At 35.2% G+C, this 144,179-nt stretch overlaps 7 protein-coding genes and 1 long non-coding RNA gene across 15 annotated transcripts in view; 3 read left to right on the forward strand and 5 right to left on the reverse strand.

Moving 5' to 3' along the window:
* Positions 1-5,596, reverse strand: part of LOC114294700 (methyltransferase) — an 8,129-nt gene extending 2,533 nt beyond the window's left edge. The window contains exons 1-8 of the mRNA XM_028238839.2: positions 5,293-5,596; positions 4,656-4,729; positions 3,620-3,762; positions 3,474-3,520; positions 3,264-3,372; positions 2,995-3,056; positions 2,708-2,822; positions 1,217-1,380 (exon numbers count right to left, since the gene is read on the reverse strand). Coding sequence (XP_028094640.1) covers positions 1,229-1,380; positions 2,708-2,822; positions 2,995-3,056; positions 3,264-3,372; positions 3,474-3,520; positions 3,620-3,762; positions 4,656-4,729; positions 5,293-5,466 — 876 coding nt within the window. The 5' untranslated portion in view covers positions 5,467-5,596 and the 3' untranslated portion in view covers positions 1,217-1,228. The remainder of the gene's footprint in view (positions 1-1,216; positions 1,381-2,707; positions 2,823-2,994; positions 3,057-3,263; positions 3,373-3,473; positions 3,521-3,619; positions 3,763-4,655; positions 4,730-5,292) is intronic.
* A 1,604-nt stretch (positions 5,597-7,200) lies between these two features.
* LOC145804798 (uncharacterized) lies at positions 7,201-9,708 on the forward strand. Its single transcript, XM_082899957.1, has 2 exons — positions 7,201-8,487; positions 8,587-9,708. The coding sequence occupies exons 1-2, from the start codon at positions 7,392-7,394 to the stop codon at positions 9,630-9,632; spliced, it is 2,142 nt and encodes a 713-aa protein (XP_082756083.1). The 5' UTR covers positions 7,201-7,391; the 3' UTR covers positions 9,633-9,708.
* Positions 9,709-10,196: 488 nt separating this feature from the next.
* On the reverse strand, positions 10,197-11,857 carry LOC145804279 (uncharacterized). The gene is made up of 5 exons (XM_082897980.1): positions 11,336-11,857; positions 11,114-11,242; positions 10,790-11,008; positions 10,571-10,692; positions 10,197-10,482 (listed from the first exon to the last, which is right to left on the reverse strand). The coding sequence occupies exons 1-5, from the start codon at positions 11,807-11,809 to the stop codon at positions 10,293-10,295; spliced, it is 1,134 nt and encodes a 377-aa protein (XP_082754106.1). The 5' UTR covers positions 11,810-11,857; the 3' UTR covers positions 10,197-10,292.
* Positions 11,858-42,163: 30,306 nt separating this feature from the next.
* LOC114294684 (thymocyte nuclear-like protein) lies at positions 42,164-43,129 on the reverse strand. Its single transcript, XM_028238828.2, has one exon. The coding sequence runs from the start codon at positions 43,030-43,032 to the stop codon at positions 42,571-42,573; it is 462 nt and encodes a 153-aa protein (XP_028094629.1). The 5' UTR covers positions 43,033-43,129; the 3' UTR covers positions 42,164-42,570.
* A 26,916-nt stretch (positions 43,130-70,045) lies between these two features.
* LOC145804799 (uncharacterized) lies at positions 70,046-70,902 on the reverse strand. Its single transcript, XR_014347256.1, has 2 exons — positions 70,772-70,902; positions 70,046-70,322 (listed from the first exon to the last, which is right to left on the reverse strand). It is a non-coding gene; the product is annotated as an uncharacterized LOC145804799 (long non-coding RNA).
* A 4,480-nt stretch (positions 70,903-75,382) lies between these two features.
* LOC114294683 (pre-mRNA-processing protein 40A) lies at positions 75,383-107,027 on the reverse strand. Of its 8 annotated transcripts, XM_082899961.1 has the most exons (30): positions 106,803-106,912; positions 105,571-105,623; positions 104,870-105,180; positions 104,489-104,777; positions 101,331-101,654; positions 101,055-101,252; positions 100,834-100,925; positions 99,622-99,691; positions 96,090-96,142; positions 95,925-95,997; positions 95,471-95,832; positions 95,307-95,379; positions 95,107-95,205; positions 94,958-95,026; positions 94,803-94,880; positions 94,579-94,665; positions 94,437-94,471; positions 94,156-94,261; positions 86,608-86,688; positions 86,417-86,509; positions 81,449-81,502; positions 81,220-81,336; positions 80,997-81,095; positions 79,929-79,976; positions 79,749-79,841; positions 78,995-79,102; positions 78,813-78,877; positions 77,950-78,052; positions 75,943-76,233; positions 75,383-75,803 (listed from the first exon to the last, which is right to left on the reverse strand). In XM_082899961.1, the coding sequence occupies exons 5-30, from the start codon at positions 101,460-101,462 to the stop codon at positions 75,660-75,662; spliced, it is 2,823 nt and encodes a 940-aa protein (XP_082756087.1). In that variant the 5' UTR covers positions 101,463-101,654; positions 104,489-104,777; positions 104,870-105,180; positions 105,571-105,623; positions 106,803-106,912; the 3' UTR covers positions 75,383-75,659. The 8 variants fall into 8 exon arrangements, with proteins under 8 accessions (XP_082756087.1, XP_082756088.1, XP_028094628.2 ...); XM_082899962.1 differs by lacking the exon at positions 104,870-105,180 and having other exon boundaries at positions 95,925-95,982; positions 104,489-104,696; positions 106,803-107,003; XM_028238827.2 differs by lacking the exon at positions 104,870-105,180 and having other exon boundaries at positions 104,489-104,696; positions 106,803-107,003.
* Positions 107,028-132,064: 25,037 nt separating this feature from the next.
* Positions 132,065-133,674, forward strand: LOC145803890 (uncharacterized). The gene is made up of 3 exons (XM_082897275.1): positions 132,065-132,412; positions 132,455-132,750; positions 133,587-133,674. Exons 1-3 carry the CDS (start codon positions 132,065-132,067, stop codon positions 133,672-133,674), a joined length of 732 nt encoding a protein of 243 aa, XP_082753401.1.
* Positions 133,675-142,832: 9,158 nt separating this feature from the next.
* Positions 142,833-144,179, forward strand: part of LOC114294699 (uncharacterized) — a 3,256-nt gene continuing 1,909 nt past the window's right edge. Inside the window, exons 1-2 of the mRNA XM_028238837.2 lie at positions 142,833-143,205; positions 143,366-144,179. The exon at positions 143,366-144,179 is cut by the window's right edge and continues 1,465 nt beyond it. Of these exons, the coding sequence (XP_028094638.2) occupies positions 143,025-143,205; positions 143,366-144,179 (995 nt within the window). The 5' untranslated portion in view covers positions 142,833-143,024. The remainder of the gene's footprint in view (positions 143,206-143,365) is intronic.

Here is a 144,179-nt window from a genome sequence, read left to right on the forward strand (position 1 = left end):
TCTATGTTAGTTATACTCTCTGTTATCAGAATCTTACGATTCGCGATTCGATTCGCAATTCGATACGCAATTTTTGCAAAATCGACACGAATCTATGAGTGAATCTATTTTGGAAGTGAATCTCTAATAAATCGCACGATTCACGATTCGATTCACTTTTTACGATTCATGCAATTTTTGAAATTATTGTGTTCGACATATTTTCAACTCATTTTTTCCATCTTTTTGATGAAAATGACATAATACAACTTCTAATAGCATTTAATACCAAAATAACCAACATATATATATGATTTGTTGTTATTTTAGTGATTATGAAGTTTTTTATAGGATCCAATCAGATTCAGTTAAACCTAACATATTTTTAACATTTCTTCTCATTTTTTTTCCCTTCAAAAAATTGTAATATATCTTCTAAAGATGTTTAAGATTAAAGTTACACTATGAATTATCTATTACTATTTTATTACATGTGCGAGGTCAATTGTACCTTTTAAAATGTTTTAGGCTTTAAAATAAAATATCCTAAATAATTCTTTCTTATTATTTACTCACTCTTACTTAGAAAAGTATATATGCTTATTGTCCAAATATCAATATCGTTGTTAACTATTATTACTTTAGAAATTAATATTTTGTCTATTTGGTTATTATCTTTATTAAGAATGGTTGATAAAAAATATCTAAAAAAAAAAAAAGGTAAGATGTAATTTTACATAGGAACCTTTATTAACTTCTTACCTATTAAATTACGTGATTATCATTCAAAATAACATTTTTGTTAATTTAAGTCTAAATATTTTATATTCATAAGATATATTTAACATATAAATGTGTAGATATATATATTTTTAAGTAATTTAGAAAAAGTGACCGAATCTTTACAATTCATGATTCAATTCGATTCGTAATTCGGTACGAGGCCATTTCAATTCACGATACAAATCCCGATTTAACAACTATGGTTATGCTTCATTGTTATTTTGCTTGATCATTTACTGCTAAGTTCATCATTGTGCTTGTTAATAATTTGTTATACTAGTAGTTAATTTTATTGGAATATTATTAATTTTAATTTGTAGAAACCTAATCCACCTCCCTCTTAGTTGCTTTTTGGGTAACAGACACAACACAAGATGCGTTGACTAGATTTTCAACACTGCCAGTGCCTAGATAAGGGATGGGAATATTTCAAAGATGCATGGTCAAAGCTCACCTGTGAGTACAATTACGAATCCAATGGCTGCAAAGAGTCAGACCACAGCATTACAGTTGCCAAAAGTGCCATTGTTGCTGTTTCAACTCGTAGGCGATGTGGCCCCAGACCAACAGCAGTTGCACCTGCTTCTATGATCAAATCCATCTCTTTCTCAGTAAAGTCTGAAAAAAATAATTACTGACATTAACAGACAAACTCATATTTTCAAAGGAGCAATTACAACACATCAAATTTTAGAAATTTAAAAGCTAGCATTAAAACTCTATATTAGACTGACTCAGAATATGGTTCATACAATCTAGTAGAAGTTTTGTTAGGTTATTGTTTAAATTAAAATTTCAAAAATCAAAATCATAACCGCTATGTTATTTGAACTCAAGTACAACATAAACCTGGCTGGATAAAGGACACAGCAACATTTATATAAACATATGCATATATATTGTATACATCACTTGAATAAATTAAACAAATGATTTTATCACAATATTTACATGACAAAACTACCTTTCCTCAAGAATCACTTCTTGTGTTTGAATTTGCAAAGAAAAATTAGACTTATGTTCTATGGACATGGACTTGGAACTAAATTCAATCCCATTTAGTGTCATTATTTCCCTTTTTTCACATTATGTAAACCCAATTCTTATCCTCTATGAAGAAGTCAAATTATTTGGAACTATATTTTTCTAACAATTATGCTCCAATGCTACGCTATAAATGCCACGTGTCAATATTCAAGATCTGTTAGATACATTCCCCAAAGTATACAGCTAGTATTGGCCTTTTCGAAATAGTAAGAAAAAGTATTTACAAATTATGAATACATTTTTAAATGCCAGATACATTTTTATATGGTTACATAAATGACTCCTTTTTAGAAGTATCTGTTTGTTTTAAGTTTGTGACAATAGAACCACTTTTTCCAACATTATTTTTCTCAAATAAATTCAGCAGGGAACTGTTTCTATCATTTTTCTCCTGTGTCAAGAGAGAACAAGTATCACCACAGCTGTTTGATATTATCACATTTTGCATTGTGCAATATTTTTGGAAATTATATCTAAGATAATGAAGGAAGCTTTAGAAACTGGAAATTTGTATGATTGTAAATCTAATGTTCTGAGAGTGAAGCACTCGTTATTTGCTACTCCTGTTTTTGTTGTTGTGTTGTGATCCATATAATATCGACCAAATCCATTCTCATCAACTCATTAATATCTTTCATTTAATGTAAAACTGTTGATGAGTTTTCTTCTTAATTCAACTACACAACTCAGTTAAAGCCTATAACAATCGTATCATAATTCACAACTAAATTGTCGACTAGTCACCACTTATCACAAAGTCACCTTCACACCAATCAAAAAAACATCAAATAAACCATGGTTGTGTTCAAAACATCTATCCCATTTTAGCATAAGTATGTGGCAAAGAAACTGGAGAGAGAGAGAGAGAGAGACTAACTAATGTATCACATGTACTAACCCCCTTCTGGTCCAATTATTATGGACCCACTTGATTCCGTTCTAGAGGAAGTCAGTGCACTAATGACAGGAGCAGCCTCTGCTAAAGCCACAAAACATAGCTTTGACTGGGCAACCTAGAGACACAAAAGAAGGCATAAGTCTCACAAATTCACAAAAGTAAGGCAAGTCGCAAGTGTCTATACACCAGGCATGATGAACTATAACTTTACATAACCCATAAAACAAAATATATAAAAATATACTTGTCAGAACTTCTGTACATACAAGGAGGAAGAAGTAACTCACAATAGGTAAAAGGCCACCAATTTTTGTAGGAGGATTCAAAGTCATTTCATGCAGCCGTTGACCTGAAAACGATATTAATACCGAAAGAACCAAAAATAATGAATAATTCCAGCAAAATACTCATCCATCCATCAAAGCCACATACAAACTGATTGAGCTCACCAAATCCAAAAGCAAAGTCAACATCAAGAGCAAAGGTCAAGGTCATGTTTCACATCAATCTAAACCCTTCAAGTGGGATTAAAACAAAAACTGAAGCAATATCTTACATTGTTTAGCTGCAGCTAGGTTGACACGTTGCAGTCTGCCCACCCGATTTTCTGAGATTGAAGGAGAACGTTCAGTTAGCAGAGGTGTTACACTACAAGCCCCCAGCTCCTACCACAAAGAGAAGAGAGGCTAAGGAATAAAGTTTGCAACTAGAATAAAAACGAAAGAAAGATAACACCAACCAAACAAAAATTATATCTCAGACATACTGTGCATTTTTCAACAAGCCAGTCAGCTCGACCACCTTTTAAAGTCCCTAAATAGAAAAGGCTTAAATGTTAAGGTTAATTCCCATTCTTGAGAAGAACACAAACATTCTTATGCATTAATTTGACTGATTAGATCAAAAGCTCACCAAAAGCTGCAAACACATGCCACTGTGTGGTCTGAGGCAAAACTATTTTTGGATCTTCCAGTGCCATAAAATCCAGTCCAGTGCGGTCAATCCTCTCTATGCACCCTTCAATAAGACCTCCTTTCCCATTGAAGAGCTCTACCCTTGCATGTCAAGGGAGAAAAATCATAAATGTATTATTACAACCAAGCTAGATATTGTTTGTACAGACAGAGCAAACAAATTCTGCAAATGAGGTTCCATTTAAACTTGAACTATCCAATTCAAGACCAAGATTTAATGAATATCTTCATAGAGAAAATGAATTGTTCTTAAAGCTTCCTTAAATTGCCATATCCTCTATAAATGAAAGAGTTGAAGACAAATATACTCGATGCAATTCAACAAAACCTTGTCCCGTTTCTCTGGGTTGGCAACATTAATATTGTTTTCCCATTCCAATCCAAGCCATAATTTTAATTGAACATGTTACCATGTCTTTCCTTACTATCCCAACCCATGTTAACATTGTTCTTACTTTTCGCCTACATTACTCAAAATGTGGCAACATCACTCTTCCCTATTGGTGCAAAACAAACCTCTATAAATTCATTTATTTTAAGTTTAGAAATCCATCCTATGTTACGCCTAGTCTTATCTTTCACATAAAAGGCTGAAAGCCCAAAAAGAAATAAGGCCATGTAGGTGGACAAAAAAATAACTTAGTCACATCAGATCACCAAACCCAAGAAGTTGGAAGTAAGGCTTGTTTAGCTGAATGAAATCCATTATCTATTTTAAAATCCATTATCTATTTTAAGTAAAACACTTGAGTGTCAACACTTGTGTTTCAATATAGTCCAACCCCATTATGCAGTTACATATGTTTAGTGATTTAGCAATCAATAACTATACTTCAATAGCCTGTATTGATTCCTCCGTTCATAAACAGGTTTTGATGTTAAAAACTTCATGCAATATTCCGTACAAGCATACAATGCCAGGTGAATACAAAGTACACTAAACTCAGAACTTCTGTAAATAAATTAAAAAGTACCTATCTCTTGCGCTCAACCTTAGAACTTTAGTCATATGCCAAAACTCATCACCTTGTATGCGAACACCACGACCCTGCTTTGTTAAAGTAAAAAGTAAGCTTATAGTTAACAATCGAACAACTCCTAATTTTTTCTCTACTCTCATAAACATAAAACCATGGGTTCAATTCTTTCAGTACCCTGCCACAAAGCCTGTCACTAACTTGTACATATATTAGCCAACTATGAAGTCTAGTATCAAATTGACAATGCCAATGGACATATAAATATATCCACAAATGTGATTTGAGGGGAATAAACGCACAATTTTAAAAATCAATACTATATAATTACGTAGAAGTTAAGCATTAGAGTAGGAAACAAGAACAGACAATGCTTCAATGGGGATCAACGTAAGCTAACAAAACTATTTGGAATAGTTTTTTAGATCAACATTTCACTTTCCAGAACTAAAATTTTTCCTCTTTTCCCATTTCATAGAATACTAGAACGTGTTAAACCTCGAAGCGAAAGCCTATTGAAGAACAAAAGTACAAGATTTACAAAATATATGCATGTCTGTGTGTGTGTGCGCGTGTGCTTGTCTATATATATATATATATATATATATAGAGAGAGAGAGAGAGAGGGGAGTGCCTTGGAGGGAGGGAGGACTTCGGAGAAGAAGCGAGGAAGACCGCCGCGAGACTGGTTGGAGTAATCCGAGGATGAAGAAGAAGATGATGAGAATAAACGGAGACTAGATGCTTTCAGCCATGGACGGTTCAAAACAAGGTCCGTAAAACGATGCCCCATTACTAGGGTTTTCATTGGGGCTTCACCGGCGGCACAACAACCAGAGCCTTCCCGGAAGAAGGGAGAGTACCCAAATTTGGGCTTTATCAACTACGTGAGTTTAATGGGAAATTCCATTTCCATCCCATTAATCACTTCCGTGCACGTTTAATAAAATATTATTTTGATATCAATTATAGGTGGTGGGCATGGGTCGGCTGCGGTCACGGAATCTTCAATTCATTACTCATCTATTAGATTGGTAGATTAGAGAAAATCAATTCACATCTATCCGTCAATTCGGCGGATGTAAATTGAGCGAATTGGCGATTTGGCGGATGAATGCGAATCGGTTTAGCGATTTAAAATTTTATAAATTTTAAACTTGTGCACTTCCTCAAAAAAAAAAAAAGTATTATAATCAATGACTTAAAAAAATATTACAATCACTACATGCCTCATCTAAAGTAAGAAAGTTTAAAATTTTAGAATATCACAATCACAGCATGCCTCATCCACATAAAGTATTTCAATCTGTGATTCTTAAAATATAAAAATAATTCAAACCACGAAAACCATAAACATCGCAGCAGTAGAGATTGTATGTCTCTGTATTGTTACATCTATATCTGTTTTTGAAAACAAAAATCAACCAGCATATATCATATTTTCTATTTATTATTTTTAGAGATAGATTTAAAAACTAAAAAATATAGATAAATAATACATTTATTTTTTTCAATTCAAAAAAGATATTCAAGTTGAAAACTTTTTTTCAACAGAATATTTAAACTCTTTTTTAATTGAAAATACAAACAGAATATTTAAACAAACTGAAAACACAAAGTCTTATAAATTACTAGGGGTGCTCGCGGTTTGGCGGTTCGGTTGCGGTCAAAAGAATCTCAAATCTGCCATCCATCCGCCGAATTGGCGGATTGGAGAAAATCAATCCGCAACAGTCCGCTCGTCATCACGCATCCGTCAAAAATGCGGCGGATCGATTCGGTTCGGTTCAGTCGGTTTTGGCGGATCGGTATATTCGCTACTCACCCCTAATCAATTATATCTTAAATTAGAGTGATTATTGTTGAGTCAATCCCACGTCAATCAAGGGTACTTTCACTTTCACCTTATAAGCATACGGGCCCCTTCACTTGTCAATATATTGATTCATGGGAAAATTACCATGTAGTCCTATGTAGGGGATCTATTTCCCTTCTAATCCCAATTTATTTTTAATAGTTTAATAGGTCCACAGTTTTTTTAGTTTTATACCCAGAGGTCCCGTTTTTTATTTTCGTATTTTTAAATGACTGTGTTACCCTTTGTTTTGAGATCTATATGTACGTGAGAAATCAAATTTTTGCTTCGTTGAAAAAAAGGAAATCAAATCTTCGTCTCCGCGATCTCGATTTCTCTTTGTTGTGGCGATCTCATTGTGCTGTGTGGTCGATCTCATTGTGCTGTGAGGTGGATCTGGTTGTGCGATTTGAATCTCTGTGTACAGGCGATATCTTCGTACGTTGTCTCTCTCTCTCTCTCTCTCTCTCTCTCTGGTGATAGATATATGTATGTGTATGTATGTATCTGTCGATACATAGATATACATATATATGTATATATATATATGTCTGTGTGTGTATGTGGTTTGTATTTTGTCGACATATATGTATGTATATATATATAAGCAAATTTGCGTGATATGTAGTTTGTGTTTGGCGAATTTTGTTTGTTTGATTTTGATTTTGTTGATTTTGTTTGTCGTATAGTGTAATGTGTTTTGAAGTTGTATTTTGGAATTGTGAATTCTGGTGTTTTGATATTGATATGTCGTAAGTGTATAATTTTGCAGTTTTGGAATTGTAAATTGTGTACTGTTGTTATTGATATGTTGTAACTGCATAATTTTGCAGTTTGGAATCTGTGAACAATTGTTTGTTGGTTTCTGATTTTGTAGTATGGAGCGGTGTTTCATGTTAATGTGCAAATACAGTAATTGTTGTGCTGCTATTAAGATTAGTGACGGATGTAGTTATGATGAAGTTGTTGAGAAAATATGTGCGAAGTTCAAGGAGTTGAGTGTTGGTAACTTTTGTTTGTTTTTCTCTGTTCCTGGATATTCTAATTGTATTGTTGAATGTGATGATGATTTTGGGAATATGCTGTCAATGGTAGGTGGTAGTGGTTGTCATGTTGTTGATGTTATTGTGGGGGATAAGAGAGTTGTGGAGGTTGATGATGGTAATTCTTGTAGGATTGATTCTGTAACTTGTGAGAGTTCTTTTGTGAATGATTGTGATGATGTTGGTGGTTTGTTGCGTAGTTTTTATCCAGAACCAGAGAGAGTTTTGTTGTCTGCTAGTTGGAAGGGGATTATACATAGTGTTGGTCAAGAATTTGAAGGTGGAGTGTCGGGGTTCCGCATTGCATTGGCTAAGTATGCGGTTCAGTGTGGTTTTGCAGTGAATTATTTGAAGAATGATGCAACAAGAGTAACCGCTGAATGTATGATGAAGTCGTCTACGGGTTGTAAATGGTTTGTGCATGGAAGGGTGTTGATGGATTCTGGTGTTTTTTTTATAATGAAGTTGGATAATGTGCATACTTGTGGGGTTGTTGCTCGTAGATCTTGTAGCAAAATGGTTGGTTCTAGACTTGTGTCTGATATTGTGCAAAATGATATTAGTGATAATCCGTTGACTCGTCCTATTGAAGTTAAAAAAAAGTTGAAGAAGCAATATGGTATAGATGTTTCTTATCGGGTTGCATGGTTAGGAGTTGATAAGGCAAGAGGTGGGTTGTTTGGTGATTTTGCAACTTCTTTTGACCAACTTCGATGGTACCTTGAGACGGCTATGAGAACGAATCCGGGAAGTGTGTTTGAATTAGATGTGGATGAAAGTAGTGGGTGTTTTCGGAGGTTGTTTGTGGCATTTCATGGATGTTTGTATGGCTTTCAATTTTGTCGTCCGTTGTTGTTTGTTGATGGTACATTTTTGAAGGGGCGTTACAAGGGGCATTTGCTTGCAGCAACATCAAAGGATGGTAATCAAGGTATGTATTTATTTGCAGTTAGTATTGGTTTAGTTTGTCAGTGTGTTATTGTATTGTGAGTCTGCTAATTTTTGCAGTTTCATGTGGGTTTGTTTGCAGGTTTGTTTCCTTTGGCTTTTGCGATTGTTGACGCTGAAAATCAAGATAATTGGATGTGGTTCTTAAGTCAGTTGTTGAAGGCTGTTGGTTCAGGCCGGAGATTGACTTTTGTGTCGGACCGTCAACATGGATTGCTAGACGCTCTTTCAGTGGTTTTCCCCAATGCACATCATGCTTATTACTTGAATCATTTGAAGAGAAATTTGATTGACAAATTGGTGGGACTTCGTACTAACTATAAGCTGTGTTTGATGAAAATATTAGTTAAATGTGCTTATGCGCCAACGGTTGCTTCTTTCCAACATTATATGGAGAAATTGAGGCGTATTGCTGGGAATGGTAGAGTTGATAGTATGTTGGATGGTTTGCAAAATGATAAGTGGGCCAATGCATTTTTTAGAGGGAAACGATATGGTGAGATGTCATCTAATGCTGCCGAGTCTTATAATAATTGGATTGGTGGGGCCCGTGAGTTGCCTATTACTTGTATGGTTGATATGATTAGGGTTCAAATCATGACTCAATTGTCGGATAGAAGAGCTGAATCTAGAAGATGGACTACGAAATTGTGTCCAGTTATGGAAAAGAAGTTGGTGGACTCTTTGGAGCTAGCTAAGTCTTGGGATGTGATTGTTGCTAGTGATACTGTGCTTGAGGTTCATTCTTCTATTTCTTTTTATGTTGATATTGGTAGACAAACTTGTTCTTGCCATGAATGGCAATTGAATGGTTTTCCTTGTTGTCATGTTGTGCATGCTTTGCGTAGTAGTGGTAGAGATGTGTATGGTTTCATTGATCCTTTTTTTCATGTAGATTGTTTTAGAGAGTCATACAAGGAATCTGTTTATCCAGTGCCTTCAAGTGAGAGATTTGACTTTGATGGTGCCAGTAGTTCGGTTATCAAACCTCCTATAACGAAGAAGCAGCCCGGGCGGAACAAGAAGAAGAGGATACCTTCAAGGGGTGAGAATGTGAAGCAAATCAAGTGTGGGAGGTGCTTGAAATATGAGAATCACAATAAGAAGACGTGCAAGGCTGCTATTTGAGGCCGCAATCTATTCTTTTGGATTTGTATTTGAATTTGAGGAATTATGATAATAAAAAATGTGATACTTGGTATTATGGAAGTAATGAATAAAGTTGGTTGAATTATTTTTTGTTTGTTGATGTGTTTTTTACTTATTGAAGTTGTTTTCTAATAGTCTGGTTTTGTTTTTTATTTTTATGGAATGCAGAGAAGGTTGTTGAAAATTTCTTATTGAAACAGTATAATATGGAAACGCAGTTCATATTTCATAGCGATAAAACTGTATAATTTTGCAGTTTTAAGAATTATTAGAAACAACCTGATGAAACCGCATAATTTTGCAGTTTTAAAAATTATTAGAAACAAGCTGATGAAACTGAAAAATTTTGCAGTTTGAAGAATTATTAGAATCAACCTTTACTGTATGAAAATATATGCAACCACAAACAGGTAGACAAACAATCAAAAGAAGAACCACAATAATAATAATAATAATAAGAAGAGCAACAACAACATCAATCATTTTCACCATAACCATGATAACCAGAAAAAGATCATTCCTAAAAGTATATAAAGTACTTGTCACATGTTAAAAAAGAAAAATAAAAAAAAATAAAAAAAAGGTTCAAAGATATGTTCCCTTGAATATTTGTATTGTTAAGAAGTTTGTTCATTGTTTCTATGGTTTGGTATGTTTTGTCAACATTTGGTAGTGCTCGAGTTTCCAAGATCGGTTCTCATCATTGAGGAATTGATTGATGATTTGTGCTCGAAATTTGACCCACTCAGTTGGACGAAGTTTTTTCTGCACAGGTTGCCAGTTGAGATATTGGTTGATAACATTGCAGACGGCAATTGCACAATCATTCCTGCAATGTTTGAGATGAAGTTAATTAGTTAGGTGAAACTGCAAAAATTAGCATATTGGAAGATTAGTTTATGGATTTTGTATCTTACGAGTGTGGGGTTTGTTGTGGGCATTCCTCAATTGATGCAATTTCTGTCTCGCACTCTTGAGATGAAAACATGTTTCCCTGTTTGCTGAGTAATGCTTTATTCCATCTCAGTTGATGTTGTTGCTACAAAATAGTTAGTGGGTGTTTTTGTTAGTTATAGTGATGAGTTGAGATGTTTGTAAAGGGATGGAACTAAGTATGAAATTTTATTTTAACTTACAATTTGCTTTGCAATTTCAAAGTGCTTGTTATGGCAATCTTTTGCTGGTCTCAAAGAGTCATAGTGTCTCCATATTCCATCAGCATTGTCAAAGACCACAATTGTCCAATGGTTGTCGTGGTTGATTGGGAAATGGATATATCTGTTTTTCATTGCTTCTGGAAAATGGCTGTCCATCAGTTTTTCTCTCAGTGCTTGATCTTGGTTTTGTAGTGGAGTCTGTAAGTCATATATATGTTTGAAATATGTCATAAAACTATGTAGTAATACATGTTGATAAAGTAGAAAATTTTGCAGTTGTAAGGTATGTTAAGTTTTGCTTACATTGATGAGTGTTGAGAAAACGTAAGATCTTCCTGCATATGGATTGCTTGCAAAGACTAGATCGTTTTTCTCAAATTCTTCAATGGTTGGTTGGAGTGCCAATTGCTTTTCTGAGAAGGCATCAATGACCTGAAACATGTTATATATGAGAATGTGTTAGGTTTGTGGAATAGGTTATTGAATATGTACAGTAACTGTAAAATTGTGCAGTTGGAGACCTACATTCCCATATAAGGGTTCCCTGTTGGTCAATCTGCATATATCTGAAAAGTATACGCAGTTTTCATCTTCGCTGCCAGACCAGACACAAGCAGTTGATTGTGTGTTGTTGATGAGTTGAATTTGGTCTTGGTCTTTTTTGGATAGGCTATGCCAAACCTTGTTTGTTTTGCGGCATGAAATGGTGAGTGGCTTGTTTGGGATTGATTCTTCCTGGAAATCATCATCACTTTCCAATACTTGAAGATTTGTCTTCTTTTGATTGGCATGCTCTTTTGGGTTTGTTTCAGCAGCAACTGGTTTCTCTTGGCCAATATGTTCTTGCATCTTTTCTTTCTGCTGTTGTTTTGCTTCATGAGCACCCTCTTTTTTGTTGTCATTCTTCTTCTGTTTTTCTTCATTGGTACCCTGTGTTGGTTTGGGTACATCAGCAGCAGTTTGTGTCTTGTTTGTTGCATCTTCTTTGGGTTTGGTCATTGGTTGGTATTCAAAATCTGGGTCATGTGCTTGTTTTCTTGATTTTTGTTTGATTCTCTTGACCATGGATCTTTGTTGGGGACTACCAGTTTTTTTGGTGGACATTTCCTTCAATTGATCTTCTTTTTTATGCAATTCAGCCATGAATTTTTGTTCCATTTCTTGCATTTGTGCTCTCAGGGCTGATATGAGCTTGTCCTTGTCGTCCTCTTTGGTTGGTGTTTGTGGTTGGTCATGACCTATAAAAATGTTGGATTGTGTTTTGGTTAGTTTAATGAAATTTTGCAGTATGCTTTAGTATTAGACAATAGTTTACCTTGTGCATGAAGTATGTCAGATTTCTCTTGCAGTTCTTCTTGTTGGTTTGTCAGTTCTTGTTCATTGACTTCTTCGTGTTGGTTTGTTTGTTGTTCTTCTTGTTCTTGTTGTTGGTCTTCTTCTTGATCAAGGTGTTCTTCTTCTTCTTCTTCTTCTTCTTCTTCTTCTTCTTCTTCTTCTTCTTCTTCTTCTTCTTCTTCAGTTTCAGTTTCTTCTTCTTCTTCTTCTTCAGTTTCTTCTTCATCAGTTTTTTCTTCATCAGTCACTTGATTTTTTTCATCATCACTCTTTTCTTCTTGTTCATCACTTTGTGGTTCTTGTTGTGGTTTTTGCTTTCTTTTCTTTTTTTTTTGTTGTGCTTCTTTTTCTGATTGTGATTCTGATTCTGAATGATGTTCTTCTTCGAGAAAGTCATCCTCATCACTGTCTAGAAGTGTTCTTTTTTTTGTTGCTTTTGTTTTCTTTTTTTGCTTATTGTCCTTTTTGTGGTCTTGTTTCTTTGCTGCAGAGTCTGTTGATGTGCTTTGATTGATATGCAATAACTGTATTTCTTGTTCAGTTGGGGTTAAAGCACTTTGGTTAACCTGCATTGGAACAATGTGGCATATATCAGTAATACTGTAAATTTGGTCAGTTTCATAAGATGAGTTGTACTGTGAGTAATGTGGGTTAAGTGTCGAAATATGTTTTTTGAAACTGAAAAATGTTACAGTTTCATAACATGAGTGATGTTAAAGAAGTGTGTGCTTTGAAACTGAAAATTTTCACAGTTTCATAATGTGATTTGTACTACAATGAATATGAAAGGAGTGTTGAATAGATTTGTGCTAGGATAGTATAGAAGAGTTTGAATACCTTTTCAAAGTGAGCGAGGCTGATGTGTTTCCACTTGGAGTACATTTTGCCAAGGTTCCATTTCATAAACCTTGGGAAGCCTTCTTTGTTGGATGGTCGGAGGAGTTTACTGTGCTCACAGTACCAGTACTGTAAAAAAAAAAAAAAAAAAAGTTGAAATATGTTAGATAGTTAGAAATAAGTGAATGTCTGATATTTTTGTGGGAAGTAGTTGAGTAATGTGTTTACCAAGAGTAACATGACGCATCCAGTGACATGCCTTGGGTTGTTGTTTGCATTTGCCATTGAATTCATCAGTGTGTCTTTTATTGCCTCAACCCAATTGTACTTCTTGATGTTGTTGAGATTGTCAACATAGTTGAGGAAACTCCAACTGAGTGTATGGCCTGTTGTGGGCATGAGAAGTTTCAAGCACAAGTAAAGGGTGATTACCCTTGCAAGATCTTGACAATCATTGGTTGATTTTCCTTTTTTTGTTTCTTGAAACATTTTGGTCAAAGACTTGCCATCCAATCTCTTGACTGATTTGCATCTTCGTTTGTAAAATGGAAGCTCAAAATCCTTTGGTCTTGCATAGGATTTGGTGGTGATGCTGTCTTCTCCACAGTCGATACCAAAAATGAGCTTGACATCACTGGTTCTGAGTTTCATTTCCTTTTTGCCAAGTACAAATGATCTTTTTCTTTTGTTGTAGAGTGTTGTCATTTCTGCTACAATGGAATTGTAGCATCTGCACCAAGAGGCCTTCAGTTGTGTTGAGGAGAGAGCATTTATAAGGGGCCAAAAAGGGGTTTTTTGCAGCTCTGTCTGTTGGGCTTTTGTGAATTTGACCCCCTTCAACAGTTTGATTACCGTTCCGATGTTGGAACGATAATTAAATTGTTGGACTCTCTTTGCAGGGACTGCTGGTTTTTTTTCTTTTGATGCCTTGGTTGTTGTTTTGGGAGTTGATTGGCTTTCTTGGAGCTTTCTTTTTTTGGTTGGAGGAGCTTCTTGGTTTTTTGTTGGCTTTCTTTTGTTTGTTTTTGTTGTGGTTGGAGGTGTGGTTGGTGTTTGTTGGGTGGGTGGGGTCTGTGGTGTAGTTCTTGGGCTTTTTCTTGTAGGTGGTGTGGTTGTTTTGTGGGTTTTTTGGTGGGGTCTGTTGGATTTGGTTGTTTTTGGGTGTGGTGGTGGCATTTGAGTGGATACAGGAGAGGGACTTTCAAAAGGGGAGATGGTTAAATCCCTGATTGGATTTGTGGGCATACGGGTTTGTTTCTTCCAATATCTTCCAACAGCTATTTCTGAAAAAATGAAAGTGACAACAGGGTATGAGTAATATAGTGACAAAACTGTATAATTTTGAAGTTTTATATGCAGTTTAATATGAAGTTATATGTATTTTGTTGGTAAGAGTTACGAAACTGTATAATTTGACAGTTTGATTTGCACTTTATAATAAGTTAGCTATTTGTTTTGAGTAGTGGTTAAACTGTGTAATTTTGCAGTTTCATTTGCATTTTGAATAAATTTAGATATGTTGCTTGTATAGTGATGAAATGAAACACTATGATGTTGCAGTTTTTATAAGGAAACAGTATGAACAATAGGAACAGCCCATTGTATTTTGTAAAAAGCAACAATAACAACAAGAAGATTAAAAATTCAAAAATAAGAATAAGAGAAGCCAATATTGAACAACAAGAATAAGAATAAGGTGTTGAATGTGTAAAAACAGGGATTTATGTGCAAAAACAGTGTTTAGAATGTTGAAAAACAGGGGACTATATATATATTAAAATAGGGTTTATACATTTGGAAGTATGTAAAATGTGTATATAAGAAATATTAAAGAATGATGTACAAATGTGAAAAATAATGAATATGTGAAGAGAGATGTTACTTTTTTTCCCCATTTTTGTGAATCGGAAGTCAGGAACTATGAAATCTCTTCAGAGTGGTGATGGTTCTTCGTGTTGTTGAGAGTCGCCGATTGGAGAATATGAACGGCTTGGTGTTGTGTTGAAGTTGAACGGTTTGGTTTTGTGGTTAGGGTAGGGTTTCAGAGAGAATGGAGTCGAACGGAGGAGAGATGGAGGATTGAGAATGCGATTTCGAGCGGCGGAGATGTAACAGTGTACTGATCAGACTGAGATGATTGTGGGTGATGAAGATGAACGGTTACGTTTTCTGGTTAGAGTTAGGGTTTCAGAGGGGATGGAGTTGAACGGAAGAGAGATGGAGGACTGAGGAGTCGATTTCGAGCGGCGGAGACGTGACAGTGTAGTGATCGGACTGAGATGATGGGGACGTGGGAGATGGTTGCGCGCGTGTAAATTGGATGATATATTGTGGGTATTTTCGTCTTATTGTTAATTTGAGGACTTAATGGAGTATTAAATTTGTTTTGGGTCTAAATGGGGTATGATATGTTGGGCTTGGACCTTTGGGTCAGTCTCCCTTGATTCATCCACTTTCACCTTATAAGCATACGGACCCTCTCACTTGTCAATATATTGATTTATTCACTTTGGCTGGAGCTTCACAATTTTGTTCCTTCTTGGAGGAAAAGGCCTATTTATTGAGGTGAGTACTGGAATAGCTCAGTCACCGAACAATATACTCTCCGCTTTAGGGTTTTAGAGTTGAGGGAGCTGGTTCCCCTCTCACAGTTTTAAAAGGCCTATTTGTTGGCTTTTTGGCTTTCGAATGTTACTTTTGTAATTATGAGCGTGCCAGCAAGGATCAATCAGTCCTTACAGAATTGTAATTGCCAAACAATTATTCAGACGATTGTGTTATGGTTCTTTTGGCCTCAATAAAGAGGACTTTTACTGGTGACTTACTGGTAATTTGACTTCAGAGAACTTGAGCATAAGAACAGTTAAATAAACTGAAACATTTCATCAGTATGAAAAACTTACAATGATCTTAGTTCCGTAGAAAATTACAGCGGCAATATACTCGAAAACTACTCTTACAAATGAAGTGCAACGCAAGAACTTAAAGTACAGAAATATAAAGGACAGGAAATAACACTGGAATATGTAAAGAAATTCTTTAGATCTTTCTTCGTCCCTTCTCTGATGTCCTTCCTGCTATTTATACTCTCCGAAAATAACCATCGAATTGTACTTCAAACCGTCGAACTGCTCCTCCGTAATCGCTGATCATGCTACCTTATAAGTAGTTCCACTACGCCTTCACTTGCAGTTAGGCTTCCCCCTTATATTTGAATTTGAATGCGAGCAACCGTTGAAGCCACGTCACCGTATATCTCTTTGTTGATCCGCTACTACTCAGATCTTATAACAACCAATATTAACTGCCACGTGTATGATCAGGATCGAAGACCTGCCTGGTCTCCCCATATTACCCTTACTTTGCCACGCGTCGAAATGTCATTGGCTAGTACAAAATGTATAGCCAACATTACCCCCCGCACCAATATACCCAAGACTTGGTGATATTAGTGGATCAGGGTCCCTTTTCCCACGTCTTAGAACGTGCATGGGTTTTGCATCTTCCCAGAAATGCAACTGTCACTCACCATCTGTATTAATACTCTCGTCTTAATCCTTTAAGTACTTTCACTGTCTTATTATTCGAACTGACTGATACATTTCAATGGGCAAATTAATTCTTTCCTCCAGCGATGAAGCATACGAAGAGTCATATGTCGATGCTATTTCTCATCGAAAGCATGCATTTATTGGCCACCTTTACCCACCTTTCTATATTCAAGTCATGGACGCCTTTGCAAATTACCGACCTTTGGATTACGAACACATTGCTCTTAACCCTTCGATTCAGAAGGCTACAAACGTAGACATAAGAATTTTTCCCTCTGACCTACCTTTACAGTTCGAACAATCTGCTCTCAAACCTTTGATTCGGAAAATTACAAATATGGATTTGAGCAACTCTTCTTCGCAAATTTCTGTATGGGATAAAGCTACAACTTCTTCCTCTTCTGGGGGTTCTGACTGGACAAGCTGGTCAGTACCTGAGACTTATGATTTGAAGGAGCGAATCAACCACCATTTTGTTGAGTTCACTGACCCTTTAGAGTTTCCTTCCTATACTCGAAGTTCAGTTGTTTATCCCTATGTGTCCATTGACCATCGGCGTAGTCTGGAGGAGAATCTTCTTGTAGCATGGTATACATCTTCCATGCCTACAAAGATAGTGCACACTGCCCCTCGCCCAGAAGAAGCACAAGGGTATAACCCATCATTCTTAGCCCAGAAGGCGAAGATCTGTTCTTCTGACTGGCTTGATTATATTAATGCCTTTGTTCCTTCTGCTCCCGTATCATCCCCAAAAACAGAAGCGTCCACACCTTCTTCTTTGTCTCCCGAAATTGAAGTATGCATACCTTTTCCCCCACCAATTCTTTCCTGGACAGAGAAACTGAAGATTGCCCTATCCATGGAGAATGTCTTTCCACCTTATAAACCTCTATCTCCTCCTACCCCAGCTGAGTGGAAACAGGCTCAGCTTCTGCTTGCAGCCTTCTCTCACTTGCCTTTTAATGTACTCGAGGACGAAGTCCCTCTCAAGAACCTTCGATGGGCTTGTGATATTCTGACTAGGGGCCATGTCCTTAATCCCCTTGCTCAGGCAGAACTTCATATGTTTCTGGACCAACTTCCATTGCTTCTTAACTGGCATCGAAATTCTGTGGCTACTACACAATCTTTAGACCAACTTTCGTCTCTTCGAATTCATGCTCAGTACGAAGCAAAGAACTTTATTGAAGAATTCAATGATTTCAAGAATAAAGATTCTGCGTATTGGGATGACTTAGACATTGATGAATTGGAACAAGGATTAAGAGAGGTGGCTTTCGAAATAAAGGCTGAAGAACTCTACTATGAAGTGAGAGCACATCAACTTATGCAGCCAATGCTAGAAAATTTAGAAGATAGAATAAGGAAAGAACAAAAGTTCCTTGATCATTGTTGGACTAAATTTCATGATCTTGTTATTTATTCCATTCTTTATTTTTATGAGCTCGAGTTCATACCGAGGTAGGGTCAGCTGATGTAATCGCTCTGATCTTAATATAAACAAAATTCTTTTTCATTTGTCTTTGTTTGACCCTGTCTTTACTTGTATTTTTACTTGTGTTTTAAAAGTCAACTCAGAGCCTCGTACCTCGAACAATTTCATCATTTGAATCTGGACTTAATTGTTTTAAATGAAACACTAAATGAGCCAATTGTAAACCTTTCCAATTTGTGGAATAAAGTTTTGGCTGATTTTCAATTGGCAACAGTGCTTCGAATCTAGCAATCTTACACTTAAAGCCTGTTTTGACCATAGTCAACATCTAGTCATTGTCATTATTGCTTTTGATGTTTCGAACACCAAATCCCATCCTTGAAGAATCTCAAGTTTTGCTTCGTAGGACATTACCTTTGTTAAAAAACCTAAAAACAGGTCTTTAACCTCTTTTAAGTGAAATAAATACTCGAGTATTTTTATATTTTGGGTAGGGCAACCCACTTCGAAGCTGGCTTCTCTGTTTCGAAGCTGTTTGACTTGGCTTCGAAGCAAAATATCTTACTTCGAAGCTAGCCTTAACAACTGGGCTTTGTTTTCCCTCCAAAAGCATCAATGTTGAAGGAAGCTTTTGTATTCGTACTTTTAATACTTAACAGCTCATGTAATATATTTTCAAATACGAGGGCTTTAAAAACCCTTTTGTTTTGTGTTCTGAAAACACTTGCTCTTCTAATCGCGCAAACCCCTCTTATTACCGATCGTCGGCTTCTCTCTACTTCCTTTCCTGGTTTCATTGTCAAGAAAAACATACCGTCAATGGCTTCTCCTTCAGTATCAGTCGTAGAGCGTATGAGCCCATCTGTGGCCCTGAAGAGGATTATTGATGCAGAATGCGAAAAGTACAAAGTTGGGAAGAAAAACGCTATCGATGGGCGCATCTTTGTCCCTCGTTGCCATGTGCAGTCAGACTATGTGCTCGGGTCCATATTCAAAGAGGTCCTCACTGAACTCCCAGCCCTGTATCCCCGACTGGAAAACCAATGTCTTCTCTATGAAGGTGGTCTTGACTGGAGGAACTGGAGGAACTGGAGGATAAATCGCCCCCACCGATGCTGGCCCACGGTGAGACCAGAGTGGCAAGAATGGTATGATCGGGTTATTCCTGCTAGGACCCTGGACCTTCAAGAACTCTGCCTTCTCGATGCTCTCAGACTATCTAGAGTAACTATTTCAGAGGACCCTTTTCTTGTTCCTGCTGCCCTATGTTTTTGGAATCCTGTCTTTAACTTTTTCCAATTTAGATGTGGGATGATGGCCCCTACTGTTCTTGATATTTTCCATTTACTGGGACTATCTCCCATTGGCACCCTTTTTGGACCAGATTATCCTGATTTAGCAGTCCCTTTCTCTCTCCCCTCCCTTAACTCATTTTATAGTGATTTCGCTAGGGCTGAGAATAAAAGAGAGGGCCCTGTAACTGATAGGGAATTCTTTTCTTTCTTATTGTATTGGCTTTGCAAATTCCTTTTTTGCACTTCCTCTCAGAGAATTATGCCTGAATTTACCCCTCTTGCCAAAGCCTTTGTCTTACAGAAAAAGGTGGCCTTAGCCCCACATGTTCTAGGGCACGTATATAGAGTCTGCTCTCTTTTTTGTGAGAAACCCTTAGATGCTAATCAAGGGGGGCCATTCTGGATCCTTCAGTTTTGGCTTTTCGCCTATTTTACTGAATTACAATCCAAATGCCTTAAATTTTCCGAGCCAAACCCTCTTACTCATGGCATAAGGATGGCCAATGCTTCACTTTACCCTTCTGCCTTTGCCTTTTACTTCTCTTTCTTTCACTAGCTTCCAGCCTCCCTTCCTACTTATCGCTTTCGTCCCTTCGAACCTTCCATTGGTCCATCTTGGTTGAGGAATTTTCTAAGTGACCAGTCTTGTACTTCACTTGTTCACAAGGATATATGGGCTTCCATTCTGATTCCCAGAGAGTTATTTATCGGGACTTTGAACCCGAAGGCCTACAAATGCATAGCTGAACCTTACTATCCAGCTCAGTTTGCTAGACAATTTGGCCTCTCACAAGGGGTCCCAATACCTCTCTGTAGCAACACAAATCTCAGCCTCACCAGAAGGGATTTGAAAGTCCGGAAATCCAGGCTAGAAGAGGCAACTTTGAAATTTATAGATGACTTAGCCAACTTTGAGTACACCCCTTTCATTCCTCAAGGTACCGTGTTGAAGAGGTACCAAAACTGGTGGGTGACTAACATGGAGATTTATTTGGCCATTTCACCTTTAAGCCTATTAACGGTGTTAGATGTGATCAAGCCCAAAGAAACTGGGGTTGTCACTTCTTCCACTGTTTCAGATATAGCACATGCTGCTCCTGCTGCTTCAATTCCTCCCAGAGTCACTCGGGCTGCCTCGAAGAAAGGTATACCCTTGTCTCTTCTCCTTTTGTCTTTCATAATGCATTTTGCCTTATCTTTAATTCTTCTTTTGTGGAGGTGGTCAATCACAAAAGAAAAGGAGGCTCTTTGAACTCGAGAAGGGAACATCCAATATTCAAGGGGAAGAAAAGGAAGAATCAGATGAAGAGGAAGAGTTATTTTTGAAAAGAAAGAAGAATGCGATCATCTTTTCATCCGACTCGGTTAGGGATGAAGTAACTGCCAGAGAGTCAGAAGATGAATTCATCTCTTTGGAATCCAGATCGCAGCTTGAAGAGCTTGAGGGAAAAGTTGAGAAAGAAATTGAGAAAAAACAAACCCTGCCAATACAGAGGAAAAGGAAAAGAAAGGTGACTGTCTCTCCTTCCGATATGGTCGAAGACTCTGATTCTGAGACAATCGCCAAAGCCATAGAGAAAAGAAAAAAGATGTCTGCTTCCACTCCTGTCTCAGTCGAAGATACCATCCATGAAGCAGCCGTCAAGACAATAGAGCAAGAACATCCTAAAGCCATGATTGTCTTTGAGAGAGCTGAGAAGAGACGGCAGCAACAATTTCTGAGAGATGAATCTGCCGCTGCTGACATACTACAACGGGAAACTGTGAAAAGGCAACAGACTGCCAGAGATTACACCCTTCATAGTTCCCCCATCATCGCCGATACTTCTGGAGCAGGTCATTTTATGCTTCTGCGATTTTTTCTCTGTTAGCCTTTGGTATCGAGGTTTAACATTGCCTTACATTTCTTCCTCTTGCAGTGGCAATTTCTGAGTTCATCTTTCCGATGAGACCTCTCTCAGTTTCACTCGAGGTAGATCAGATGCAGGATGTAAGGACTACTCAGACCATACTTCCATTTTTAGGGTCTGCATTTTCTACACTTTTCCTGAGGCCAAGCATTCCTGCACCTTTTCCTCTTGGTTTGACTCTGTATCTTTCTTACTTGACTCTTGACTTTCCTCAATTTACTTCTTTACCGAGTCTTGCTCCTCTTTCTCCTTCCAAGGAGATTCCAAGTGCTACCTTGTCTTTGATAGGTGCTGACAGCTCTCCAATTCGTGACTTTCCACCTTTACCTAGCTCCAGCCTCCTTCTCTTGATTCATTGGTGACTAGGACCATGGAGACCATCAAAGATGCTCCACCCATTTCTCCTATTGCTATGCAATCTTCTGTGTCGCCCATGGCAACTCTCTCTGCACCCCTCATGTCTACTGATGAGATTGATATTTTTGAAGCAAGATTAGCTAGTCTTTTTGACATCACTTCTACTTCTCCGACATTCGATGAGGAGGCTGAGCCATTAGTTTTAGCTGATTCTTTGCTGGAAATTTTTGAGAGCTCTCCTTCCTCCAGCAGCCAACCTTCTGTGCCTTCGATAGACTTGGACACCTGTCTAGACCTGCTAATTTCTTTTTCGAGGATTCCCTTCGAGGCTCTACAAAGGCCTATAATTAAAAACGGGTTTCTTCAATGCTGCAAACTTGCTGAGCAGTCTGGTATGGATGTCTCTAACCACCTATCTCAGGCAGCAGCTACCATCGATTTTTATATCAGCATCTGTCATGCTGCCAAGGCCGCAGATGAGAAATTGGTCAGAGATCAAAGTTTTGTTTCTCAAGTGCATACTGAAGTATCGACGCTTAAGGAACAACACTCCTCTGCCTCTCACTTTCGAACTTAACTGCTGGAGAGGAAAGCTCAACTCGAAGAGGAGCTTTCTGCAGTGAATCAAGCCTTACTCCGAACTGACCTCAAACTGCAAATCACCAATCAAGGACTGGCTGATCAAAAGAAAGATATGGCTGCAGCTATTCTACTGTTTTCGTCGTTTACCAATAGGAAATCTGTTGTACAAAAACAGCTAAAACATTGTAATGATTTTTGGGCCAACTTGTGGCACAATGTACTTGACTCTTTATAAAACATTTCCTTGTTTGCTATTTTATGTTCTTGTACTCAGTGTTTATTTTATTCCCTGTGTTTCCCAAATAGTTAGAAAATAAGGTTTTAAATATCTGCCATTAATCTTTTTGGGATGCACATAACCACTCAAATCTTTCAAATGGTATGCCCCAAAAGGCAAAACTCTATGAATTTGATATGGTCCTTCCCAGTTAGGTGACCATTTGCCAAATCTATGGCTTCTAATCCCTATTGGGAGTATTGTCTTCCACACCAAATCACCTTCATCGAAGCCAATGTGTTTGACTTTCTTGTTATAATTTTTGGCTGCTTTCTTCTTCTGAAAGAGAATGTTATTTAATGCCAAAATTCTAGCTTCATCTATATCTTCTAATTCCAAGCACATACTTTGATAGTACTGCTCAGGATCCAACTGGTCTTGGCATCTTACCCTTAAGGATTTAACATTGATCTCCACTGGTAACACTGCATCATGCCCATAAACTAAGGCATAAGGAGTGACTCCTGTGCTTGACCTTGGGGGAGTTCTATAAGCCCACAATACATCTAACAATAAGTTGTGCCAATCTCTCGGATTATCTTCCACAACCTTTTGTATTCCCTTTTTTAAGGACTTGTTAGATGACTCAGCTTGACCATTGGCTTGTGCGTAATATGGAGTGGAATTCACAAGGCTAATCCCGAACTCAGCCACAAAAGACTTTACCATTTTCCCATCAAAAACAGTCTTATTATCGACCGTTATCGTTTGTGGGATGCCAAATCTATGGATCAAATCTTTAATGAACCCAATAACCTCCGTCTGATCTACAGCTTTATATGGTTTGGCTTCGACCCATTTGGTGAAATAATCAGTAGCCACCAAAATAAAACAATGATGCTTCGAAGAGGGAGGGTGTATTTTTCCCATCATATCCATGGCCCATCCTCTGAATGGCCAAGGCTTTACTACTGCATGTAGATCAGTTATGGGCACATGCCTTATTGTACCATGCTTTTGACATGCCTGGCAGCCCTTTGCATATTCTATGCAATCTTTAAGGATAGTCGGCCAATAATAGGAATGTCTTCGAAGCAGCCATCTCATTTTTACACCAGGCTGATGTGCACCACAGATACCTTCGCGAACTTCAGCCATAGCTATTAATGCTTCTTTTGGCCCTAAACATCCTAACAATAGACCATCTCCCCCTCTTTTGTAGAGATCATTGTTGTATATGATATATTGCACAAATTACAATTTAACTCTTCTGCTGGCTTTCGAGGATGGGCCAGCCAAGTATTGTATTATTGAATGTCTCCAATCCTGTTCCTGCAGATCATTATAATTGATTTCCAGGACCATGTTCCTCTTACTTAAAGGTGGTATAGGTTTTTGGTATGTCGTTTGGCTTACATCCCAATGGGTACCATCTTTACTCTTGAAATTCGAAGCTTTCTGCGCCACATCGTTAGCTCTATTATTCAAGAATCTTGGGACATAAGTTACATTCACTATTTCAAATTGAGAGAGCAAATGTAATGCGACGACATAATATGGCAGCATACTTATACTTTGACACTTAAAAATCCCTTTTACTTGGTTAACGACCAATTGGGAATCTCCAAATATATCAACTGCATGTACTTGTAATCCAATAAGAATTTCCAATCCCACTATCAAAGCTTCATATTCAGCTTGATTATTAGAACAAGCAGTTTCATCTATTCTGAAACCATGTGTGGTTTCTATTCCTTGTGGTGACTTGATTACTATACCAATTCCAATTAGGCCATTGGCTTTCGATCCATCGAACCACATTTGTCATGGCTCGACACTAGTCATACTGAGTTCCATTATTTCTTGACTCTCTATTTGAGATGGATGGTCTGCCAAAAAATTGGCTAAAACTTGTCCTTTCACTGCTCTTTGGGGCACATATTCTAAGTGAAATTCTGACAGGGCTAATACCCATTTGCCAATTCTTCCCCTCAACATAGGTCTAGATAACATGTATTTAACCAAATCTGTGGTTGCAATTACCAAGACAGTTGTAGGCAAAAGGTAATATCTTAATTTCATTACAGCAAAATACAGTGCAAGGCAAAGCTTTTCTACAGCTGAATATTTACATTCGCAAGAATTTAAAAACCTACTAAGGTAATAAACAGCTTGCTCCTTGCCTTCCTCATTGTCTTGGGCCAAGAAAGCTCCCAATGAATCTACAACTTCAAAGGCTTAATGCCATTTGGTGGCATCAGTACTGGAGGATTGGCCAATTAGGCTTTGATTCCATCGAAAGCACTTTGATGCTCCGTTGTCCACACAAATTCCTCTTCATCTTTCAGCCTTAATAAAGAATAAAAAATTTTAGTTTTCCCTGCAGTGTTAGAAATGAATCTTCGAAGAAAATTAACCTGACCAAGGAACTTTTGTAATTCTTTCTTATTTGATGGAGGTCTGGCTTCAATGATGGCTTTGGCTTTATTCTGGTCGATCTGTATTCCTTTCTTGTGTACTAGATAGCCCAAGAAGTTTCCAGATGATACGCCAAAAGCACACTTAAGAGGATTAAGCTTCAATTTGAACCTTCTCATTCTTTCAAAGGCTGCCTCTAGGTGAAACAAATGTTCCTCCATGGATTGGGATTTAACCACAATGTCGTCAATATAACATTCTAAATACCCACCAATAAGGTCATGAAAGATAGTGTTCATAGCCCTCTGATATGTGGCCCCGGCATTCTTCAGGCCAAACAGCATTTTAACCCATTCGAAGGTCCCAATATTCTCAGGGCATCTAAATGCTGTCTTGTGAACATCTTCCTCCGCAATGCAGATTTGGTTATAGCCCGAGTGACCATCCATCATTGATAAAATGTGATGTCCTGCTGAGCTATCCACCAACAGATCTACTATAGGCATAGGATATTCATCTTTTGGAGTTGCCAGATTTAGGTTTCTAAAATCAATGCATACTCTCATTTTGCCATTTTTCTTGACTACAAGTACAATATTAGATAGCCACTCAACATACTTGGCTGTTCTGATAAAGCCTGCCTTGAGTAGTCTAAGAATTTCTTCCTTGACTTTCTGGATCACCTCTGAACCCATTCTTCTTGGTTTTTGTTTGTGTGGCATGAAGTTAGGCTTCATGGGAAGCCTATGTTCCACTAATGACCTATCAAATCCTGGTAGTTCATTGTATGACCATGCAAAACAATCTTTATATCTTCTCAGAATAACCAATAACTGGTCCCTATCAAGAGAACTCAACCAAGCACTTATATAAATGGGTTGTTGTACAAAATCTTCCCCTAAATTTATTTCTTCTAAGGGGTCTTGTATCTGAGTACTTACTGGAACTCCTTCTTTGATCTTCTCTGACTTCGCAGAAATCTCCTTGTTGTGTTCTGCTTCCAGGCTCTTTGATTCCTCCTCTTTATTCTCCTCCTCATAGACAAAATCTGTCCACAAGGTTTTTTCTTCCTGTATTTCTTGGACTTTTGTTTCTATGTCCAATGCACAGTATTTATCAAGGGTCAAAACTCTGGCTTGTTGCTGCTCCCACTTGCAGCTAATCATCATGATTTCTTTCTTCTGCTCTCGAACTTTCTGGACTATTGACTTTATATCCAATATTGAAAACTTGATTAAAGCCAAAGACCTGGCTTCTGGTGCTTCATCTTGCTGCCTATAACCAGGCATCATTGTCATCTTTAACCACTAGCTCTTCACCAGCACTCTCCTGGACTAAATGCTTCAGGTGTGCTACTTCCTTTTCAGCCGTTACTTCGGCTGAGCCATCAAACTCCATCAGTATACTGAGCGGTGCCACGCCATCAATATACAACTTGGCTTCTGCGAAATCTACACAGGCTATGAAAGGTTGAGGATCTGCATTAATTTCCTCCGTCTTCCCATTGCCTAGAGCTATTATCATTTTCTGATGCAAAGAGGAAGGCACACATTTATTAGTGTGAATCCAATCTCTACCAAGTAAAGCATTGTACTTTGCATTGCTATCGATGACGAAAAACGCCATCATGCAGTCCTTGGTTCCCACACTCACGTTGATGGGTAGAATTCCCTGGGCCATCTGCTTGTCTCCAGCAAAACCAGCGATGGTTGTACTGGTTAGGATCAACCTGGGATTCCTCTTCCCCAATTTCTTCAATGAGGATTTCGGTAATAAGTTCACCGCCGCTCCATTATCCACCAAGACTCGGTTTAACTGAACCCCATCGAAGAAAGCCTTAATGTACAAAGGCTTAACATATTGCGTCATGGAATTCGAGGGATATTCGAATGGATACGAGAGGTTAATGCTTACTACTTCCTCGCTCTCATATTCAGCTTCCATTGGGGTGACCATTTCGAAATTATCTTGTACCATACTCGCTTGTGAATCTTCACTAGAGATCGGAATTGGATCAGCTTCCTGCCCCTCTTGATTCTCATCTCCAGCTTGGAATTCCTGTGGTAGTATGTGTACCATGTTCACTGATACCGGGGGAAACGAGCCAAACTGGATGGCTGGCTGTACCTGTTTCCCCTCTTGGTCACCTTGGTCAATTACCTCAGAAACATCCTGCATGATGCATTCTGGTATTTCATTGTTAACGGGTCCCTTCGAATGATTTTCCTCAGCTGGTTTTCCAACCAGAAATGTTTGCTCAGCCATGAAAGCTTCGAACATTTCTTCTTCCACCATTTCTTTCTTCTGGCTTACGCCAATATCTTCTTCCGTTTCGCTACCACTCTCCATCAGAGCTTTCTCCAACCCTGCTAGACTTTCCTTCTCTCTGACCTTTAGTTCAGAATGAACCTTGGCCAACTGTTCTCTGCTGCGATCCACCTCGTTTTGTGTGACTGGCTTTAAATTATGGTCTGACTTTTGATTCTTCTTTTCTCCAGTCTGGATCATCGAAGAACTCTCTCCACTTTCTTTCAGGTCTCTCTGGTATTGGGTGTACCTACGCTGAATTTTCCTCCTTTGTGATCTGGAAATAACGGGGACCATATCTAGTTCCCTCGTTCTTGGGTGTTTCAGCAATACCCAGTTGTTGGGGGCCACCAAAGGAGGCTTAACCATCCTACTTTGATTTCCAAAATTCCTTTGGGTAGGCATTTCCCTAGGTTTGTTTTGCATCACAAACCAATCTGGGACTCTAGGTACCCACGAACTTACTGACCCAGACGTTGAACTGCCTCTTTCTTCTTTCGAGGTCACCTTCGGGGCTGGCTGTGAAGACAATTGTTTGGCCCTGTCTCCAAGCTTTGAGCCTGATTCAAGTTTTCGATGATGGTGATCATTTTCTGTCCTTCGTGAAGCTGGCCCAAGGGGCCAATTCCTGGTTTTGATCCCAAAACCTGAACTCTTCTCCAGCCTTCTTTCAGAATGACTACTCTCCAACCTGTAATAGTTAGGTGATCTGGACTCATATAAGGGCCTCTTGCCTTTAGCATGCATTCTCTCAACTGCCGGCTCAACCACTAATGGCTGCCGCCTAACATTAGCCGGATACGGCCTTTTATTATAAGCATTGGTTGGTTTGGGACACCTCTGCACATCCCTGTAATACTGTTTCCCATCGACTGGAAGGCCTTTCAACCACTTATAACTCAGTCTGCACCCGGGACACATTCGTTGCATTACGGCTGCCTCTAGGGAGTCATCATCCAGTGCTTCTTCATCAGAGTCTTCCCTCTGATGTGAGAAATCTCGTCCCATAGCTGGTGGACTTCTAAGGTCTTTTTTGGTTGCTGTCTGGTTGGCCACATGCATCTGTACATTGACTTCCTCCAATTCTTTCAAAGACAGGTTCTGAAAGTTTGACATAATGACATTGGCTGCCACCTCTCCAATTTCTGGAAATGGATTGCTATCGATCCCCATAGCTTTTTCAGCTTTGGCTGGGAACTTCAAACTCCCTTTCCGAATTTGTTCTTGGATCCTGTCTCGAAAAACAACACAGTTTTTAGTCGAGTGAGACCAAGAATTATGCCATTTACAATATATTTTTCCTTTAAGTTCATCAAGAGATGGAATTTTAACACCTTTTGGTAACTTAAGGAAGTTGGCTGCAAGTAAATGATCAAAAATGTCATCTGCCTTAGTTAAATCGAAAGAATATTTCCTGTGGAGATCTTTCTTTTTAAACTGCTGGTCAATTGTCGTATCTTTATGAATTAATGCTTCACAGATCATAGGCTCTTTTCCCACAATCTCTGCTGCATCAATCTCATAATTAGGATCTTTGTAGTATGTCTTATATGATGCATTATTTCGATCCTGTTCCTCTTCTAGTAATGCTTCATATCTAGGTACTTTATAAGTCAGTTTCACTAAATCTCTAAACTCCGTTGAATCAAACTTCTTTCGAAGCCTGAACTCTAGGCCATTTTGAGCCAATCTTACGAATTCCGTTTCTGGCAAGATTACTCTACATTTATTTCGAGCCTTCTTAAATCTAGAAATAAACTGAGTAGCCTTCTCTTCAGGCCTTTGACTCAATCTTGCCAAGTCTGCCATGGAAACTTCTGGCTCAGATTGGAAGAATTGGGCATGAAATGCCTCTTCCATTTGCTGCCAAGTCTGGATGGATCCAAGTGGAAGATTAATGTACCATACAAACGCTCCCCCAGTTAAAGAATTCGGGAATAGTCTCAATTTCATATAGTCATGATTGGTAAATTCACCACATTGAGTGGCAAACCTAGCAATATGCTCTACTGTTGATTGGTTTCCGTTCCCATGAAAGAGGACAAAATCTGGTACCCTGAAACCTCTTGGATATTCATGTACCCTATCGACCCATTCTGGGTATGGTTTTCTATACACAGGAGTTTGGACCCCCCGAGCCATTGGCCCACACAACTCCCTAACTATCTTAGTAATTTGGTCCCTAGGGACCATATTTTGTGCCTGCTGAACCACTATTGGGGGAACAAACACAGGATTTGGCGGACAAACTTGTGCTTGTGGTCCCCTTGGTCCATAAGGTGGTACATTCAGGACTGGCTGTCCCTGTGGTACAGGCTGCTGTTGGGGGTGTAAGTAACCTCTTTGAGCCTGTCCTACGAAAGAACCCACGAAAGGTGCTGGAACAGGTATTGTATCCCTTCCACTTGTAGGGAAACCTTCTAACCCCCCGTGTGTAAATTCGAATAAGGGATTATTGTACCCCCTAGTGCCAGGTAGGACTTCGAATGTTGGATTTGGAACCATTCTTATGCCATTTTCCTGTACTGGGCCAGATCCACCAATTTGCACGGCTTCACTGTTAAATATTGAGGCATTCTGGCCTGCAGCAGGCCTCGAAATGGGTTCGTACATTGGAATGCCCATTAGCTTGCGGCTGTCTAGCCAATCTTTGCTGAGGGACATTTACTTCCTCCATGTGTCTTACATTTGTTGGTTGGTGGTTATTCATTCGATCCAAAAAGGATACTGCCCACCTTTCCATTGTGTTTATTAATTGCTGTCCCATAGCATCTACTAAGCCGCCCCATGGGTTGACTGGCTGGGTAGATGGGACACTAGATGGTCCAATTCCTTGGTCTCGTCCATTATTACGAACAAATGGTATTTGCTCTGAAGTATTGGTCTGTTCGACCATGGGTTCTGATAAAATAGGAGTCTCCACAGGATGTGTTATCACATTATCCTCTGGATTGGATGTCTCCACTTCTCCTTCCACGCCTTCTTCCAATCGTTCGTTCTCTCCTTGTCTCCTACGTCTAGCCATTTTTTAAAGTGTCTCACTGGGCGTGCCAAAAATATATGTTGGCTTTTTGGCTTTCGAAGGTTACTTTTGTAATTATGAACGTACCAGCAAGGATCAATCAGTCCTTACAGAATTGTAATTGCCAAACAATTATTCAGATGATTGTGTTATGGTTCTTTCGGCCTCAATAAAGGGGACTTTTACTGGTGACTTACTGGTAATTTGACTTCAGAGAACTTGAGCATAAGAACAGTTAAATAAACTGAAGCATTTCATCAGTATGAAAAACTTACAATGATCTTAGTTCCGTAGAGAATTACAGCGGCAATATACTCGAAAACTACTCCTACAAATGAAGTGCAGCGCAGGAACTTAAAGTACAGAAATATAAAGGACAGGAAATAACACTGAAATATGTAAAGTAATTTTTTAGATCTTTCTTCGTCCCTTCTCTGAAGTCCTTCCTGCTATTTATACTCTCCGAAAATAACCATCGAATTGTACTTCAAACCGTCGAACTGCTCCTCCGTAATCGCTGATCATGCTACCTTATAAGTAGTTCCACTACGCCTTCACTTGCAGTTAGGCTTCCCCCTTATATTTGAATTTGAATGTGAGCAACCGTTGAAGCCACGTCACCGTATATCTCTTTGTTGATCCGCTACTACTCAGATCTTATAACAACCAATATTAACTGCCACGTGTATGATCAGGATCGAAGACCTGCCTGGTCTCCCCATATTACCCTTACTTTGCCACGCGTCAAAATGTCATTGGCTAGTACAAAATGTGTAGCCAACACTATTGATAGGTAAAAAGGGCCAGTGTGCTTATAATATGGAAATGAGAGTCCCTCACTAGTCGATGTGGATGGTTCCCCTCTCACAGTTTTAAAAGGCCTATTGACAGGTAGAGAGGGCCAATGCACTTATAAGATGGAAGTGAGAGTCCCTCCCTAGTCGATGAGGAATTGACCCAACATAACCCTTAGGGGACCAGGCCGCAACAGCGGGAGAATTTGCCGGACAGCCCTCCTTCTACCACCAAATTTCACAACACATGTCCTGTCACGCCCCGTCAATATATTGTCTGCTTTGACCGGAGCCTTACGATTTTGTTCCTCCTCAAGGGAAAATGCCTATTATTGGGGTGAGTGTTGGAATAGCTCAACCGCTGATCAATATACTGTCCGCTTTGGAGTTAAGGGAGCTGGTCCCCCTCTCATGGTTTTAAAAGGACTATTGACAAGTAAAAGAGGCCAGTGCGCTTTATAAGATGGAAGTGAGAGTCCCTTCTTGGTTGATGTGGGATTGATCCAACAACTATAATAGATATCCACCAACACTTATAATATTATATGAAAATATTATCTGTATATATCTTTTAAAACCAAAAAATTCTCAATGTACTAGAAAGTGACTGAGACAGAGTGCGAATATGTAATCTCTCCCCCTCTCTCTCTCTTGCATGGAGAGTATAGAAGCTATAAGATTTCGTGTGGTGACATTCTAAGCAAATCGCAGAAATTGGAGGAATTGAATGGCTCCTCCTTAAACCTTCACTCGATACCATCTCTGATCTCTCCTCCTACCTTGCCCACGTTTTTAACCTCTATGACTCCTGCCCTAATGGCATCATCCTCTTTGTAAGTCGAATGCTATAACACGATTGATGATGATTCATATGTGTAATATCGCATATCTTGTTGCCCTCTAATTTCGTGTCTTGTATTACACAATTGGTGTGTTTTTATATCATGAGCAATAGTAATTTTGTGTTGCTTTTAATGGAGATTGAAAATATACAGCGGTAGTGAGTGGCTTTGATACGATTTTGACCAATCGGCTCTTATTGGTTTGGCAATCTTATGTTGTTAAATTTTGTATTTTCAAGTGTATTTTGTTAGGATTTTTCTAGGGTCCCAAAAACCATTCTTGAGATTGGTTAATGCAAAAATACAGCCTTTAATTGATAATGATCGAAACTAGAAAACAATGTGATTACTACTGGAAAAGGAGTTCAGTGTGTGGAAAGAGGGTTGAAGTGGTTTGTATATAAAGGGTATGATTGGTATAATTGGTGTGTACGGAATGATAACAAAAATTAATAATCAAACTACTAAGTGTATGCGGCGAGAAAATATGTGCACTGAGATGACTATGCGTGTGGAAATAGAATTTATCGAGTTTAATTTGTTCAATTTTTTTTTTATAGATGTTAAAAAAAATATATTTGTTATAAATTTAAAAAAAAATGTAAAGTAAATAAAATAATAATAACAAATCAATGACAATAATATCTATTATTTTTTTTGCTTTACCTTTTTTTTTAATTTTATTAACAAAGGAGCACCTAGGGTAAAATCAAATAGTAGAAATATTATTTAGACTATCGAAATAGTGAAAATATTAAGGAATTTTTAGTTTAAAGATTCTGATATTAAAATTTTATAAGATATAAAAGGTATATAGTATTTTCATAATTATTAGGATCTCTTAACATTTTTCACAGAAAAATTTTAACTATTCACAAAAGAATTTCAACTTTTTTTAGGATGAGTTAAATTTTTTCTAATAATTTTATTGAAAAACCTTAACTAATAAAAAAACCATATTTGACTTCTTCTATTACTCCAAATTAGAAATGATGTTTCACTTTTTTTTGTTTTGTTTTGTTTTGTTTTTTTTTTTTTATGAAGATGTTGTTGGAACAATCTTCTGTACAAATAAAATAAACTGAAATTAAATCAAACAAAATAAAATAAATCTTACAGAATTTATTTCGTTGAACCGAATAAATAATTCAAGACCAAGTTGAGTATGTGACACTCTGTCCTTAAGACAGATTCGCCCCGCTACGGTACTTACGATTGAGTGGCGTCTATCTCCCAGGATACAATGATCTTCACAAATTGTAGTAGTACTCCAAATAATTTGTTCGGCGAACCAAACCTGTGTTCTAACTCTCTGAATATTTATTCCTAAAATTATAAATGAAGAATAATGCACTAAAAGAAATCTGGACAGCAAAGAGAAAAATTTCAGACTGAAAATCTCGGATAGAAAATTGGATTACCAAGACTCAATATTCCGGGGATCTCGAATGCTGGATTTATGGCTGTATATATAGGAAAAAATCTCTGCCCCGAACAGGTCCCAAAAAGTGAATAAACAGATGCAACTGTTGATTCAAACAAATCTGACCGTTGGTGCAAGAACACAATATTCAACCAATGAAAAGTGAACCGTTGGTGGACCAAAACAAACCTGTTGCCACTTTATTTATTTAATCTATTTCAAATATATATATATATATATATAACTAATGAAATAGTTAAATAAATAAAGAGATACAAACTTTAGGAAATTTTTAAGAATCTAAAATTTGAATTTAGAATTAAATTAAATTCTCACAATTACAAATTTTAGGAAACCACTTAGGAACCCAAATTTTGAATTTTAGAATTAAATTAAATTCCCACAATAATTTTTATTGAAAAAATTCAAATGAATTTTATCTAAAAAATTAATGTTAGACCCGAAAACGACGACAACTTCTCATTCACTTATAAATGGTTTTGACGTTCCGTCTTCACCGTGTGACTTGCCACGCGGCAAGGAACACTTCACCTCTTCGGACCCACTCAAAATTTTGGCTCAAAAATATGCCTATATTAAACCGTTTTTCCAGCAATCCCCCATATGAATGGAATTTGACGGAGAGAAAATGCAACAACATGATCTATTACAAAGAGTACAGAAACTGGAAATATTCTGCAAAGGATAGGTAGCTTTTGGCTTTGAACCTTCCCTTGTGAGACACTATCGGATTTACTAGCTAAACAGTGAACATGATGTCTTGAACTGTTCAGCCGTTTGTGTAAACCAAGACAATAGAACCCACACAGTATATCTCCAGATACAGTTTAGTTCTCACTATTGTGTTCATTTTGGCCCTGAACAGCCTGATCTTTCATGAGTGCTCTATAGACTTGCAGCCCTTTACAAATCTTATAGAACCGGCCCAGTTCACACTCACATAGGTGATTCTTATGAAAAGTATCCTGCCATACTCCACTAGGTTTACCTAGATATAAGAATCATTGAAAGTATTACTTAACCTAAACCGCTACAGACATCACTATTTCATCAAAGAAATAGGTAGGAGATAGACTCCCCAGTGATTCTTCTGAGTCATTCACAACTCGGTTGTCCCTTTGAACTTAGATCTTGGGATCTCCAGTCAACTAGGTTGGGTTGCCGTTGTGGTAACTCTTATTTAATAGGCTTAAGTCCCATTCCCCTCGATGAATTTTCAACTAACTCTCTTGCTAACCCTTTGGTTAGTGGATCCGCTATGTTGTCTTTAGACTTAACATATTCTATGGAAATAATTCCATTAGAGAGTAGTTGTCTTACGGTGTTCTGTCGACGACGAATGTGTCATGACTTACCGTTATACATATGACTCTGTGCTCTACTTATTGCTGATTGACTATCACAATGTATGCACATAGCAGGCACGGGCTTTGGCCAAATTGGAATATCTTCAAGGAAGTGGCGAAGCCATTCTGCCTCTTCCCCTGCTTTGTCTAAAGCTATGAATTCAGATTCCATAGTAGACCTAGCAATACAAGTCTGTTTGGAAGATTTCCAAGATACAGTCGCCCCACCAAGAGTAAAGACATACCCACTGGTGGACTTCGAGTCTTTAGTATCCGATATCCAATTTGCATTACAGTATCATTCAAGTACTGCTAGATATCTAGTATAGTTAAGCCTAATGTTACGAGTAAATCGGAGATATCTAAGAACCCTTATAATTGTTTTCCAGTGTTCTACTTCCGGATTACTCGTATATCTAAATTTACTTACTACATAAGCTATATCTGGGCAAGTGCAGTTCATCAAGTACATTAAACTTCTAATAATTTGGGCATACTCTAATTGAGAAATACTTTCCTGTACATTCTTAGAAAGATACAAATTCACATCTACAGGTGTTCTAGCAAGATGATCATCATCTTTGCTGAATTTGTCAAGTATTTTCTCAATGTAATGAGATTGTGACAAAGCATATCATTTTGAAGTTTTGGTAATTTTCATACCAAGAATTACATCAGCAATGCCCATGTCCTTCATGTCAAAATGTTTATTTAACATTTTCTTAGTAGTTTTAATCATATCATTATTACTACCTATGATGAGCATATCATCTACATAAAGACACACAATGACATAACCTTTGTCTGTGTTTTTAATATAAACACATTTGTCACATTCATTAATTTTAAATTCATTTGACATCATTGCCTTGTCAAATTTCTCATGCCATTACTTTGGCGCTTGTTTTAAACCATATAATGATTTAACCAATTTACACACTTTCTTTTCTTTCCCTGGAACAGAAAACCCTTCTGGTTGTTCCATGTAAATTTCTTCCTCTAACTCACCATTTAAGAAAGCGGTTTTAACATCCATTTGATGAATTTCTAGATTGTATAGAGATGCAATGGCAATTAGCATTCTAATGGATGTTATTCTAGTAACCGGTGAGTATGTGTCAAAGTAATCAAGACCTTCTTTTTGTCTAAAACCTTTGACCACAAGTCTAGCCTTGTATTTGTCAATTGATCCATCTGTTTTTATTTTCCTTTTGAAAATCCACTTGTACCCAAGAGGTTTACAATCTGGTGGCAAGTCCACTAATTCCCAAGTATGATTTTGCAAGATGGATTCAACTTCACTGTTGATAGCTTCTTTCCATAAAGGAGCTTCAGGACTCGACACAGCCTCTTTAAAAGTTAAAGGCTCATTTTCTAACAAAAATGTTAGAAAATCTGGACCAAAAGATTTTGAGGTTCTAGCACGTTTGCTACGCCTAAGTTCTTCTTCCTCATTTTGGTCTAACTCTTGTTTTTTATCATGTTTTTGATCCTGACTAGTAATGGCATCATGAGATCTTTTATTGTTACTAGTCTCTTGTCCAGTCTTCTTTGAAAATACATGTTCAAAAAATGATGTATTCCGAGACTCAATAATAGTATTTATATGCATTTCGGTATGTTCTGATTTATAAATCAAAAACCGATATGCACTACTATTCTTGGCATAACCAATGAAAATGCAATCAATGGTCTTATGACCTATCTTAGTCTTTTTAAGATTAGGAATAGCCACTTTAGCCAAACACCCCCACACTTTTAAGTATTTGTAGGATGGTACTCTTCCATATCACAATTCATAAGGTGTTTGATTTACTTTCTTTCGGGGTACTTTATTAAGTATATAATTAGCAGAAAGTATTGCTTCCCCCCACAAGTTCTGAGGTAATCTAGAACTGATTAACATGGCATTCATCATTTCTTTTAAAGTCCTATTTTTCCTTTCAGCAATTCCATTTTGCTGAGGTGAGTAAGGAGTAGTGGTTTGATGAATTATTCTATGTTCTTTACAAAATTCACCAAAAGGTGATTTATATTCACCACCTCTATCACTTCTAATTTTCTTGATTTTCTTACCAAGTTGATTTTCAACTACATTCTTATATTGAATGAAAGTTTCCAAAGTTTCATCCTTGGTTCAAATTAAATAAACATAACTATATTTAATATAGTCATCTATAAAAGTGATAAAATACTTTTTCCCACCTCTAGTTTGAATTGATTTAAAATCACAAATGTCACTATGAATTAATTCAAGTGGTTCCGTACTTCTTTCAATTGAATGAAAAGGAATTTTAGATAATTTTGCCTCAACGTAAATTTCACATTTATGATTTGAATCAATGTTAAATTTAGGTAAATATTCCATATTAATTAATCTACGCAAAGATCCATAATTAACATGTCCTAGTCTACCATGCCATAAATTTGAAGACTCAAGCAAGTAAGAAGAAGATGTAGTATTATTAATAACTGAGGATACAACGGTCATTACATTTAACTTGAAAAGGCCATCAGACATGTAACCTTTTCCTATATACATCCCATTCTTAGTAAGCACAAATTTATCACTCTCAAATACTAGCCTAAACCCATTCTTACTCAACAAAGATCCGGAAACAAGATTCTTGTGAATGTCCGGTACATGCAGCACATTGTTGAGAGTGAGTTCCTTTCCAGATGTCATCTTGAGTACAATCTTTCCTTGTCCTTCAACTTTGGAAGTTGAGGAGTTGCCCATAAAAAGTTGTTCACCATTGTCCACTAAAGAATAAGACATGAACATCTTTTTGTCGGCACAAATATGACGAGTAGCACTAGTGTCCACCCACCATTCTTTAGGATTTCCGACAAGATTTGCCTCGGAAACAACTGTAGAAAGATTGATGTCATCGACACCATTGGAAATATTGTCCACTTCAGTCATATGGGCTTGAGTAGGCTTCTTGCTTGTTCTTCTTTTGCTTTTGCCTTTGCTACGACAATCTTTGGCCCGATGTCCCTCTTTGTCACAGATGTAACATTTGCCATTAAACTTGTACTTTTTATTTTTCCTCCCTTTAGAGCCTTGTGATGAACTTTCTCCAGAAGACTTTCGTTTCTTGGTTTTGGAAGCATGTTCCACCACATTTGCCTTAGACTCCATAGGATGCTTACCAGCCCCCTTTTCAGAATTGCAGTTGTCCTCCTCAATCCTCAAACGCACAATTAATTTGTCCATAGAAATTTCTTTGCGCTTGTGTTTAAGGTAGTTCTTGAATTCCTTCCAGTCTTTTGGTAATTTTTCAATTAAGGCTGCAACTTGGAAGGATTCACTAAGAGACATGCCTTCTGCGTGAATGTCATGCAGACTGAGTTGGAAATCTTGAGCTTGGCTGATCACAGTTTTTGAATCAACCATTACAAAATCCAGGAATCTGCCTACCACAAATTTCTCTGAGCCGGCATCTTCCGTCTTGTACTTTTTCTCTAACGATTCCCAAAGTTCATTTGCTGTCTTGATTGGACTGTAGACGTTGTATAATGTGTTGTCAAGTCCGTTCAAGATGTAGTTCCAGCAAAGGAAATCCGCATGTTTCCAAGCATCAACCGCAGCAACCACTTGCCGGTCGGTTTCATCCTCTTTCAGGATAGGAGCATCTTCACGGAGGAAACGAGCCAGGTTCAGAGTTGTAAGATAGAACAACATTTTCTGTTGCCATCTTTTAAAGTCAGTTCTTGATAACTTCTCTGCCTTCTCTCCATGATTTATTGGTACTGTCATCATAGGAGAGGGGGTTGGTGCAATTGCAGCCACCACAGTAGTACTTGTTTGGGCATTTGTTTCAGTAGCCATCAATTCTAATTTATAAAACAAAATTATAATTAGAATTTACACTATACAAAAAATTAAACCAAATGCGCAGAATTAAATTCTGTAAAAATAAAAAAAACAAGAATGTAACTTTTATTTTCCAATTAATTTGGAAATAAAATAAAATTTTATTCAACCAAATTAATTCCACACAAGAAATTAAATTTTGTAAAATAAAAGAAATAAGAATATAACTTTTATTTTTCAATTAATTTGGAAATAAAATAAAATTTTATTCAACCAAATTAATTCCACATAAGAAATTAAATTCTGTAAAATAAAAGAAATAAGAATATAACTTTTATTTTTTTTCAATTAATTTGGAAATAAAATAAAATTTTATTCAACCAAATTAATTCCACACAGAAAATTAATTTCTATAGCACTTCAAAAATTAAAATACTAAAACAGAATTTTAAATAAAGAAAACTCATAAAATAATCTCTAAAACCCAAAATTAATTTCTGAAAAAATTCCACAAAAATATATTCTGAATTGTTAATGGCACCAGTATCGTACTACTAGTTGTTGTCAAAGAAAAGAGACAGTATATTACTAATATCTGTCAAATAGCATATAATCACTATTTATTTTTCTAACTAGAATATTATTTTGTAAATCTAGAAAAAATAATTTTCTTCTGAAATTATTTACGAAGAATGAAAAAAAGGAAACAAACGAAAAATTCTGTAAACAGAATAATTCGAATCTGTCTTAAGATTGTTGGAACAATCTTCTGTGTAAATAAAATACTGTCCGCTTTGGAGTTAAGGGAGCTGGTCCCCCTTTCACGGTTTTAAAAGGCCTATTGACAAGTGAAGGAGGCCAGTGCGCTTTATAAGATGGAAATGAGAGTTCCTTCTTGGTTGATGTGGGATTGATCCAACAACTGTAATAGATATCCACCAACACTTATAATATTATATGAAAATATTATCTGTATATATCTTTTAAAACCAAAAAATTCTCAATGTACTAGAAAGTGACTGAGACAGAGTGCGAATATGTAATCTCTCCCCCTCTCTCTCTCTTGCATGGAGAGTATAGAAGCTATAAGATTTCGTGTGGTGACATTCTAAGCAAATCGCAGAAATCGGAGGAATTGAATGGCTTCTCCTTAAACCTTCACTCGATACCATCTCTGATCTCTCCTCCTACCTTGCCCACGTTTTTAACCTCTATGACTCCTGCCCTAATGGCATCATCCTCTTTGTAAGTCGAATGCTATAACACGATTGATGATGATTCATATGTGTAATATCGCATATCTTGTTGCCCTCTAATTTCGTGTCTTGTATTACACAATTGGTGTGTTTTTATATCATGAGCAATAGTAATTTTGTGTTTCTTTTAATGGAGATTGAAAATATACAGCGGTAGTGAGTGGCTTTGATACGATTTTGACCAATCGGCTCTTATTGGTTTGGCAATCTTATGTTGTTAAATTTTGTATTTTCAAGTGTATTTTGTTAGGATTTTTCTAGGGTCCCAAAAACCATTCTTGAGATTGGTTAATGCAAAAATACAGCCTTTAATTGATAATGATCGAAACTAGAAAACAATGTGATTACTACTGGAAAAGGAGTTCAGTGTGTGAAAAGAGGGTTGAAGTGGTTTGTATATAAAGGGTATAATTGGTGTGTACGAAATGATAACAAAAATTAATAATCAAACTACTACGTGTATGCAGCGAGAAAATATGTGCACTGAGATGACTATGCGTGTGGAAATAGAATTTATCGAGTTTAATTTGTTCAATTTTTTTTTTATAGATGTTAAAAAAAATATATTTGTTATAAATTTAAAAAAAAATGTAAAGTAAATAAAATAACAATAACAAATCAATGACAATAATATCTATTATTTTTTTTGCTTTACCTCTTTTTTTTTTTAATTTTATTAACAAAGGAGCACCTAGGGTAAAATCAAATAGTAGAAATATTATTTAGACTATCGAAATAGTGAAAATATTAAGGAATTTTTAGTTTAAAGATTCTGATATTAAAATTTTATAAGATATAAAAGGTATATAGTGTTTTCATAATTATTAGGATCTCTTAACATTTTTCATAGAAAAATTTTAACTATTCACAAAAGAATTTCAACTTTTTTTAGGATGAGTTAAATTTTTTCTAATAATTTTATTGAAAAACCTTAACTAATAAAAAAATCATATTTGACTTCTCCAATTACTCCAAATTAGAAATAATGTTTCACTTTTTTTTGTTTTGTTTTGTTTTTTTTTTTTTTTTTTGATGAGGATGTTGTTGGAACAATCTTCTGTGTAAATAAAATAAACTGAAATTAAATCAAACAAAATAAAATAAATCATACAGAATTTATTTCGTTGAACCGAATAAATAATTCAATACCAAGTTGAGTGTGTGACACTCTGTTCTTAAGACAGATTCGCCCCGTTACGGTACTTACGATTGAGTGGCGTCTATCTTCCAGGATACAATGATCTTCACAAATTGTAGTAGTACCCCAAACAATTTGTTCGGCGAACTAAACCTGTGTTCTAACTCTCTGTATTTTTATTTCTAAAATTATAAATGAAGAATAAAGCACTAAAAGAAATCTGGACAGCAAAGAGAAAAATTTCAGATTGAAAATCTCGGATGGAAAATTGGATTTCCAAGACTCAATATTTCGGGGATCTCGAATGCTGGATTTATGGCTGTATATATAGGAAAAAATCTCTGCCCCGAACAGGTCCCAAAAAGTGAATAAACAGATGCAACTGTTGATTCAAACAAATCTGACCGTTGGTGCAAGAACACAATATTCAACCAATGAAAAGTGAACCGTTAGTGGACCAAAACAAACCTGTTGCCATTTTATTTATTTAAACTATTTCAAATATATATATATATATATATAACTAATGAAATAGTTAAATAAATAAATAAATAAATAAAGAGTTACAAATTTTAAGAAACTTTTTAGGAACCTAAAATTTGAATTTAGAATTAAATTAAATTCTCACAATTACAAATTTTAGAAAACCACTTAGGAACCCAAAATTTAAGTTTTAAAATTAAATTAAATTCCCACAATAATTTTTATTGAAAAAATTCAAATGAATTTTATCTAAAAAATTAATGTTAGACCCGAAAACGATGTCAACTTCCCATTCACTCATAAATGGTTTTGACGTTCCGTCTTTACCGTGTGACTTGCCACGCGATAAGAAACACTTCACCTCTTCGAACCCACTCAAAATTTTAGCTCAAAAATATGCCTATATTAAACCATTTTTTCAACAGATGTTTCACTTACCTATCAAGGCTATTTTCAAATTAGATCATATAATAATTAATGTCGTAACTATTTTTTAAAAATCTATCCTACACTAATTAATGTGGTCATTCACAATTGACAATGTGTTTAACAAGAATGTTCACGTAATTCAGATATATATATATATATATATATATATTGAACTTTTGTCCTGTCTTTTTTTCTTTTTCAACAATGCTTATAAAATAATTGTTCGAATAAGTGCTAAACAATCTATAAATTCATGTTTCTCAATATCAATCAAATAGCATAAAATTTCAAATGTAAAATTGCAAATATATTGCATTTGAACCCACACTAGTATATATAAAATTTCATTCATGATATTGAGATTTTTTTTAAAAATAAAAATAAAACTTAATCAATTGGTTCTAGATTAATTGGCTTAGATGTTTGTTTACTAAGAGAACAAGGTTCAACTCTTATTATATACAAAATTTTTCTTCCTAAATTAAGGCCTGCAATATGTATATATTAGAAAATTCTATAATACACGAGCAAAAGATTTAACAAAAGCAATTGTTGATCTTGCAAATATCAGATGCAAAATTTAACTAATAGAAAGAGGCCCTCATGTACAAAACCGTACTCATGTAGAGAAAATCCCCAGGACTCTCTATAGATTAGTAAATGTCTCTGTGCAACAAAAACACAAGCAACTGTTGAGCACTTACAACAAAACCAAAAGGCCACCAATCCCTAATCTTCACCACCACCACCATCAATCCTCACTAAACCCAAGTAAAAGATCCAGGATTTATACAAAACAAGTACCCATTAGTAATGCACATATATATGCCCCATACATAGTACTAAAATCCCCAAAAAAGGCAATCTGTAGATTAGCATTTCTTTCTGAGACAAAAACACAAACACCTGGTAAGCATTTTACAAACAAAGCAGACCAGTCGTCTAACTCTCATCTTCATCACCTCCATCATCCTCCTCATCATCAGACTCTCCAAACCCACCACCCAATTCACAAATCCGATCCCACATATCATTCGGAACCGGCACAACCGACAATCTGGGCTGCCTGAACAGACCAAAACCCTTCAACCCATCATCTCCTTTCAACTCCTTCAGGTCCACCGACCTCTTCATCTCCCCCACCGCCCTCACATCCACCGCACCACCACCACCGTCTTCGTACCATTCTCGGACGACGGAGACTACGCCGACGATGCGGCGGGCTTTGGGACCGGAGTGGTAGAAGAAGCAGAGGTCGCCGAGGCGCATGGACTTGAGGTTCTTCTGGGCTTGTTTGTTCTTCACTCCGTCCCAGTTTGATAAGCCTCCGTTGGCTGCCTGGTCATCCCATGACCACTCTCCTACCTCTGTCTTCAGCAGCCAAAACTGCTTCTCTTTCCCCATTTTCTGTTTTTTGCAGACTCTAAATTTGCTCTGTTTCTTGGTGAAGCTTTTTCGTTAATGGTGGGTTTTTATGGCGGGAAATGCAGGATTTGGCGCCAATTGTGCCGATTGGTCAATTCACTCCGTACGTCTTCGGATTTTATTGGGGAAATTACTATTAAGTATAAATCTTAAAAACTTATTACACATGAATGAAAAAAAATTATAATTGTAATTATAATTGTTTTTATAATATTTATCATATTTTTGTAATTTTTTTTCTAACACAATTGAGGTGTAATTTTTCTGATTTTATTTAGGAAAAATTATAAAATATTTTTTAATTATTAATATTTACAAAACTTACGCCAACCATAGTCCAATTTCAAAATCAACATTAAGACAATTTGATAATGATTTTTGTTTTTTACTACATAAGTTTAACATTTTAAAAGAAAATTTTCATAGTCTAAAATAATGTTAATACATTTGGACAATAAAATTTCAATTATTATTATAATAAGGGTCATACTAACAAGTGTTTTAAGAGCATAAGAAAAATATAAAATAAGTGTAGAATCTAATACATTTTTTGTTAAATTTTTTATAACATTTTTCACTCATTTTAAAATATTATTTAACATTTTCATTATTTTCTTAATATTTTTTATGCTAATTTTAATATTAAACAATACATATGGAAACATTTCCTCTATAATAAAGATACTTGCATAAGCCCACCCAAAAACAAAAAAAAACACCTAATAATTTTCAATTTGTGTAATATGAAATTTATGTGTAGAATAAATCTAAATTATTCTTATAAAACATTAAGATTTTAGAGATCAAAATTTAGGAGGAAAATTATTTTTTAGTGACCAAATATTTTTGTTGCGAAAAGTACCGTTATTATATTTTAATAATAAAAATTAGACATTAGTGATGAATTATTATTCTTTGGGGACTAAATTTTTTATCTCAAAAAAAAAATCATTTTGTGACCAAATTATTTTGTCCCTAAAAGTCTATTTATTAGTGATATTTTCAAAATTTTGTCACTAAAAATCTTATTTTTGACTTTTCGAGACGACTTTTTAACGACTATCTTCATGACGATAGAAATTAATCCTTAAATATTTTTTGTAACAAAATTTTTACTTTTAAAAACTAAAATATTAATTTCTAAAACTCTTATACACGTTAGGATATACAAAATGATAAGTCCAAATAATTCCTCAATAGTCAAATCTTAATTTATAATGTTACTGTTTTTTATAGGACTGGTGGGTGACTCTAGACCTGTCACCTTTCCACAAGCTGGTTAAAGTCTCAACCTTTCCTATATGAATTGTGGTAGTTTTTTTTTTGGGGGGGTTGACAAACGGGTGCTTAATTGGTCCAATTTCATTACCTCAAGTAATTCAGCGAGTCAAAATCCTACCATTCACCACCAAATCATGATAAATGGATTTCTATACGACTCCCTTTGAAAATGGGTTATTTTTTACCTAACTTGAGTAAATGAGCAAATTATATTTTAAAAATAAATTATCAATTCCTAGCGACACAACTAAAATTGAGGATAGATATCAACAAACAACATTATAGGTCATGCATTTTTATTGTACAAATGAAGACTTTGTCATGGGTTCAATAGTCTCGAAACAATCTTTGTTATTATTTATGTAGTATTTTAAACTAACTATATAATAAAAAATTTTATAAATAAAATATATTAATTCATTTTATATATATTTAAGAGGTAAAAATAACATAACACGTGTTGAGAGATCTCTTTGGTCAATAATACTACTTAAACAATGATCTTTCAAGTGAAAATAATATATTTTTATTTTTTTTAGACGGTGAAATCTGATAGTATTTTTTTTAGTTGAATATATGGGGCAAGTTTTGTGATGATAGCTTCAAAGCAACGTAAACAATGAAGAAGATAAGTACAATTCGGGACCAAGAGTGCTAGTCAAATATTTTAAGGAAAAGGGGTCGTAGCTCGAATATATTGGCTCGAATTGGCTCAAAAGTCCTCGCCTCCCTCGCCTCTTTTCTTTCTTCTTTTTTTCTCTTTTCCTTTTCTTGTTTTTCAATACAGACATAGGAGAAAGAGGGAGAGAAGAGAGTAAGAAGAGAGAAGAAGAGAAAGAGGAGGGGGAGAGGGAATGGAGAGAAGAGAGAGCCCCTCCGCTTCTGCCGTCGGCCGATTGTCGCAGCTCGTCGCTCGTCCGTCGTTGCCTCCGCCTCCTCTGCCGCTGCCTCTTGTAAACATAAAATTGCAGAACATAAACCTTACACTTTGGATCATTTACCATGTGTATTATCAAGAGATCAAGACAAAATGACATACCTGAATCCATTGATGAACGGTTAAACGGAAGCGTCTGATTGTCAATAAAACCTTAATATTGACTTTGTTAGAGCCTTCTAATCCTTTCCCTTATGTGCCTTATGTTTCTCCTTGAGAGGATTTAGAAAACAAAACAGTATTCTTGTTTTTTCACTATTGGGAAGGAATAGGGACCATAACCTTTTAAAGGTTGTAATTGGTTTTCATAACTGAAAAGTAATGAAAACCAATAAATTAACCATTATTGGTTTCATAACTGAAAGGTAATAAAAACCAATAAATTAACCATTATTAGTTTCATAACTGAAAGGTAATAAAAACTAATAAATTAACCATTATTATTATTGGTTTTAAAACTGAAAGGTAATGAAAACCAACTTTAACCAATATGTTTTAATTTCTATTTCTGCCCCTCATAGAAATAGAAATTATACAACTAGTATCTACACATTAGGTCCATAACACATATACCCTTAAGCCTATTAACTAAATTGAATCACTTAAATTGTAGGCTTCTTATAAATGATAACACCACATTTAATTATGTGGTCCCATTGAGACATTATCTAACAATCTCCCACTGGACCACATATGTATCCTGAAAAATGTGCTTAACTTTAGTGAGCTCAGAAATTTGTTATCATAACTTGAGGGTATCCAAACAATCTTGTCCATTAACTATATTAATATAGGATCAAAGCGGTCTTCATTACATCAATCGTAACTCGACCCACCAATGGTCACGTATACAAATATAGCTAAATGACATAGATCAATCATGGATGCGTAGCATGGAAATTACATGTGATGTGATCCATACATGCCTATTTCCAACTGGTCCTACTTAACTTTATTGAGATCAATACTTCACAATACGTAACAGAGCGTAATAAACTGAATACATCATTTCTGCAGAAATTAATCTAATTACATAGATAAAACTCAAGACTGACATAAAGCAGTAATATAAATACAAACTCCCACTAAACCAGAATGTTCTCAAATAGAACAACACCCATATGAGCAGTGTGCTCATGAAAGACCTTGGGTGGTAGTCCCTTCGTAAGTGGATCCGCTATCATGGAGTTTGTCCCAATGTGCTCTATGGAAATCTGTCCACTCTGCACTCTTTCTTTTACAACTAGGAACTTGATATCAATATGCTTTGATTTTGTCGAGCTCCTGTTGTTATTGGAATATAAAACTGCAGACTTATTGTCACAATATATCTTAAGTGGTCTTTCAGTGCCTTCCAAAATACGCAACCCAGTGACAAAATTCCGCAGCCATATCCCTTGGTTTGATGCCTCATAACATGCTACAAATTCTGCAGCCATGGTGGATGAAACTTTGAGCGTCTGCTTTGCAGACCTCCAAGAAATTGCTCCGCCAGCTAACAGATAAATATAGCCTGATGTGGATTTCCTACTGTCTTGGCATCCAGCAAAATCGGAGTCGGAATATCCAATGACCTCTAATTTATCCGATCTCCTATATGTGAGCATATATTCCTTTGTTCTCTGTAAATATCGCATAACATGCTTGACTGCTTTCCAATGATCCATGCCAGGATTACTTAAATATCTGCCTAACATGCCAACTATAAACGCAATATCCAGACGCGTACATACTTGAGCATACATTAGACTCCCTACAGCCGAGGCATAAGGAATCTTCTGCATTTCTTGAATTTCAAGACTGTTCTTCGGGCATTGGCTGAGACTAAACTTGTCTCCCTTAGCAACCGGGGTTTCACCTGATTTACAATTTTGCATGCCAAATCTAATGAGTATTTTTTTCGATATAGCTCCTTTGTGATAATCCCAAAATACCCCGAGAACGATCTCGGAGTATTTCGATTCCTAATACAAAGAAAGCATCACCAAGATCTTTCATTTCAAAATTCTTAGATAGAAATCTCTTGGTGTCATGCAATAAGTTTATATCGTTTGTGGCAAGCAATATGTCGTCAACATATAAAACAAAAAATATGTGTTTACTCCCACTGAACTTGTGATACACACATTCATCAACAACGTTAGTTTCAAAACCATACGAAGTGAGAACTTGATGAAATTTGAAGTACCACTGACGAGAAGCTTGTTTGAGTCCATAGATGGATTTAGTCAATTTGCAAACCATATTCTTTGGGTCTCCTGACAGAAAGTTTTCTGGCTGCACCATATAAATTGTTTCTTTAATGTCACCATTAAGAAAAGCTGTTTTGACATCCATTTGATGCAACTCAAGATCAAAATATGCAACAAGCGCCATAATTGTCCTAAAAGAATCTTTCGAAGAAACTGGAGAGAAAGTTTCTTTAAAGTCAATTCCTTCTTTTTGAGTAAAGCCTTTGGCTACAAGACGTGCTTTATACCTCTCCACATTACCATTTGAATCCCTTTTGGTTTTAAATATCCATTTACAACCTACGGGCTTCGCACCAACTGGTAATGAGACAAGTTCCCAAACTTTATTGTCTTGCATAGACTTATATTCTTCATTCATGGCTTCTATCCACTTATGAGAGTTGGAACTTTCCATGGCTTGACGAAAGTTGATTGGATCATCTTTCGACATTCCATTTTCTACCTCATGTTCCTGGAGATATACAATATAATCATCTGAAAATGCAAATCTCCTTTCTCTGGTGGATCGCCTTAATGGCACAGATTCTTGAGGTTGAGGTTGTAGAGTTTGTTCCTCAGGAACAATTACCTCATCTTGAATGGGGGTTTGAACTATATTATCTTGAACAATATTGTCAGGTTCTCGAGCAATGACAGGTATAGGAATAGGAACCTGTGATTGGTCAAAAGTAGTAGGAAGTGGGATTACTCCTGCTTCCTCCTCAAAGACAATATCTCTAACTGGATTTCTCCCCCTAAACTCAACATCCTCAAAAAATGTTGCAATTCCCGTCTCAAATATTGACCTATTTGTGGGATCATAAAACTTGTAACCCCGTGATCGTTCAGCATAGCCAATAAAGTAGCTGCTAATGGTTTTAGAGTCCAATTTTTGTTCATGAGGTTTATAAGGCCTCGCCTCAGCAGGATAACCTTTTAAACAATTATGCTCACATTAAGTTACCAAACAGATAATCTCTAAATAAATTAATTTAATAACAACATCTCAAGATACCTAGCACAACATTAATACCAAGCCTTTGGGCAGTGATATTAACTGTAAGTGGTATTCTTGTTGTAATGATCAAACATTGACAATAAGTTATGTCAAATAACAAATCTATCTTTTGATGGATTTATTATTCACATTAGGTTTCCTTGACAATTGGCACATGTTTATCACCAAAAAATGTGTGTGTAATTCTGCCAAGTCTTAATCATGTCTTTGGACCGATAAATACCCGCATGAGATACACAGACATGAACTTCAAAACGTTCCATATAAAACAATCTAGACAAGAGAGATCACTTTTGTGACATCTTGTTTGAATTGACTTATATTTAGAACATTAGAAAATTAAATTTCTGTAGACGTTGTATGAAATTACATTAAATTTAAAGATTTCTAAATTTGTTACCCTGTATATGTTATATAGCAATCCCAATTATATATATACATATATAAATAGAATTGACGGGTCAAAAAAAAAACTGAATCCATTTGAAAAAATGAACCGCCCATCCGAATTATGTTCCATTTCCAGAAAACAAAACAAAATTTGCAGCAGAGGGAAAAACAGAAATACAAAAAACAGAATCTGATTCCAAGAAACTAAATAGGATGAATAAAAGCATATCTATTCTGATAATACACATGATATAACCGCTCTGATACCACTTGTAAACATAAAATTGCAGAACATAAACCTTACACTTTGGATCATTTACCATGTGTATTATCAAGAGATCAAGACAAAATGACATACCTGAATCCATTGATGAACGGTTAAACGGAAGCGTCTGATTGTCAATAAAACCTTAATATTGACTTTGTTAGAGCCTTCTAATCCTTTCCCTTATGTGCCTTATGTTTCTCCTTGAGAGGATTTAGAAAACAAAACAGTATTCTTGTTTTTTCACTCTTGGGAAGGAATAGGGACCATAACCTTTTAAAGGTTGTAATTGGTTTTCATAACTGAAAAGTAATGAAAACCAATAAATTAACCATTATTGGTTTCATAACTGAAAGGTAATAAAAACCAATAAATTAACCATTATTAGTTTCATAACTGAAAGGTAATAAAAACTAATAAATTAACCATTATTATTATTGGTTTTAAAACTGAAAGGTAATGAAAATCAACTTTAACCAATATGTTTTAATTTCTATTTCTGCCCCTCATAGAAATAGAAATTATACAACTAGTATCTACACATTAGGTCCATAACACATATACCCTTAAGCCTATTAACTAAATTGAATCACTTAAATTGTAGGCTTCTTATAAATGATAACACCACATTTAATTATGTGATCCCATTGAGACATTATCTAACACCTCTTTCTTCTTCTTCTTCTTCCTTCTCTTCTTCTTCTTCTTCTGGTTGATGTTGGTCCCTCCGCTTCTGGTTCTGCTTCACCTTCATCTTCAAAAAAACGAAAATAAATCTCCAAAACGGCGTGGCTTTGGATTCGAGCCAATTTTGAGCTCGACAATTTCGAAGAACGTAGCAGTTCCGATGTTTTAATGCCCAATTTTGGTCAACCAATTATTCAGTGATTCAATTGATTAATCAATAATTTTTTTTTTAAAAAAAAGAAAAAAAAAAAAAAAGAAAAAGAAAAGTCATACCAATGTCTAGAAGACTCTAACTTGCAACAAAAGTAATTACCTGGTGGCTTGGAGTAAGAGGACTTTTTTTAAAAATAAAAAAAATAATAATAATAAAATAATATGAGACCATCAAATAACTTTTCATATATGAAGACATGAGATATTGTTGTTTTAATTTAAGGTTATTTTGGAAAGTAACTTTTAAGTTAACATTTTGACTTATTATAAAAAAAAAACATGAGAAAAATAAAGTGATAATATGAGCTAATAACTTATAAACTTATTGTCAAAAGAGACCTTAATTAAAATAATTATTAAGATTAATTACACGTATCTTCCTTAAGACTTTTAACAAATACCTGGATTTTCCGGTTAAACTTCTCGTCTAACTAATGCATAATTACTCTTTTACCCCTTTACAAAAATCAATTTTTCATTACACATATATTTCAAAAGAATATTTTAAAAAATTTAATACTTAGACCAAACATTCCTATCTTCAAAATCAAAGACCGCCTTCCCTGAGGTTACTCCCCTAATTATTTTCTCTCTAAACCTAATAAATAGTTCATTAGTGATAGAAAGGTTTAATTTTAAAATTTTAAAAAGAATTTTAATGATGTAACCAAAAAAATTTTTTTTTAAAACATCGCTACAATCTTTTTAAAAATTTTAAAATTAAAGTTATCAATCTTTATGCAACTCTCATAGATCGTCACTGTCTCCCTCCAGGCACCATTACATCAGTCACAATCACTACCCTAATCGTTAACCTAATCCCAAATGGCCACTAAAAATTGTGGACACAAAACGCACGCGCTGCGACATTTTATAAAGACCAATATAATGGATAACCAAGAAAGGAAAATAAATAAATAAATAAAATAACATGACATACCACAACACAAGACAAGTCAATTTGATAGAGGACAAGATTTTAAAATTTTCATATTTTAACGGTTTAAATAAATTTTAAAAAGAAGATTTTTTTGATTGGTTGCTTAATTTTGAAATTTTTTTTAAATTTATAAAGATTTTTTATAAAAAGAATGTTATATTTGCATCCTACAAACTTAATAAAATTGCATTGAAGTGGTGGAATGGATTGCAAGATTATCGAGTTTGCAAAGGTAAAGACAAAATTTATTCATGATTAATAATAAAAAAGTTTTTAGCAACAAAATTTTACTTTAATGATCATAAAAATATATTATCATATACAAATTAAGATACTTCTATGGAGTTGGTAAAAATTTGCAATGAACTTGTAGTTGCGAAAGAAAAGAATTCGCATCCAAATATTATTTGTGGTGAGATTTTTTGTAAAACTAATGAAGAAGATACAAAGTCTTATTCGAGTGTTGATGATGCATCAACACATGGTAATTTGAATATTGGGAAGAAATTTTTACAAACAAATCATACAACTATTGAGGAAGAAGGAGATCTGATTGAGCCCAGTAACAAAGAGAAAATAGAAGAAGAGATAATACAACCGTTGCATGCAATAAAGAAATTGGTTGATGCTACACTTGATATTCCAAAGTTGATAATTGAAGGATCAATTGAATCTGGGATGGTGCAACATCAAGAGAGCATGCAAGTTCTACATAAAGTAAATTTAGTTGATTTTCTTGGTGTTAAGCAATTTAATTTGATTTTTAATACTTGTCTAATTAATCTTGGTTGAAGCATATAGAGAAGAATTTTCAGAAAAAAAACTCCTCTATATACAACTTTTGGAAGAGGAGCAAGCAACTAAAATATTCAAAATATCTCTTTATTTGGCATGGAAGATGGCAGATATCTAATATGAACTCGAGGACGAGTTCTTTCAAAGAAAAGAAGTCCGATGTAAGACAAGATTTTAAGAATTTTTGATATTTTTAGTTTTAATATTTTTGATATATTATTTATTAATTTTATTATTTTAGAATTAGATTTTGACTAGGATTTTAAATAGTTTAAAATTTTAGTTTCCTATTTTCCTAGGTTTCCGTATTTGTATTGATTTAAGTTTTTTAATTTATTTTAAAATTACTTTTCCAACAAGTATTAAGTTTAGTTTATTATAAATAGCTATATAAGCCTCATGGCAAAGAGAACTTTTATTTATTCAATTAATAGTATTTTGAAGAGTTTTTCTTCAATCTGGATTCAAGGGTATTTTTGTGTATTCAAGAATTTTCATCTACTAAAACGATATCTAATCTCCTATAATTCAGTCCGCTGCGTGACAATTATTCAACTCATTAATAAATAGGTAGCCATCAATATCATTATCCCATGCAGGCATGGGATTGCCAGGCCAAATGATCAGTGCACCCACTGCATGTATTGGAGTGACACCACATATTGGAGTGATCATAATTTGATTTCAAAGTGATGATAATATAAATAGTAGCCTGCGATATGTGAGCCTTTGATCCACCAGTCTTTGTTGCATAATATTGCCTATATATATGCATATGCATACACATACATATGGATAATTGGCATGTTAAACGTAGTTTATTTATTTATTTTTTTAAGATGAAAGTTAATTATCAAAAAATAAAAATTAAAAACATCTATTCCCTTACCTTGCTTCAGTACAAAAAAAATTAAGGTTTTAAAAACTAAAATTTAGGTACAAAATTATTTTTTAGGAATCAAATATTTTTGTTGTGAAAGGTGTTGTTATTATATTTTTATTAATGAAAATTGAACATTAATGATGAATTATTATCCTTTTGAGATCAAATTTTGTCTCAAAAAATAAACCATTTGAAACTAAATTATTTTGTCCTTAAAAGTCTATTTATTAGTGACATTTTCAAAATTTTGTCTCTAAAAGTCTTGTTTTTTACTTTTAGGAACGACCTTTTAGCGACTGTTCTCACGACGATAGAAATTAGTCCCTAGATGTCTTTTGTAACAAAATTTTCACTTTTAGAGACTAAAAAATTTAATTTTTAAAACTCTTATATGTTATAGTGCTTCTTAATAAATAAATAAATAATTCAATTTTATTAAGCTATTTATATTTTAAGAGTAAAAATTGTACCAAATATTTTGACATGAATTTAAAAAAAAAAAATTAAAAAGTTACAAATAACTCTATAAATTGCACCCAGCAAACTGAATGTCTTGGTCATAACTAATGACACAGGACAGGTTCCAAATTCTGTCAAGGTAGGTTAGTTAGCATTCATATATATTACTTCCACACTTTGTACAAAAGAATGAAGTAGCTGGTCCCCTATCTTAAAAATTCATGTTACCAATATAATTTTAATTGTATAATTGTATCTCAAAATTTCATAATTTAAGATTTTTTAATGTTTTATTAGTTTACTTTTAATTGAATAATATAAATGGGACCCATTGCCCTCGAGCTTTGCCACATAATCAGGGGAGTAATTTTACGTGAAGGGCTCGATGTGGACAACGAAATTACGGAAGATAAATTGATTCAAGTTTGAGACTAAAACCAACAAACGAAACGTGAGGGTCGAAGGCATGAAACTCTAAGGCCTTTTTGGGAAGTGAGCAATATAATGGATAACCAACAATTTTATAATGGATAACCAACAACTTTAGGGAATTTTTAATGGTAAATTCTATAATAGCACTTTGCTTGATTCCTTTTTTCTAAAAATATTTTTTAGAAAATTCTATTTTCTTATTCTTTGTGTTTTTTTATTTTTATTAAATTTTTTAATATTTTAAACAATTTTTTTTTTTTACTTTTTGGGCATACCTAACATAAATATACTTAAAAAGTAAAAAAATTGTGAAAAAAACATATTAAAAATTCACTAAATACCAAAAATACAAAAAAAAAAAACGAGAATTCAGTACATTTTTTGTATTTTTATGTCTTTATTAATTTTTTAAAAATATTTTTTCACAATTTTTTTACCTTTTAGATACATTTAAGTAAGATGCATCTAAAAAAGTAAAAAAAAAAATTGTTTAAAATTTTAAAAATATTCACTAAAAACAAAAAAATATGAAAACCAAAAAACTCAATTTTCAAAAAAATTAATCCAAAAAACTCAAACCAAACACACTGATTGTTATTATTATAATTTAACAATAAATAGTAGTAAATTGATAAGTTATAGCAATGGCGCTCTAATAGTCACATGTTATTTTAGTAAATTTCAATAAACTTTCTCTCTAATTTTGTAGGTGGTGTTGTTTGGATATAGGTTTTTTAGTGATATTTTTATTATTTATTTTTTTGTCTTTTGTGACCTTTTTATAACTTTTTTTTTTTAAAATCAAATATTTACATTGTACCCGACTAGACAAATATAAAAAATTGATTTTTTTATTATATAATTCACTCCACCAAAAAAACATACGACTACAAAACTTTAAAAAAAAAAATTATTAACTATATTAAAATTACATGGACCACTACATTACATTGCAAAATAAACATTATATTTAAAAAGAAATAACAAAAATTATATTGACAAATAAATGACATTGCAAAATTAAAAAATACATTATTCTGTAATTATTCATCAGGAGACAGGGGAAAATAGTAATTTGGGTTAATGACATGTGTGGATCACTTGGCGAAAATCTCATTTTTGCGCATTATGTAATACGTTTTCGTCTGAGGGTTTAAATGAGAAATGGTGGTTGTCATTATCAAATGTTCTTCCTTTTTTATCTCAAGTTCTCTTATCTCCTACAAATGTTATTCCTTTTTTATCTCAAGTTATTTCATCTCCTGCAATGCTTGAACCCTTTTTTTTTCTCTTTCAGTTTATTTATTTATTTATTTCTTTCTCAGTAAAGTGTTGGTTAAATGTCTCCAACAAATTGTTAAATTTGTGGACTTTAACTTTAACAACTTGACTTTTCTGAGGCAATTTTTTTGCAGATTTTCTACCTATAGGCTTTTTATCCTTTGCAGAGACACTACTCTCACCGATTGAATTATTATCAACACTTGAACTGTTATCGTCTTCAAGAGAAATGCTGTTATCCTTAGGGGATTCGGGGGCTGAATTAGGAAAAAACGGTATATGTATCCTTGATTTCACTGTATTTGTAGGAATTACATCTTACTACCTGATATTGTTTTGCAAAATTAGCCAACAATGTTCAAAAGCAAAATGTTTGTTTTCTTCTTAATGGTATAAAAGTTTTGCTTGAAGCATATGTATCAATAAAATATTAAATTAATTAATTAGCTAATTTTTATATAAGAGAAAATAAAAAAACTAACATAATAAATGAAAATGAAATCTTGTTATATCAACTTGAGACATCTCACTTGGGTGTGAATCTTCGACTTGAGCTAAACACCTACAAAATTTATTGCAACATTTCATAATTACATCCCATCGAGGTGAGGTAGACACTTGTGTTCTTGATTGATCACTCTAAAGTGAGTAATAATTTTCAAAATTTTTTGTCTAAAATTTAGCATACGATTGCGAATTGCTAACAATTAGGTCTTTAATAATGTGACACCAAACTTTACAAATTGCCACATCTTCTTGAGTTGTGAATGATTTTCCTTTATTTATTTTTTATGAACCTTCCATATTGATTCCAAAAAAAACAAACAAGAAAAATATTATGTAAATTGAGACTTGTAAATTCAAATTTTTATTGGTTGTTTATAGTTATAGGGAGTAAAAATATGACTTTCTTTTTTCTATTTAATTTATAACTGTTAAAAAGAGTCGTTTCAAACTTTTGAGAGAAGAAAAAAAAGAGTCGTTGCTCAAACCTATATATATTCCAAATAGTACCATTGGATTATTTATAATCCAGCGATTCAGATGAAGCATCTGGACCAATCTTGAGAAGCATCTCCCAAGTCTGTTCTCTGTCTATCTATCTCTCTATTTCTCTTCATTCCAGAACCAGTCTTTATCTCTCTACTTCTCTCTCACCGTCTGCATCTGTCTCTCACCTTTTTCATCACCACAACCACAGGAACCACCAGCCCTAAAAGTACTCCTGTTTTTTTTTCTCTCTCTCTTTCTCTGATAAAGTAGCGTAGTCTGAATCTGAAAACCATTGAGCCATGATCAGTCACCGATCCATGCTGCGATTCTCGGGCCGCACAAGGTTGTTTGATCAAGCTATTCGAGTCTTCAACCCCGAATCTAAAACCCCTTTCAATACTCTCTCTCATCGGTCCCTCTTTCAAATCCCACAAATCTATAGAGTTCCAAGCAAGTCTGTGTTTGGTTAAATCTTTTTGTCTTTATTCAACTCTGTTTTTTAATCTCATGAAAGCTATGAATAAAGCTTGAGACCTCCACCCCCAGTGAAACCCCCCTTTCCCGTGCCACGTGGCACCGCGTGATTGGAAGGAAAGAAAAAAAAATTGTTTTTGGCCTACTGGGGGTGCTGGGAGTCCCTAGCATCAGTGTGAAAGCTATATGCTGTATTTGTGCTTTGTTTGGTTAATTTGTTGTCTAGAATCCAGTTTCTATTCGTCTATTGTTTTCTCAGTTACTAAATAGAGTGTCAAATGCTGCCAATAGGCCTATGAAGTGAACCTATTTTGAGATAATTTGTCTTATCCTAAAAAAAAAATTTCCTGAAATGAAGACATTTTTTTTTTTTTACTTCAAATTGATTTATTGATTCTAAAATTTTTAGCTACATAATTTATTTATTTTTGGGTGAATTTTGCTTTTGTTTTGGAACTTTTTGCTCGGAAGGATGATGTGAAAGGAAGGGAGGGAGGGTGGAAACAGTTGGTTTTGGTGACTTGGCAGCTAAAGTTGCCAAAGCTTGTACCATATTTGACACAAGTTTTGGCATTTGTTAAAAATAGCAGCTGCCAAAACTTATCATTGGAGAACACTTTTAGCCCACACTTGCTATAAAATGGCTTAGGCATGGCAAATCATTGGAGAACCTCTAGAGGAGTTTAAAATTGGAAAATGTTAACCACGGTTGATATATATGTAAAAAATATATAAATATGTGGAATTATTTGACTTTTAATGACATCTAGCAAAATCATTTAAAATTTTATACTTATTCTTTCTCGATGTGGGACCTATATAGTGTGATGGTGTCAGTTTCACACTTCATGTGAGATGGAGAGTAAAATAATTTATAAAATTTTAAATACCTTGAACATCATTTTTAAACGTTAAAGTCTATTATTGTACAAATTTCTTTGTCTAGAATGAGTGGTCAAAGAAAACTCCTTTTTAAAGAAAAATGTTTTATAAATAGAATTTTAAAATATAAATTTATATAACATAATGGGACAATGATATTTTTATACTTTTAAGTTTGATGGTCTTTTGTCTTGAAATGAGAGTTTGAAGACAAAAATGGGAGATCCTACTCGAAGTACTACACCAGGAACTCTTATTTGCATTGAATAGGTAGTAAAGATAAGAACTCCTATCCTTGGATTACACTTTGAAGTTGATCAAACTCTGTCTCAACTCATTTGGATTAGTGATCAAGAGAGAAAAGTATAGGAAATAATTTTTTGCTCACGAATAATTTGTTTAGATAGCTTAAAGGTGGGTATTGTGGAGAAAAGAAATTATCAAAATTCAAGAAATAGTTTTTATTTTAAAACTTTGAGTCTCTTTAAAATTGAAGAGAAAAGAGGTGGAGTTAGTAAGTGATTACCCCTTTTGTCTCTCTTGCTCATAGTGTAATGATTTACTTTCTTTTTTCTACTTTATATATATTTCCCAAACAATAAAAGAGGGATGACCTACTATTTTCTTTTAATTTCTCTCTTAAATTACCAAAACAGCATGATACCATTGTGTTTGGTTTGAGTTTTCTGGATTAAGTTTTTTAAAAATTGAGTTTTTTGATTTTCATATTCTTTTGTTTTTAGTGAATATTTTTTAAATTTTAAATATTTTTTTTTTACTTTTTTAGATGTTCCTTAATTAGATGTATTTAAAAATTAAAAAATTTGTGAAAAAATATTTTAAAAAATTAATAAATACATAAAAATATAAAAAATATACTGAATTCTTGTATTTTTTTTTATATTTTTGGTATTTAGTGAATTTTTAAAGATTTTTTTTTTATAATTTTTTTACTTTTTAGGTATATTTATGTTAGGTGTGTCTAAAAAGTAAAAAAAAAAAATTGCTTTAAATATTAAAAAAATTCAGTAAAAACAAAAAAACACGAAAAATAAGAATGTAAAATTTTCTGAAAAGTGTTTTCTGAAAAATGAAAACAAGCAAGCTGATTTTTTTTTTTTTTTGTGTTTTATCTTCTTCTCTCTTAATTTGGTTTTGCTCAACAAAATAAGTAGGAGGGCCCGTCAATGTTGCAATTCTCTTCAAACGTGATCATAGAATCTATTGAAAAGCCGGACAAGAGAGACCCAACAACATAGGGTACCACAAACAAGAATCTTCATGCACTAAGAGATACAAATATTGATAATTCTAATTTATTTATATTGCTTTTTTACCATTTCCTCAATTCATGTGAAAAAAATGCAAACATCCAAGCCATCTCTGCACTTCCCAATAGTACTACCACTGCCACCATATTACAAAAATATTGAAAAAATGAAGAACATAAAACGTAATTAAACAATGATAACAACCTTAAAATTAATCTAAAGACACAAGAGAGCAGAACATATAGAAGGCACAAGCCTATATACATACTTAAAAGGTAACTAAACAATGATAACCAACCTGAAAATTAATCTAAGACACAAAAGAACAGAACATATAGAAGGTACAAGCCTATATATATTATGACAGGTATGCTAGAAACACAGAAAATTTTTACAGAACAAGACATAAACGTGAAACAGATGTGTTCTTCTCACATCTATGTCTTCTTTTGTAAAAAATTTCTGTACACTTAAGCTTTTATGAATGATTGAATACACGAATCAAACAAATATAACTACTACTAGCTACCGCATGGAAAATGGATGATTTTTATGGCTTCTGCTTTTGGGTATATATATAATCAACATGGGCTGCCAGTGTTCTTCTCATCAAGCACTCTTCTTCTCCAACTCCTTCACAACTCTCCTCCACCTCAACTCCAACATCCTTTGCAAAACAAAAAGAGAAAATAATTATTTTATAAAAAGAAAAAAAAAACAAACATATATAAAAAGTAATGGTGACACCATGCTACATCCCACTAACCCAACCAGATGATTCAGTGCACGAAACTTCTGCTAAAAAGAAATTCAAAAATGACAAAATATATGCAGTCTTACCGTATGTTGGGTTTTCATCGGAGTAACGCTGTGAAATGCAGGCTCTGGCCGAGCGGTGCATGTTAGCGTGAAGAGGAGGAGGAGGGAGGCTACCATGCAAAGGGTAGGGAGCTTGGACATCTTATCTTATGCTCTCTGGAAATGGTCAGAAAAGTGAGAGATACAAAGAGGAGGGACTGTGAGAATGAATTTATAGAGCCAACAACCAATGAAAGAAGAAGGAAGGGGCAAATATGGAATTATAATATAATTTTGTTATTTGCACAGATTAACAAATGCTGGAAAACATCGGACGGCTCTAAAGTTGGATTAATCTTGTTGGCGGACATCGTTGTCGTTGAACTTTATCAAATAAACTTCTAGAAGTGTGATTGTGTACTTTTTTGGATGCTAATTCAAAAAAAAGAAAAAAAAAAAAGAATTCTATGCTCACCCTATTAGACCATAATTTACCTTATATAAACAAATTTTTTGTTTTAAATTTTGAATATGTGAACAACTATAAAGTACAACATATATATAGACAAATATATATATATATATATATATTTAAAATAGATCTCACTAACAAATTTTATAAATCATATTAATTCATATACTTAATTCTATAATTGATTTTTGTAAAAAAGTTAGAAATCATTGCCTAATAGTATTATGATGAGAATTTGAAGCGCAAAAATCAAAAGCCCGTTGCTAAGATAAAAAAAATTAGATCCAATTTTGAAATTTAATAATGTAGTAGTCAATTAGCATATTAAAGGCAACATTTTTTTTTATATATTTTCTCTAATTATCAATTAATTATATCACTTATATATTTTTGAGTCTAAAAAATAGATTTAAAAAGAAAACTTATGTATCATTTTCTAAATGAAAATTATGTAGTTGCTAGCTATCTTTTCATTTCAAATCCCAACGTATGTAAATTTATATATAATTTCATACCATAATTTTTTTTGCATCCCCTTGCTTTGTTGCTGAGTATGCCCTAGTTGTTGTATTTTTTTTTTCTTTTTGGAGAAGAGTAGCTTGCTCATTTCTTCTTCCACCATTGAATTAATATTCTGGGTTTTTTGGCAAGTTAGTTAAAAGTTAGATTTTAATTTTTAACTGATTTTAGATTATATCACTTCTCACAATTTTTTATCTACAAAAACATAAAAAAATCAAAAAATTAACTTTTAACCAGCTTTCCAAATCACTCCTCTATTTTACATCTCACTTTTCATCTATACAAAAGACTTTGCAATTTTATTGTAAATTAAAAAAACTTAGTAATACGTACAAATAGTCAAAACAACCCTTAGGATTATTGTTACTATAGAAAAATATAAAAAAAAAAATGTATTAACATTATAAATATTTTGGTGTTTTATGAATCTTAAAATACCATTCTAAAAATAATGATGTTCTTGACCATGCACTTGAGTACACGAGATCAGGCCCTATGTTTTCTATGTTCATCAACCACATGATACAAAAAGTCATTTGATGGGGGTTCTAGATTATACATGGTTTGTTTTTGCTTGGTCAACCCATTTTTAAAATAATTCCGTGGCTAAACACAATTCGATATAAAAAGACACTTTCAAAGATTCATTGATGTCTTTTTCACACCAAAAAAAAAAAAGAAAAAAAAAAAGGATAAAATTGATTGATGTCCTTTTTCAAACCCAATATTATATTTTTCAAAGTTTTTAATTGCAGAAGAGCAAAAAGACGCGTTAAATGATAAAATTCCATTGTCACAATTAATATTTCGTGGCCATGCATATTAATTATTATTATTGGTCAATATACAAATGAATTAGGACCACAAGAACATAAAATAATATAACGATATATAGTTATTTGGTGCACCTTAACTGAGTTGTTTATAAAAAAAAATCTATAAATTTTTTGAAATGTCTACAGTTATAAATTTTTTTGAAAAGTCTGCAGTTTCTACTTATATCTTATTTTGCAGAAATAGTTTAAGTAAGATGAAAAAAGTTGATTATCTGAAAGTTGGGAGAATGATATTTTTAGCTTACACTTACTAATTATCAAGTTTTAATTTATAATAAATTGCACTAAACAAGTCTATAATAAGCTCATGAAACAAGATGACTGAAAAGAAACACACAAAAAAAAATCACATAATTGTGAAAAAAAAAAAATGTATTGTGGCCCGGTTTGGGAATAGACTATTTTAGTTGACATTTAATTTTTTAAACTATTTTAGCTTGACTAAAAAAATTGTGTTTAGGAAGATAGTTGATATATATATATATTTTTTTTGTAGTTGATTTAATGATTATGAGAGAAAAATTAAATAATTATAATTTAAATGTGACATTTTCTCTTAAAAATTATTTTCTTTTTATTAATTATTTTAATCCAAAATCAACTTTCCAAATAGGACCACAGAGTTGGTCTGTACACACAACCATGTGGGTTGGGTTGGGGTTAACTTGTTTGAAAGTTTTATCTATGTTCGGGTTAACCCAGACCACTAAAGAACATCCTATATGTGTGTGGGTGATTCAAGCGCTCAACCCCTTCACAAGCATATGATGGTATAAGCTTCGGCCCCAACGGAGGTGCGGTGGGATTCCCTATAGATATGCTGTAGGTGCTAAGGGGCAATACTCTCTGACGGATATGTTGGAGTAACCTATCTGCATATCCATTTTTTGAATCAAAAAAATGTGATGGTATAAAAGTGGAGAGTTTATAATGATCCTATTCAACATTAATGGTTTGCATTTGTGATATTGGATATTGTTAGCTAAAATTCGATTTAGACTTAATCAACAGTAATTGATCAATCGGTTTAAATAAATTTTAATAAACACAAATATATCAAGTTTTGTGGTTGAATTTTATATCTTAAATAGATTAAGAACTTTCCTGGAGGTAATTAAGTAAAGAAGGATTTGAACAGAAAAAGAATATGCATTTATTCAATTAAATTGTCACTTGTTATCAGTTACAAGAATTCAAATAAGAACAAAGAAATGAAAAATACAACAATCGACATAAAGAAGAGACGTGGGGATTGAAAAAAACTACTAGTTTAATCTGCTCCTAAAATAGCTAACTTATAACTACTCCTAAATAACTATTTATGAGTGTGATTGGTTGTTGATATTTTATTCTCTTTTTTGTATCTCTCTCAAACTATTTATAAACTCAGCCACATGAAAGAAAAAGATAACTTAAGCTTATGATTTTCTTAACAAGCCCATGATTTCCTCAACATTATCTATATCCCATGTTGGATAGGAACCACTCGGCAGATTTGGTTCTTAATTTGATCTTAACTTCTTGATTTCATAAACTAACTTTCAAATTACTACAATGGCTAACTTCTTGGCCCTCCATTTAATATATCATTGTCACGACCCAAACCCGCCCCTATGGGTTTAACACCGTAACCGGTCAGTAATCCGAGATTACCGAAGGCCTGCTTAACAGTAAGACAGTAATACAGAGTATAGGGGCTGGCGAAAGCCAAAATAGTAATTAAAAGATGTCTAATGAGCTGTGACAGTCTGTATGCAAAAAGGCTTTTCAAAACATATTCACATTCAGGACAAAACAGTATATACAATCCTTCGGGTTAGGGACCAAGTCCCTACCATAACAGTACAGTACGGATATCATTCAGTCTATACAGTCGATACAAAATAGAGACAAAAGAGGGGGAATCTAAAACACCCCGAAGCAGCCCTAGCTTGGCAGCACTTGGAACCTCGCAGTGAGGCACATTAGTTGGCTTGACAAAACAAGAGTTAATCCGACGCTCCTAACTCCGGTCCGGTGCCTGAACACCTACATATATATATAAACAGTAAGCTAAAACCTAGTGAATAACATATGCGTAAAAATGTTAAGAATGAATGTCCTTTCAGTATTGAAAACAGTCATTTATCAGTATATCAGTCATTCAGTTTATGGCTCATAATTCATGCCATAGTAGTCATTCAGAAACTATAATAGTCATATGTGGTACATTCAATAGCAAAACAGTACAGTAAGTCTTAACAGACCGAGCAGTTAATGATGGCCATCAGTAATGGTTCCAAACATGAGAACCGACAGAGATCTCTGTAACAGTAGCAGTAACAGTTCAGTAACAGTAAATTGCTATGGATGCCATGAATACAGTTCACAAATAGGACAAACATTCATTCAGTAGACAGTGTTATTTCATAAAGCAGTACAGTCATTTGTTCAGAAAATAATCTCAATTGAACATATCTTTACAACATTGTTACTCACAGAGTTCTGGGCTACAGATGAGCTAAAGCGTCCTCGGATGCCAACCCTACAGTTACAGAATGAACACACACTAAGCTACACAGTTGGGAAATAATAACTTAATCCCTAATTTGCCTCGGTGTGGTTCTACATCAATATCCTCATTAAGATGCCTTAAACTAGGCCTAGGAATGCCTAGGATAGAATGAGGATGCAAGAATACACTTTAAAACATTTTTCAGAATTTTCAGAAAATAGGGGTCCCGCTCAAGCGTGGGTTTTCTCGCTCGAGCGGACATGCAGACAAAGGTCTCCGCTCGAGCGTACATTACTCTGCTCGAGCGGACTGTAAACTACAGTAAAAGTACTGGATGCACGAAATTTAGCTCGATGGGCGCTCGACACCCGCTCGAGCGTGAGACACAAGTTCCCGCTCGAGCGGACTGTAAACACATGCAAAGTACTGGATACACGCATCTCCTGCTCGAGCGTCACTATACCCGCTTGAGCAGAGTGCTCAACACAGATTGTACGCTCGAGCGTGGAGTTCCCCGCTCGAGTGTGAGTCCAAATTCTGAAAATTTCAGATTTGAACCTCAAGCTCACAACTCAACTCTAATGCATCAAAACTCAACCTCTTGGGCCCATTTTTTGGAAAAACACTTTAAACCCATAATATAACATGTTTTGAAGATCAATTTGTAAAATCAAAGCCCAAGGGTGAGTCAATTAAACACTATTTTCAAACAAAACTTCAAGAACATGAAGTGTAAGCAACATTCAAGAATTTAAACTACTTTAAAGCTTTAAATACTTGTTCAAAAGAGTCAATTTCCTCAAGAACATGATAAATTCATGAACTATACTCAAGATATGAACATGCATGTAACAAATTCCATGAAAACAACTTCAAAACTCAACAATAGGACCGTGCATGCATGAATTCTAACTCAATTCAACAATTTAAGCCATATTTGGCTCTAGACTTCAAAATTAACATGGACCATGCAAGAGTCAACTTACATACACAAACAAGAAGGTAAATTCTCTACCTTAGGTCTTGGATTACAAGTGTAGAGGCTCAATTATGCAATTCTCTTCCAAATTCTTCAAGACTTCAAGTAAATATGAATAACTCAAGCTCTTCTCCAACTCTCTAGCTCTCTCTCACGTTTAGTCTCTCAATTAGGATGATGCAAAGTGAGGCCAACCCATGTAAAGCAAGACTAAACATTTTGTCTAGCAAAGTCCACTAAGTGACATTTTTGTAAATAAGCCCAACTATTGTAATTTAATCATGCCAAATCACATTTCAATCAAATATACCATAAAATCACATAAATTCCAATTAGCATGAAACATTAATCAATTTCAGATTCGGCCACCGATAAGGCCTTCAATTTGCAGTTTAAAACATAAAACGCGAACAGATAATTTAACAGTCAAACAGATAGACATGCATTTAAACTAACACACTCAATCAATTAACTCAGAATTTCAATTAATCAGTCAGTTAACATACTTAATCATTGATTTACACTAATTAGTGGTGAGGGTTGTCACAGTCTCCCCTCTTTATAAAGAGTTTGGTCCTCCAAACTCGAATTACCTTCATTCTCGAAGAAAACAGGATTCAATAAGAACAGTTCAGGATATCTCTTGATCATATCATCTTCCCTCTCCCAAGTGGCATACACACCACCATGGTTTTTTCAGTCAACTTTCACTAGCGGAATCTCTTTGTTCCTCAACTTCTTGATTCGTCTGTTTACAATCTGTATAGGCCGTTCTTCATAAGTGTAGTCATCACTTAGCACTACATGGGTAGGCTCAATCACATGGAAGGGATACCGAAGGTATTCCCTTAACATTGAAATGTGGAACACGTTATGCATATGCTCCATTTCAGGAAGGAGCGCTACTTGATACGCCACCAGATTAATCTTCTTAATAATCTCATACGGTCCGACATATCTCGGTGCTAGCTTACCCTTGACTCCAAAACGAGTCTGGCCCTTCATCGGTGTCACTTTAACAAAAACATGATCACCTATTTCATACTCTCTGTCTCGCCTTCGGACATCCGCATAACTTTTCTGTCGGCTTTGTGTAGTTTTCAGTCTCTGTTGGATCAGTTTCACTTTTTCGGTAGTTTCTTGTACAATCTCGGGCCCAAGCAAAATCCCATCTCTAACTTTTGCCCAGCAAATCGGAGAACGACATTTTCTGCCATATAAAGCCTCGAAAGGCGCCATACCAATGCTCAAATGGAAACTGTTGTTGTAGGCGAATTCTGCCAACGATAGATGACTTTCCCAATTTCCCTAGAAGTCAAGCACACACATTCTCAGTAAATCCTCTAGAGTCTGGATGGTTCTTTCTGACTGACCATCTGTCTGAGGATGGTAGGCATTACTCAGTCTCAGTTCAGTACCCAATGTTGTCTGTAAGCTTTGCCAGAATCTCGATGTAAACTTTGAGTCCCTATCAGAAACAATGGACACAGGCACTTCATGCAATCTAACAATCTCATCAATATAGATTACAACCAATTTGTCCGCATTATAAATTGTTTTGATAAGTAAGAAATGAGCAGATTTAGTCAATCTATCAACAATAACCCAAATCGAATCCATACCTTTACTAGAGCGAGGTAAACCAACAATGAAATCCATAGTGATATGTTCCTATTTCCACTCCGGTATCGGTAAGGGTTGCGGTAAACCTGTGGGTCGTTGATGTTCGGCTTTGACTTGTTGGCAATGAAGACATTTCGATACAAAATCAGCAACCTCTTTCTTCATTCCCGGCCACCAGAAATTCGATTTCAAGTCTTGGTACATTTTTGTATTTTCCGGGTAGATAGACAATTTTGAATTGTGGCCTTCTTGCAGAATTTTTCTTTTCAGTTCAGAATCACTCGGTACACACAATCGTCCCTGAAATTTCAACGCATTATTCTCAAATTTGAAATCCGGCCTCGGTTTAGATTCCCGTTCTTTGATGATCTTCCTCAAGAAGTCATCCTATTGCTGTTTCTCTTTAATCTATTCAATCAGTGCCGGTTGAGCAGAAATAGCGGCTATTGTTCCACCTTGTTCACACAAACAATCTCAATTTCAAGTCTTTCAAAGTCACATAGCAATTCTTTTTGCCCGGTGAGCAAACTTGCTAAATTTTCAATCGATTTCTGACTCAGTGCATTGGCAACGGTGTTAACTTTTCCCGGATGGTACAAAATTTGCAAGTCATAGTCTTTTATCAGTTCTAACCATCTCCGCTGCCTCATGTTTAGTTCTTTCTGTGTAAAGAAGTACTTTAAACTCTTGTGGTCAGTATACACTTCACATATTGCCCCATAAAGGTAATGACGCCAAATTTTCAGTGCAAACACTACTGCAGCAAGTTCTAAATCATGGGTCGGGTAATTCTTTTCATGTGGTCTCAGTTGTCGGGAAGCATACGCAATCACTTTCCCATTCTGCATTAAAACACATCCCAACCCCTTATGAGAAGCATCACCAAATACAGTATAACCATCCGGACCTGAGGGTAAGGTGAGAATCGTTGCAGTCACAAGTTAAGTTTTTAACTCTTAAAAAGCTGATTCCCTCTGATCGGTCCAGTCAAATGATATCCCCTTCTGAGTCAGCTGTGTTAGTGGTAGGGCAATTTTGGAGAAATCTTTGACAAACCTTCTGTAATACCCGGCTAAGCCTAGAAAACTTCGGACTTCGGTAACATTTGTCGGTCTAGGCCAGTTCACTACTGCTTCAATTTTCTGCGGATCAACTGAAATTCCATCCTTACTGATCACATGCCCCAAAAACATAACATTGTCAAGCCAAAATTCACATTTAGTCAGTTTAGCGTACAGTTTTTGTTCTCTTAGGGTCTGTAGGGCAATTCTCAAATGATGTTCATGTTCCTTTATGCTTTTGGAATAAATTAAAATGTCATCTATGAATACAACAATAAAGTCATCGAGGAACGATTTAAAAATTCGGTTCATAAGGTCCATAAATGCAGCTGGTGCATTGGTAACTCTGAAAGGCATAACTAAGAATTCATAATGTCCATACCTCATTCGAAATGCAGTCTTCTCAATGTCCCATGTCTTGACTTTTAACTGGTGGTATCCAAATCTAAGGTCAATTTTGGAGAACACTTGGGCACCCTGTAACTGGTCAAATAAATCATCAATGCGAGGCAATGGATATTTATTTTTCACTGTTACCTTGTTTAGTTCACGGTAGTCAATGCAGAGTCTCAGTGAGCCGTCTTTCTTCTTTACAAATAAAACTGGTGCACCCCACGGTGAAGTACTGGGCCTAATAAACTTCTTATCTAACAGTTCTTGCAGCTGAACTTTCAACTCTTTCAATTCTGTGGGTGCCATTCTGTACGGAGCTTTAGAAACTGGCTGTGTACCCGGAATCACATCAATGGTGAACTTAATCTCCCTATTAATCAAATCCCCTGGCAAATCATCTGAAAAAATATTTGAGAATTCTCTGACTATAGGAATACTGTTCACATTAGTTCTATCATCAGTAGATACAGTCAATACAGAACATAGATACCCTTTAAATCCCTTTTTAATCAGTTTAAAGGCTTTCATAGATGAAATCAGGTATGAGGGAGGTACTACTCCAACTCCGTCAAACACAAATTCAGTCAGTCTGGGTGAACGGAAAACAACTTGTTTTGTTATACAGTCTATGGTAGCATGATATTTCGTTAACCAGTCCATTCCCAATATTACATCAAAATGATCTATAGTCAATGGCAGTAAATCAATATACAGATGAACATCCCCAACAGCAATTTCACATGCAGGGTACATATAAGCACAAGTCATGGATCCCCCAACAGGTGAAGATACAACTAATAGATAGTTCATGGGTTCCAATGGTCTATTCAATTTCTGCGAAAAAGCATGCGATACATATGAATGTGTAGACCCCGAATCAATCAAAACATATGCATTTTGAGCACAAATTGAGAGTATACCTGACACAACGGTCTCGATATTCTGTACATCTCCCGGTATAAGTGCGAACACTCGGCCTTGCCTCATAGGCTCCTTTCCAGTAGCTTTGGGGTTGGGTTTTAGTGCAGTAGTTGATGCTGCGGCACTTGGTGCGACTTTCCTATTGCCCTGAGGAGTGGAAGGGCAATCTTTGACCATGTGGCCCACCTTGCCACACCTGTAACAAGCACCTAAGATTTTATAACACACCCCCTTATGATTCTTACCACATTCAGAGCAGGGCTGTATAGAACGATTCCCTTCGCTAGAACTGGTTGTTGACCCTGTATTCTGCTTTTTGTTCAATGGACAGTTCCGATCCTTCTTAAATTTAAAACCCCATCTCTTACCACGCCATTCAGACGCTGGTGGTTCAGTCTATTTCAATGCTTCGATGTTCGACTCGGCCATGATTGCTCGGTCAAGAACATCCACATACTTCAGTAATTTCAGAACATTAATTCTGTCAAGAATATCTACATTAAGGCCGCCTTCAAACTTCCTGGCCTTCTTGTAGTCAATGTCAACCATATGCGGTGCATATCTGGCGAGTTCAGTAAACTTAGATTCATACTCTGCTACCGACATGGTGCCTTGTTTCAGTTGTTCAAATTCTGTCACCTTTCTGTCCCTGACACATTGTGGAAAGTATTTCTCATAGAAAGCTCCCTTAAACTGAGCCCAAGTCATAACGGTGTCAGTGTCACGGACAAGCATCCACTACCTTCTGGCCTCTTCTTGCAAGGTAAAGGTGGCCAATAGCACTTTGTGTGCTTCAAAACACGGAAAGACTTCAAATAACTTTTCTGTTTCAAGCACCCACGCTTCGGCCTTTAAGGGTTCAAGGCCTCCCTGAAATGATGGCGGTTTCATCTTACTGAACTTCTGTGTTAGAGCAATGATGTCATCATTCACATTCTGTTCCAGCTGTACCGGAGGAGGTGGGGGTTGTTGGTTCTGTTGTTGCAGCCTTAAAGCCTCAATCAACATTTCCACTGTTCTTTCGAGCCTTGCCATTCTGGCCTCGGATGATTCAGATTCATCAGTAGTTCTTGCGTTATCCATTTCACTATAGACAATTAGGGCAATTATAAACATAGGCAGTTGCATACTTAACATATTAACACATTAGCACGTATATTCATGTCATGGCCACACACTTGTCAATGCTCATGCAATGCCCTACTCACTTTTCAAGGACATCCTATAGCTCATTCGGACACGTGTGTGCGGTATAACTCGTGGTTTAGTATCGCTCTGATACCACTCTGTCACGACCCAAACCCGCCCCTATGGGTTTAGCACCGTAATCGGCCAGTAATCCGAGATTGCCGAAGGCCTGCTTAACAGTAAGACAGTAATACAGAGTACAGGGGCTGGCGGAAGCCAAAACAGTAATTAAAAGATGTCCAATGAGCTATGACAGTCTGTATGCAAAAAGGCTTTTCAAAACATATTCACATTCAGGACAAAACAGTATATACAAACATTATATACAATCCTTCGGGTTAGGGACCAAGTCCCTACCATAACAGTACAGTACGGATATCATTCAGTCTATACAGTCGATACAAAACAAAGACAAAAGAGGGGGAATCTAAAACGCCCCGAAGCAACCTTAGCTTGGCAGCACTTGGAACCTCGCAATGAGGCACATTGGTTGGCTTGACAAAACAAGAGCTAATCCGACGTTCCTAACTCCAGTTCGGTGCCTGAACACCTACATATATATATAAACAGTAAGCTAAAGCCCAGTGAATAACATATGCGTAAAGATGTTAAGAATGAATGTCCTTTCAGTATTGAAAACAATCACTTATCAATATATCAGTCATTCCGTTTGTGGCTCATAATTCATGCTATAACAGTCATTCAGAAACTATAATAGTCATATGTGGTACATCCAATAGCAAAATGGTACAGTAGGTCATAACAGACCGAGCAGTTAATGATGGCCATCAGTAATGGTTCCAAACATGAGAACCGACAGAGATCTCTGTAACAGTAGCAGTAACAGTTCAGTAACAGTAAATTGCTATGGATATCACGAATACAGTTCACAAATAGGACAAACATTCATTCAGTAGACAGTGTTATTTCATAAAGCAGTACAATCATTTGTTCAGAAAATAATCTCAATTGAACATATCTTTACAACATTGTTCTTACAGAGTTCTGTAGCCTAGAATGAACCCTCTAGCTAAAGCGTCCTCGGATGCCAACCCTACAGTTACAGAATGAACACACACTAAGCTACACAGTTGGAAAATAATAACTTAATCCCTAATTTGCCTCGATGTGGTTCTACATCAATATCCTCATTAAGATGCCTTAAACTAGGCCTAAGAATGCCTAGGATGGAATGAGGATGTAATGATGCACTTTAAAACACTTTTCAGAATTTTCAAAAAACAGGGGTCCCGCTCGAGCGTGGGTTTTCCCGCTCGAGCGTGTATTACTTCGCTCGAGCGTGTATTACTCCACTCGAGCGGACTGTAAACTACAGTAAAAGTATTGAATGCACGAAATTCACGCTCGATAGGCGCTCGACACCCGCTCGAGCGTGAGACACAAGTCCCCGCTTGAGCGGACTGTAAACACATGCAAAGTACTGGATACACGCATCTCCCGCTCGAGCGTCACTATACCTGCTCGAGCGGAGTGCATGAACACAGATTGTACGCTCGAACGTGGAGTTCTCCGCTCGAGCGTGAGTCCAAATTCTGGAAATTCCAGATTTGAACCTCAAGCTCACAACTCAACTCTAATGCATCAAAACTCAACCTTTTAGGCCCATTTTCTGGAAAAAAAAACACTTTAAACCCATAATATAACATGTTTTGAAGATTAATTTGTAAAATCAAAGCCCAAGGATGAGTCAATTAAACACCATTTTCAAACAAAACTTCATGAACATGAAGTGTAAGCAACATGCAAGAATTTAAACAACTTTAAAGCTTTAAATACTTGTTCAAAAAAGTCAATTTTCTCAAGAACATGATGAATTCATGAACTATACTCAAGATATGAACATGCATGTAACAAATTCCATGAAAACAACTTCAAAACTCAACAATAGGACCATGCATGCATGAATTCTAACTCAATTCAACAATTTAAGCCATATTTGGCTCTAGACTTCAAAATTGACATGGACCATGCAAGAATCAACTTACATACACAAACAAGAAGGTAAATTCTTTACCTTAGGTCTTGGATTACAAGTGTAGAGGCTCAATTATGCAATTCTCTTCCAAATTCTTCAAGACTTCAAGTAAATATGAATAACTCAAGCTCTTCTCCAACTCTCTAGCTCTCTCTCACGTTTAGTCTCTCAAGTAGGATGATGAAAAGTGAGGCCAACTCATGTAAAGCAAGACTAAACATTTTGTCTAGCAAAGTCCACTAAGTGGCATTCTTGTAAATAAGCCCAACTATTGTAATTTAATCATGCCAAATCACATTTCAATCAAATATATCATAAAATCACATAAATTCCAATTAGCATGAAACATTAATCAATTTCAGATTCGGCCGCCGATAAGGCCTTCAATTTGCAGTTTAAAACATAAAACATGAACAGATAATTTAACAGTCAAACAGATAGATATTCATTTAAACTAACACACTCAATCAATTAATTTAGAATTTCAATCAATTAGTTAGTTAACATACTTAATCATTGATTAGCACTAATTAGTGGTAAGGATTGTCATAATCATCGTGCTACCTAATTGGCACACCCATCATGCCATAAGATAATAACAGTAAGATTAATTGTGGTTAACCAACAGACAATCAATTCTTTTATGTGGATAGACCACACGATGACATGATGATCAACTTAATGGGCACCTTTCGTGTTGAACCAACTAAATCACCAATTATGGGTTCGTTTGGGATGTGGGTTGGTTTTTTAATTTTTTTGGCTATTTTAGCCTGGGGCTAAAAAATCTTGTTTGGGATAAACTTTTTGACTTTTTTGACTTTTGTGAGAGAAAAAATAAAATTCTTATAGGTTAGATGTAATGTTTTATCTTATTGAGTTAAAAAGTCTATTTTGTCTTTTTGTGGCTAAAATAGCCAAAAAGCCTGACATGCCAAACGAAGGCTATATATTCCTATGCTGACAAAGCCATCGTGAATTTTATATATATATATATATATATATATGTATGTATGTATGTAAAGCATAAACAACCATAAAAGTAATAGGAAATAAATTGTAGCTGATCGACGGATCGCAAATCTGTCGACAAGCTTCTCAAACTTCTTTCAGTTTACAGCTATCTATAGTGGATTATTTTTCTGGCTTATAACTATCTAATTGACAAACAACAATAAGATTAGATTTGGTCACAATTAATTGATCACAATCGACAGGAAAATAAAATATAATGTCAACAGATATATAAATAGAAATAATAATGCTCTAATAATCACGCTTTCATACTATATTTTTGTTTTTATTATTTGTCACCACTAAATTATTAAAAATAACTATTGCAATTATATCAAATCACATAATTAATTAACAAAATACGATAAGAAAATATAATTATAATAACATTATTTTAAAGTACAAATAATGCAAACAAATAATTTTCTTTTAACCAAACCAAAATCATGTGTGCATTGATTTTTTTTTGTGTGTCTTTTTTTTTTTTTTTTTTTTTTAAGGTGTGTGCACGAAACCTTGTTTGATGCAATGAAAAGTATACAGTGTTGACCTTTCATTTTGCTTGTTGGTATTTTAAGTGGTGGGTGGTCGGATTTGGTGGGTTTGAAGGAAAAAATGGAAATATTATTTGTCAATTGTATTATGAGAAAATTAATACAGATATAAAAAAAAATTAATTTTAATTATTAATATATATAAATTTTATCACTTATTTATAATTCTTTCTTAAAAATCTACACGGAATTAAAATTTCCCAAAAAAAAGATGTACGAGTGTGTACATAAAGCATATGCGTGGATGGGAGAGGTGTTTGACAAATTATGAAAGATGTAAGAAAGCTTCTCTGGTCAGAGCATTTGTTGCCAACTTTAAGGCCAAATAGTGATACTACATAGGCGAAAACTTATTAGATAGAATATAGCATATCATGTTATATATTATGTGACACTTTTGATAAATAAAAAATTATGAAATATTTTATTTTTTTTATTTTCAAATTGCTTAATAAAAGTTGGTAAGTTTAAATGGTACGTAAGTCATTTAGATTTTATTTGAAGATATCTTATATTATCTGAGAGTCTTAATATCTTATTTTACTGATATGTGAAATTAGTGAATGATTGCACGTATATCCTAAATTTGTATTCATAGAGCGAAGTACAATACTAACAAGACTATTGAATAATTTAATAGGCCTCCATAAATGTGGACAGAGAGAGATAACAGCTAGCTTCCTACCCAACTTTCAATTAATTCTGCACAATTTTTTATCTTTGGAAACCTAAAAAAAAAAAAAAAATCAAAAGTCAATTTTTAACTCATTTTTTGTCATATCATCTCTCATATAAAAAAAGTCAAAAAAGCTAAAAAAATCGACTTTTAACCATCTTCTAAAAATACCATGTACACTCGATGACTTGAATTGATTTGGAGCATTGCCATATGGGACATTGAATAATTTTTCCATCTGAGCAATTATTCATTGCCTTTAGGTTTGGAGCATTGCAAGATGGGCATTGAATAATTTTTCCATTTTAGTGATTGAAGTTGAGAAGGTTTGCTGGTTGGCACACAATCTTAGGGGCTTACTGTCACAGTAACTTCTGTGGATTTGGTTAAGCTGCCTTTAATAGACACAAATTTACAATTTTTTTTAATTTTTTTTTTTTTATAAATATTATTTCCAATGTAGTGGATTTTACAATTGTGAGATTACAAAGGTTGAGAAAACTGAGAGATTGCAAGATGTGCCTCTCTCTTATCTAAATATTCTCTTTTGGCCAAGGTAAGACTTTTTCTTTGCATTGTACACAACACACCATTTACAACCAACATAATCCATTTATACCATATTATGTGGTACATTCACACTAGTTAAATAGGGTTGAATTCTAGGCTGCTGAAAATCCAACTACTAGTGGCAACCATTCCAAGCTCGACCTAAAATGAAGTTTCTTTTCAAGAATTGCCATACTTTCGAATTCTAGATAGACAATAACGAAAAATAATAGAACACGAAATCATTGAGCGAAATTCAAAGATTGACAATGATGATTCTTAGAATGAGTTGATTTGGAAATTTGATAATATATATCAATCAAATATACAAGTAAATAAGCTAGATCACCCAAAAACCCAGTGCTAGGGCATTTTTAAATGGTGCTCACATCAAGTAGAGGCACTATTTTTTTTATATGATGTTCTAGCATGTACCCAAAAAAATTAATAAAATAAAAATTAATAAAATAAAATGATAATGTCAGACAAGTTGAGCAATTATAACCATATAAGAACTCAAATAACTCATATAAGAGATAAAACCTTAAAGAGGAGAGTAAGCCTTCATGAGTAATTTCTAAGCTCAATATCTAACAGAGATAATAAACTCAACCTGTACACTCACCTAAAAGACTTGGCTCATTTGTCCTCCAATCCTTTCTATTACTCAATAATTGAACAAGATTAAGGAGTGACTATATATATATTGTAAAAATATATATATATATATATATATATCAAAATTCGGTAGGTTCAATTTAACCCACTATTTCGTGCATAGCTCCGCCCATGCATAGTGATTGTAATTAGTTCTCGAGTCATTGATCAAAACCGTGACTTTGAGTTGATTCACATAAACCAAAGAGCAAATACATCTGAAAAATCCGGCCACCTAGTAAGTGTGCCATTTTTGCTACTTTTCCAATACAAAAATGGCATATATAAGTTGGAAATTTAAACGGACAAGAAACACAATATTGAAAATAATATATTTGTTGTTAATATGATCAGGTACACTAAATAAATACCTATCTAGTCATTATGGAAGATATTTACAAGATATGAGCAAGAATAAGGAATCTATCATTATGAAAGTAACTACCAAACTTCCCCATCCTCACCAAATTGCCTGTTTTTAACCTCCTCATAATCAGCATTTCTGTGAGAACCATCCCGGTGATCTTTCTTGTGTCTCTTGTGCCTGCTTTCACTATCTAGTTCAGAAGTGCTACGCTGCTCCATCTACCAAACAGAAATGAAAAAATTATCACATCTTTGGCAGTGTCCAAATTACAGCATAAACTGCTTTTCAATTTTCAATTTTCAATTTTCAATTTTTTTAAAAAAAAGGTACATGATAAACAAGGAGAAATTAAGATACCTGCTTTGATTTTTTCCAGTCACTGCTATGCCTGTGGGAGTCCTTACTCCGGTCTTTCTCATTTTCATCCACACTCAAATCATCCACAGAATGTCGGTGACGTTTCCGATGTTTCTTATCCTTATCTTTTCCAGATCTTCTGTTCTCTTCCAAACCATAAGACTCAATTTTTTCAGCATTATCACTGTGTGTACCATCCTTCCCATTTTTGCTTTCAAATCCTCTTCCTTTCTCCCGAATTTGTTTCTCCTTCTTCTTCTCTCTATCCTTCGCATCTCTATCTCTTTTGGCCTGAAGGTTTAAGAAATTAGATAATCATATCTTTAAATCCTTTAGCTTCTAATTTGTAATGAGTGTATTGTAGATCAGAAACATAATTATACCCATGTTAACCAGCTACAACATATAAATGACACCAAGTATTTGTTCTTAACTAAATTCCAAAGCATGAAACAGTTTTATGAAGAAAAAAAATGCGAGGAAGAGGAAAGCGTAAAACACCACAAGAAATTGAACAATGGAAAACTAATTTTGCAAGGGCAACACCACCTAACAAGTAGACACTTCTAAGAAGGTCTATGTCAGACATTGACACTTGTCAGACACTTCCCAACATGTAGCCACATCCAAACATGTCCTATTATTTTTGAAATTTTTATAGACCTCCTAGCCACGCTCTGAACATTGGGGAGATACACATGTCCATCGCTTAGACACATAAATGAAACACATTACAAGTTTGTACAAAACTTTGGTCACATTTTAGGAATTAGTGCTATGTTGTGTTTTTTATTATTGTTGATCTTTGAATAAAACATTCATGCATACGGTATATAATAAATATATAAAATAATATATTTTGCGTTTCCAGCATGCCATGTCCTGTAGTTTTTAAAAATTATCATGTCAACATGTCCATGTTCATGTTCATGGTTCTCAGGTCCCCACTAAACCAAAAAGGTTTTACCAAGCCAAACATCACACCTAAAAACAAACGACTAAGTGGTTAACCATTTTGCAATTTTTCTTAAGCATGACACAAGCATTTGGTGATAAACCTTTCTAAAATCTTCAATCAAGAGAAAATTATTGATTTAAGTATTGACCATTTTACATGCTATAGATTCAAGATTTCACTTCTCGAGGAATATTAGAACATGAAAACAATTGCAAGCAAAGTAGGTGCAACCATTAGAATCAATACCAAGAAAACGACTCAAACAAAAGGCTTGGAATGGTATTACCCCATTCAAATCTACTGTTGAACATTTTTTATAAACAAAAAAAACCAATTAACATTGTATAGTGCACCGTCAAGAAATTTTAGAGACTTCTTAGAAATGTAATTAACAAAATGAGCTCAAACTATGGTGAAACAGGATTCATGAAGCCGACCCAAGCAGTAGGGACAAGGCTTTGTCAAATGGAGATCAATAGTATTGCTGCTGAGGATGCAATGATAATCAAATGTTGGGCTACAGTATTGCTACAGTGCATGTGAGCAGAAATTGCTGCAATTCTGTAAACAGTACTGCAGTATGAACAATAAGCACTACTTTTTTCTCCTCAAGGAAGATTGCTCCAGCATCAATCATGCATGACTAAAATTCTCAGCTTAAGCAAAAAATTTAATCCGTATAAGGAACAGACACTTGCACCACAACGTTAAAGTCTCACCCCACCTCTACATTAGAATATTGTGTCTGACAAAGCGAACTGAAGTAGAACAGGAATAGGTACAAAACACGACTTTTACTGAGCATATTGCCATATTCTAACACAGAATTGTAGTCATAATGGCAAAATACTTGAATAATATCAGATTCTGTATGGAAAACTGAATTATACACAACTGCACCTCACGCAAACATGCAAAAATAGTTTTAAGTAAATGTTAGTATCTACAGTGCCAAAATGCTATGCCGAAAATGGAAAAAAAAAATGCTAAGGCTCATAATTTATGAGAAGAAAAATCTTAACTACAATGAGATAGAAATCTTTGGATACCTTATCATCCCTTCGCTTTCGTTCCTTCTCCTTTGCCTTCTCTTTCAGTTCTGTTATGTATTTCTCAAAGATCTCCCTGAAGAAGCTCTCTTCCACATTGAACCTGCACAAGGGCATGTGATAATTCTAGCTCATGACGAAAAACAGAGCAGAGAGAAAATTATTTCATAGAAGTTTGTGGGAGTTCAAAATAATAATAATAATAATAATAAAAGGGTAGGCTTGCAAATACTTTGATCTACAATATTAGACTAATTTTTGGGTGCAATTTCTTGATATATACACAATTGTTACATTTTAACATGGATACAGGGCATCAGTCACAGAACGTGGCATCTTAGCAAGTCATAACATGTAGTTGCTACCAAGCATGATTGTTTATGGTCAGGTTTTTTTGGTAGATAAATAAGAACACATTACTGTCAATCATTTTCCCCATCCATCTGTACATAACCAACAAAAAAGGACATGGGTCCATTAAAGCATCAGGAATGATCAAAGTATAAGGAGAGGAATAGTATTGCTGCAGCAAATTCCTAATAAATGGAAATAATGGCACCAAATGTACATTCTTCCGAATGTTTCAAAAGCAAGTACAGGGTGCAGGATTCCATAGATCTAAATAGGTGCCAAACACATGAACACTAAATTCAGGCGAACAGGTGTCTGTACATGTCACTAATGCTGGTTTGAATTCTTGTGGAAATGCAAAGTAACACAAAACCATTAAGGCTATACAACAATTTTAATTTCCTGAAAGAAGAGAAATAATATATATATATATATATAGGAAGAGATGTGAACAAGTTCTAGATTTTCTTCTAATGACTTAAATTCACATTTCAATATTTGACAAGTAATACCAGCTCTCTTGTCTATCTTCAACGAGTTGTTTGCAGTCCTCCCATTTTGAAGATGCAGTTACGTCCTGAATGAAGTAGCAATCAAATGAAAATTTGAAAGGAAAAAAAAAAGATAAAACAGAAGTCTTGCATTGCCCAATCATCACAATCAAAGCATCAATGCTATAGGTTATTTACTACACCTTTGAATTACACAAGAGATCATAAAAGTCATCTGCAAGACGTTTCCGCCTTTTAGCTTCTTTCTCCTCCTTCTCCTTTACTCTTTCTAGCAACTCATCAAATACAAGCTGCAAAGATACAAAAACAACAATAATGGTCCTCCAAAAAATATATATATATTTGACAATGTGAAAAGTGAAATTAAGTACAATGAATTCTGTTCAAAACAGAGACATTAGAAATGTATTGGGAAAGAATAATACTATATGCACCAATTAGTGTCCTAACTAGTGTACCAATTGATGATGTGGTATAATTTAAGATGTTTTTGGTATTTGTAATTTATATAATGAGTGGGGTCAATAATAATGCCATAACTAGTGTTGGTATACTAGTTAGTACACTAATTAGAGCATGTAGCACCACCGATTGCGAAAGCCACTTGATAATAAGAGAATATAATTCAACTTCTGTGGAATATGGGGCAGAATGGAGGTTGTAAACCTTTTACTCAAGCAACTCAATCCTTCCAATAAAATATCAAATTTCAATAATTTATGCTTTTAAACCAAAAGCACATTCAAAGGCAATGTTAAAGATTGTGACACCACAGCATTTATAAACAGTTCCCCCTAACAATGTGTTTATTGAGCATGTGCAGCATTTATGACTCATAGATCGATCTATTGTACAAACAGTACAAGCAAACAGAGCCCAATAAGAGATGCTGAAGGATAAATAGAAGCTTTTTTTCTGACCAGATATTCTACAAACCTTTAAGTTGATATCTGCTAGTTGTGGAGAGCTGATGTGTTCATTAATTGCAGACTTAAAGTCTTCAAGTGTCCAGGTTGATGACAGAGCAATCTGAATCATACCGAAACATAACATGCATGATACCAAGTAAACCAATAATGTGTCAAAACAAAGAAACAAAAATTGTAAAGATTATACCTTTCTGAACTTCATTGCATCTTTTATTCGAGCCTTGTCATCGAGATACTGCAATGCAAACATAGGTACAGCCATAAATTTGCGTGACACCCATATTGACAATTCAAGGAAACACAACAATGCATGAATGAAATATTTGTATCGGGAAGGGCATTAAAGTAACAATTAATAGCTTCTGACGTGTCTGGAAAATCTGATCAAATATCTTATCCATTTCTTCCATGTCAAGGAAACTTGTCCTCTTCAATTACAATTCAATTGATTGTTATTTTTTATTATATTAAAAGAAAGAAAGAATATGATGCAGGAGCAACAGCATTGGTCAATGCAGCAATACCATTAAATAAAGTCATCCTGCAGCAGTATTGTTCATGGTATTATATTTGGATCCCCATTTCCTTCATGTCAAAGAAATTTCTCCTCTTCAACTACAGAATGATTCACTAGTAGTTCTATCAAAAGGAAGAATAAAATTCTTATTCAGGACACAGCATAGGCCACTGCAGCAATACTACTAAATATTCCCTGCTTCCCACATTGAGCGTTATGTTTGGAAAAGTGCAAAGGTTTATTTTATAAAAAAAAAATTTAAAAATAGAAAAACAAAGTACAAGTCATATAAACTTTTGGTGTCACTCTTCCAAAGTTTCCCTGAGCAAGACTTGACTGTGGTTGTCGCATTTGCAAAATGAACTATTTTCATTTTGTTGCAAAGAGCAATACTACAGAACAGTCCTAAAAAAATCTTAACTTTTCAATTTTGGAAGAGTCAAAAATGAAAAGCAAGACACGGTAATGTGGAACAGGTGTGCTTAAATCATCCAGCAGAAGCATAGTTCACGGTAATGAAGTGTGCCACTGTTCCCTTACAATGATGTGACAATGTTTATGCCACAGCAAAAACATATTTAGTAGGGCTATAAACTTTGATTTCATTAAGGTTTACGACCTATGACCAAGATTCAAGTCGTTTGCATCTAATATATCATACCCCTGTTAATACAAAAAACCTCCTGCCTCTCTTCTACCTTCATAGTGTGTTGAGTTTAACAAGGCAAGCATGGTTACCTGTTTCTGAAGCTCCTCAGCAACATCTTCAAACAGATCTTTTGCTGTTGAACCCGAAGCATTTGATGAGACAGCCAGATATGCAGGTAAATCTTTGACCTAAAGGCCAAAATAAGGTTAATACAAGATACAAAAAATACACAACGTATCTCATGAGTCATCCATATAATTTAGTAGAGTCAAAAACATGGTCCCAATAACATAACCAAACTGAAACACCAACCTTCGTACAGTAGTCCCGCCAGTGAGTTTCAGCTGTAAGTATGCCTGCAGCAACATGCCCTTCCATCAACTTGCGGAACTCATCACGATTTTTACGCTCTGCTTTTCTCAATTCTTCCTGTTTATTTTATTTTATTTGGAAAAGGAACAAAAAAGAAAAAAGAAGAGAAGATAAGACTAAATCAAAACAAAAGGCAAAATTTTACAACCACAAGACTATCACTAGGTACCATCCGTAATTTCATCTGCTCCTCTTCCTCTCTCTCTAGATCGCGTAGATGTTCCTGTGACAAGTCAAAATTGTTAGAATATATGTTAGAATCATTCTATTATCTGTTTCCTTATTTAGATTATATTTTGATTCCTTAATTAGTACCTTAGGACTTTCTTATTCTATTAGCTGTTATTTCCTTTTTTGTGCCTCCAAGACTTCCATTGTAAGCTACCTATTACCAATAAAAGGGGGTGATTGTCTAATCATTCTCTAAGTTAGTTTTCTCTCAAACAAACATGCTATCAGAGCCAAAACCCTAAACCCATCACCCACATAGCCACCAACCACCATCAATACACCCAAGACCGGCTATTTTGATTGAAGTTTCACCTTTCTTTTTCTTTTCTTTTCTTTTTTTCCATTTTATTTATTCTTTCAGATGGTAAATGGCCCCATTAATCTAAGTGTTACACTCCCATAGTGGTTTATATTTGAGATTGCTTGCCCGTTCCATTCCCTCTTTCCATTATTGTGATTAATGCTATGTTTTTTGGTTAAGATTATAAATATGGTTGACCCATCTAGTGAATCCACTACTCCACACCCATCTAAAGGGAGAGTCCCAGTCTAGTTATGACTACTATTTTTGAGAACCTGAACCCTAACTTCAAAATGACCACCTCTCTGTTTAATGGTCAAAATTACCTTGAATGGTCTTAGAGTACTTTTCTGGAGAGTAGGGTGAAGATGGAATATGTTGATGGGAGAGTTCAAGCACAAGATATTTCTGATCCTGGCTATGATCAATAGGAGATTACCAACTCTTTAATCATAGGGTGACTCATTCATTCCATGGTCCCTAAGATTGGTGAAGGTTATTTATCCATGGAGACTACCCAGAATGTTTGGGAGACAGTAGCTACTACATATTCCTGAAAGGAAAATTTTTCTCAGTCATTTGAGTTGCGATGGTCGATTGAGCGCTCAGTACAGAGGGAGCAGACAGTTTAGTATTACACCTTTCTGACTAATGGTTGGAAATGCCTAGATCATCTTCTGGATGACAAGCCTATCTACATGGTTGACTTAGTTGGTTACCGAAAGTTTCTTGCCCAGGAGAGTGTCTTCAAGTTCCTAAAAGGCCTCAATGTGGAGTTTGACCCGGTCCGGAGTCGTGTCCTTGGCATTGATATTCTTCCATCTCTTCAAGAGGCCTTTGTTTATGTCCAAAAATGTTACCACCGACTTCTACAGACCGCTCAGCATTATTTTCTGCACTTTCTCTGGATGAGGCTTATTTGTCACTTCCTTCTTCTCATTCTTCCGGGAAGGATAATTTATTTTGTGATTACTGTCACCGGCCGAGGCATACCCTTGAGACTTGTTGGAAGCTTCATAGGACTCCATCAGGGGGTCGAGGAGATCACTCTTGTCATAGCGGCGGGCGTTCTAGTCATTCGAGAGGACATAGGTCTCACTCTCGTGTTCATCAATCTAGTGCTGTAAAGACACATGATTCAGCTCCCGTTATACAGACTTCCGATCTGATCTCTAGTATGTCATCTTCTGAGTTTGAAGATGCTCTGCACAATCTGCTTGATTGTTGGTCTCTTATTCCTCCAGGTCCATCTTCTGCTTCTTCTTCATTTGCCCGTTCAAGTAACTTAGCCTCATCTTCTAGTGCTTTCTTATCCCATAAGGCCTTGTCATGGATTATTGATTTTGGTGCCTAAGATCATATGTCTGAGTCTTCTGATCTCTTTTCAGACTATACACCAACCTTTGGTTAGGATAGAGTTAAGATTGCTGATGGTACCATTTCTTTTATCTTCGGAAAAGACTTAATCCGTGCCATCCCTTTTCTACTTTTGTCTTCTGTTTTACATGTTCTTAATTTTTCTGTTAACCTATTGTCATTGTCATTGAGCCGTCTTACTAGAGATTTAAATTGTAGTGTAATTTTTTTTTTTCCTGATTCTTGTCTTTTTCAGGATCTTATCACAAAGAAGACGATTAGCAGTGGTAAAATAGAAAATGGTCTCTATATCCTAGATCAGACTGACTAGCAGGCTCCTCATTCCATCCAGACTCCATCCACCATGAAAGATTTATAGTTAGGGCATCGACGTCTGGGACATCCTACTTAAGACATTTACTTCCTTCTGTTTTTGTTAAAATAAAGTCTCTGAGTTTCATTGTGAATCCTGCCAACTTGGCAAGCAACATCGAGCCTCTTTTGCGCCAAGTAATAATAAAAGTTCAACTCTTTTTTCTTTAATTCATTCAGATGTTTGGAGTCCCTCTCGTGTGATGTCAATGAAAGGTCATCGATGATTTGTTACTTTTATAGATGACTCCTCTCATGTTACTTGGGTGTACCTCATGAAAGAAAAAAGTGAAGTTTTTTTCTGTGTTTCAAAACTTCCACAAGATGGTTAGTATCCAATTTGGGGCAGTTATCGAAGTATTGCATTCTGATAATGGGGGGGTGACTACATTGATTTTGGGTTGACAAAATATTTTTCCACTCATGGCATTATCCATCAAACATCTTGCACTGACACCCCTTAACAGAATGGGATTGCTGAGCATAAGAATTGTCATCTCCTTGATATGGCTCGATGTATGTGTTTCTATATGGGTGTACCTTGGGCCTATTGGGCCGAGGTTGTTCTCACTGTTGCATATCTCATTAACCGTCTTCCTACACGAGTCTTACAAAAAATGACCCCTCTTCAAGTTCTCTTAGGTTCTGAGTCTCTGTTTTCCATTCCCCCAAAAACCTTTGGTTGCGTGTGTTTTGTTCACAATCATTCTCCTTCTCAAGGTAAGTTGGATCCTCGTTCTCTCAAGTGTGTGTTCTTAAGTTACTCTCCTATTACTAGCAATACAGAATCCGATGTTGTCAAGAACAGAGAAGGGCAAGTCTATATTAGGGATAAAGAAAGGCAGAAAGTTACTTGGATACAAGAAACCATTTCTGATCAATCACTGCCGTCTCCTTCTCTTGATAAAGGTCCAGATAATCCTGAAATTCCTGATATTACTATCTCTGAGTCTGAGCCTACAGATCTTGATATTTCCATTGCCAAGAGAAAGGGTGTGAGATCTAGTACTCATCGTCTTATTTCTAGCTTTGTGTCCTATTCTCATTTGTTCTCTTCATATAAAGCTTTTGTGTCAAAAATTTCCTTTGTTAGTACCTAATCATTTTCAAAATGCTCTTACTACTCTTGAGTGGAAACTGGCCATAGTGGAGGAAATGAAAGCACTTCATAAGAATGGCGCTTGGGATTTGACTAAGTTACCTAGGGGCAAACGAACTGTGGGATGCAAATGGGTGTATACTGTAAAGCACAAGGCAAATGGTTCAATTGAGGGTATAAGGCTCGACTTGTGGCAAAGGGTTTCAATCAGACCTATGGGGTGGACTACCAAGAGACATTTGCTCCTGTTGTAAAGATAAGTTTAGTCAAAGCACTTCTCTCTGTGGCAACTAATCTGGACTGGCTATTTCATCAGTTTGATGTGAAGAATGCTTTCATGCATGATAACCTAGAAGAGAAGGTGTACATCAACATTCCTCCCGACTTTGAAACTCTTCAAACTAAGGGAAAGGTGTGTCGACTTCAGAAGTCATTATATGGCCTCAATCCCCTAGGACTTGGTTTGAGAGATTCACTCAGGCGATACTAAAATATAACTTCAAAGAGAGTCAGGATGATTATACTCTACTTGTTAAACATTTCTCTCATGGTAAGACTACAGCTCTCATTATATATGTGGATGACATAGTGTTTACCGGAGATGATGTTAAGAAAATCCCTTTGTTGAACAAATATTTGGCTAATCAGTTGAAATAAAAAACTTGGAGAACCTAAAGTACTTTTTGGGGATTGAAGTGCTAGGTCCAAAGATGGGATTTTCATCTGTCAGAGAAAATATGTCCTTGACCTATTGAAGGAAACAGAGATGCTTGGAAGTAAAGCCTGTGACACATCACTGGGATCTAATCAGAAACTTTGTAATGATAGTGGGGGAGCAGCCGTTGATAGAGAGAGTTATCAGAGACTAGTGAATAAGTTTATTCACTTATTCCATTCTTGTCATAATATTGCTATTACTGTTAGTGTGGTTAGCCAGTTTATGCATGCTCTTCATGAAATACACTTGGCGGCAGTTATGAGAATTTTGAAATACTTGAAATTTTCTCTTGGAAAAGGTATTTATTTTTCCAAACACGATCATCTTAGTGTGAAAGCTTATATGGATGCTGATTGGGCAAGATCAGTAACTGATAGGAGGTCCACTTCGGGATATTGTACTTTTGTTGAAGGCAATTTGGTTACTTGTGATTGCTAGGTCTAATGCAAAAGCTGAATTTAAAGCTATGGCACAAGGTGTGTGTGAGCTCTTGTAGATCATTGACCAGAAATACTCCATGCGGCTATATTGTAATAATAAGCCTGCCATCAACATAGCTCACAATCCTGTTCAACATGACAGGACAAAGCATGTTGAAATTGATTGCCACTTCATCAAAGAGAAGCTCACTGGTGGCACAATATGTACTCCATTTGTGAAGTCTAGTGAACAACTTGCAAATACCCTCACCAAGGGAGTTAGCAGTAAACTATTTCATGATATTCTTGACAAACTGGGCATGAGAGATATCTTTGCAGCAACTTGAGGGAGAGAGTTAGAATATATGTTAGGATCATTCTATTATTTGTTTCCTTATTTATATTATATTTTGATTCCTTAATTAGTACCTTAAGCCTTTCTTATTCTATTAGCTGTTATCTTCTTATTCTGTTATTTCCTTATTTGTGCCTCCAAGACTTCCATTGTAAGCTACCTATTATCAATATAAAAGGGGGTGATTGTCTAATCATTCTCTAAGTTAATTTTCTCTCGAACCAAAAAAAAAAAAAAAGCTAGACTGACTATTCAAAAGTGATGATACTCACATGAGGAATATTACCTGGAAAATTTCCAAACGATCAATTTTTTCAAGACGTGAGCATCTTTCATCATCCTCCAAACGGTCTTGAACTTTTCTCCACTGGCTACTTGCCTGAAAAGAAGACATAACATATTTGGTAAAATGTAGATCTGAAAAAGAACCCAGTTAGACGACTCGCATAGAAAATCAAAAGGCCGCTAAAAGAGTACCGTAATAAAGTCACATGACTTCAAGAAGTTTAAGTATTCCATTCTATTCCGCTTATGCTCCTCCAATGCCTTTGCCCTTTCCTGATAAAAATCACAATAGAATAGCAGTACGGACACGCATGCAGTCTGCCTTCAACTTCCAGAACAAATTTAATAAACTAGTACATTGTGAAATCTAGAGCATAATAATGGTCAAACCAAAGCCTCCCATATAGAAGGGGGGAAAAAAAAACTAGTTTGGCCATAGCTTTTCCTTATAACTAAAATTTAATGTATCCAAAGTTTTAATTTCAGATAGTTCCACGACTAATAACGCAATTGCAAAACTTCATTACCATCACCATACAACAACTCCAAATTGTAAGTTTGTAAAGATGTGTAAAATTAATACATTATGCTGGAAATTTGTGTTAATGTATATAATATGATAGTGCTGTTGGTGGTAGATAGTAGCATGTATAGAATATGATAGTGGTGTTGGTGGTAGATAGTGGCATGTATAGAATATGATAGTGGTGTTGGTGGTAGATAGTGGCATGTATAGAATATGATAGTGGTGTTGGTGGTAGATAGTGGCATGTATATAATATGATAGTGGTAGATAGTGGTAATATATAATATGTAAGTGGCATATAATGGGTTATAATGATGTTTGTAATATCTCCTATATAAGGAGTGTCATTTGGTCTTGTAAGATAAGAAGTTTTGAATATAACAGAAATATATTCCTTCTTCCTCATATTTTTTCGGAGTTTTTCTTCCTCATATTTTCTAAGTTGGTATCAGAGCCACAAAAAACACAGCAGCCCTAAAACCGTCCTAGCCATGTCGGAAGTCACGTCTGAAACCACTTCAACCCCTGCCGCTGCCATTCCGGTGAAAACGTCCAACTCTCACTCTGTCCAAATCACCACCATCCGCCTAAATGGTGATAATTTTCTCCGCTGGTCACAATCTGTCCGGATGTATATCCGTGGGCAAGGAAAGATCGGTTACATCACTGGTGACAAGAAGGCTCCTGCTGTTAATGATCCACTATTCGACAATTGGGACGCTGAAAACTCCATGGTTATGACATGGTTGGTCAATTCTATGGAGGAGGATATAAGCTCTAATTACATGTGCTATCCTACTGCACAAGAATTGTGGGATAATGTTAGTCAGATGTATTCTGACCTAGGAAATCAATCTCAAGTTTTCGAATTAACTTTGAAGTTGGGAGAGATTCGTCAAGGAGATGATTCCGTCACCAAATATTTCAATTCATTGAAAAGGTTGTGGCAGGATCTTGACATCTTCAACACATACGAATGGAAATCGGTTGACGACTGCAACTACCACAAGAAAACTGTGGAAGACAGCCGTATTTACAAGTTTCTTGCCGGCCTCAACATCGAGTTCGATGAAGTGCGAGGAAGAATTATTGGCAGACCTCCTCTCCCATCCATTGGCGAAGTATTTGCCGAAGTCAGAAGGGAAGAATTACTAGCTTCTTAACCTTGCTCTGATACCATGTAGAAATTTAATGTATAAAGAGAAATGATTGTATTATTGATTGTTGTATTGATATCAATTACAATGATTCATGATTCCTATATATAGAAGAGGGTGAGTGTGTAGTAGGTAAGGAGTAGGTGAAGTGGAGGTGGTAGTGGTGTAGTGGGTTAGGTTTAGTGGAGTAGGTGAGGTAGTAGTGGTGTAGTGGGTTAGGTTTAGTGGAGTAGGTTTAAGTGGGTGAAGTAGGTGGAGAGTAGGTGGAGAGTAGGTGGATTTTAACAGAAGAGAGCCGAAGGAGCGTCATGCTTAAGAAAAAAGATACTGGTGAATCAATTGAAATTTCTGCTTTAATTAGCGATGCTGCGGCCAACAAGGCTGCAAATTACCAGCGCAGGTTTGATGATAAGCCACGGGTCTGGTGTGATTTTTGCAACAAGCCTCGCCATACACGCGAAACGTGTTGGAAGATCCATGGCAAACCTGTCAACTGGAAAAGCAGCAAACAAGGAGAGAAGAATCGTGGCTTTCCTATCGCTAATGAAGCCGATTCAGGTCCCTTCAACAAAGAGCAGATTGATTAACTCTTAAAGCTGATAAAATCCAACTCCTCAGCCGGTACTCCTAGTGTTTTGTTGGCACAAACAGGTAGAAATCCTAAAGCCTTCTCTTGCCTAAACTTCTCTCCGTGGATCATAGATTCCGGTGCCTCCGATCACATGACTAGTTTTTCCCATTTATTTAGTACCTATTTCCCTTGTTCTGGTCATGACAAAATCAGAATAGCCGATGGTAGTTTTTCACCTATTGCAGGAAAAGGATTTATTAAACTAACTGAGAAAATTAATCTCAATGCTGTTCTTCACGTCCCCAACTTAGCCTGTAACCTTTTGTCTGTCAGTAAACTATCTAAGGATTCTAATTGTCGTGTTACATTTTTTGAATCCCATTGTGAATTTCAGGACCAGAACTCGGGGATGATGATTGGGCGTGCTAGGATGCTTGAAGGTCTTTACTACTTTGATGAAGTACCTGTTAGTAATAAAAAAGCTCAGAGCTTTCATAGTACTAGTTCAATCTCTATTCGAGAAAAAATAATGCTATGGCACTATAGGCTAGGACATCCTAGTTTTCTTTATCTGAAACATTTATTTCCAGAATTATTTAAAGGGATTGATTGTTCTTCTTTTCATTGTGAAAGCTGCATTTTTGCAAAATTTCATTGCTCTACTTATTTGCCAAAACCTTACCAGCCTTCTAAAATCACTACTCTTTCTGGTAAAAGATGGTTTGTTACATTTATTGATGACCATACCCGCTTATGTTGGATTTATTTGATGAATAAAAAATCTGACGTGAAAAATTTATTCACAAATTTTTACAATATGATTGAAAACCAATTTCAAACCAAAATTGGTATTTTACATTCTGATAATGGAACAGAATATTTCAATGAGCAGTTGGGTGAGTTTTTGAAAAAAAAATGGGATTTTTCATCAATCTACATGTCGGGATACCCCTCAACAAAATGGCATTGCCGAACGAAAAAATAAACATCTCCTTGAAGTAGCACGTGCTATAATGTTTTACATGCATGTTCCTAAATATCTATGGGGTGAAGCAATTTTAACAGCCTCTTATTTGATAAACAGGATGCCTACAAAGGTGTTAACATACAAAACACCTTTTGATTGTCTCAAAACTTTTTTTCCTGACACGAGATTGTTTTCTGATTTACCCGCCAAAGTTTTTGGATGTACTGCCTATGTTCATGTTCCCAGTCAATTTCGTTCAAAACTTGACCCCCGTGCTATAAAATGTGTTTTTTTGGGTTATTCCTCAAACAAAAAGGGGTATAAGTGTTTCGATCCTCAAACCAAGAAATTTCATGTGAGTATGGATGTGTCATTTGTGGAAACAAAATCCTATTTCCCCAACACTTCTCTTCAGGGGGAGACAAGTGGAGTAGAAGATCGTTTTTGGGATATTTCTATCCCGCTCCCCAATGTCATTTATCCTACACAAAAACCACATCTGTCTGATAATGATCACTTAGGAGAACCAAGTTCTATGGTGCCTAGTCAAGAAGATTCTTATTTAGGGGGAGAAGTACTACAAAATGATCTAAATCCTGAGCTTCAGGTTTATACTAGGAAGCGATTTCATCTGAGGAATAATGACCCGAATGTCCATCCTAATGACCCGAATGTCCACCCGAGTTCTGGCATCGAAATTTTAGGTAATCCTATTCCTTCTATTTCCGACCTTGATGTTCCTATAGCAATTAGGAAAGGTGTCCGAAATTGCATTAAACATCCTATTGCAAATTACCTCTCCTATCAAAGACTGTCTAAAAACCATAGAGCTTTCACATCTAGGATTTCACACTTGTTTGTTCCAAGGAATATACAGGAAGCATTGGATGATCCGAATTGGAAATTAGCAGTCATGGAGGAGATGAATGCTTTAAGGAGAAGTGGTACTTGGGTGATAGTTGATCTACCCAAAGACAAGAAAATAGTTGGGTGTAAATGGGTGTTTACGATAAAATGTAACGCAGATGGAAGCGTTGAGAGATACAAGGCGAGACTGGTGGCTAAAGGCTTCACTCAAACTTATGGGATCGACTATCAGGAGACGTTTGCTCCTGTTGCTAAAATAAATTCCATCAGAGTACTGTTATCTCTTGCAGCAAATTCAGATTGGCCTCTACATCAACTTGACATTAAAAATGCATTTCTCAATGGTGATCTTGAAGAGGAGGTGTTCATGAGCCTACCGCCGGGATTTGAGCAGAGACTTGGAAGCGACAGAGTATGCAGATTGAACAAGTCATTATACGGACTCAAACAATCACCAAGAGCGTGGTTTGAACGCTTTGGGAAGGCAGTTATCAGTTGTGGCTTCTCGCAGAGTCAAGCAGATCACACAATATTTTATAAACATTCAAAAAACAGTAAAATTGCAATTTTGATTGTTTATGTTGATGACATCATTTTAACTGGTAATGATGAAGCAGAGTTAGCAGCCCTCAAAGAGAAACTCGCAAAAGAATTTCACATTAAGGATCTGGGAGCCCTCAAGTATTTCCTCGGAATGGAATTTGCAAGATCCAAGGAAGGTATATTCGTTAATCAGAGAAAATATGTTCTTGATCTCCTTGGAGAAACAAGTATGCTTGGTTGTAAGATGGTGGAGACTCCGATCGAGCCTAACTTGAAGTTACAAGCTGCTAAGGCTGAAGAAGTCAAAGAGAGGGAACAATATCAGCGACTTGTAGGGAAATTGATTTACTTGTCTCATACGCGGCCTGATATTGCCTTTGCAGTCAGCATGGTAAGTCAGTTCATGCACTCACCAGGGGCAGAGCACTTTGAGGCCGTTTATAAGATCTTAAGATATTTGAAAGGAACTCCAGGGAGAGGCTTACTGTTCAAGAAACATGGACATCTTCAAGTTGAAGTATACACAGATGCAGACTGGGCAGGAAGTGTTACAGACAGGAGATCAACATCCGGATACTGCTCCTTTGTAGGTGGGAACCTAGTTACATGGCGGAGTAAAAAACAGAATGTGGTAGCTAGAAGTAGTGCAGAAGCAGAGTTCAGAGCTGTTGCCCATGGAATCTGTGAAGTAATGTGGATTAAAAGAATTCTTGAAGAATTAAAGCTTTCTCACTCGACACCTATGAAGGTCTATTGTGACAACAAAGCAGCTATATCTATAGCTCATAATCCAGTTCTACTTGATCGCACAAAACATATAGAAGTGGATAAACATTTCATCAAGGAGAAAATCAATGCTGGCATAATCTGTATGACCTACCTTCCAACAGGTGAACAATTAGCTGATGTGCTAACGAAGGGACTACACAAGAAGCAATTTGATAAGCTGACTAGCAAGCTGGCTATGGAAGATATCTTCAAACCAGCTTGAGGGGGAGTGCTGGAAATTTGTGTTAATGTATATAATATGATAGTGGTGTTGGTGGTAGATAGTAGCATGTATAGAATATGATAGTGGTGTTGGTGGTAGATAGTGGCATGTATAGAATATGATAGTGGTGTTGGTGGTAGATAGTGGCATGTATAGAATATGATAGTGGTGTTGGTGGTAGATAGTGGCATGTATATAATATGATAGTGGTAGATAGTGGTAATATATAATATGTAATTGGCATATAATGGGTTATAATGATGTTTGTAATATCTCCTATATAAGGAGTGTCATTTGGTCTTGTAAGATAAGAAGTTTTGAATATAACAGAAATATATTCCTTCTTCCTCATATTTTTTCGGAGTTTTTCTTCCTCATATTTTCTAAGTCATTATAATCAGGTGGGGGAAGAAAAGCAATAAAGAGCATAACAAGTAAGGTAAGTGCAAATCAGAAATTTTCATATTGGGTGTACTTGGACATTGTCTATTCAAAATTTGGGTTGATTTTAAGTCTTCGTTATATCAATGTTAACTTTTCTGCATCATGTAAAACAAAGGCATTTTGCTATTTTTGGATTTGCCGAAACTGAGCTGCAGTATGGTCCATGGGTCTTATTTGGGACACGTTGGATTGTTATGTAGTTTACATTATGTCTAGAAAAATTTTAGAGGTCCAAATTTCTTCATTCCCATTTGTAAGTTCTAGTCTTAATCATGGTCATCAAAATCGCGATCCAAATCATAGGATCCTAAATTGCCAAAATTATCCAAATCGTAGTAGAATTAGTGTTGTAGGAGGATTGCAAGTAGGATCATGTAAGATTGTGTGGGGATCATATAGGATCGTAAGTTGGATTGTTGGGTTTGTGATTTTTTACCTTATTTTTAACGTGCATCATCCTCATTTGTATTTACACCCTATTTTTGATAAATAGAATCGTATGATTCTCGATCCGATACATGAGACCCTCTCCCCAATCTTATGTAGGATCCCGATTTTAACAACCATGGCCTTACTAGTTAGTAGAGTACAATACCCAGCAGCCCACAAATAACAACACAATCTTCCTATTAAATGGAATTATGTTTATTGCAAATTTTAGACTGTGTTTCTATGACATTACTTTACCCTCATGATGGTGAAGCCCTTCTTCCATCAATATCCCTAGTACTTCTCTCAAGCACAAGGATTTGAATTTTGTTTTGTTTTGGCCAAAATTCTTTCAATTTTTGGGGCCACTGACACAACCACTTGAGAATTTCGAAATTCCAAGGGTTTAATGAAACCAACGTTGTCCAATTTTTTTTTTGATCAACAAAGAATTTTATTAATGAACAGAAAGAAATGCGGATAAGGCATCTTCTACAAAAAATAAAATAAAATAAAAAATACATAACCCAAGCAAGACTACATCAAAATCCTTCTACATGTCACACACCGCAACCAATCACTAATCTAACTAATAAAAAAAGTGAAATCCCTCTAAAAAGAGGATTCACGGAACCTCGAAGGGAGGTTAAGTGACCAATTTTATCCCACAAAAATTCCACATCCCGAAATTTATCTTCAAAAACCCACGCATTTCTTTCGAACCAAATGACCCAAGAAGTTGCAAAGACCGCACAATACCAAAGCACTGTGCAATAAACGATACCTATCGTATGATATGTCTTGTATCACAATGATTTAGATACATACCTTCTAGTGCATTGATCGGGATTTGGGAACATGAATCAGACTTTATTGTGATTCATATTGTATTGTACAATAAATATTATAACAAATTTGACTTCAAAGCTTCACTTTCTTATTCATCTTCATTCGCAACATAAAAAATGAACCACCACAGCCCACTAATGAATCAAGAATCCAAAATGCCAACTAGCACATCCATCTCTTAGAGAAAAATGGAGTGGCAGTGAAGGAGGAAGCTATAATCAAAAAGTGAAAAATATACCAAAGCAAATATTCCCTTCATATAATAGTATAGCTATAGAGAGAAAATGGGACGGGAAGAGAAAGCCATAATTATAGAAAGAACCAGAGGAAGGTGGAGGACAATTCTACATTTCTATCACATGCATAAAAAGCAAAGTTAATGTTGAAAAATTGCACCTTTTTCTCGAGTTCCACTATATAGTCTTCAAAAACATCTTCTCGGTCTTTAGCTCGTTCTACAGCTTTGAAACGTTCGTCATCTTCGATTATAGCTATTGCTTTGCTGAATAATTGTTGAGAATCTCAGTTAATATATGAAAATTACAATTATGTTGACCATACCATGTGCAAACATTAACCAAAATTCATGTCACAAAACTCAAATGACCATGATATAGACAAAAGATTGTCATATTCAGAAAAGGCAAATCCAACGTCTCATAACAACAAATATAGACCTCCATCTCGTGGTTGACGTCAACTCTTTACACTCCTGTGAACAAATCCAAACAAAAGAGAACAAGATCAAAATGAAATTTAGGAGAAAGAAAATATTCAAAATCAATAAACCTAAAATTCCAAAAACAGCAAAAAACTTACTTCTAACATTGTCCTGAACTCTTCCTGTGCCTTTTTCTGTCTAGCACGCCTCTCTTCAGCATCCTGTTTTTTCCTTTGTATCAAGAACTGCGGCCATAAAGTTTCTAAAATGAGTAATACGGCCATATATTAAAAATAAATAAAGTAAGAAACAGCACTTAAACAATTTGGGCAGCAAGACTACTGCTCTATGCAATAAGAAATTCACTGATGTAGATATATACCTCAGAAAAAGCTTGCTTCCGCTCTCCAAGAGTTCTCAGTGCACCATACCTTTGGTCATTAATTGTTACTCTCATAGCCTGGCAACTCACTGTTACTATCAAGACCCCGCTAAATTGTGCAGATTAATGAAAATTACACATAATAACTAATTTACCTGATCCCAGGTCCAATCAGACCCAACATTTGCAGATTCCAGAAGTGCTTTAAATGCATTTCTTGCCTCCTTCAGAGAGAGGAAAAAAATAGGTCAGCACGGATGGAAAAAATATAATAAACAGTAAGAAATCTAATCCTAGTTCATACCAATTTATTTTCGTAGACCAAAGGCTCCTGAACAACTGTTTTCTCTCCTGAGGCAGTAACATTGACTTTCCCAGCACTTCCCTTGCCTTTCTCAGCTTCCTTCAAACCATAAAACCAGGACAAACAAGGCAGCAGAGGATATCAAGTATTTGTAACTAAACACATTTTTAAACTCAAGTTATCAAAAAGACTCAGAATACCTCAGCAACCCCTGGGGAAACTCCATCAACAGTATTTACAACATCCTGAGCTGCATTGTTATTGTCATTACTCCTGAAAGAATTCACATTGTAAATGGATTCAAATCGTTGCCAATTGCAAAACTATGTCCATAATATGAAAAGCTGGTTAAAGCAGGAAATACATTTGTGCCATGACTGTAGTGACCGAAGTGCTGAACGATTCGGCACCCCCTGAAACAGCAGTGATTGGTGTGATGGTTTCCACAGGTGTCTGGACTTCAATTACATTTGTTGTTACTGTAGAAGGTACAACAGGCAAGGGCAATTGCTCAGAAGTTGACACAGGCTGTGGATTCACAACAGTAGAAACAGTTGCCACTTGAATTGGGCTTGACACTACTCCATGATCTGAGGAAGATGAGGTAACTGCATTGGGGGGTGGTGATTTGACCATAGAGTGAACAGCAGCAGCAGGGACAGGAGAATTATCCTTCCCTGCCTGCGTTTCTTTACTAGATGCCATTTTCATTTGTTCACGAGCCAACTGGAAGCACATATATCCAGATCAGGAGAAATGAACAATCAGAAGAAGAACAAAAAAAGATCAGTCAAAAAGGTTTTGTAAGAAGATGAAACCTTGAGTTCATCAGGGATTTTCCATTTCGATTGCTTGGTAATCTTGTTGTAATAATACCTGGGAATGATAAATCTTATCAAGATTATTTTCTAAATTGGCATATGAAAAAGACTGAAAAAGAGTACAAATGAAGAACTCAGAAGAAAATGTAACAAATTACACACTTTCTTCCCTCGGGACTCCTATATTCCCTCCAATCAGTGGATGCATCTGCCCTCTGTTCATTGGCAAAAACTCAAGTAAGTGGAAACTGAAAATAGAACAAGGAAAATGTTTCTCTGTGAAACAAGATTTTAAAAAGAGCTACCTGCAGGTGATGAAGGTAAAAAAATCAGAACCTAGGCAGGAAACATACAAACAATAGGCCACTATCCAGCAAAATCAAAGCAAAAGATATTAAGCCTTCACATAAATGATAAAATTAGTCTACAAACAAGCTTGTAAGTAAATAAAAAGGATTTTAGCTAATTCTGAAGTCTCTAACATCACAGGAAGTGTAAAGTGGATGCATGCCAAACAAAAGCTTCCAGCTCACTCTTGAGCCAAACAAAGCATAGAAGAATGTAACTGAATTAAGGTACATAAGTACAACATGTGGCATGCAGCACAGTCTACCTTGCCTCAAGCCCTTTGTCTTTGGGTTCAAACCTTCACTAAAAGCCACCACGACAAAATTAGTACCAATTACGGTGCACAGAACTGGACTCAACTGAGAACAGAAGAGAAGACCATTCAATTACAAAATCAAATAGGATCCGACCAAATAAGGGCCACCAGATGTATCACCTAAATAAAATGAAAAAATTTAAATAATAAAATAAAAAATCCCACCAGCAGACTATTTAGCCACACAAATACTTTATATATATATATATATATATTTTAAAAATAAGGTTTGATATGAGAATACAGAAACCATGTATCACATTGCGACATCCAGTTCATCCTTCAAAATCATATTACATTCTGCATCTACTGATTAAGACGTAGACAAAGATGAATGCTATTGATTACAGATTGAAAAGGGTAACAAGAAAAGCTGACAATATTTCTACCATCCATGAACCCATTCTTAGTCATCCTAATAATAGTTATAATTGAACCAGTTCTGTCGAACGACTTGATAGTTGATACATTCCATGACAATCATCATCACCCAAAATCCAGCCAACTGACTTGTATACCTCATATGTGCATTCAAAGTATAAGATCTAAATAGAATATGTTTAGATTACCATGAGATAAAACTTTGCTAGCAAATAATTAGTGATCAAGCAGACAGAGCTAGACCAAGACAGGTTCAGAAACCAGATTGTCTTCATGCTAGGAGGTCTACTAGGCTACCTAGACAAATGCATTAGATAGCCAAAAAGAAGGGCCACAAAGAGTATCTAAGAGATACATGAGCTCAAGTTATCAAGTATCAACTCATATGGAACCAGTAATAACAATTGACCTTTCATCTAATTGGTCTAAAGTGGAGCTTCACCACTTGATCATCATCAATTATACAAAGGGACTGCATGTGAAGGTGCCATAGAAATCAAATGTTGATGAGTTCTGGCCAAGAGATGCATCAAGATTCAAAACAAGAAATATTCAAAACTGGACAATGCTGTGAGCCAAGGTGATGTTTCCATAGTCCTTACTCAAATAGGGCTTCCTTTGGTCTTCTAGTCTATAGGAAAAATCTCATCTGTTAGAGCTTATCCTGGTTCGGACACATAGACTCTATTGCTTTTCATTCTTCCTTGAAGTCCATTAAGTGTTTAGAAGTAAATGGCTAACGTAGAGACTTATTTCCTAATCGGATTGCTGTGTAGATTAGACTTAAAACTTCATTAATAGGTCAGTTTGCAATCGTCATACATAAAAAGTGGATAGTAGAAGTTAGAAACCATCTATTGATGAGATTCAACCAGACTTCATAGAAAACAATCATAGCCTAGCAATTTACGTTTTGAAAAGCACATCCTGAATTCCATTCCAATACTCTAAATATCTGACAAACAATTTCCTGTTTAGTGTCCCTCAGTTTCTTTCTTTATGAATAGAGGTAAAAATAATGAATTTAAAATCAAATGCAATCTAACAAATTTTAAGACAAGTTTTTCGACAGAAGTTTAATGAAACAGCAATGGCACATGAAGCATTAAACTTGCATACACTTATTTCTATATTTCGAAAGATTACTTCAACATAACAAACTTGTGCATTTCATCAACATATGTCTCATTAATCATCCATCTTTAAAATAAATATTAAAAAAAATCACTCTGCCACCAGACATACCCCAACACATTAAACAAAAAACAAATAAATAACACCACAATACAATCAATTTATTGATCTACATAAGCCTACCCCTCATGTGTCGGGTTTTAGAGTATGTAGCACTTCCAATTCCATTGGATGTATAGAGACCATATAAATTCCAAGTAACATTTGATTCAACTTATGCATTCAAGAATTGTATAAGATGACAGTGTTTGACATGTAAATTTTTCCCTTCTACAATGTTTAAATTTATACTGATGTCTCTAAACACTTGAGTGTAACCATAGTTTCACTGAAAATTCTCAAGAAAGACAGGATAGTTTGTTGTATTCAACACTGGAATGAACAGGTATATATTTAGCAATACATAGGACACGTTAACAAAGTTATTTTATTTCTATGAAAGCTGTAACAAAATGAATACTAATGTTACAAGCAATACCATGTTTACTAAGAAAGCAATGAAGCATAGATGCACACAAAAAAAGAAGAAAAAAAATTTGTGGCAAGCAAAGATGCAATTAAAATGACAGAATTTACTAACATTCAAGCTATTAGTAGGTAGTACAAGCAGCAAAGACCCATAGCACATCCTACCTCTCAATAGAGTAGCACAGCAGGTACCTGTAAGCACCTCGAAAGCTATAGAAGTCAACCAACTCAAATAGGGAGAACAAATTAATCCAGAATGAACTTCAAAGTAAAAAAAAGTCCACTATATGATTGTAGGACTTTGAAGAAAATTGACTCCCCGGGAATTGCAAGAATTATGGAAGTGCATGCAGCTGTAAAAAGTGTGAATAACAACTAAAAATCTCAAGAAAATATCACGTCAATAGCCTAAATTTTATTGATTGGATATGAAATTCCCAATGCACTGAACAAACGGAAAGTCCTATTAACAAATCCCAAAGAAAATGATTAGCAGAGAGAGAGAAAGAGAGTTTCAGCCAAAACAACATCAAGCTGAATTTACAACTCTAATTTTAAGTTGTAACATCGAAAATGACGAAACACTTTTTCTGTTGCAAATAAGATTATTCAGATGAAATATAAATGAGTTTTTCATAGTTCACACAAGTACACAATGGTAATTAGGGCCTAGCATGGAAACAATGAGTACATATTTAACAGAAACAAAATTTGTTTTAAGTAACAACTTCTTTATAAAAATATATTGAAACAAACAAAAAATAATAAGATGAAACAGTCCAAGCTCGAAAGTAAGCAAATAACGACCACACAGAAGAAATTTATCACCACACTTGCTGAAACAACTGCAAATGTAAAAGTGCAGCAAAAAGGATCTTTGCAAAACAAGAACTCTGATAAACTGTTTTCCACAACCAGAAGGAGAACAACACAAATAAAGTGACATGAAGATGTTACATGAAAAGCAACCATTCATAAATGGCTCACCTCAATTGGTGTCATTAATTCTGAAGGCTTCTCCCAGGTAGATAATTTTGTTTTTTTGTTGAAATAATATCTGGATAAATCAAGTAGAAAAGTATTATAACGACATATCAAATAAAATTAGCAATGTGATTGTAAATTAGTAGCATCAAAATTATGAATAAAAAAACTCATAATAACCATTCTTGTAGTAGGCTAAAGCAGAAGTGAGGGAATTTAAAGCCTCTAAAAGAGAGTTGTGACCCTTGTTTTCATCATGGACAATTGAAGGTGGCAACGGGAACTAAGATATTAGCAGATACTGTGATATTTGTTGCATTTGCAACACAACTAGTGGCATCGGGAACTAGTGAGAAACAAATACAATTTACTCATTTAATGTATAACATAAGCACAAGTACTTTCTTTCTTAGGCATTTCCAGAGGTTTTGAGGTGTAAAACTCAAGATTCCCATATTGAAAGAAACAAAACAAAGCACAAAACTGAAAGTTCAAACCACCATGTATATGGGAATTGAGGCATTTGCCCATGATAATATGCCTTGAACAATTCCCCGGAGGTCATACAAGAGACAAACAATTAATTGAATAATCATTTAACAATATTCAATTTAAATTTTCTCTATGCATATTCAAAACACTTGCAAGAATTTTATGTTAAGAAAATTAAAGGCATGTTACTTGATCAAAGAAAAAACAAAACAACTCAACTCAATAAAGCCCTGTACCAATTATTTAGAGTTGATAGTGGTACAACAAAGACTCTGTCTTAAATCTAGGAATGACTGTCTTAAATCTAGGAACCAAAGATTTTACTTGGAAAAAATCTGTCAAGTCCACAAGGGAAAAATAAAAATAAAAACTAATTGATGTTTGGTATCGTTTTCATTTTCAATTATTTCATTTTTCATGTTGTTGGTTGGAAACAAGAAATGATTAAAATTTTGAAAACACTCATCTTTCCATTTTTGTGCAAAAACAATTTTTAAAATTTTAGAAAACTTAAAAAGTGCTTCCTAAAAAATTTGCATTTTTCAGAAATTTTTTTCCTGAAAACAGTCTTTGGAAATTTTTCATAAGTTAGTAATTCCCACAGTAGCGTACATAAAATTGTCATATTTCAGAAGCAGTTAATAATAGCATATTTTGTGACAGCTAAAAACAGTAGTGAAATAAGCAAACCTACAAAGAACTGACTCTAATAGAATCACATACTTTTTTCCAGCATACTTTTTTCCAGCACCAGAAGTATGCTCCAACCAATCCGATGGAAGCTTTTCATTAAGGCTAGGCTCCACAATTGCTGCCTGAAATTTTAACAGGATCCATACCATGAAGAAGTCTATGCATATTACACAGAAATACAGTACTGAAGGAGAAGAAGAGATCTCCCAATAAAATCGGAAAAGAAGACAACAAAACAAGAAGAGTCTTACTGGAACAATTGTAGCTGTAGCTGAAGATTGTTCACCAATCTGCTGCACAGATACAACTGAGGTTGTGGTCTGGCTTCCAGTCAGCAGCCAAGGTTGTCCCCCAACAGCAAAATTAGACACATTTGTCTGGGACATTGGCTGATACTGGGACAAAGCATCAGCATTTCTTTGTGGTTGGCCTCCAGATGAAGTGCTAAACTGTAATACCAATTCAGCTAAGGGCTGAAGATATTTTGATGAGTCAAATTAATCAATCATAAGCTTGCAAAATCTTACAGTATACGATGAAGAGAGAGGCATTCGTGGGCCACTTAAACCAGGCACATAATTATTGGGAATCTGAGCATTTTGTGGGGGTTGTGGTGATACAGGTATACTTGGCCTGTTTGCCTGAACTTCTGGGATCATTATTGCCTGTGGTGGCTGCAGACCCGGTCTTGCAGGTAGTTGCTGCACTGGTTGAGAAAACTGAAAGTGTTGACTGTGAGAAGACAACCCAATGTTTGTGCGGCCAACCTGCTGAAATTGTTGAGAAGACACTGGATTGTAAGGCTGTGATTGTGGTGCTGGTACCACAGGTACTGGAACCACAGGTGGGAACTGCCACAAAATTTGATTAATAAATGGCTTGTTTGTATTGTATTTAGCATGAAAGTTAGAGGTCAAGGTTTTAAAAAGCGGCCGTGCCGCAACCATTACGTAAAGGTTGTGGTGGTTACCGCCACCGGTTATGGCCGCTATAGCGGTGTGCGTGTGACAGAAATTCACAACCGCAACGGGCGCCGCCATTACGTAAAGGCTGGAACGGCCGTTACATTGCCGCTACAACACACTATTACAGCCGTTATGACCATTACGCTTCTATTTTTTAAAATACATAATTTTTTTGTATATAATTATAATGCTCTTGTCTTCTTTCTTTTTTTCTGGTTACATAGAACTTAAGTAAAAATATTGTCTGTAAATGTTTTGAATGTCCAAACTTGAAGTTCTATAAGATTTCATTACTTTTTCACTTTAATTATATTTGAATATTAACTTACATCTATTTCTCTTATGTTAAATTTATTGAACAAAATTTAGATTTCATGTTATATACTTTTTACATTATTATATTGACATTTTGTATTTTGAACTTATGTTTACGAGACTATTATTTTTAATACTAAACACACTTAAAATTAAGTAAATTCAACAATAAGAAAATTCTTCCTAGCGACTTAAAACTAATATAAAAAATAGTATATATATTGGATCATGCTTTAAAACTAAACAAAAATACTAAAAAACATTTTGAACCTCACTAAATGTCATTATGAAATAAAAACATACGTATCAATATGTTTTCCTAAAGTTGTGTGAAGAATTAAAAAATTAAGGGTTCCAATTGCCGCCACCGTTACGCTACGTTGTTTCATCCCGCAACCGCGTCAACGCTACCGTTACTATTATGGTAACCGCCACGGTTATTTAAGACCTTGTTAGAGGTCTTTATCAAATGCAGGGAAGAAGACCCTACTTGCATTGACATGGAAGGAGGAGCACCTTGAAGAGGACCCAGGGGTATAGGAGGACGCAGAGGCTTTCTCAGCAACAAAAAAAGCAACAGAAATAAGCAAAAAGCTAGCACATACGCAACTATTGAAGAGAAGAGCCAAAGGTAAACACTAGGTATCCTATCAGTGATGTTTGATTCTCGAGACAATAGTTGAAAATATTACATACTTTTGAACTAAAATTAAAGAACTGATAGTTGAAATTTTAGAAAACAAAAAATAGACAATATAAAAGCCCCTTTCCATGATTGTTATGTCTCGAACAACAATACAATGCACACACGTTGATCTTATTCTTAGCTCAGGATATGAATTTTTATGACAATCTCGTTTTGAGCAACAAGTTACAATTGCAAATTTTGGATATTTTAACTGCTAAGCTAAAAAAAAAAACTACAATTTAATATTTCATTCATGCTGAAAGTTAAGGTTTAGCATACCATCAGAGATTCACCCAAAGAATCAAACATAAACATGATGTACGAAGTAGATACTCGTAGTACACTAAATCTGTGTTCCTTCAAAAACTTTGAAGTGCTTAAAATGCAACAATGGATCTCCCTTTAGTTCTTAAAAAGGATTAATTGTGACAAATAAAATGCTGCTGCATACACTAAAAAACATGTGCAAACACACACACAAAGAGAAGTTTCACACTTCACCTTGATTCAAGTACCAAAGAAGTCCAATATCATTCAGTTTAGACACACTCACACACATAGAAAGAGAGATAGAAAATCTTCACACTTCAACTTTATTTTCAAGTAGTAAAGAAGCCCAACATCATTCAGTTTATGAAATATACAATAATTAAGATAGCTTCAAGGAGCAACATGTAAGCCCTAAAATCACAGTTGCCAAAAAAGGGAAGCTGAAGCAGGAAATGGAAACATGAAACATGCCCTGAAATACCATGGGAAATCGAAAGCAATAATTGATTGGGAAACAAATTGAAAGCATATTGGAAAAATTAAATAAGAAACTTCTTAAATGCCAATATGAAACACCACAAAATTGTATGGTAAATGAGAATATTGGGTAATATAGTTAAAAGGAATTTTGAAATTTTCTGTAAACTTTGTGTATCACTATTAGGAAAGACAAATCTTTGAGAAAAGAAATGGTAAGAAAAAAAAATTGAGTGAAACTATACAAAAATGTTTCTTGTAAGTTTCTTGGAAGTTTTTAAAATTTTTCTTATGAGCATTCTTGAAATTTTCCAGATATTGTTCTTGGAAATACTTGAAAGTTTTGTCCTAGCTTCTGAAACAAGTTCCGGGGCATCACAATATCTTTTTCTTCCTTATTTTGATTTTGGTTTTTGTATTATGGATCTTGGTTTATGCTTTATAGAATTTCTATGGGTGAGCTGGCAAGTATTTTATAAAGCAACTTGGGCAAAGCCACCAACCCCTTGGCTCCATGCGGGCCGGCCGAAACCAGCATTCTGAACAAGCGGGATCCAGAAAAAGACAGTCTCCACTAGCTCATTCAGAAGGTTTTGTGCTAAACGACCATAGTGATCTCCTCTAGTACCAACTGGTACATCAGGATCTAATTGATCATGATGAACATCGTAAGGTGTACTTCACCTATCCTAGCATACCCCTGGTTGGGATGTGTAAAATTAGAGGATTTGTGTAAAATTGAATCATAGGATTAGTGCTACAATGAATCATTAGGTTTTCAAAGATCCTAAAACGTAATTTTACACCAATTTCAATTTTGCACAAATTGAGATTGGGGATTTGTAGATCCCCAATTTCAACATCAATTAAGCCTAATAATTTTACACCACGAAAAAAAAAAAAAAAAAAAAAAACAACAACAACAACAACAACAACAACAAATTAGACCCTCAAAATTATAAAAACATACCTTAAGTTTGTCAATGTTTTTTGTTCACAGATCAATCACGAAGAAGCAGCACTGATGTAGACAAAGAGAGTTTGAGGAAAACGTCAACCATAGAGAAGCAAACACCAGTTAGATGGCGGTGTAGACGTCAACAATGGAGATGGCAGTGTTCATCACAAAGGGGTGAGACAATGGGCTGATGGCATTGTAGAAGTGTGAGAGTTTGAGGCTGCTTCCAGCGAAGGCGGATGAGTGAGAAGAGCGAGAGAGAACATAATTGCTTGTTGGTAACTTAGGGTTTGAGGCTGTGCTGATGAAAAAAAGAATATATATACATGTGCGTGAATGGCTTAGATTAGCTCTAGGTATTTCCATGGATGGCTGAGATCAAATACATATTACCTTTAATTCAGAGCGGTTCGGTGCACACAGTTTCCAGATCATAATGACTGAAAACCGAACCGGACTTTGGTTTTTTATTCTTAACAGAACCAAACAGACCAGGATAATGAAGAAAACTGATCAAAATCTGCCGGTTCAGTCGGTGCAAGTGATTTTACGGCCGGGGGGGGAGGGGGGGGGGGGGTTTCACCCCTAACATTGGGATAAGGCGGTAGGAGATCATCAGCTTAAGGCAAGAAGGACGGATAAGCTCCATATTGAGTACTTTGACAGTGAAGTACTTCTCCAAATAGGAAGAACTCTTGGTAAACCTATTCAATTGATACAGTTACTGAATTGGCTATGTGAGGTCGTTTTGAGAAAATATGCATTCAAATCTAGCTTCAAAATTGGGTTGACCGATTGTCGCACTAGATGACTACCGGAAAACCCTGCCTTGATTGTTTTCAGAAAGCGCCTCCCCTTTTTAAACGAGCCTCAAGGATACCACCTTTCACTCTAAATTTACCGGAATAAAGCCATGAAAAAAAAAAAAAAAGTGTGCGCAATGAAATGATTTCTTTGACAACTTTTTCATATCAAAACCTAAACTGAGGCACATCACAAGCCTTCTAAAGCCATTAGCGTGCATACAAATACTCAAGAACATATATTTTGATAATATATAAGAACAATAAAAAGTTATCCTCAGGACAAACTACCTGCATGCCAGGAAATTGAGCATTATTGGCCATACCAGGAATGAGGAAACACTCTGAAACAATCACAACCATTAATATATGTTAGTGATCTTCACAAAACCATTGTATTGTAGCATATACAGCAATTACAATACCATGATACCATCAAAACAGAAAGAAAATGGAACATTAGTTAGTTACATAGTGGAAAACTGTGATTGTCAGGACTCGAGCAAGCAACAAACCAAATTACTTCATTCCCTGAAGAAAGTATATTATGTCGAATAAAGGTACACATGCTGCTATAGAATTCTATAACAAATAAGGAGATTCTAGCAATAGTTAAAATAACATCAAGCAATAAGATTCTACCGACATCATTCTAATTTTTACCTTTCCTACGACTCCATTTTAGATTGCATGAATTATTTTAGGAAGTCAAATAGAAATGTTTGGTATTGTTCTAAAAAATATATATATTTCGGAAACAAAAGCAGCAAAAAGTTTGGTAACACCAACTGTTTTCATATCGTTTTTATTTTTGTACGAATCCAGTGTTTGATAATTCATAAAAACAATTTCAAAATATTCCCCAAAATGAAATATCTTCAGAAAAAACTCTTCCAAAAACAATTTGCCAATAGAAATTTCCATATCAAAACAACAACAGTATACAGAAATGACATCTTACTAAAACCCAAATGACTGGGTGTATGAAAATCAATCTCTTCCCGTGTAACTTCAAATTGATTCCCTCTTCTGAATCATTTTAATGACAAAAATTATTTATTCAAAGCAAAAATGAGGGTAACCCACCAAATAGAACCATCATGAAAACCAAACCCAAAACACATAGGAAATTTTAGAACACGTACATGCAATAACCTAACATACAATCGACAACTAAACTGCATGATTTGGGGGGTCACACAAAAATCCTTCAATTCAATCTATGCCACTCAAAATGGTATTAAAGATCGTTACTTCATTATCAATTAAACTTCAATTCAAACGATTAACCCAACAATCCAATCAGAACCCCCAAATTCAATCCTCTGTAAGGTGAACTCGTACAAACCCAGAAAAAACAACATCACACCCTAATTGTAATCTAACAACCCAGAGCTAACAGTGTCAAATTCAACCACATTGAACCAAAATTGTGATTGAACGACGGTCGATTAAAGGCATACATATATATATATATATATGAAGTGTATGTGATGATTGAGTGTGAAAGAAAAATATCGAACCAGCGATTATAGGGTTGCTTGAAAGAGGAGACAGAATTGCAGAATGCGAAGTAAGTAGGCGACAGTGGCTTGGGCCTTGGCCGAATCTTAGCGAGGTTTTGAAATCAAACGGAAGGAGAGAGAAGGTGGTATATATATATATATATGTATGTATAGGTAATGGAGAAGCTATCACTTGGGACCTTTTCATGCCATTTTCATATGCGTCTTTACTATATATTTTTTTTTTTTCTCCCACGTTAAGCCAAATTACTTTTTTAATTTTCAAATTAAGTCTAATTTAAAAGGAATTCTCAAAATAGGATAAAGCGTTATTACAAATTACGCTTTTACTATTTGGAGCAAAAAATTTGTCAAATAGTGAAAGCGTTATTACAAATCACGCTTTTAATTAAGAAAGCGTGATTACAAACCACGCTTTTAAGATAAATTTATTTTCAGAAGAAAACGTGGTTTAAAACCACGCTTTCACTATGCTTATTTGTTTTCTGAAGAAAACGTGATTCCAAACCACGCTTTCATTGTGCATTAGGGGTGAGCAGCGGATATACCGATCCGCCAAAACCGACCGAACCGAACAGATCCGCCGCATTTTGGACGGATGCGAGATGACGAGCGGACGGTTGCGGATTGATTTTCTCCAATCCGCCAATTTGGCAGACGGATGGCGGATTTAAGATTCCTTTGGCCACAACTGAACCGCCAAACCGCGAGCACCCTTAGTAATTTATAAGACTTTGTGTTTTCAATTTGTTTAAATATTTTGTTTGTGTTTTCAATTGAAAAAGAGTTCAAATATTTTGTTGAAAAAAAAATTTCAACTTGAATATATTTTTTGAATTGAAAAAAATAAACGTATTATTTTTTTATTTTTAAATCTAACTCTAAAAGTAATAAATAGAAAATATGATATATGCTGGTTGATTTTTGTTTTCAAAAATATATATAAATGTAACAATACAGAGACATATAATCTTTACTATTACTCTGTTCATGGTTTTGGTGGTTTGAATTGTTTTTATATTTTAAGAACCATAGATTGTAATACTTTATGTGAACGAGACATGCTGTGATTGTAATATGTGGATGAGGCATGCAGTGATTGTGATAATTTAAAATTTCAAGCTTTCTTTCTTTGGATGAGACATGCAGTAATTGTAATACTTTTTTAAGTCATTGACTGTAATATTTTTTTTTTTTTTTTAGGAAGTGCACAAGTTGAACTATGTTGAAAATTTATAAAATTTCAAACCGCCAAACCGATTCGTATCCATCCGCCAAACCGCCAAACCGCCAATCCGCTCAATCCGCATCCGCCGGATTAGCGGACGGATGCAGATTGATTTTCTTCAATTCACCAATCTGACGGACGAATGGCGGATTGGAGGTTCCGTGGCCGCAACCGACCCGCGCGCCACCCCTACTGTGCATATTAGTTTCTTAAGAAAATGTGATTTGCAATCACGCTTTCACTGTGCATATTTGTTTTGTTAAGAAAACGTGATTCACAATCACGCTTTCATTGTTGATAAATGAAAGCGTGGATTGAAACCACGCTTTTACAACTTATATAAAATCCCAAGCCCTCTCATTTGCAATCACGTTTTTTACACTCACGTTTTTTTCGACTCTCGCTCTCGCTCTCTCCTCTGCTCTGCTCTCACTCTTGCACTCGCTCTCCCTCTACTCTCAGACTCTCTCTCTGCTCTCACTCTTTGTCTCTGCTCTCTCTCTGTCCGTGGTATGGCATCTATCTCTCTTTGTCTCATTTGAATTTTATGTGTTTATTGTGTTTGTGAAAATGTGAATGTGTGGTTTTGAATTGGTAAAAAATGTTGTGGTTTTGAATTGTGAAAATTTTGTAGGGTTTTCAATTGAATGTGAAATCATAAATTATGAAATTAGAAATTAGGGTTATGAAATCATAAATGCGTTAGGGTTTTGAATTATGAAATGTGTGGTTAAATGCGTTAGGTTTTTGAATTATGAAATATGTTAGGGTTTTAAATCTGTGGTTATGAAATTATGAAATCATAAAATGTTAGGGTTTTGAATTGTGAAATCAGAAATTATGCTTGTGGTTTCAGAAATTAGGGTTTGGAATTTTTTGAAATCAGAAGTCAGGGTTTGGAATTTTGCTTGTGAATCAGAAATCAGAAATTATGCTTGTGAATCCTGTCTATATTTTTTGAAATTAGGGTTTGGAATTTTGAATTGTGAATAAACCAACCTATATTTGTTGAATTGGAAATTTTATTTTTTACTTGTTAATAAAAGGAATTTTTTTTAATTAAGAATAAAATTATGCGAATTGAAATTCATATAATTGAGAATTGTTAATGTTATATTATGAAATTCATATAATTGAGAATTGAGAATTGAAATTCATATTATGAAATTCATGAATTGAGAATTAAGGTGGACTGACAATTTCAATTCGAGGTCCACATGCTTACATATATATGATCATTTTGTTTCAGAAAATAAGACTGTAAACTGTATGATTGAATTCAAAATCTTAAAATTGAAATGAATCTGAAAAAATCAAAAGTTGAGAGATTTGGAAAAAAAAAATGAATTTAGTGCATAACTGCCCATATAACTAATATAGGGGTATTTTTGAAAAACCCAAAATATGAGACATAAACACACAGAGAAGACTTCTCTTTATAATAGTACTACATATATATACACCTTTATTCAATATTTCACTTGGTAATATCAAGGTGGGGTTGTATACTTGAATATGCCGTCTATTATACTATATGAGAAATGGTATTTGTCACCTGATTTATTTCACTATACTATTTTACCCTCTAGGTATATTTATTCAATTCAAGACATTGTGCATATTTAATAAAGGGCAAATTTCACTTCAATGTGCATGTGCAAACTACCCATATAATTTGGAAATAACTATAATGTTCTTGTGGTTTGTGGACTAAATGAAGTATACCGCCAGATGTTCAATCCAATTTAACATCAAGTATGAAACATGTGCTAGGTCATAAGGGGGTTATGTTCTTATTTTCAAATATCAGAGGTAAATCACACATGGAGTAAAGCAAAGGGGGTTAAAGTCAATTTTATCTTTAAAAAAAATGACAAATATGAATTTCATAATATGAATTTCAATTAAAAATACTAAGTGTATAGAAAGATTAACGTTTTTTCCTAAGTTAAATTTCACGAAACTAATCTCTACTAAATGAAATTATACATATTGTGTACAGTTCTATGACCATTTTTGTATTCTTAGATTTATTCAAAATCTGAAGTTATTGCTGCTATGTGATTCAAAAAAAAATTTTGGCCACTAATTCAATAAACATTTTTGTATAGGACATCTATACATGTGTATGAATTCTAAAAAGGATCATATGAACTAAGCATATCCAATCTCAAAAAGAATGAGAATAAAAAAAGACCAATGACAACAAAGAATTAAGACAAGAAGTATAGTTATTTTGATATTTTTTTTGAATAAGGACAAGAGAGCAATGACAACAAAGAACCTTCATGCAGAAAAGATAAGAGTCTCCACATAGGAAGTAAATAAAAACTCCACGTAGAGATGAAATCTCAACTGTTGTTTTATACGAATAAAAATAAGTGAGAAAAAATGAGAAAATAAACACTAATAAACAAATTGAGACACAAATATACAGCTGACAAAATATAAATTAAATTAATGTTCACCTCTACAGTTCTTTCTACCCTGGAAAATATAAATTGACAAAAATGAGAGCGCTGATTTTTATAGGAAAATGTCACTTATGATATAATGTCACTTATAGGAAAATATAAATTGTCTTTTAACTCCCATAACTTCTTTTCACTAAGTGTCCGCCTAAACAAATTCAAATAACGAACACAAAAATAAAAGCAGGTTAATTTACAAAAATCAAATCAACACTGAAATGTTATCAAAACAAAGAACAAGAAACATGGAAAAAGAAAGTTTACATTTATCGTGCACATGAGCATGATGTTAATCGTAATAAATAATGAAAAAATGAGAACATAGGAGTTCCATAGACAGTTATGTCCAAACAAACCAACATTCTTTATGTGTGTTGTAAGATTTTTTTTTAAAAAGCTAAAAAATCCAAAACACAAGGTTTATTTTAACTCATATTATAATTAAAAAATGAATAATGATTGTTGGATTACAATTACTGATTACTTAAATAAAGTTATTGCCTCACAAGTAATTGTAATTGAATGATTTAAAATTCATTTAATTATTTTATAAGTAAAATTCGATATATGTATATTGTTGATATTTTAATGTTTATTGTTTCATTGAAGCAAGTATATGGCAACTGTTCCAATTATCTTCTACTGGGGGGAAAACATAATTCGGGATCCCGATGAAAGTGTGTCATATGATGTTGAGCTGAAAGGGATATATGGGGTGCAACTTAGCACCACACTTACCAATTTGCAGGACATGTTTATGTCCAAGGTGGCAAGTTACGGGGAAACTGTCCGATTAATCTTCAAATGTAGATATCCTTATCGCCAGTGGCAAGTAACCAACAAATACAAAATATTACCGATCAATGACGATGAGGCGCGAAACACCGTATTAAGTATCGGTGGAAGTTTCCAACCACCAAATTGTTTAGAAGTGTACATTGATAAAGAGGTTGTACACAATGTCCCGAATATGACACAGATGGATTCTCATCCGTTTACTACATTACTGACACATGGGATTGACACAACAGCGTTTCAGTCTCCTATGTATGAATCAAATGAATGTTATGCAGTGGGCTACACACAACAGACATTTCAGGGCCATGGTGTGGAATCAAGTTCACGTGGTGGATATGAGACTGAATTTCACAATAACACAGAAGATGTGCCCACCTACAGCCATCATACCACTCCAGTTGAAGTTGCTAGTAATATGGCTGAAACGGTGAATTATGTGCAGTTTGCTGATAGTAACATGTACGGTCCTGATGTTGCCCTAGACAATGATGAGAATGAAATGTGTGATGAAGAAAATTTATTGGGCAGATCAGATGATGATGATGAAGAAGATGATGTCGACGCTTCCGTTGACCTTGACAATGCCCCCATTCCACCTAGACCTGAAATCCCTTTCTATGAAAACATTCACATGGGTGGTGATTTTGACATTAGTAACTGCGATGTCGTTCCCTGTAACCAAATCTGGAACGCTGAAAATCCAGAGTTGGACAAAGGGATGGTTTTCGTTGATAAGAAACAACTTGTACATGCTGTGAAATTGTACCATGCAACAAATAATAGAGAGTATAAAGTCGTAACCTCTAAGCGAGACGCTTGGGTGCGTGCTTGCAAGCACGATTGCAGATGGTGGTTGCATGCATCTCTTAGTAAGAAACATGGTCTTTTTGAAATAAAGCAGTATAGAGGTCCTCACCATTGTTTATATTCACGAATGAATAGGGACCACACTAGTATTAGCTCCAGTTACATTGCTTCTCATCTTTTGGGACAAGTTCCGGTGAGTATACAAAATAAATTCTTACATATATATACATATTTGTTTGTTTAGAGTGTTTCACACCAAAATCATTTGACTTATAGGTATTGTCGTATGCAGAATGAATCGATATGCCAATTAAGAATGTCATCGAAGATATCAAAAAAACCATGAACTATAGTATATCATACAAGAAGGCGTGGCATGCAAGGGCAAATGCAATTAGAATGGTAGTCAGGGATTAGGATAAATCATATTGGCTTTTGCCTAAATTCATGCATGCATTACAAATATCTAATCCTGGCACCATCGTGCAATGGAAGCACAGATATACCGGAGGTACAAACATTATGCCCGTCTTCCACTTTGTTTTTTGGTCTTTCAAACCCGTCATCGATGGATTCAGATATTGTAGGCCTGTTATAACCATAGATGGTACATTCTTATACGGGAAATACACTGGTGTGTTGCTTGTAGCAACGATTATCACTGCAAGTGGCAAAGTATTACCGTTTGCATTCGTTGTTGTCGACAGGGAGAGTTTGAACTCTTGGTCGTTCTTCATTTCAAATATCAAGAAACATATTGTCATGGATCGATAGGGAGTGACTTTGATATCTGATCGAGCTGAGAGTATTTTAGCTGCTGTGAGGCGGCATTGGCTGAATCCCTCGCTCCAATTTGTTGGATATCATCGGCACTGCCTTCGACATGTTTGTAGTAACTTTAATACTAGGTTAAAAAAGAAGGAGCTGAAACAACTTCTATGAAAAGCAAGGAGTGCTCATCAACGACGAAAGTGTAATGGTTACTTAGAACAGATACAGGCTATTGACCAAGATGCCATCAATTAGGTTCACAAGATGATGTGGAGTGGGCCCTTTCGTATGACGGTGGATATCGGTGAGGGGTATTGACCAACAATGAAGCAGAGTGCTTCACTAGCATCTTGAAAGGTACAAAGAACTTACCTATCTCAGCTATGGTTGAATTTACATTTCGGCGGCTCGTAAAATATTTTGACGAGATGGGAGCCCAAGCTGAAATAGATGTACGAAATGAGTTCAAATACCCTAGAGAGATGCAAAAAACTATTGAAGATGGCATCGTAAAGACAAATACTTTCAAGTTGATATCGTATGACATGTTAGTTTGTAATATAAACTAAATTGTTGTTATTATGTTGTGAAGTTAAGTACACCTAAAAACATGAACTTGATTAGTTTATATTACAATTTTCTGATAGGCCCCGTCGCATATTTAAGGTGTAAACATCTTTTCGCCATGGACGAGGTCACAATGCACAAATTGTGCGGATGAATCAACCCACGTGCAGTTGTGGGAAATATAAGATAAGACGCTATCCATGTTCTCATATGCTCGCTGTAATGTCTGAATGTGGTGACAATCCATTCGAGTACGTTGATCTAGCATATAGGATTGCTGTATACATGAGGGTTTGAGAAACTAAATTCAATCCAATACCGCATCAAGATTATTGGGATGATCTGCAGTGGACCTTAATGCCTAATGTATTTCGTCTGCGAGAAGTAAAACGGGGTCGTACATCTATGTCTCGTATTCTGAATGAGATGGATATATTAGATAGGCGTTTGACCACTCGTTGCAGCGAGTGCCAACAGATAGGTCATGACAGGCGAACATGTCCGGCGCGACTTGGTCGATGAAGACTATGTAATACTTACATATTGTAATAGATCATTTTTTAATTCTTTATTTGTAATAGATCATTTAATTCTTTATTTTTTAATTTTTTATTTGTAAACGGAGTCGTATATTTAAATAGATCATTTTTTATTTGTAATAGATCATTTCCATTTTTTAATTCTTTATATATTGTAATTGTTTGATTTAACATACTAAACAAATAAATTAAACTAAATATGTATACAAAAACATTTACCTATATCACATAGGCCTAAGTTTTTTATTCTCTACTTGATTGAAAATGTTTATTACAAAATTTTAGTGAAAATCACATAGTTCTTCTACCATTTTAAAATTTATTATTTATGAATAAATTTAATATTTTCGAATGCTGCAAGCATTGTTTACATTTACAATCTATGAATCAGATCTACGTAATTTACAATTTTTATACTTTATTGGAACTTTTACCATTACAAAATCAATAATGAAGTTTTGTTAAATATGCCATAAATCTAATTAGCAACCTCTTATTGAAAAAAAAATTCTCATTCAATTTTTTCGCAAATATTTATATAGGAAAACTATCCACATGTTACTAGTCATTATTAAGCTTATGTAACTGAGACCCTAAAATTATTTTGTAAAAGATTTCTATATCAGTTATAGCATAGATAACGGTAGGTTCTGTTGAATTACTTATCATATTTAATGGCACATAAATTGATAAATTTAGATTTTAGTGAATTGCTTCCATATTAGTGGCACACAAATTGATAATTTTAAAATAATCGACCACATTTGCTTTTCAAGTCGTCATGTATGGAATAATTAGAGTTTGATTGTTATAGTTAAATTACATGCTCACCAATACAGTTTTTTGAAATAAAAATTAATTACATTTTAGTGAATTGCTTCCATATATGGTGTCACACAAATATAAATTTGTAAATAGTTAAGCATACTTTTCTTTTACAAATCGTAATTTATGGAATAATTACAGTTTTCATGTTATGATTAAATGAGACTTTTATTGTTATGATTTAGTATTTCACTTGTACAGGCTTCATGGCACATCTACCTGATGAGGTTCCACTTTTCAATCATCCACATCGGGCTAACAGTATATGGGAGGATCCGGTATGCAATAACGTTTGTTGGACTTTACGCTTACAATGAAAATATAGTGCTTTTTGTTTTATATTACGTGATAATGCTATAATTTAAACTAGTCATTCTATTATGTAGGACGAGGCACGCACCGTGGTGACATGCCGGCGGGGAGATTCTGTCCTATAGGAGCGTCCATTGGACCATAGAGTCTTGCAGTGTCTACTACGCGCAGGATTCTATGGTGTCTATCATATAGGCCATATTAGACTGGACCACTCACTCATCACTGCTGTCGTCGAGAGGTGGCGCACAGAGACTCATACATTTCATTTCTCGATTGGGGAGGCCACCGTCACATTGCAGGATGTATCTGTCCTATATGGTCTACGAATTGATGGGCTAGCAGTTACTGGAGCTGACCTATCATTGACAAAGGACCAGTGGATAGCCCTATGTGCTAAGCTATTGGGAGTAGCACCTACACCTACAGACTTACAGGCAGGTAAACTGAGGGTGAGGTGGCTGTCCGAGCAGTTGGCATGCTTGTATAAGATGCTATGTCGAGCAGCTCAGGTGGGTGCGAAGGAGATCGGAGGACCCCTTGTCTTGCTACAGGTTAGTAAGAATTTTATTACATGTCAATTCATATTATATGGCATATATCAGTATTGTAATTGCGTTCAAACTATTACAGATTTGGGCGTGGGAGAGATTGATTCGCATTGCCCCGTCTAGGCGGCAAGTGGTTGCTCCTGGTGAGGTTCCCATCGGCCAGGGAGACATGCAGCTGCCATTCGGACCTCGAGGTAGCCGGTGGAGGGTTGACATGGGCCACGAGGTCGTATCGACCCACGTAGTCGTCATGTATAGAGACCAACTTGACCGGATGATAAAATGGCGAGGTATGAAATTTAAATACCTAAATTTTAATTGTCATATGAAGTGTATACGTTTATGAGCGATTTTTAATAGACTTGTCGTTATTGTAATTTATCTGGTAGCCTTATGCTAGGGTCCTCAGTACGCTCCCAGACTATTGCCGACTAGGTGAGGAGATATAGATGGCAAAAGTGCCACTCATTTGTTTTGACGTGGTTGAGTGGCATCTCCCTGATCGTGTCCTCCGACAATTTGGTTGGGTCCAGTCTGTGCCGGATCGGTGCGGCACCAAGTGACGGTTGCATGCGACTAGGGGTGTTTGCAGTTTGGTTTGGGACGGTTTACGGTTCGGTTTGGACCTGCCCGTATCTATGCGGTTTAGGGAAAAGTCAACCCGCAACCGCCCGCAATGCGGTTTGCGATTTGTGCGGATAGGGTTCGCGGATGTGCGGGCGGTTTGCGGATTGAACTTTTTTTTCAAAAATTTATTTTTAAACCTTTTTTTCCTCTCATTTTTGAACAGATTCAGATTTGAGATTTAATAAAATTAACAAACACAATTAATAACATACAAAATTAACAGAGTTTGCGCTGAAAGTTCATATTTTCACACACAGCTACTAACAAATTCATTTTCCCAGAAATGGTAACAGGGCACTCGATAGAGCAAGTATTAACAGACAATTGCAGATATAAACAAATTCAACTAAGTATAGATATAACAGACAAGTATTAACAGGGTAAGTATTATTAACAAATTCATTTCAAGTACAGATATAAAAAAATAAAGATTTATCCAATGCAACAGTTCCACTCGATAGAGTAAGTATAACAGACAAAACGGAAAGTAAAACAAAAATATGAAAATACATAAAGCATTCAAAATTCAAAACCCAAAACTGACTCTGCTTGGTTGCCGAGAAACCAAAGGAAAAGGAAAGAAAAAGAAAAAGAAAAAAGGGGAAATGGACAACCCACATTACGCATTCTTTTTCAGTTACCAAAACCCAAACAAAACATCAACTCATCATTACCAAATAACTAAATAAGTAACTAACCAACTACTAATCAATTTGTTTTTTCTTTCTTACATTTTGTTCATTTCTTAATGGCATTTCAATATCCCAGAATCATTTTTCGTTTTCTTTATTTTTTTTTTCTCGGCAACCAAACACAGATTCAACATATTCCTTAAGAACAAACACACGTCAGAGAGTGATCGGTGCAGAATAAACAGATCAGATCAGATTCCAAAACAAAACAAACACACACAGAGAGACTGATGAGATGAGAGAGTGAGGGAGACAGATCAGATCAGAGAGATATCTGATATATATATATATATATATATGTATATATATATATAAAATAAAAAAAATCAACGATCGGGACGAGAGAGAAAGACAGAGATTGAGAGAGAGAGTTTACCTATGAGTAGATCGGTGGTGCGATGATCGATGCGATGAGATGAACAACGAGAGAGTGAGAGAGTGATCGATCGGTGTATGAAGATGAACAAGAACAACCAAACGAGAGAAGAAAGTGAGAGAGAGAGACAGTGAGGAGATGAGTATGTATGAGACTAAGAGAGTGAGGGACACGGTTTAGGGTTTTTTGTTTTGTTTGTAATAGATTAGATGAGATGGGTGGGTGAGATGGTAAGAGATGGACGGTTAGATTTGAAGGGGGGGAAGAAAAAAATAATTAATTAATTTAATACGGGCGGGTTGGGCGGGTGCGGTTCAAACCCGTAACCCGCCCGCAACCCGAAATTTATATAAAATCCAACCCGCACCCTACCTTAATGTGTTTGCGAAACCGCCCACGGGCGTGCGGTTCGGTTCGGGTAGGGTGGTTTGAGCGGGTCAAATAACCTTATGCCCAGTCCTACATGCGACTGATAGAAGTGGCCGAGCCAGCACTAATTGGAGTCTGTATCATATGCGATATATACAGCTGTGGGATGCCCGTCGCGACAGTATTGTATAAGTTGACTAGAGCGATGAGGTCCTCCCATCTTCTGACCCTTACATGTTATGGTATCGGCGACGTACACACCTATTAGTCGGTAATCCGAGCCACCTATTTGAGTCCGGATATCAGCGACTTGGGCCTTCTCTCGAGACATTGGTGAGTATCATAGTATGTGTCAGATAATTTTTAAGATCATAATTGATTTACTTTCAGTCAATTATAGCCTAATACGTCTGAATTTTTGTTCAAGTGGTTCGAGCTGAGAGGTCATATCACTTGGCTGAGGACGCCCTTTTCAGACATAATGGACAGCATGCGATGCAGGCCCTTGCAAAGATCCGAGAGTTATTGTATGAGGGGATCCAACATGCCCATCGAGTAGATCGTCTGCATTTTGGCTACTACGGTGTACACAGTGCAGCAGCTGCTCTAGACACATCAATCCCGTCCACGTCAGTGCCTTCCACTTCAGCGCCAGCCACAGCAGGTCCTTGGACTTCAGTCACCCCACCGCATGGTACCCCATACAGTTCTCCAGATTCCCTACACATACATCCTACCAAGCATGCTGACCCTGATTGGACACCGCCTCGATACATGCATGACGTTGTTACCCCACCCATCCAGTCACAACCTGCTTTTCTGGGGACTAGTTCGACCGCGACCATGAGTACACATGATGTATTTCTCACTAACATCTCCCACGTTAAGGATGATGCCCATATTGAGCCCCCTCCCAGAGCGCGAGGGAGAGGCCGAGGCTATGGTCGTGGCGGACGTTGAGGTCGGGGTGTGGGTAGAGGCAGAGGTCGAGGTCGAGGTCGAGGTCCAGCTGCAGATTGTGATATAGTTGCAGCAGATGAGAGAGTTTTACAGCTCACAACAGTATCCGATCTTCAAGTAGAGACAGGATCAGGGGCAGCACATGCAGGAGAGGAGGGGTCACACTCACAAGCTCCACAGGCAGTCAGTGAAGGGCCACATGCAGGGGAGGGAGTGCCACTGGACACGCATTTACGATTGGGGGAGCCAGATATTCAGAGAGTCTATCTTAGGAGACCGATGAGGGAGGTCCACAGTCGGGGTTGTGGGACTAGGGGCAGGTTAGGGCATAGTTCTTTTTATTTATAGTAATTGTTATAGGTTTTGTAAATCAAACTTGTACAGATGATGTAAATGTGTAATACTTATTTATTCAAAAATATAATTTCACAATTTTTTATTCTTACTTATTTTGATGATTTCCAAAATCTCTTCCACATCTCTATCTCTCTCTTATTCTCCGTAGTCTCTGCATTATTTATAGTAATTTACGTTTTTTCCTCAAATTTACAAATTGAGACAACCATTTATAAACCCAAAAAATTATCAAACAAGTTTTTATGATAGTTTTTTAAAATTGGTAAAAATGTCTTAAAATTAACAAATAATTATATAAGTTACTAACGTAAGAAATGACTTATCAAAATATTTTTAGGCTATGTATGGTTTGATTTTTAGAATTTTTTTCAAAAAATTAAAAATTAATTTGGTTAAGAAATAAAAAATAAAAAATAATTATCATTTAAGGGTAAAAAATAATTATCATTATAACTTTTGGGCAAGATATATATACGTATGGTTGTTTCAATTTAATTTGTAAAAAATTATTTCTAACCACTCGAAAAATAAAAATTATATAAAAATGATTTATATTTACAAAAATTATAAAAATTATATAGTTGATTATTATTTGCTATTATAAATTATTATTATATATATTTAATATTGGTTCCAAATTTTAAAAATAAAATTTATATATATTAAAAAATGTGAGTGTGGTGGGTGTGTGTATGTGTCAGAGAGAGAGAGTGTGTGTGTGTGTGTGAGTGTGAGTGTGAGAATGAAAATGAAGAGCGAGTGCAACAGTGAAAACGTCACGTTTTTATGATTTAATTAAAAGCGCGGTTCCTAATCATGTTTTTTGAAGGAAAAAAAAAATTATAAAATTTATTTTTAGGGTTAAGGATTTATTTTTTAATAAAATTGAAGTTAAAATAAATTATGAGAATTAAACTATAAATCCTAAACCCTAAAATAAAAATAAATAAATTTTAAGAATTAAACCCTAAACCCTAAAATAAAGAAAAAATAAATTTTATCCCTAAATACTAAGGTAGCGTTTGGTAACGTTTACGTTTTTGGTTTATGCTTACAAAAATTTTATAAACTGATTTTTGTTTATTTTTAGAAAAACATAAATTACAAACGCGTTTGGTTTGAACAAAATATTTAAAAACATAAAATAAAAAATATATTTGTTCAGGCCTAAAATATTTATATTTATTTTTATTATTTATAACAATGGGATCACACATATTATAATTGGAAAAAAAAATAGAAAAATATTTAATTTAAAAAAAATTAATTGAAAAAAATAATATTTTAAAAAAATTTAATTGGGAAAAAAAATATTTGAAAAAAATTTAATTGAAATAAAAGATTAATAGAAAAAAAATTAATTGAAAAAAAAATAATTGAACAAAAAAATTAATTGAAAAAAAATAATTTGAAAATATTGGTCTTAATTTCATATAGTTGATTATTATTTGCTATTATTATTATTATTATTGTTATTATTATTATATATATATATATAATATTGGTCTTAATTTTATAAAATAAAATTTATATATATTAAAAATTATATTGGCTTGGTGTGTGTGTGGGGGATGAGTGTTTGTCTGTCACACAGAGAGAGAGAGAGAGAAGAGAAGAGTGAGTGCGTGGAGTGAGTGCATGGAGTGGCTAGTATTGAAAGCGTTCTTCAAAATAACAATAACGGAGAGAAAGCAAAAGTATTTGTTCTTTGTAGAATTACAAGAGCTCTTCAAAAACAATTGAAATATCTCCCTTCATTGATAAGTCGTGGATAAACATTACAAATCCATTACAAGATAAATGGTTTGGTCATTCATCCAAACAATTTCATTCATTATCATCATCATCTGACATCTCAATATCAGATTCATACATAACATCCATACTCCAGGCGAAGTACTGGTGTGCATCATCCATTAACCCATCTTCGGCACGCTCATTTGCGGTCTTCATTAGTGAGGACCTTTGCAAACGTTGGGTCATGCGATTAACTTCATCGCGGATACGATGCAATGCCTTTTGCAACAACTGTGGAGTGTCAGTTGGCATACGCATGGCTAACCGGCAAGGAAATTTAATATTAACTTCACGACATAACTCAACGAGAACGTTTGCTCGAGTTATGCGAAATTCCCACTCAGCTCTCATGGTATTGACGGTGACATGTGAGTAACGCAAATTTGGATTTAATGAGTATTGAAATTCATCTCCATCTGTAACCCAATAGCAACCCATTGCTGAATATAGATCAACCACCGTATATCCCATGATGATATCGCTCGAAATAGCTATAAAACTTTTGTTGTGGTATGATGCGATATTTATACCACATATACACATGGTAGCTGTATGTATGAAATTATTGTAAACAACTATGCATCAGAATTGTCACGTCAACTTTTATGACCTGAACAACTATGCATCAACTTTATAGGAGTTGTCACTTCGACTTTTATTTACTACTCAGTGCATATCTGAAGGTTTTAAGCAAAGTTCAAATCCGCTTAGAAATTTAATTTAATTTTTCCGCTTACAAATATAATTCAATTTATTTTGTCTTGACAATATATTTAATTTCACTTTTTACCTTACATATTTCATTTAATTTAATTGGAGAAATTTGACCAATTTAATTTGAAGTTAATTATATGTTCATATGCCCGTCGGTGTTGTTCTTGTCTGCATACTAGGGTAGGTTTTATCTGTAACACTTTCAAGTTATGTACATCGAAAAACTCATTCATTCTAACTCTACTACAAATTAATCTTCAATACATTGTAACTGTATAATATTTTATCTTCAACGTTTATGAATCTATTTGGGGCTGCATAGGATGGCTTTTTAAACACAAATGGTCTAATTGTTTTGTTATTTTGTTCTGACACTCCCTTATCCCATTATGAATTGTGGAATTCACATGGGCACAGTAGATATGGTAAGATAATAAATTGTAGCTTGGCGCAGTGATACGTCCAACATTTCTCAGTGATGCAGTGCAGTGACTTGAACAGACGTAATAATTTGTATGCTTTATTTTTTCCTCAAATGCTATGTGACTTTGTGCAGCGATGCATGTCGTGCATGTGACTTTGTGCAGTGATGCAGTCATGCATATGACTCTGTGCAGTGATGCAGTGATGCATGTGACTTTGTGCAGTGATCATGTCACTTTATGCAGTGATGCATGTGACTTTCTGACTTTGTAAATTACATACTTTGTGACTTTTTTTCCTCACATTACGTGATGCATGTGACTTTGTGCAGCGCAACTTAGATGCTTTGTTTTTTCCTCACATTTCAGAATTCATTTAAGTGACATTAATACGACCACATGGCAATAGTGTTGATAAATAATTATATAAAGGACTGAAGGAGTGAAGTGTAATTTACCGAATATAAAAAGAAGCAGAAAATGCAAAGAGGAGAAATTGGGATGACTGTGAAGTTCATTAAGTGAAAATAAGAGAAAATATAGGTTGCAGTGTCAATCTTGTTTACATATCAGGTGACCATTTTATTGATTTTGGTGAAAAAATCAACGATTGTTTTGTAGGTCGAAGTGAGTTGGACAGTTGTGTATTTACGTGCACTCTGTTTCATAGTTGTTTATGAACAATATTACTTTAAAACAAAGAAAAATAAAGCCGCTGTTTCATATTATGATTTCATTTATAATTTTTTGAAAACACCAATTTGTATTGAAATCGTCAATTCCAAGTGACTACTTACTGTATTAAAAAAGTAAGCATGAAAAAATAGTGAAAGGTCGATGTGACAACTCACTGCATTACTGATTAATTTGACAACTTACTGCTCGAATATGAAGAGATTGCATTGTGAAAAGGACGTCCTACAATTATGATTTTATCCGACAACCACGTCAGTGACTACATCACAGGTACACAAAGTCACGGATACTCAAGATTGCATGAAATGAATAAGATAAAATAATATCACGGGTATCACTTCTTCCATAGTGCCCCAGCATGCATTATCGTCACCAGATCATCTCTAGTTAACCTTTAGTATGATGTCTATAAATAGCGCTACCTCCAGTATGATGTTTGTTCAAGTCATAACAATAGTAATATATCTACAATTACTATTATTATTAATTTTTTTATTTTATGAACAATGTCTTCAAGAGGTACAGGAAGTTCACGCCGGCAAAGAAATCCGAAAGTGTGGCTGCTACCTCCATTTACTTATGACTACAAGAGCAAAAAGAACTCGAGTCCGAAGGATTATTATGCTGGTATCCGAGTAGAATAGGCGTTCAGGGTAACGGAGCAAGAAGGATTGTTTAATGATCTATGTAACTTTGGGGCACCGGTACCTCATCGTCGTTCATTGACCATGGCTAGACGAAATGTGAGTGACTATGTAAAAACAGTTAGCAGAATTAAGAAGGAGAACAACAGAATGTTGATGCGGAGATGACGACATTTCATGCTTCAGCAAGCCACCGAAATGGCAGAAGTAAGCAACAGAGATTTGACAGTGATTGAGCGAAGTAATGTCTTAAACAATGAAAAATATCTCTCTGACTACTACATGTCAGATGAGGAATAAGAAATCAAATACCTTTATCTTTCATATATGTTTGTATGTTGTGTCCTGTCTTCGTTACTGGAGTGTAAGACAACGTTGTTGTTCATCTACCTTACGGATGTATTTCAAGTAGTTGTTATATAAACCTGAAGTTCATGAAATAACTACATTTATAAGTACACATTTATTAGTTCATGACTTTCTTTATTGAATTGTAATGAGTTAATGAATATTCTGGATTAATGAATGGATTAATGTATGTTGAATTATGTGAATACTTAAGGTTTTTTTTTTTGTTTTTTCAAACTTGATATACAACTCAATTTTTTGTACCCACTTTATAGACTCAGTGATGTGTAAAGAAGATGATTGGTTGATAGTCAGATAATATTTAATTACCAACCAATCGTCTTCTTGACATACCAGTAGACTTATAAAGTTTTTGATGTTGTACTTTATTTAGTTTTTTTAATTTTGTTTATGCAATTTTGAAATTTACCCCCACCAATTATCCCACAAAATGAAATTAAAATACAAATATAATATCATGAATACAAGTAAACACAAAATCACAACAATGCTGCATTGCATAGCAACAATATATTGTACAAGTTCACATTAGAAAACAGACGAACTGCCGCATTCAACAGCACAGAAAACATAACAGGTAGCTCAGTCAAAAGCTTCCCTTAACTGGGGCTCCTCAAATACTGATCTTCTACATAAAGAATTTCAATCTCCATCAGGAAAGACGAAAGAGTCGCCTTCCAATTCCTAAAAGTCAAAATAATGACTCTGGTAAGGAATGGGGGGTTGACAGAAAACTAAACTTGGGGGCTGGACAAACAAGCTCAAAGTGAAGTGGTTGGTCTAGTTGGGGGACTAATAAAGTTCAGACAAACGAACTACCGCCTTCAACAACACATAAAACAGAACAGGTAGCTCGGTGAAAAGCTTCCCCTAACTGGGGCTCGTCAAATAGGGATCCTCTACGTAAAGAATTTCAATCTCCATCAAGAAAGAAGAAAGAGTCTCCTTCCAATTCCTAGAAGTCCAGTGAAAATGATGACTCTGGTAAGGAATGAGGGGTTGACAGAAAACTAAACTTGGGGGTAGGACAAACAAGCTCAAAGCCAAGTGGTTGGTCCAGTTGAGGGATTAAATAATTTCCAAAAAATTATTCTTGGAAATTTGAAAACCGAGTAAGTTTAGGATTTAAAATTTATAACAATTATTTTAATATATACATTTTCATTCTAACAATATTTTCATACACTAGTCTTCCAATACTATTGGGTTAAGTGGTTGTCCGTGAGATTTGCAAATTTATTACGAGTGATTTCCAGAAAAAATGTAAATAATAATTAATCTTCCATACCTATGGGGTTAAGTGGGCGTGCGTGGGATTTACAAATTTGTTACGATTGATCTGCGGATGGGTACATTACGACCAATGTTCAGTTGATGTTGTAAATGTTTCCCAAAATATTATAAATTAAATATTCAAAAGTTGATTTTTAAATAATTCCAAATGACAACAAAAATTCAAATAGTCATACTTTTCAATGAAATACAAATAGTTGGTCGTAACAACGAATAATGCATAGCTAAGTGAAACACAACATTGCCTACATAAGCTTCCTTTTTTCACACATTGAGTAGTAAAATCGTGGAGAGACTTGTCAGTATATGCAGATAGATTGTCAAGTCATGTGACTTGGTGCACAGGCTTTGGTTTTCTCGATTTTTTGCTCGATTTTTTGATTATAGTGACAACTCATCTCTTATTGATATATGTGGGATTGTCAATTCAGAAAGTCACATGGCAACAGTGAATTCACTGATTTACCTTACAGTGAGCATGCCCTTATTTTGTCGGTATATGCAGATGGATTGCCAAGTCATGTGACTTGGTGCTAGGCTTTGGTTTTCTCTATTTTCTGATTACAGTGACAACTCATCTCTTATTGATATATGTGAAATTGTCAATTCAGAAAGTCACATGGCAACAGTGAATTCACTGATTTACCTTACAGTGAGCATGCCCTTATTTTGTCGGTATATGCAGATGGATTGTCAAGTCACGTGACTTGGTACACAGTATTTGTTTTTCTCTGTTTTTTCATTCTAGTGACAACTCATGCCTTGTTCGTATATGTGGGATTGTCATGCAAAGGCATTTATTTTCTATGGTTTTTTCTTCAATGTCTTTCTAAAGCCGTTCATAACCAACTATATAAACGACTAAAGGAGAAGACACAACCTTACAACTCATTTTGTCCTACGAAATTATCACTCATTTGTTATAAAAAATTAGCATGGTTACACGATTCATGATAGGTTTGCAAAAGAGTGACAGTTCGCGACGAGGAGGGGGAAGGGGACGTGGCGATGCTGAAAACGAAACAACAACACCTATTTTAGATTATGCTTGTGGTTATCGTGATAGGTTTGGGAAGCAACATTTTTTGATGCCCAAGTATTATCCAGTTCAAGGAGGTTCATGTATGGAGCCATCTGACAATCAAACAAGATATGGTTTATCTGACGCTGCTCGTCTCAAGCGACCCGCACTATTTATAGAGCGGGTACAGCTGGAAACCTTAAGTCGGGAAAATAAACTTAAGGTGCCAAAAGCACGTTCTGTTGAGATCCAAAAGGAAGATCTTGATAATGTTGATCGACTATGTGAAACACTACAATATGAGATTTCTCAAATGAGCCGTAGGTTATCCCGCGATATACAACTATACATATTTAAGAAGGATGCCCAGAAGAACAGAACAGAACCAAATGTTGCGGCTATCAAGGGTATCATGGAGGATCCTGAACTTGTCTTTGACGCTGAGCTTTTGGATTATTCAAACTCTAAGATTGCCGATTTAAGCCCGAATTAGGTGTTAATGTCTACACTTCGGCAATATTAGGTCATGCATTAATATGTAATGTCTGTGTTAGACTAAGTGTTTCTGTAATGAGTTTGTCAGATTGTTTGCCTAATATTTGTCTGTCTAATTGTTATGTTTATGTATTGTGTGTTCAGTTCAGGGTGTCCAGGATGTATGTATTGTGTGTTCAGTTCATGGTGTCCAGAATGTATTTTTGTGGGAGACTTATGTTTGTACTACCTAATCAGAATTCAAATTACATACAAGTTACATTACATAGCAAAACACGGAAAAAGTACCATTCGTATGTAAAAAATACATCACTAAAATTTGAGGTCTTTCTCTTATTCCTTCTTGCTGCAGCTCTCGCGGTGGCCTTCGCCTTCTTAACCTACTCTGCGGTGCTCTTCGCGTCTCACCCTTCATTGTTGTTCGTCGAACTGCACAGTGTGTGGGTGTGCTTCGGACTAAGAGCATGTATATCACCTTCTAACCCAAAACAAAGACGAAAGAAAAAAAAATTTTTTTTTTAATGAAAACGGTTTTACTAAATCGGTTTTCTGAATTACATTATCACCTTCTAACCCAAAACAAAGACAAAAGAAAAAAAATATTTATTTAAATGAGAACGGTTTTAGTAAAACCAAAATAAATTTCTGAATTACACCTTCTAACCCAAAACAAAGACAAAAGAAAAAAAAAATTTACATGAAAACGGCTTTAGTAAAGCCAAAAAATAATTTATGAATTACATTATCACCTTCTAACCCAAAACAAAAAACAAAAAAAATTTACATGAAAACGGCTTTAGTAAAGCAAATTTTTTTTTTCTTCTGAATTATGCCTTCTAACCCAAAATAAAGACAAAAGAAAAAAAAAAAAAATTAACATGAGAACGACTTTAGTAAAGCCAAAAAAAAAATTGTGAATTACATTATCACCAAAACAATGATAATAGAAAAAAATAAAATAAAATTTTAATGAACAGTAAAAGCGTGGTTGCAATCCACGCTTATTGTAGTGAATAGTGAAAGCGTGATTTACAATCACGGTTTCTTAAGAAAATAAATATGCACAGTTAAAGCTTAGTTTAGAATCACGTTTTCTTCAGAAAATAAAATTTAAACAATATGCACAGTGAAAGCGTGGTTTGGAATCACGTTTTCTTCAGAAAATAAATTTATCTTAAAAGCGTGGTTTGTAACCACGCTTTCTTAATTAAAAGCGTGGTTTGTAATAGCGCTTTCACTATTTGACAAATTTTCTGCTCCAAACAGTGAAAGCGTGATTTGTAATAGCGTTTTAGCCTAATTTGAGAATTTCATCTAAACTAGGCCTAATTTAAAAATTAAGACAGTAATTTGACTTAATATGGGAAAAGCCCCAATTTATCTACTCGCCCATTACAGATTTGATGCTGATGGTTCTTTTCTGAAAATCCACAATTTATTTTATGAATATGGTTTTTTTTTTTTCTAATTGACAAAAAAAAAAGAAAAAAAAAGAAGTGAGGGTATCATAACTTTCACAAACCCTAGCTAAGGATAACTGGTTGGCTCCTAAATTTAACTAATAAGAGAGACTCTCAGTGAACTACATTCTCATGTTTATTTAGACGGACAGAATAGGAGAGAATTGTAATTTATTCGACTTTTTATTTTTAGATACATATTGACTATTTGATTGAAAATAGTGCGTATTTCATATTTATTTAATTATAAAATTAAATATCAATAAATGACTATTATATTAAATTCTATGTTTGTTTGGTATATTATGAAAAATAATGAATACTTTGTATTTTATCTTCTTAAATTATTTATTAAATAATAGTAATATAAATATGACATATAAACCTTATTTTATTTTTTAACTAAAACATTTTAAAAAATAAATAAATATAATATCAATAAAAATTACCCATTGTCCAAGAACACTGTATCCCACCATCTTCATGTTTAATTCATAATACTAATAGTGAAGGTGATAATAATCCCATCAAATTAGTGTGGTATTCACTATCCAATTAGATTAGTAGGATAAATTATCCTCTTGTCCGTTATTTGATTTGCATTGAATTAGTAGGTAAAAAAGTTTTTTTATTTTATTTCGTAACTCAGAATGTATGATCTTACCCTTATCCTATTATTAATAATCTTACAAATTTATTAGATTAATTATCCATTAAATTAATAATTCTGAAATAAAATTTCAAAACAAACATAAGATTATTAGGCCAACAAATTAATAATCTCAATACTATACTCTAATTTTGTGGATCAAACATGCCTTCATGCATTGATATATGAAATGAATTTCTCTTAGTTGTGGATCATAAGCTCGTTGACTTTGCATGTCAAAGTTAATTGTTTAATCCTATATCTGCTATTTGATGCAAATATATATATATATATATATATTATTTACCTATTTAGTAAGAGCATTATTCGTATAAGTTTTTTTTTTTTTTTTTTTTTAGGATAAAATTATCAGTGGGAGTTTGAATACAGAACTTTCCATTTTATGATGTGTCCCGAACTTTACTCTAAGGGCTGAGCTTCCCTTCAGTTTGATTGATTACATTGAAGGTATTGTTGGGTTTATGAGGACTCATTACGGATTTTGTTTTGATAATTTGAATCATTTAATGTATTATATGTATGTAAAAAATCATGTTAATCGGATATCGATAGGTATCTCATCGGATCTTATTTCTGTCAATTATTTATTTTTTCATCGTTTATTTTTTATATAAAATTGATTTGATCACGTAATTATCGATATCTGATTAACGTGATTTTTTACAAACATATAGTATTCGACGAGTTCTACATATTGAACAATTCAGATTATTAAAATGGAACCCGTAGTGAACCTCCACGGGCCCAACAGTACCCTCCAGTCCGTACGGACTAGATGGAAGTCAGCCCCTTACTCTAATACTGTGTTTCGTTGAGAGATTTAGAAAAAGATTTGAAAAATAAAAAGGAAAATATGTGTGTAATTAGGTAAAATATTTAATTCACATTTCACTTTTTTTTTTTTATTTCTCTTTCCAATTTTTTTTTTAAAATTTTCTAATCAACCACAGCGTAAAAATTTGCAATTACTCGTGAGTCATAAGTGGGTGGGTTTGTGAGTCAAATACAAATCTCTAGACTTATGATTAAGGATTGGCACTAGTTAAAATGTTTGCCATGCCTTGAGTTTATCTAGTGGGTGTTTTCTAATGGATGAAAAACTTCAAACTTAAACCCTGCCCAAGAGAGTTTATCCAAGGGAAAATTACCATGTAGTCCTATGTAGGGGATCTATTTCCCTTCTAATCCCAATTTATTTTTAATAGATGAATAGGTCCACAGTTTTTTAAGTTTTATACCCAGAGGTCCTGTTTTTTATTTTCGTATTTTTAAATGACTGTATTACCCTTTGTTTTGAGATCTATATGTACGTGAAAAATCAAATTTTTGCTCCGTTTAAAAAAAGGAAATCAAATCTTCGTCTGCGCGATCTCGATTTCTCTTCGTTGTGGCGATCTCATTGTGCTGTGTGGTCGATCTCATTGTGCTGTGAGGTGGATCTGGTTGTGCGATTTGAATCTCTGTGTACAGGCGATATCTGCGTACGTTGTCTCTCTCTCTCTCTCTCTTTCTCTCTCTCTGGTGATAGATATATGTATGTGTATGTATGTATCTGTCGATACATAGATATACATATATATATATATATATATATATATGTTTGTGTGCGTATGTGGTTTGTATTTGTCGATATATATGTATGTATATATAGATAAGCAAATTTGCGTGATATGTGGTTTATGTTTGGTGAATTTTGTTTGTTTGATTTTGATTTTGTTGATTTTGTTTGTCGTATAGTGTAATGTGTTTTGAAGTTGTATTTTGGAATTGTGAATTCTGGTGCTTTGATATTGATATGTTGTAAGTGTATAATTTTGCAATTTGGAATTGTAAATTGTGCACTGTTGGTATTGATATGTTGTAACTGTATACTTTTGCAGTTTGGAATCTGTGAACAATTGTTTGTTGGTTTGTGATTTTGTAGTATGGAGCGGTGTTTCATGTTAATGTACAAATGCAGTAATTGTTGTGCTGCTATTAAGATTAGTGAGGGATGTAGTTATGATGAAGTTGTTGAGAAAATATGTGCGAAGTTCAAGGAGTTGAGTGTTGGTAACTTTTGTTTGTTTTTCTCTGTTCCTGGATATTCTAATTGTGTTGTTGAATGTGATGATGATTTGGGGAATATGCTGTCAATGGTAGGTGGTAGTGGTTGTCATGTTGTTGATGTTATTATGGGGGATAAGAGAGTTGTGGAGGTTGATGATGGTAATTCTTGTAGGATTGATTCTGTAAGTTGTGAGAGTTCTTTTGTGAATGATTGTGATAATGTTGGTGGTTTGTTGCGTAGTTTTTATCCAGAACCAGAGAGAGTTTTGTTGTCTGCTAGTTGGAAGGGGATTATACATAGTGTTGGTCAAGAATTTGAAGGTGGAGTGTCGGGGTTCCACATTGCATTGGCTAAGTATGCAGTTGAGTGTGGTTTTGCAGTGAATTATTTGAAGAACGATGCAACAAGAGTAACCGCTGAATGTATGATGAAGTTGTCTACGGGTTGTAAATGGTTTGTGCATGGAAGGGTGTTTATGGGTTCTGGTGTTTTTTTTATAATGAAGTTGGATAATGTGCATATTTGTGGGGTTGTTGCTCGTAGATCTTGTAGCAAAATGGTTGGTTCTAGACTTGTGTCTGATATTGTGCAAAATGATATTAGTGATAATCCGTTGACTCGCCCTATTGAAGTTAAAAAAAAGTTGAAGAAGCAATATGGTATAGATGTTTCTTATCGGGTTGCATGGTTAGGAGTTGATAAGGCAAGAGGTGGGTTGTTTGGTGATTTTGCAACTTCTTTTGACTAGCTTCGATGGTACCTTGAGACAGCTTTGAGAACGAATCCGGGAAGTGTGTTTGAATTAGATGTGGATGAAAGTAGTGGGTGTTTTCAGAGGTTGTTTGTGGCATTTCATGGATGTTTGTATGGCTTTCAATTTTGTCGTCCGTTGTTGTTTGTTGATGGTACATTTTTTAAGGGGCGTTACAAGAGGCATTTGCTTGCAGCAACATCAAAGAATGGTAATCAAGGTATGTATTTATTTGCAGTTAGTATTGGTTTAGTTTGTCAGTGTGTTATTGTATTGTGAGTCTGCTAATTTTTGCAGTTTCATGTGGTTTTGTTTGTAGGTTTGTTTCCTTTGGCTTTTGCGATTGTTGACGCTGAAAATCAAGATAATTGGATGTGGTTCTTAAGTCAGTTGTTGAAGGCTGTTGGTTCAGGCCGGAGATTGACTTTTGTGTCGGACCGTCAACATGGATTGCTAGACGCTCTTTCGGTGGTTTTCCCCAATGCACATCATGCTTATTGCTTGAATCATTTGAAGAGAAATTTGATTGACAAATTGGTGGGACTTCGTACTAACTATAAGTTGTGTTTGATAAAAATATTAGTTAAATGTGCTTATGCGCCAACAGTTGCTTCTTTCCAACATTAAATGGAGAAATTGAGGCGTATTGCTGGGAATGGTAAAGTTGATAGTATGTTGGATGGTTTGCAAAATGATAAGTGGGCCAATGCATTTTTTAGAGGGAAACGATATGGTGAGATGTCATCTAATGCTGCCGAGTCTTACAATAATTGGATTGGTGGGGCCCGTGAGTTGGCTATTACTTGTATGATTGATATGATTAGGGTTCAAATCGTGACTCAATTGTCGGATAGAAGAGCTGAATCTAGAAGATGGACTACGAAATTGTGTCCAGTTATGGAAAAGAAGTTGGTGGACTCTTTGGAGCTAGCTAAGTCTTGGGATGTGATTGTTGCTAGTGATACTGTGCTTGAGGTTCATTCTTCTATTTCTTTTTATGTTGATATTGGTAGACAGACTTGTTCTTGCCATGAATGGCAATTGAATGGTTTTCCTTGTTGTCATGCTGTGCATGCTTTGCGTAGTAGTGGTAGAGATGTGTATGGTTTCATTGATCCTTTTTTTCATGTAGATTGTTTTAGAGAGTCATACAAGGAATCTGTTTATCCAGTGTCTTCAAGTGAGAGATTTGACCTTGATGGTGCCAGTAGTTCGGTTATCAAACCTCCTATAACGAAGAAGCAGCCTGGGCGGAACAAGAAGAAGAGGATACCTTCTAGGGGTGAGAATGTGAAGCAAATCAAGTGTGGGAGGTGCTTGAAATATGGGAATCACAATAAGAAGACGTGCAAGGCTGCTATTTGAGGCGACAATCTATTCTTTTGGATTTGTATTTGAATTTGAGGAATTATGATAATAAAAAATGTGATACTTGGTATTATGGAAGTAATGAATAAAGTTGGTTGAATTGAATTTTGTTTGTTGATGTGTTCTTTACTTATTGAAGTTGTTTTGTAACAGTCTGGTTTTGTTTTTTATTTTTATGGAATGCAGAGAAGGTTGTTGAAAATTTCTTATTGAAACAGTATAATATGGAAATGCAGTTCATATTTCATAGCGAGAAAACTGTATAATTTTGCAGTTTTAAGAATTATTATAAACAACCTGATGAAACCGCATAATTTTGCAGTTTTTAAAATTATTAGAAACAAGCTGATGAAACTGCAAAATTTTGCAGTTTGAAGAATTATTAGAAACAACCTTTACTGTATGAAAATATATGCAACCACAAACAAGTAGACAAACAATCAGAAGAAGAACCACAATAATAATAACAAGAAGAAGAGCAACAACAACATCAATCATTTTCACCATAACCATAATAACCAGAAAAAGATCATTCCCAAAAGTATATAAAGTACTTGTCACATGTTAAAAAAGAAAAATAAAAAAAAAAAGGTACAAAGATATGTTCCCTTGAATATTTGTATTGTCAAGAAGTTTGTTTATTGTTTCTATGGTTTGGTATGTTTTGTTAACATTTGGTAGTGCTCGAGTTTCCAGGATCGGTTCTCATCATTGAGGAATTGATTGATGATTTGTGCTCGAAATTTGACCCACTTAGTTGGATGAAGTTTTTTCTGCACAGGTTGCCAGTTGAGATATTGGTTGATAACATTGCAGACGGCGATTGCACAATCATTCCTGCAGTGTTTGAGATGAAGTTAATTAGTTAGGTGAAACTGCAAAATTTAGCATATTGGAATATTAGTTTATGGATTTTGTATCTTACGAGTGTGGGGTTTGTTGTGGGCATTCCTCAATTGATGCAATTTCTGTCTCGCACTCTTGAGATGATAACATGTTTCCCTGTTTGCTGAGTAATGCTTTATTCCATCTCAGTTGATGTTGTTGCTACAAAATAGTTAGTGGGTGTTTTTGTTAGTTATAGTGATGAGTTGAGATGTTTGTAAAGGAATGGAACTAAGTATGAAATTTTATTTTAACTTACAATTTGCTTTGCAATTTCAAAGTGCTTGTTGTGGCAATCTTTTGCTGGTCTCAAAGAGTCATAGTGTCTCCATATTCCATCAGCATTGTCAAAGGCCACAATTGTCCAATGGTTGTCGTGGTTGATTGGGAAATGGATATATCTGTTTTTCATTGCTTCTGGAAAATGGCTGTCCATCAGTTTTTCTCTCAGTGCTTGATCTTGGTTTTGTAGTGGAGTCTGTAAGTTATATATATGTTTGAAATATGTTATAAAACTATGTAGTAATACATGTTGAGAAAGTAGAAAATTTTGCAGTTGCAAGGTATGTTAAGTTTTGCTTACATTGATGAGTGTTGAGAAAACATAAGATCTTCCTGCATATGGATTGCTTGCAAAGACTAGATCGTTTTTCTCAAATTCTTCAATGGTTGGTTGGAGTGCCATTTGCTTTTTTGAGAAGGCATCAATGACCTGAAACATGTTATATATGAGAATGTGTTAGGTTTGTGGAATAGGTTATTGAATATGTACAGAAACTGTAAAATTGTGCAGTTGGAGACCTACATTCCCATATAAGGGTTCCCTGTTGGTCAATCTGCATATATCTGAAAAGTATACGCAGTTTTCATCTTCGCTGCCAGACCAGACACAAGCACTTGATTGTGTGTTGTTGATGAGTTGAATTTGGTCTTGGTCTTTTTTGGATAGGGTATGCCAAACCTTGTTTGTTTTGCGGCATGAAATGGCGAGTGGCTTGTTTGGGATTGATTCTTCCTGGAAATCATCATCACTTTCCAATACTTGAAGTTTTGTCTTCTTTTGATTGGCATGCTCTTTTGGGTTTGTTTCAGCAGCAACGGCTTTCTCTTGGCCAATATGTTCTTGCATCTTTTCTTTCTGCTGTTGTTTTGCTTCATGAGCACCCTCTTTTTTGTTGTCATTCTTCTTCTCTTTTTCTTCATCAGTACCCTGTGTTGGTTTGGGTACATCAACAGCAGTTTGTGTCTTGTTTCTTGCATTTTCTTTGGGTTTGGTCATTGGTTGGTATTCAAAATCTGGGTCATGTGCTTGTTTTCTTGATTTTTGTTTGATTCTCTTGACCATGGATCTTTGTTGGGGACTGCCAGTTTTTTTGGTGGACATTTCCTTCAATTGATCTTCTTTTTTACGCAATTCAGCCATGAATTTTTGTTCTATTTCTTGCATTTGTGCTCTCATGGCTGATATGATCTTGTCCTTGTCGTCCTCTTTGGTTGGTGTTTGTGGTTGGTCATGACCTATAAAAATGTTGGATTGTGTTTTGGTTAGTTTAATGAAATTTTGCAGTATGCTTTAGTATTAGACAATAGTTTACCTTGTGTATAAAATATGTCAGATTTGTCTTGCAGTTCTTCTTGTTGGTTTGTCAGTTCTTGTTCATTGACTTCTTCTTGTTGGTTTGTTTGTTCTTCTTCTTCTTCTTCTTTAGTTTCAGTTTCTTCTTCTTCTTCAGTTTCTTCTTCATCAGTTTTTTCTTCATCAGTCACTTGATTTTTTTTCATCATCACTCTTTTCTTCTTGTTCATCACTTTCTGGTTCTTCTTGTGGTTTTTGCTTTCTTTTCTTTTTTTTGTTGTTGTTCTTCTTGTTCTGATTGTGATTCTGATTCTGAATGATGTTCTTCTTCGAGAAAGTCATCCTCATCATTGTCTAGAAGTGTTCTTTTTTTTGTTGCTTTTGTTTTCTTTTTTTGCTTATTGTCCTTTTTGTGGTCTTGTTTTTTTGCTGAAGAGTCTGTTGATGTGCTTTGATTGATATGCAATAATTGTATTTCTTGTTCAGTTGGGGTTAAAGCACTTTGGTTAACCTGCATTGGAACAATGTGGCATATATCAGTAATACTGTAAATTTGGTCAGTTTCATAAGATGAGTTGTACTGTGAGTAATGTGGGTTAAGTGTCGAAATATGTTTTTTGAAACTGAAAAATGTTACAGTTTCATAACATGAGTGATGTTAAAGAAGTGTGTGCTTTGAAACTGTAAATTTTCACAGTTTCATAATATGATTTGTACTACAATGAATATTGAAAGGAGTGTTGAATAGATTTGTGCTATGATAGTATAGAAGAGTTTGAATACCTTGTCAAAGTGAGCAAGGCTGATGTGTTTCCACTTGGAGTACATTTTGCCAAGGTTCCATTTCATAAACCTTGGGAAGCCTTCTTTGTTGGATGGTCGGAGGAGTTTACTGTGCTCACAGTACCAGTTCTGTAAAAAAAAAAAAAAGTTGAAATATGTTAGATAGTTAGAAATAGGTGGATGTCTGATATTTTTGTGGGAAGTAGTTAAGTAATGTGTTTACCAAGAGTAACATGACGCATCCAGTGACATGCCTTGGGTTGTTGTTTGCATTTGCCATTGAATTCATCAGTGTGTCTTTTATTGCCTCAACCCAATTGTACTTTTTGATGTTATTGAGATTGTCAACATAGTTAAGGAAACTCCAACTGAGTGTATGGCCTGTTGTGGGCATGAGAAGTTTCAAGCACAAGTAAAGGGTGACTACCCTTGCAAGATCTTGACGATCATTGGTTGATTTTCCTTTTTTTGTTTGTTGAAACATTTTGGTCAAAGACTTGCCATCCAATCTCTTGACTGATTTGCATCTTCGTTTGTAAAATGGAAGCTCAAAATCTATAGCGATCCCGGGTTTACCCTTGTTATACCGTGATCTGGACATGTGTCCGTGGATGTTGGTAGTTGTTTATTATCTTGTTTGCATCCTTTTTACTTCGTATTTGAGTTATAGGATGTGATGGGCGGATTTGTTACAGGTTGGTTGAGTTTAGAAACCAAAACTAGTTGCCCAGATTTTTGGCCTGTACGCTCGAGCGGGGATTTTGGCGCTCGAGCGGAGATTACACCCTTTCAGTATTTTCCTGTGCAGCGTTGTACGCTCGAGCGTAGGGTTGGGAGCTCGAGCGGGGGTCTGGCTCTGCAAAAGTGCTGAGCGAGTGCATTCTGCGCTCGAGCGGGAGGTTGGCCGCTCGAGCGGAAGTCTGTGAGTGGCCGCTCGAGCGGGGTGTTTTACGCTCGAGCGGAGACCTGGGTTAAAGTCCCGAATTTGTGACTCTTTAAATCACTTTTTCACTTTCTCTTCTCTCTCTTACTTTTCCAAAATCACCATTGTTGAGCCTCTCACTCTAGACTCTACCTTCTCTCTAGGTTTTGATCTAGTAGGAGTGATTTACTCACCTTTGGCCTTTACAAAAAAGTTGTTGATCGTCGAGGGCTTCATTTTAATCTGAAAATCTCGGGTTTTGGAGCACGTTGGGTTTTGTCGTCTTCTCCTTTGGGACTCCGAATTTGAGGTAGGGATAACCTACTCCTCTCTATGGGTTTTGTCTTTAAATTTTGGTATTTTGAGATGTTGGGCTTGGTTTGGTAATCTTGTAAAGGTTTGGGGCTTTTGTGTAATTTTACAAAGGTTGGGGTTTTATTCATAATAAACCTAGATGCATGTTTGGCATAGAAAAATGGAATGATTGTTGAATCATTGATGAAAATGGGACCTAAGGGTTAAAATGGTAATTATGGAAAATGGCCTAATTACATTATTTAATTAATTGGGATAATTAATTGGTGAGAAATGAGGAAATGAAATGTTGATTGAATATCCATTTGTGCATTTATTTTCTGTTTTAGAAATAACTGCTTTGGGCTATCGGTGGAGGATAGTCGAGATTGTTGTAGACAATGCATGATGATTAGGTAAACGGAAACTAATCAATGGAATGTGTCATGGAACTTGACGGTTGATAGAATACATTAATTGTGTGTATTGTGTGATTGTATATAGAACCAATGTGTTTATATACGTTATGTGTAGAGGAGGAGATAGGGGATGTACTCCGCGGTTTAGGGGAAGATAGGGGATGTACCTCTAAACCGGATAGGTATTGGGAGGAGATAGGGGATGAACTCCGTAGACAGAGCTCATATGCTTGTCTAGAGAAGTGAAGATAGAGCTCATATGCTTATCTTTGTGAAGTGTGGATACAGCTTGTATGCTTATCTGTGGATATTGTTGATATACATATCTGTTGTGAAGTGTGGATACAGCTTGTATGCTTATCTGTGGATATTGTTGATATACATATCTGTTGTAGAGTGTGGATACAGCTTGTATGCTTATCTGTGGATATTGTTGATATACATATCTGTTGAGAATGTGGATATAGCTTTTATGCTTATCTGAATGTGAGATATAGTTTTTATACATATCTGTGGAAATGATGATAGAGCTAGCATGCTTATCTGTTGAAAAAGGGAAAATGAAAAGTAATTGGGACTTGTAAGTCGTTGACATAAATATGTAATTTATGTGATTGTATCAGTGTTGACCAACTATCAATTGCTAATGTTTTAGTCATTGTCCATGGTTGGTTTAGTGTATTTCTACTGGGCTGTGGCTCACCCTATATGGGAATATCATTTTCAGGTACAGGAAGCATGCCACCTCCAAGGACATAGCTTGGGAGGCTAGAGGCGGACATAGTGTAGTTGTTTTACTTTTGATGTATTACATGTAACTTCAAGCCAAGGGCTTAATGTGTAAACGAGTTAGTACTCTTTTGTTGAAACCAAGTGTTAACTTGGAAAGCTGTAAGCCCGTAGGGCATTTTGTTTTGATGTTAACATGTAATACTTATGTAATGAAACTCAATGAAATAAAGGAATGTGGTTAGTTCATATGTAAATGCTTGTCTTATCTGATGGGTTTAATGTTATTTTTTTTTGAGGGCGTTACAAAATCCTTTGGTCTTGCATAGGATTTGGTGGTGATGCTGTCTTCTCCACAGTCGATACAAAAAATGAGCTTGACATCACTGCTTCTGAGTTTCATTTCCTTTTTGCCAAGTACAAATGATCTTTTTCTTTTGCTGTAGAGTGTTGTCATTGTAGCATCTGCACCAAGAGGCCTTCAGTTGTGTTGAGGAGAGAGCATTTATAAAGGGCCAAAAAGGGATTTTTTGCAGCTCTATCTGTTGGGCTTTTGTGAATTTGACCCCCTTCAACAGTTTGATTACCGTTCCGATGTTGGAACGATAATTAAATTGTTGGACTCTCTTTGCAGGGACTGCTGCTTTTTTTCCTTTTGATGCCTTGGTTTTTGTGTTGGGAGTTGATTGGCTTTCTTGGAGCTTTCTTTTTTTGGTTGAAGGAGCTTCTTGGTTTTTTGTTGGCTTTCTTTTGTTTGTTTTTGTTGTGGTTGGAGGTGTGGTTGGTGTTTGTTGGGTGGGTGGGGTCTGTGGTGTAGTTCTTGGGCTTTTTCTTGTAGGTGGTGTGGTTGTTTTGTGGGTTTTTTGGTGGGGTCTGTTGGGTTTGGTTGTTTTTGGGTGTGGTGGTTTGGTTTTTTGTGGATGGGGAGATGGTGGTGGCATTTTAGTGGATACAGGAGATGGACTTTCCAAAGGGGAGATGGTTAAATCCCTGATTGGATTTGTGGGCATACGGGTTTGTTTCTTCCAATATTTTCCAACAACTATTTCTGAAAAAATGAAAGTGACAGCAGGGTATGAGTAATATAGTGACAAAACTGTATAATTTTGAATTTTTATATGCAGTTTAATATGAAGTTATATGTATTTTGTTGGTAACAGTTACGAAACTGTATAATTTGACAGTTTGATTTGCACTTTATAATAAGTTAGCTATTTGTTTTGAGTAGTGGTTAAACTGTGTAATTTTGCAGTTTCATTTGCAGTTTGAATAAATTTAGATATGTTTCTTGTATAGTGATGAAATGAAACATTATGATGTTGCAGTTTTTATAAGGAAACAGTATGAACAATAGGAACAGCCCATTGTATTTTGTAAAAAGCAACAATAACAACAAGAAGATTAAAAATTCAAAAATAAGAATAAGAGTAACCAATATTGAACAATAAGAATAAGAATAAGGTGTTGAATGTGTAAAAACATGGATTTATGTGTAAAAACAGTGTTTAGAATGTTGAAAAACAGGGGACTATATATAAAAGAGGGTTTATACATTTGGAAGTATGTAAAATGTGTATATACGAAATATGAAAGAATGATGTACAAATGTGAATGAAAAATAATGAACAGGTGAAGAGAGATGTTACTTTTTTTCCCCATTTTTGTGAATCGGAAGTCAGGAACTATGAAATCTCTTCAGAGTGGTGATGGTTCTTCGTGTTGTTGAGAGTCGGCGATTGGAGAATATGAACGGCTTGGTGTTGTGTTGAAGATGAACGGTTTGGTTTTGTGGTTAGGGTAGGGTTTCAGAGGGAATGGAGTCGAACGGAGGAGAGATGGAGGATTGAGAATGCGATTTTGAGCGGCGGAGATGTAACAGTGTACTGATCAGACTGAGATGATTGTGGGTGATGAAGATGAACGGTTACGTTTTCTGGTTAGGGTTAGGGTTTCAGAGGGGATGGAGTTGAACGGAAGAGAGATGGAGGATTGATGAGTCGATTTCGAGCGGCGGAGACGTGACAGTGTAGTGATCGGACTGAGATGATGGGGACGTGGGAGATGGTTGCGCGCCTGTAAATTGGATGATATATTATGGGTATTTTCGTCTTATTATTAATTTGAGGACTTAATGGAGTATTAAATTTGTTTTAGTCTAAATGGGTTATGATATGTTGGGCTTGGACCTTTGGGTCAGACGCCCTTTATCCAAATAGGTTAATGGACCACCCCTTGGGTTAACTCCAATGGGTCAACATTTGGACTTACCTTTTAAGATTTATTTGTTTAAAATATTCTTTCACTTCTTTCTTTCTCTTTTTTTTTTTTTTTTTTTCTTTTTTTTTATTATTTTTAAAGTGGACATTTGGTTAGGCAAAATGATACTATTAGAGCATCTCCAAAAGCTTTGCTATGTTCTATTTTCAACCAAAATAGCAAGCCAAAGCATAAAAAAAGACTTCCAACAACCTCATCAAATGCTTCAACAATTTGATACAAGCAACAGTTGCTAATTACCTGAGCGAGGCACTGTTGTTGTGCTATATATTTTTTTATTACTTTTTTCCTATGTGTCATTGATGATCAAACTATTTACAAATTTATATATTAATATATATTGGAAATGCTACGTAGCTCGAAAACGAGCCTCCCCGAATCGTCCGAAATTGAAATAATCAACAGCAACGACATCAATAGAAGAAAAGAGAGGAGAGGAGAGAGAGAGGAAATTGACAACAACAACATCATCTTTATCAACAACAAAGAGGGGAGAAACATAGAGAGAGAGAGAGAAGAAACATATTGTCGAATCTGAAAAAAACAACATCATACATTCATCAACACAACAACAACAACAACAACACATTCATCAACACAACCATTCATCTTCATCATCAACAACATCATCAGATCCAGAAAAAAAATAAAAAATAAAAAATAAAAAAATTCATCGTTTGTCTGAACTTTATTAGTCTCCCAACTAGACCCACCCACCGATCAAACACAAAAATCAAATCAAAAAAAAAAAAAACGGGCTGAAAAAAAAAAAATCAGAGGTGAGGCGGAGGCAAGGCGCAGGCAGATCCCCTCTCTTCCTCTCTTTCTCTTTCTCCTTCTCTCCCTCTTCCTCTCTTTCTCTTTCTTCTCTCTGCTCTCTTGTTGCAGACATAAGCAGGAGAATAAATAAATAAATAAATAAATGAATAAATAAACTGCCCAAAACGACGTCGTTTTGGGCAGTCGGGGGAATTCGAGGAAGACAAATTTGGGAAACAAAACATTTTCCAATATATATATATATATATATATATATGTATATATGAGTAAAGTTGAAAGAAATAATAATTTAAAGGGGTTGGAATGTGTATTGAAAAAATGGTTACCTAAATTAATAATGTGAAATTTTGGGTAGTTAATTTGGTGAGGATTGCTGGAGATACATTTAGTTAAGAGAAAAAAAAAATTTTAAATAAGGAGAGTGAGATGGGAAAAAGAAAAAAGAAAAAACACAAAGAGCTTGTTTGGTTTGCTTTTGAGAGAATTTTTTTTTCCAAAATTTTGTTTGGTTTGTGGCTTTTCTCAAAAAAATTCTAAAATTATTTTCTCTCTTACACATCAATCAATCACTTTTTTCTTTGATTCTCAATCATTTTTTCCCTCACATACATCTATTCAGTTACAACAAAATATGCAATCATCCCAAACTCCCAAATTTCAAAACTACTTTCAAAATATACAATAAAACAAACCAAAAAATTTTCTAAACTCTCTTTCTAAATTTTTTTTTGACAATCACTCTCTCAAAAGCAAACCAAACACACCCACTCTCAAAAGCAAACCAAACACAACCAAAGTGTTTACATAAAAGCATAGGTATTTATGGATTAAAAAAATTGTTATTTATATTAACACTTTGTTAATTTAACTTAATAGTTGATTAACAGATGAACCCATTTATTTATGTTATGTGATTGAAAATCTCAAAAGGTGCGATGCAATTTCTTAAACATGAATAGTGAATCAATATTTTTAATAAATCTCAATGATTTTATTTATAATTTACTATAATACATATCATTATCATATGCATTTAGTCTTACATATTAAGAGTTGATCACTAATTTATTAATATACTGATCAATTTTTCTAACAATATTGTAAAATAGAAGTTCAAAAATAAAAAATAATAAAAAAAACATTTCCAAAGGGAATGACTCCATTTGGTAAGTTTCATCAAATAAATGACCATCATATTTTATTTTTTATTTTTTTCAAAGAATGCACAAATGTATGATATGCAAAATCAACAGCACCACCAAAGATCCTCAACGGCTCACTACATTATTTATTGATTATTAAATTCACTTTTTGTCAACGGTCAAAAAAAATAACCGTTTAAAATTACAAAATCCTTCAATTTCGGGTTGACAACTAGCCGTTACAATCTCAAATCCAGCGAAAGAACCATCCCACCATATCTTCATTCTTCATCATCAAATCATTCAAAGATCTCAAAACCCTACTCATTTTTCTCTGAAGATTTGCTTTACCATTCTTTCTCACTAACCACCATACTCATCTCTCTCTCTCTCTCTCTCTCTCTATTCATCAATGGCAGTATCTGCAAACAGATCTCGTTCCCCAATTTCAACACGACCAAATCCAAATTCAAGAACCCCAGAAACCAATTCTAACATGGGAAGAAGTTTCAGTGCCAACCCATTTGCGAGGCCTTCGATTCTCACGAACCCTAGAGGTCTCCCTCCTGCTACTCCTGCTAACAGCCCTGCAGGTTCGTTCATCAATTTTTTTCATTTTTATCAATCACTCTGTTTGTTATCATTTTCAGAATCTGTTTTTGTAAAACACTAAAACCCTAACTCTGCTTTGCATTTTGATTTTGGGTTCTGTTTCGTTCATTATTTCAAGAATCACTCTGTTTTGAATTGCAGATTTTGCACGAAGACACTCCATAGGCAAGGAAGGTGGGGTTTCTTCTCGGAGCTGCGAAGAGAAAGAGAACGAGAAAGATCAGAATCTAAAACCAGTGAAAATCAGATCACCGGCTGTTTCGAAGGGTACCAAAAATTTCATGACACCCACGATCTCTGCGGCTTCGAAGATCAATTCGTCTCCGAGAAAGAAAGTTTTAGCGGAGAGGAACGAGCCTGTCAGGACTTCAATCTCATTCTCTTGTGGAAAGAACGCATTTGGTTCTTTGAATCTTTCTGATTTAACAGAGGATCTTGATTCAAAGTCAGAGATGGGTTTGAATCAGAACATGGTTGATGATTCAAATGAGTCAGCAATCACAAATTCGGATCACAACGAGGCGGTTCTTGAGATTTCTTCTATCCCCAAAGCTTCAAAGAAAGACTCTCAGGTACCTCTAAATTCCCAGAAAGTCTCAGAATCATTACCAGATATGAAACCTGTGGAGTCTAATTACACCAGTGCTGGTACTGGTTGTAAGAACAAACTTTCTGATTCATCGATGTCGCCTATTATAGCACCGCTTGATGCTGACCCGTCTCTTCGCCCTTATGATCCTAAAACTAACTATCTTTCGCCTAGGCCTCGATTCCTTCATTACAGACCCAATCCGCGAATCGAAAGGCTAGAAGAGAGCTTTCTGTCTGAAAGCTTTTCGGACACTGAAGTTACTGAAGTAACTACTGAGTCTGAAAGCTTGCAGAAAGAATCTGAGGATGATTCTTCATCCGAGGCTATAAATGAAGAAGTAAAGGTAGAGCCCCTTGTTTCTGA

This window comes from Camellia sinensis, chromosome 12, assembly GCF_055761805.1.
Source record: "Camellia sinensis isolate YWXY chromosome 12, ASM5576180v1, whole genome shotgun sequence".
NCBI classification, from domain to species: Eukaryota; Viridiplantae; Streptophyta; class Magnoliopsida; order Ericales; family Theaceae; genus Camellia; species Camellia sinensis.

Coding starts and splice junctions, on each gene's coding strand:
- LOC145804798 (XM_082899957.1), top strand. CDS start 7,392: ATGGAGCGGTGTTTCATGTTAATGTGCAAATACAGTAATTGTTGTGCT. Junction 8,488..8,586: donor ATCAAAGGATGGTAATCAAG/GTATGTATTTAT, acceptor GTTTGTTTGCAG/GTTTGTTTCCTTTGGCTTTT.
- LOC145804279 (XM_082897980.1), bottom strand. CDS start 11,809: ATGACCAAACCCAAAGAAGATGCAACAAACAAGACACAAACTGCTGCT. Junction 11,243..11,335: donor GGGAACCCTTATATGGGAAT/GTAGGTCTCCAA, acceptor AACATGTTTCAG/GTCATTGATGCCTTCTCAGA. Junction 10,693..10,789: donor TTGAAATTGCAAAGCAAATT/GTAAGTTAAAAT, acceptor ACTATTTTGTAG/CAACAACATCAACTGAGATG.
- LOC114294684 (XM_028238828.2), bottom strand. CDS start 43,032: ATGGGGAAAGAGAAGCAGTTTTGGCTGCTGAAGACAGAGGTAGGAGAG.
- LOC114294683 (XM_028238825.2), bottom strand. CDS start 106,992: ATGAAAAGGTCCCAAGTGATAGCTTCTCCATTACCTATACATACATAT. Junction 95,380..95,470: donor ACTACAGTCATGGCACAAAT/GTATTTCCTGCT, acceptor GAATTCTTTCAG/GAGTAATGACAATAACAATG. Junction 76,234..77,949: donor GAAAGCGAAGGGATGATAAG/GTATCCAAAGAT, acceptor TTAAACCTTCAG/GCCAAAAGAGATAGAGATGC.
- LOC145803890 (XM_082897275.1), top strand. CDS start 132,065: ATGGAGAAATTGAGGCGTATTGCTGGGAATGGTAAAGTTGATAGTATG. Junction 132,413..132,454: donor CTAGTGATACTGTGCTTGAG/GTTCATTCTTCT, acceptor ATTGGTAGACAG/ACTTGTTCTTGCCATGAATG. Junction 132,751..133,586: donor AAGCAAATCAAGTGTGGGAG/GTGCTTGAAATA, acceptor TTTTCTGCACAG/GTTGCCAGTTGAGATATTGG.